The sequence below is a fragment of the Somniosus microcephalus genome, chromosome 16, assembly GCF_052327205.1.
Source record: "Somniosus microcephalus isolate GS21.2 chromosome 16, FLI_Smic_1.0, whole genome shotgun sequence".
In the NCBI taxonomy this organism is placed as follows: Eukaryota; Metazoa; Chordata; class Chondrichthyes; order Squaliformes; family Somniosidae; genus Somniosus; species Somniosus microcephalus.
In genome coordinates this window covers 26,436,268-26,580,446 of record NC_141002.1, presented here as the reverse complement: position 1 = coordinate 26,580,446, position 144,179 = coordinate 26,436,268, and the positions used below count along the sequence as shown (strand labels likewise).

General features: G+C 46.0%; 1 protein-coding gene across 4 annotated transcripts; it reads left to right on the top strand.

Moving 5' to 3' along the window:
- The first annotated feature begins 23,511 nt into the window (after positions 1-23,511).
- On the top strand, positions 23,512-132,577 carry LOC147106029 (A disintegrin and metalloproteinase with thrombospondin motifs 20-like). Of its 4 annotated transcripts, XR_015081318.1 has the most exons (5): positions 23,512-24,138; positions 24,565-24,908; positions 60,608-60,773; positions 62,273-62,553; positions 62,750-64,002. XR_015081318.1 is itself a non-coding variant. In XM_086008711.1 (4 exons), the coding sequence occupies exons 1-4, from the start codon at positions 24,048-24,050 to the stop codon at positions 132,332-132,334; spliced, it is 627 nt and encodes a 208-aa protein (XP_085864837.1). In that variant the 5' UTR covers positions 23,514-24,047; the 3' UTR covers positions 132,335-132,577. The 4 variants fall into 4 exon arrangements, 3 of the variants coding, with proteins under 3 accessions (XP_085864837.1, XP_085864836.1, XP_085864835.1); XM_086008711.1 differs by lacking the exons at positions 62,273-62,553; positions 62,750-64,002 and adding an exon at positions 132,309-132,577 and having other exon boundaries at positions 23,514-24,138; XM_086008710.1 differs by lacking the exon at positions 62,273-62,553 and having other exon boundaries at positions 23,514-24,138; positions 60,608-60,777.
- The last annotated feature ends 11,602 nt before the right edge of the window (positions 132,578-144,179 follow it).

The window sequence follows — 144,179 nt, the reverse complement described above, 5'->3', positions numbered from 1 at the left end:
ATCAGGAAATGAGAAGCTAGTTTTATCCAGACATTTAAAAAATGTTATAGAGAGTGAGATAAAGATTTAAGAACATAAGAAGTAGGAGCAGGTGTAGGCCATACAGCCCCTCGGGCCTGCTCCGCCATTCAATAGGATCATGGCTGATCCGAACCTAGACTCACGTCCACTTCACTGCCCTCTCCCCGTAACCCCTAATTCCCTTATCTGCTAGGAAACTGTCTATCTCCGTTTTAAATTTATTTAATGTTGCAGCTTCCACAGCTCTCTGGGGTAGCAAATTCCATAGATTTACCACCCTCCGAGTGAAGAAGTTTCTCCTCATCTCAGTTTTGAAAGGGCAGCCCCTTATTCTAAGATTATGCCCCCTAGTTCTAGTCTCACCCATCAGTGGAAACATCCTCACCGCATCCACCCGATCAAGCCCCCTCACAATCTTATATGTTTTGATAAGATCGCCTCTCATTCTTCTGAACTCCAATGAGTAGAGGCCCAACCTACTCAACCTTTCCTCATACGTCAACCCCCTCATCTCCGGAAACAACCGAGTGAACCTTCTCTGAACCGCCTCGAGAGCAAGTATATCTTTTCTTAAATATGGAAACCAAAACTGCACGCAGTATTCCAGGTGTGGCCTCACCAATACCCTGTATAACCACTCTTCTGCCAATCACCTTAAATCACCTAAAATCTGTGTCCTCTGGTTCTCGACCCTTCCGCCAATGGGGAGTTTTTAAACATTTTTAATTTTTATCATAATGGAGAAAGTTGACTCGTCACAACTATAAAAATTAGTTTTTCAGGCCCAGAACGTTTGCTTAGCAGTCAAGACACTGTTAAAACCCCAGTTACACCTATTCCAACAAGGCTTAACATTTAATGGGGTATTTAACAGCGATATTACCACGGAAAAGCCCAAGTTTTCATCAGTTTCACTGATTACACTGATTGTCGGCTATGGGCGGTGGGGGGTTGCGGGGGGTGGGCAGTTTCCACAGCGCAGCCAGTATCGTCGCAGTGAATGACTGACAGCAACTTCAGGATTTCCACGTTTAGATGCGCATGCGCTAAACCCTGAAGTTAGGGTCAGTCTCAGAAGGGTGATGACGGCGAACGTCATTGCCCAGTGCAAATTGGGGGCCATTGTAATTTCACGTAAAATTGTCAGCTATTTATTACTTTTTTAATCAAATAAGGAGTCAGAAAAGTTTGACAATTATTTTAAAAAGTCTCTGATATTTATTCATAGAAACAGAAACATAGAAGATAGGAGCAGGAGTAGGCCATTCGGCCCCTCGAGCCTGCTCCACCATTCAACGAGATCATGGCTGATCATCCAAGTTCAGTACCCTGTCCCTGCCTTCTCCCCATATCCCTTGATCCCTTTAGCCTTGAGAAATATATCCAACTCCTTCTTGAATATAATGGCCCAGAAATTCGGGTCGGGGGCTTCCCGCGGGTGCAAGCCCCCGATCTGCACTTACCTTGCGCTCCGGCCGTTGAGCTGTGGGCCCCTGTGGAATTCCGATCCGGGGCCTGGTCCAGCTGCCGGTGCGCAGTGTTTGCGTATCCCAGGGGCGCAGTTAGCTCGATGCGTCCCCTGGGATCACGTGGGCCATGGGGAGCCAACCGGAGCAGGGAATGTTCCATTCATAAGTCTGACAGGAAGTGCTGTCAAGACTTATAAATACTACGGCCCCAAAACAGCACTAAATCTTCAAATAAATGTTAAAAAAATCACATTTTTAAAATAAACTATAAATTACATGAAATAACTATTTTAAACAATAATTTAAATTTTTGAAAAAAATAGTTTTATTTTCTAACGGGGCTAAAAATAAACTTACCTTGCTTTAAAGTATTTAAAAATAATAAATCTGTGGAAAAAAATTTTAAATTTTAATTAATACACCACTTACCTTGTAAAAAGCAGGCCTTACGCCTGCTTTTTACATTTCTAACTTCTGCAGGCTTACCTTCCCGGGAAAACCTGTAAAAAAAAACGAAGTTCGATGCGCACATGCAGCCCCTCCTGCGCACGCATTCGACCTCTGAACCTCTTCGTTCAGAGGAACGGAAGTGCCGGTTTCCTGCGCATGCACAGTGCATGCAGAAAACCGGCACTTCCATTGGGCCTACGGGTGAGTACCCCGTGCGTACTCACCCGTGGAGACCCGAATTTCTGGCCATTAATGAATGAATTGGCCTCAACTGCCTTCTGTGGTAGAGAATTCCACAGGTTCACCACTCTCTGGGTGAAGAAATTCCTCCTCATCTCTGTCCTAAATGGCTTACCCCTTATCCTTAGACTGTGACCCCTGGTTCTGGTCTCCCCTGCCATCGGGAACATCCTTCCTGCATCTAGTCTGTCTAGTCCTGTTAGAATTTTATAAGTTTCGATGAGATCCCCTCTCATTCTTCAAACTCTAGCGAATATAAGCCTAATCGACCCAATCTCTCTTCATACGTCATTCCTGCCATCCCAGGTATCAGTCTGGTGAATCTTCGCTGCACTCCCTCCATGGCAAGAACATCCTTCCTCAGATAAGGTGACCAAAACTGCACACAATACTCAAGGTGTGGTCTCACCAAGGCCCTGTACAACTGCAGCAAGACATCCTTGCTCCTGTACTCAAATCCTCTCGCTATGAAGGCCAACCTACCATTTGCCTTCTTAACCGCCTGCTGCACCTGCATGCTTACCTTCAGTGACAAGGACACCCAGGTCTCGTTGCACTTCCCCTTTTCCCAATCTATTACCGTTCAGATAATAATCTGTCTTCTTGTTTTTGCCACCGAAGTGGAAAGCCTCGCATTTATCCCCATTATACTGCATCTGCCATGCATCTGCCTAATCACCCAACCTGTCCAAATCATACTGGAGTTTCTCTGAATTCTCCTCACAGCACACACACCCACCAAGCTTTGTGTCATCTGCAAACTTGGAGATATTATATCTAGTTCCCTTGTCTAGATCATTACTGTAATATATATTGTGAATAGCTGGGGTCCTAGCACTGATCCCTGCGGTACCCCACTAGTCACTGCCTGCCACTCGGAAAAAGACCCGTTTATTCCAACTCTTTGCTTCTTGTCTGCCAACCAGTTCTCTAACCAAGTCAGTACCTTACCCCCAATCCCATGTGCTTTAACTTTGCACGCTAATCTCTTATGCGGGACCTTATCGAAAGTCTTCTGAAAGTCCAAATACACCACATCCTCTGGTTCTCCCTTATCTATTCTACCAGTTACATCCTCAAAAAATTCCAGTAGATTAGTCAAGCATGATTTACCTTTTGTAAATCCATGTTGACTTTGTCTGATCCTGTCACTGTTTTCCAAGTGCTCTGCTATTACATCTTTTATAATGGGCTCTAGCATTTTCCCTACTACCGATGTCAGGCTTACCGGTCTATAATTCCCCATTTTCTCTCTACCACCTTTTTTAAATAGTGGGGTTGCATTAGCTATTCTCCAATCCATGGGAACTGTTCCAGAGTCTACAGAATTTTGGAAGATGACCAGCAATGCATCTACTATTTCTAGGGCCACTTCCTTAAGTACCTTGGATGTAGATTATCAGGCCCTGGGGCTTTATCGGCCTTCAATCCCATCAATTTCCCTAACACCATTTCCCTACAAATACTGATTCATTCAATTCCTCCCTCTCATTCGATCCTATGTTCCTGACATTTCTGGGAGGTTATTTGTGTCCTCCTTTGTGAAGACAGAACCAAAGTATGTATTTAATTGGTCTGCCATTTCTTTGTTCCCTATTATAAATTCCACTGATTCTGACTGCAAGGGACCTACGCTTGACTTCACCAATCTTTTTCTCTTAACATATCTATAGAAGCTTTTACAGTCAGTTTTTATGTTCCCTGAAAGCTTACTCTCATACTCTATTTCCCCCCTCTTAATTAATCCCTTTGTCCTCCTTTGCTGAATCCTAAACTGCTCCCAATCCTCAGGTTTGCTGCTTTTTCTGGCCAATTTACTTGTCCTCTCCTTGGATCTTATGCTATCCCTAATTTCCCTTGTTCGCCACAGTTGAGTCACCTTTTTTGTTTTATTTTTATGCCAATTACTGTTTAATACATTTATTTGGCAGTTAAAGCGTTAAAAAGGGTCTGGTGTAATGTTAATCTGTCACCAATCAAAGACGAGTGAGAACCATGGGATAGAACTACAGTAGTGACTAAATCATTGCAAAAGATGGATTTTCTGTCTGTTAAATTAGGTATATTATCAAACTTACCTAGATATCCGAGCAAGTGTAAACACTCTTGAGGGTGTAGAGAGAGGTGATGGGTCACCTATGAGATTAATCTGAGACACAGGAACCAAAGGTATCTGGTCAACAGGGCTAAAAAAAAACATAAAGCCAACGTAAACATCAGGAAACTGCACAGATGTCTACATATTAATATAATTAACAGTGAACCAGCAGGTGCTTGTAGCACTGGTATAAAACCCAAATGGAAAATTAGATGGGGCACTAAATATAACATCAAAGATCTCTGCCAAGTTTTTGGATCGGTGCCACCCACTTTTCAACCTGTTAGTCAGCCATAACTGATCAGAAAAATGGCAGATTGGTTTAGATGATGATTATAATCTACTCGTGACAACAACTGACTTGTAATTCATTTATAAGTAATCATTATCCTCCTTGTGATTATATATTTCTGGATTATCTGATGTCAAATTGAGGTTCCACAGCTTACCACACTTCAAAGCCTTTTGTTATAAGTTAATGACCTCAAACATCAGATGTACTACAGGCCTGTCCGATTGTTCACAGTTTAGACGGGAGCTTTGAACCCTAAGTGCAAGTTGTTTTTGTATTTTTTCCAGGGTAACATTAACTTGTACTACACACTATTCTACCTGAAGTCTTATTAAGCTCATCATTACCCCTTAGTTTTATATTCTATATATAAGTGTCATGATTATTTATTAGTTATACTGAGCTTTAATGTAAAATTTACTGTTTCAACCCAAAAAGATCTGACAGAGAAATGAAAGCATACATAAGGGCAAATCATAAGGCTGGAGTGATCAGTGAATTTACTTCCCTCTCCTCAGACAGATTATGCAGATAGCCTTCGCCCATGTAAGGGAAACAAATTATTCTCTGTGTTCTGGTCCAAGTATTGGATAGAATTTGGGGCATTTCCTGAAGCTAGTAGTTTACAGCTACAGCACAGACTGTTTTGAGAACATAGGAACATAGGGACAGGAGTAGGCCATTCAGCCCCTCGAGCCTGCTCCGCCATTCAATGAGATCATGGCTGCTCTGCGACCTAACTCCATATGCCTGCCTTTGGTCCATATCCCTTAATACCTCTTGTTAACAGAAGGCTATCAATCTCCGATTTAAAATTAACAATTGATCTAGCATCAATTGCTGTTTGCGGAAGAGAGTTCCAAACTTCTACCACCCTTTGTGTGTAGAAGTGTTTCCTAATTTCACTCTTGAAAGGTCTGGCTTTAATTTTTTTCATACTAAGCTTCCTAGTCCTAGAATCCCCAACCAGTGGGAATAGGTTCTCTTTATCTACTGATCGATGTACCTGGACCCTCAAGTCTCTCTGGACCTCCACTGTTTTTAGCCTTTCACCATTTAGAAAGTACCCTGTTCTATCCATTTTTGGGCCAAAGTGGATGATGTCACATTTGCTTACATTGAAATCCATTTGCCACCGTTTTGCCCATTCACGTAATCCCTTTGTAATTTTATGCTTTCATCTACACTGCCTACAATACCGCCTTTCTTTTGGTCAACGGCAAATTTGGATATATGACTTTCTATGCCATCTTCTAAGTCATTAATAAATACTGGCCCAGAAATTCGGGTTGGAGGCTTCCCGCGGGTGCAAGCCTCCGACCTGCATTTACCTAGCGCACCGGCTGTTGTGCTGTGGGCCCGCGTGGGATTCCGATCCTGGGCCTGCTCCAACTGCCGGCACGCAGCGCTTGCGTATCCCAGGGGCGCAGTTAGTTTGAAGCGTCCCCTGGGATCACGTGGGCCATGGAGAGCCAATGATAGCAGGGAATCTGTATTCATAGATTTGACAGGAAGACCTGTCAAATCTATGAATACAATTCAGCCCCAAAACATAACTAAAACTTCAAATAATTTTTTTTTTAATCACATTTTTAAAATAACTACAAATTACATAAAATAACTATTTTAAACAATAATTTAAATTTTTGAAAAAATTAATTACAGTTTCTAACAGGGCTAAAAATAAACTTACCTTTCTTTAAATTATTTAAAAATAATAAACCTGTGGAAAAAGTGTTTTAATTTTACTTAATTCACCACTTACCTTGTTAAAAGCAGGTCTTGCGACTGCTTTTTATAAGCGTAGCTGCTGGAGACTTACCCTCCCGGAAAAACCTGCCAAAAAAACCGGAAGTTCCAGGATTTTGCGCTGCCTCTCCGGTGCACACATTCGACCTGTGAACCCCTTCCTTTAAGGGAACAGAAGTTCCGGTTTCCCACGCATGCGCAGTGCATGCACGAAACCGGCACTTTCATTGAGCCTACGCGTGAGTACGCAGCGCGTACTCACCCATGGGGACCTGAAGTTCTGGCCCGCTGTGAATAGCTGAGGCCCCAGCACAGATCCCTGCGGGACACCGCTAGTCACCTCCTGCCAATTTGAGTACCTGCCCATTATACCTACTGCCTGTCTCCTGCTGCTCAGCCAATTTCCTAAACAGGTCAATAATTTGCCCTCAATTCCATGGGCTTCTACCTTAGTTAACAGCCTCTTATGTGGGACTTTATCAAATACCTTCTGCAAGTCCATATAAATAATATCCATAGACATTCCCCTGTCCACTACTTTAGTCACCTCAAAAAATTCAATCCGGTTTGTCAGGCATGACCTACCTTTCACAAATCCATGCTGGCTCTCTCTGCTCAACTGAAAATTTTCGAGGTGGTCAGTCACACTATCCTTAATTATAGACTCTAGCAATTCCCCGATAACAGATGTTAGGCTAACTGGTCTATAATTTCCTGTTTCCCTCTCACTATTTTTAAATAGCGGAGTGATATGCGCAATTTTCCAATCTAAAGGAACAGTTCCTGAATCGAGAGAACTTTGGAAGATTATAGTTAGGGCATCTGCAATGTGCTCACCTACTTCCTTTAAAACCCTGGGGTGGAAACCATCTGGTCCTGGGGATTTGTCACAATTTTAGTGCCATTATTTTCTTCATTACTGTTTTTTTACTTACATTAATTTTATTGAGTCCCTGTCCCTGATTCAGTATACCTTGGGATTTCTTCCTCTACTGTAAATACTGATGCAAAGTAATTATTCAATATGTCCGCCATTTCCTTATTATCATTGATAATATCACTGCTTTCAGTTTTTAAGGGGCCAACATTGCTCCTGACTATCCTCTTTTTCCTAATATAATTTTTTTTTTAAGTGTTGATTTTGATATCCCTTGCACCTTTCTTTTCATACTCCCTTTTTGTAGCTCTTACTGTCTGTTTTGTGACCCTTTGCTGTTCTTTGTATCTTTCTCATTCGCCAGGATCTGTGCTTTTTTTTGCATTTTTCTATGCTTTTCCTTTTAGTTTTATGCTGTCCTCTTTAGTCATCCATGGCTGTTTTTTTGGCAAGTAAAGCTCTTGCCCCTCAGGGGTATAAACTGGTTCTGTATCACCACAAAATCTTTTTAAAACATCTTCCACTGATCTTCTGTCATTTTACCCATTAACAGATTTGCCCAGTTTACTGTGGACAGTCTCTGTCTCATCCCTTTGAAGTCGGCCTTACCTAAATCTAGAATCTTAGTAGCTGTTTTGCGTTTCTCCCTTTCAAATGCTACATTGAACTCGATCATGTTATGATCGCTATTGGATAAATGTTCACGCACAGTTAAGTTGTTAACTAAATCTGGCTCATTACTCATTACTAAATCTAATGTGGCATGCCCCCTTATTGCCTCTAGGACATATTGGGCTGGATTTTCCGACCCCCATGGTTGCGTACGAGGTGCGCACGCGCCCTTAGGGGCCGCGCAAGTTCCGGGTTTAGGCATGCGAAGCGCATGCGCTAAAACCCGGCACTTGCGATCTGTCAAGAATCCTCTTGACAGATCATCCGCATGCCCGGGAAATGGGACTCCGCGGCCCGCTGAAAGCCTTTAAAAATCTTAACGCCTGGTAAAAGCATGTGTAAGGTCTGCTTTTACCAGCATAAGAGTTTTAAAAAATTAAAAAATAATTTTTTCCCCTCATTAATCATTTAAAAATACTTTTAAAAACGGTAAGTTTATTTTTAGCCCCATAAAAAAACTTGAATTATTTTTTTCAAAAAATTAAACTTTTGTTTAAAATATTTAATTTAATGTAATTTTAAATATGTGATTTAAAAAAACTATTATTTAATGTTTAACTATGTTTTTAAATGTGATCCTCATTCATACTTTTGACAGATCTGTGCGTGGAGACCTGTCAAAAGTGTGAAGGGGGATCCCCTTCTTTGATTGGTTCTCCATGGCCCACGTGATCCCAGGGATGCTTGCGAACTGCATGCACCCTTGGGATACCTGGGCCTCTGTGAATTTCGTAGTGGAGAGGCACAGGATCGCAAGCCTCGGGACCTACAGAGCCAGCAGGTAAGTGCATAGATTTTTGCGATCGGAGGCACCCGCCCACAGGAAGCCTCCAATCAGAAATTCAGGCCCATTGTTGTAGACAACTATCCTGGGCACACTCAAGAAATTCACTACCTTTCTGACAGGTGTTAGTCTGCTTATCCCAATCTATATGAAGGTTAAAATCCCCCATAAAAACCACTCTGCCTTTGCTGCACGTTTGTCTAATCTCTGCATTTATACAATCTAGCATTTCACAGCTGCTACCAGGGGACCTATACACAACTCCCACTACGGTCTTAAATCCTTTCCTATTTCTTAATTCTACCCATAAAGTCTCCATTTACTGCTTACCTCTCGTTATATCCTATCTTAGCATTGAAGTAATTTCGTCCTTAATCAATAAGGCTTCTCCTCACCCTCTGCCATATTCCCTATCTTTCCTGTAGACCTTATAACCTGGTATATTTAGTTCCCTGTCCTGACTGTCTTGCAGCCATGTCTCAGTAATGGCTAACATGTCATACCCTCCAATTTGAATTCATGCCTGCAGTTCATTCAATGTATCCATACACTCCGTGCGTTTGTATAAAGAATGCTTATTTGGGCCACACACCCTAGCCTGTGCTTCGGCTCTAATATAAAGCAAAATACTGCGGATGCTGGAAATCTGAAACGCTAACTCTGTTTCTCTCTCCAAGGATGCTGCCTGGCCTGCTGAGTTTTTCCAGCATTTTCTGTTGTTATTTTAGATTTCCAGCATCTGTAGTATTTTGCTATTATATTAGTGTTTGGTTCACTGCAACCTCTCTTCTAGGAATGCCTACCTTGAAGAAGTTCTGTTCTTCTCTCCAACGGGATTTCCGTTTGTCTCTTCAACCTTGTTCATCTTCATTGCTTTCAGTTTCCCTTCTCGTGTTTGACCAGGTATCTGCCAAGACTCGGTTTCACAGCCACATCTCTTTCCTCAGCAACTGTCCCCGGTTCCGACTTATTCCACGTGGATTCCAACTAAACTTCCACCTTTCGTGTTTTGGATCCACCCAGGATTTTTCTGTCACCTTCGTCTCCGTGCCCACTTTTTTGGCCAGGAGTCTTCCCCCCACACAGCTGATCCTTTCTCCTGCTTTCAGAATTCTCGTTCTACCTGGACCCCTCCCTCTGGCCTCTTACCCTCTCTAGATCTTTTCATTGCTAACTGCCGTCGTGACATCGGCCGTCTCAACTTCTCTGCTCCCCTCTCTCACTCCAACCTACGTCCCTCTGAAATATCTCCAAGATATCTCCAAGATATGCAGCGTTCCTCGAGCTACTGCTCTCGTTGCATCTTGAGATCCACGCTCAACGCTATGCGGTGCCACATGAACACTCTCGACCTCTCTCTTCAGCAGCACCGACGCACTCTATCTCAAAGCTGTCCGGGTCCACAGTTCCATTTCATCCTTCGACTCATCCGACGTTTCAACAAAAAACTTTTTTTCTTCCTTTCTGATGTCAAGGATCGCAAGCTTCATCAACTCTTGGACACCAACGCCCCTCCGGAACCTTCTTCCCTTTCACTTTCCTCTGACCCCATCCCTTCTTCCAATCTCACCCCCTGCCGTGTTTTCACTATCCCCTCTGACATACCCTCTCTGACCCCGAACGATCAGTCCTCAGCAAAGGCCTGAGCTTCATCCCCTTACGCCCCCATCTCAATGAATTTCGAGCTCGGCATGATGCTGAGCTCTTTTTCCGTTGCCTTTGTCTCCGTGCCCACTTCCTTGGCCAGGAGTCTTCCCCCCGCACAGCTGATCCTTTCTCCTGCTTTCAGAATTCTCGTTCTACCTGGACCCCTCCCTCTGGCCTCTTACCCTCTCTAGATCTTTTCATTGCTAACTGCCGACGTGACATCAGCCGTCTCAACTTCTCTGCTCCCCTCTCTCACTCCAACCTACCTCTCTCTGAACTTGCAGCACTCCGTTCTCTCCGATCCAACCCTAACATTATCATTAAACCTGCTGATAAGGGTGGTGCTGTTGTTGTTTAGCGAACTGACCTCTACCGTGCGGAAGCTGAACGCCAACTCTCCAACACCTCCTCCTGCCTCCGCCTGGACCATGACCCCACTACCAAATATCAGGCCATTGTTTCCAAGACTGTCACTGACCTCATCTCCTCTGGAGATCTTCCCTCCATGGCCGCCAACCTCATAGTTCCCCAACCCCGCACAGCCCGCTTCTACCTCCTTCCCAAGATCCACAAACAGGACTGCTCTGGAAGACCCATCATTTCAGCCTGTTCTTGCCCCACGGAAATTATCTCTTTCTATCTCGACTCTATTTTTTCTCTCCTTGTCCAGTCTCTTCCCACCTACATTCGCGACTCTTCCGACGCCCTCCGTCACTTTAATAGTTTCCGGGCCCCAACCGTCTCCTTTTCACTATGGACATCCAATCTCTCTACACCTCCATCCCCCACCAGGATGGCCTGAGGGCGTTCTGCTTCTTCCTTGAACAGAGGCCCAACCAGTCCCCATCCACCACCACCCTCCTCCGCCTGGCTGAACTTGTTCTCACATTGAACAACTTCTCCTCTGACTCCACTCACTTACTCCAAATTAAAGGTGCTGCTATGGGAACCCGCATGGGTCCTAGCTATGCCTGCCTTTTCATGGGATATGTGGAACATTCTTTGTTCCAGTCCGGCTCAGGTCCCCTCCCTCACCTCTTTTTCCAGTACATTGATGACTGTATAGGTGTCGTCTCCTGCTCTCGCCCTGAACTTGATAACTTCATTCACTTTACTTCCAATTTCCACCCTTCCCTCACCTTCACATGGTCCATCTCCGACTCTTCTCTTCCCTTCCTTGACTTCTCCGTCTCCATTTCTGGTGATCGGCTTTCGACAAACATCCACTACAAGCCCACTGACTCCCACAACTACCTGGACTACACTTCCTCCCACCCCACTTCCTGTAAGGACTCTATTCCATTCTCCCAGTTTCTCCATCTCCGCCGCGTCTGTTCTGACGATGCCACCTTCCATACCAGTGCTTCCGACATGTCTTCCTTTTTCCTCAACCAAGGATTCCCCTCTACTGTGGTTGACATGGCCCTTGACCATGTCCGTTCCATTTCCCACACTTCTGCCCTCACCCCTTCCCCTCCTTCCCAGAACCAGGATAGGATTCCCCTTGTCCTCACCTTTCACCCCACCAGCCTCCACATTCAACGGATCATCCTCCGCCATTTCTGCCACCTCCAACGTGATCCCACCACCAAACGCATCTTTCCCTCCCCTCCCCTTTCAGCATTCCGAAGGGACTGCTCCCTCCGCGACACCCTGGTCCACTCCTCAATCACCCCTAACAGCCCTTCCACTTCACCTGGCACCTTCCCATGCAAGCGCAGGAGATGCAACACATGCCCTTTTACCGCCACGCTTCCCACTGTCCAGGGCCCCAAACACCCCTTCCAGGTGAAACAGTGATTTACTTGTACTTCTTGCAATCTAGTATACTGTATTCGCTGCTCACGATGCAGCCTCCTCTACATTGGGGAGACCAAACGCAGATTGGGCGACCACTTTGCGAAACACCTCCGTTCAGTCCGTAAGGGTGACCCTGAGCTTCCGGTTGCCTGTCACTTTAATTCACCGCTTCACTCCCGCTCTGATCTCTCTGTCCTCGGCCTATTACATTGTTCCAATGTAGCTCAACGTAAGCTCGAGGAACAGCACCTCATCTTTCAATTAGGCACTTTACAGCCTTCTGGCCTCAACATCGAGTTCAACAATTTCAAATTATAACCCCGCCCCCATTTTTCATGCTGTATGATTTTGCCATTCCCGTTTGCAACATTTTATCTTTCCTGCCTCTTACAAAAGCACAGTATGTTCCTTCAATTCCTTCCTTCCCTCCCCCCCGCCGCCCCCCCCCCTCCGCCATCTCTGCACCTGCTTAATATCTGTTACATATCCAGCTTTTTCCAGTTCTGATGAAGGGTCCCAGACCTGAAACGTTAACTCTGTTTCTCTCTCCACAGATGCTGCCTGGCCTGCCGAGTTTTTCCAGTGTTTTCTGTTGTTACTTCGGCTCTAATGTTTTACTCACTTATTTCTTATTTCTCTCTCCTGGTTTAATCGCTTTACATCTTTTAGTTTTCCCTTTACCTGTAGTGCCTAAAGCACAATTTCTGACTGTTTCTCTACTCTCTTCCCTTTCATTTGTTTTTGAACTACTATTTGTACTACAATTTCTACCTGAGCCCTCCCCCCAATTTAAAGTCCTTGTGACCGCCTTATTTATCCTTTCTGCTAGGACCCTGGTCCCAGCCCGGTTCAGGTGGAGCCCATCCCAATGGTACAGTTCCTTCCTGCCCCAATACTGGTGCCAGTGCCCCATGAAATGGAACCCCTCTTTCCCACACCACTCCTTTAGCCATGTGTTTGGTTCCCTAATTAGCTTATCCCTATGCCAATTTGCAAGTGGATCAGGTAATAATCCCAAGATTATAGCCCTTGAGATCCTGTTCTTTAATCTAGCTCCTAATTCCTGGTACTCCCCAAACAGGACCTCTTGCCTACTCTTCCCTATGTTGTTGGTCCCAAAATGGACCACAACGACTGGATCCTCCCCCTCCCCCTCCAGTATCCTTTCAAGCCAGTTTGAGATGCCCCTTACCCTGGCACCAGGTAGGCAATATACCGGCTGGAATTTTGCCTACCTTGGCAGGTCCGGTGCTGGCAGTGGCCATGGCAGGTCGTGACCCGGCTGCTGGCTCCATCCCGCTGCTGAAAACGTACTTACGTTAATGGGGCCTATTAAGCCAGCCCAGTGCGCTACCCGGCCCAATTAAATGGAGCAGGTCTGGTGACATCATTCATGACGCGTTTTCAGCCTAGATCATTAAAGGGACCATGGCCACATTAGATTTGAAGTTTAATCTAACATAGTGCTTTCAGTGCACTACAGCATTGGAGTGCTGCAAACACTGACAATGACTGCACAGAGGCAGAGGGCTGCACCCAGTTTCTCCAATGACTCCCACCATATGCTTATGGAGGAAGTCAGAGTACGCAGGGATGTCCTCTTCCCTTCCGATGGGTGGAAGAGACCTCCCCAGGAGACCAAAACAGCCTGGTTGCAGATTGCAGTGGAGGTCACAAGCAGAGATGTGTTCAGTAGGACCTGGGTGCAGTGCCACAAATGTTTCAATAGTCTCATTAGATCAAGAAATGTTAGTACAAAGCCAGACTCAACTTCACCCTGCTGTGCCTCTCATTACATCCCCATCACTCTGCCTTCCCTACCCTACTCCTGCACATCCTTACTCACGCCAACTTACCTTGCACCTCCACCCACCCCTCCCTCTCTGTCTACATTATCACATCCACATCTCACTGGCCACCCCTCACACTCACCCTCATCCTAGTGTAATCATACCAACTAACAACATACAAGGGTAGCCACTTGGGTGTTTTAGCCAATGTTTCTGTAATGCTTCTGTTAATGTGGTGTCAAACATAAAAATCTTTATTTTCATAGAAACATAGAAACATAGAAGATAGGAGCAGGAGTAGGCCATTCGGCCCCTCGAGCCTGCTCCGCCATTCAATGAGATCATGGCTGATCATCCAAATTTGGTACCCTGTTCCTGCCTTCTCTCCATATCCCTTGATCCCTTTAGCCTTAAGAAATATATCCAACTCCTTCTTGAATATATTTAATGAATTGGCCTCTACTGCCTTCTTTGGCAGAGAATTCCACAGGTTCACCACTCTCTGGGTGAAGAAATTCCTCCTCATCTCTGTCCTAAATGGCTTACCCCTTATCCTTAGACTGTGACCCCTGGTTCTGGACTCCCCGACCATCGGGAACATCCTTCCAGCATCTAGTCTGTCTAGTCCTGTTAGAATTTTATAAGTTTCAATGAGATCCCCTCTCATTCTTCTATACTCCAGCGAGTACAAGCCCAATCGACCCAATCTCTCCTCATACGTCATTCCTGCCATCCCAGGTATCAGTCTGGTGAATCTTCGCTGCACTCCTTCCATGGCAAGAACATCCTTCCTCAGATAAGGCGACCAAAACTGCACACAATACTCAAGATGTGGTCTCACCAAGGCCCTGTACAACTGCAGCAAGACATCCTTGTTCCTGTACTCAAACCCTCTCGCTACAAAGGCCAACATACCATTTGCCTTCAACACTTTGCGTTCTTGCACAGATTTGTGTGCACCTTTGGAAGTGGCTCAGTGAGTTGCAGTGAATGGTGAGACAAAACGGTACCACTTGCAATGGTGATGAGTGTGAAAGGAATGGCTTGGTCATTGTAGGGATGCTTTATGGTGTTGGTGTGGGGTGGTGCCAACCTGTCACATCATGTGGCAGCCATATGGGTGTACAACATAATGTTAACTAAATCTGGCCAGGATGAGACCATCCTTGGCCTCCCGGGCAGAAATGGGCTTGGGTGCTGATGCCCTCTATCGTGTGCAGCATCAGGTGATTGTGGAGAAGGTTGTTGTTGTTGTTGTTGGTGCTGGTGTGCCTGGTGCTGCTGATGTTGGGGTTCATTGTGGTCTGATTCTGAGGACCAAGCTGAGAGAGTATAAACAGTATCCATGCTGATGGAATAGATGGTATCTGAAGTACAGGTGACAGAAGCATTCTGTCAAGTGTGAGAGAGTTCTTCCAATTAGGTGAGACTGGATAGAGACTTTGCTGGAAACATTTGCAGCCTGCAGTGCTGTAAATGGACTGAGCAACAGCTTCTGCCTGAGGGAAGTGATCATCTGTCAGGTGGGAGCTTTTACTGTACATTTGATGCTGTCAAGTAATCAGCTGGAGCAATGGCCACGGAACTCCCTCCTCAGGTTGACAGACGAGCTTCCCGAGCAGCGTGTTTCCCATGGCCATGGAGATAAATTCAAAAAGTAAGTTAAAAAAGCCTGTTAAGCGTCTGACAACTAGCTGTTAATCATCTCCGACTCTTCCCTTCCCTTCCTCGACTTCTCCGTCTCCATCTCTGGGGATAGGCTATTGACAAACATTCACTGCAAGCCCACTGACTCCCACAGCTACCTGGACTAAACTTCCTCCCATCCTGCCTCCTGTAAGGACTTTATTCCATTCTTCCAGTTTCTCTGTCTCTGCCGCGTCTGCTCTGACGATGCCACCTTCCATACCAGTGCTTCCGGCATGTCTTCCTTTTTCCTCAACCGTTTACACAGCCCTTGACCATGTCCGTTCTATCTCCCGCACTTCCGCCCTCACCCCTGCCCCCCTCCCTCCCGGAACCACGATAGGGTTCCCCTTGTCCTCACCTTTCACCCCCACCAGCCTCCACATTCAACGGATCATCCTCCGCCATTTCCGCCACCACCAGCGTGATCCCACCACCAAACGCATCTTCCCCTCACCTCCCCTTTCAGCATTCCGTAGGGACCACTCCTTCCGCGACACCCTAGTCCACTCCTCTATCACCCCTAACACCCCTTCCCCTTCACCTGGCACCTTCCCGTGCAAGCACAGGAGATGCAAAACATGCCCTTATACCTCCCCCCTTCCCACTGTCCAGGGCCCCAAACACCCCTTCCAGGTGAAACAGTGATTTGCTTGTACTTCTTGCAATCTAGTATACTGTATTCGCTGCTCACGATGTGGTCTCCTCTACATTGGGGAGGCCAAACGCAGATTGGGTGACTGCTTTGCAGAACACCTCCGTTCAGTCCGTAAAGGGGACCCCGAGATTCCGGTCGCCTGTCACGTTAATTCACTGCTCCACTCCCACTCAGACCTCACCGTCTTCGGCCTCTTGCATTGTTCCACAGAAGCTCAGCGTAAGCTCGAGGAACAGCACCTCATCTTTCGATTAGGCCCTTTACAGACTTCTGGACTCAACATAGAGTTCAACAATTTCAGATCATAACCTGGCCCCTATCATATATTTATTTTTTATCCACACTTTTTGTTTGTGCCTTTTGTTCTTCTCTCCCACATGGCAGCTGTCTTTCATTCTGCCAACGCAATTTACACTTCATCTAGAGCCATCCTTTGTTTCTTAACCTGTCCCATTACCATCTCCTTTTGCCTTGAATATCTCTTAATGTCTCTTAACCTCTTCTGCCTTCTAGCCTATCATAGACCTTCCCTTTTGTTCTTTCGTCCCCTCCCCCATTTCCCAGCCCCTACACTTGCTTAAAAATCTGTTTCATTTCCTGCTTTTTTCCAGTTCTGACGAAAGGGCATCAACTTGAAACGTTAACTCTGTTTCTCTCTTCACAGATGCTGCCTGACCTGCTGAGTGTCTCCAGCATTTTCTGTTTTTATTTCAGATTTCCAGCATCTGCAGTATTTTCTTTTTGTGTTAATCATCTAAATTGGGTCGCCCGCCACTGCCAGTCGGGTCAGCTCCGCGATGACAGACGTTCCTGGGGGAAAGGCGCCTGGGGGTGGGATCACAGCGGGTTCCCGACCCGCTGTCAAAACTAACAACTTTCCTACCCGACCCGCCACTGATCGCGCCCGCTACCACCCCGGAAAATTCCGGCCGGTGGGACCCTCGATCCTGCTTACAGAGGATGCTATGTGTCCCCCTAATTATAGAATCCCCTACAACTACCACATTACGCTTCCTCTCCTCCCCCCTTAGGACAGCCTCCTGCTCCAAAGTGCCATGGTCCACAATCTGGCTGTCCTTCCGACAGTCTTCATCCTATCCTCACAGGTAGCAAATACATTGTACCTGTTGGATAGGATCAGTTTCTGCGGATCCTCGTTCCCTTTCTTACCTGGCTTCCCCTTACTCTGCACACTACCGGACACGCCTCCTCCGGTGCTGCCGACTCCTCACAGAAGTCTGAGAGATGTTTTAATTAAGTATTTTGATTAGTGATTGAGACATGCTGATGTTTGGAGGTGAAGACTTTTACAGCACCAGTCCATCCACGAATTCTAATACACTCTGAGTGGGCCATTTCATAATCCCATATTCCTAGAGGGGACCTTCTCTCGCAGAGAGGCAGATCAGACGTTGGCTACAACTTTGTAAAAAAGAAAGTACTTGCATTTATTTAACACCTTTCATGACATCCCAAAGCACTTTGCAACCAATGAAGTACATTTGACGTGTAGCTGTTGTTGTAGCCCCAATTCTCTTCCCAATCACAATCCAGCAAAAAAAATTCCCTGAGGTATGATCACCATGACAATTCCCCATTATATACCTCTAACAATAAAACATAAAACAAAATGAACAAAAATTCAAACAAAAGTAACAAACTTATCCATCCCATCTTCCAACATCTCCCTCCCTCCTGCTCACACAACCTACCACCCTACCAAGTATCATAAACATCTCCAACCTCTGGTACTCCCTCCCCAACGTTTCACTGCCCAAGTAAGGGCTAACATTCTTATCCAAACAACCACAATATAACCTCCACAAGCCATTGTGCTGCACAGTCTCCATACAATCCATGCATAAAGACTGCAATAGCACCAAAGACTGGTGCAACATAACCAAACAACCAGAAGTCAATTCTGAGAAGCCAAGAAATGGCTCCAGGTCCCGGACTTCCCAGTTCCCCTCTTCCCATCTCCCAACTCCACATTTCATCGTTCCCTCTCAGCCTGAATCCTGACTTGGCTCCCAAGCCAGCTCTCATAGTTTTACAGGTTGCACTCGATGCCTTTGCTCTCCAAACAAGCCCTCTGCCTGCTGTTTTCCCTCCAACTATGAATCACTCTCCCATTGCTCTCCTTTTACATGCTGTCCCGTTTGGAACTTCAGACCTCCCACTATCCCTACTTCAACACTGCTTCACCTCAGCCCCGATCAAGACCCAGACTTTGCCACCCACTAGCTTCCCTCCCTCTTGACCCAACACATCCTCTGGACTTCTCATGCCCATTCCTCCCTTCACTTCTGGAACAAAATATAGCCGAGTGCTTAACAGTAACTGCGATTTAATTACAGTTTTTGCTGTGAATAGATAAGTACATAATTAAAAAATATATGGAAGGTTATTAGATACACAGGGTGGTGAAAATTTGGAATTCTCTCCTCAAAGGCTGTGGATGCTGGGACAATTGGAGCTTCCAAGACTGAGATGGAAAGATATTTGTTAGGTAAGTGTATCGGGGATATGGAGCTAAGGTGGGCAAATGGAGATGAGGTAGAGATTAGCCATAACCTAATAGAATGGCAGAACCGGCTCGAGGGGCTGGATGGCCTATTACATAGAAACATAGAAGATAGGAGCAGGAGTAGGCCATTCGGCCCCTCGAGCCTACTTCGCCATTCAATGAGATCATGGTTGGTCATCCAAACTCAGTACCCTGTCCCTACCTTCTCCCCATATCCCTTGATCCCTTTAGCCTTAAGAATTATATCCAACTCCTTCTTGAATATATTTAATGAATTGGCCTAAACTGCCTTCTGTGGTAGAGAATTCCACAGGTTCACCACTCTCTGGGTGAAGAAATTCCTCCTCATCTCAGTCCTAAATGACTTACCCCTTATCCTTAGACTGTGACCCCTGGTTCTGGACTCCCCCGCCATTGGGTACATCCTTCCTGCATCTAGTCTGTCTAGTCCTGTTAGAATTTTATAAGTTTCAATGAGATCCCCTCTCATTCTTCTAAACTCCAGCGAGTATAAGCCCAATCGACCAAAATCTCTCCTCATACATCATTCCTGCCATCCCAGGTATCAGTCTGGTGAATCTTCGCTGCACTCCCTCCATGGCAAGAACATCCTTCCTCAGATAAGGTGACCAAAACTGCACACAATACTCAAGGTGTGGTCTCACCAAGGCCCTGTACAACTGCAGCAACACATCCTTGTTCCTGTACTCGAACCCTCTCGCTACGAAGGCCAACATACCATTTGCCTTCTTAACCGCCTGCTGCACCTGCATGCTTACCTTCAGCGACTGGTGCACAAGGACATCCAGGTCTCGTTGCACTTCCCCTTCTCCCAATCTATTGCCATTCAGATAATAATCTGCCTTCCTGTTTTTGCCACCAAAGTGGATAACCTCGCATTGATCCACATTATACTGCATCTGCCATGCATCTGCCCAATCACCCAACCTGTCCAAATCATACTGGAGTTTCTCGGCATCCTCCTCACTGCACACACGCCCACCCAGCTTTGTGTTGTCTGCAAACTTGGAGATATTACATCTAGTTCCCTCGTCTAGATTATTATATATATTGTGAATAGCTGGGGTCCAAGGACCGATCCCTGCGGTACCCCACTAGTCACTGCCTGCCACTCGGAAAAAGACCCATTTATTCCAACTCTTTGCTTCCTGTCTGCCAACCAGTTCTCTATCCAAGTCAGTACCTTGCCCCCAATCCCATGTGCCTTAACTTTACACACTAATCTCTTATGTGGGACCTTATCGAAAGCCTTCTGAAAGTTCAAATACACCACATTCACTGGTTCTCCCTTATCTATTCTATCAGTTACATCCTCAAAAAATTCAAGTAGTCAAGCACGATTTACCTTTTGTAAATCCATGTTGACTTTGTCCGATCCTGTCACTGTTTTCCAAGTGCTCTGCTATTACATCTTTTATAATGGACTCTAGCATTTTCCCCACTACCGATGTCAGGCTTACCAGTCTATAATTCCCTATTTTCTCTCTACCACCTTTTTTGAATAGTGGGGTAACATTAGCTACCCTCCAATCCATGGGAACTGTTCCAGAGTCTATAGAATTTTGGAAGATGACCAGCAATGCATCTACTATTTCTAGGGCCACTTCCTTAAGTACCCTAGGATGTAGATTATCAGGACCTGGGGATTTATCGGCCTTCAATCCCGTCAATTTCCATAACACCATTTCCCTACAAACACTGATTTCATTCAGTTCCTCCCTCTCATTAGACCCTATGTTCCCCGACATCTCTGGGAGGTTATTTGTGTCCTCCTTTGTGAAGACAGAACCAAAGTATGTATTTAATTGGTCTTGTTCCTATGTTCCTAGCTCCACCGCTGGTTAACAGAGCTGTGGCAGCAATAACTAACTACATTGTGTATAATTAGTACTGCAACTTATGGTCTAGATTTTTATCTTTAGCATCCAGATGCAAAAGCTTCACTCATATGGTTCACAAATTGGACATGTATCACCCAGGATTATCTGTCCATTAATGGACAGGAAAGTGTAGCCATGGTGTGTAGAAATATGCAACAGTTGCTCCCCGGATGGAGATGAAGTTCTTGTATCCAGATGCTGAAGATTAAAATTTTTTATCTGTCTAGCATTCAGTCTAAGTGAATGAGACACTATGCCCATGTAAAACTTCTAATTTAGAGTTATGGAGTGGCAAACTGAGATGCTAGCTTTTTTTTATTCGTTCCTGGGATGTGGGCGTCGCTGACAAGGCCAGCATTTATTGCCCATCCCTAATTGTCTGAGAAGGTGGTGGTGAGCCGCCTTCTTGAACCGCTGCAGTCCGTGTGGTGAAGGTACTCCCAAAGTACTGTTAGGTAGGGAGTTACAGGACTTTGACCGAGCGACGATGATGGAACAGCGATATATTTCCAAGTCAGGATGGTGTGTAACTTGGAAAGGAACTTGCAGGTGATGGTGTTCCCATGCGCTTGCTGCCCTTGTCCTTCTAGGTGGCAGAGTTCGTGGGTTTGGGAGGTGCTGCTGAAGAAGCCTTGGCGAGTTGCTGCAGTGCATCTTGTAGATGGTGCACACTGCAGCCACGGTAGGCCAGTGGTGGAGGGAGTGAATTTTTAAGGTGGTGGATGGGGTGCCAATCAAGCAGGCTGCTTTGTCCTGGATGGTGTCGAGCTTCTTGAGTGTTGTTGGAGCTGCAATCATCTAGGCAAGTGGAGAGAATATTCCATTACACTCCTGACTTGTGCCTTGTAGATGGTAGAAAGGCTTTGGGGAGTCAGGAGGTGAGACACTCACCGCAGAATACCCAGCCTTTGACCTGCTCTTGTAGCCACAGTATTTATGTGGCTGGTCCAGTTAAGTTTCTGGTCAATGGTGACCTCCCGGGATGTTGATGGTAGTCGATTCGGCAATGGTAATGCCGTTGAATGTCAAGGGGCCTTGATTAGACTCTTGCTTGTTGGAGATAGTCATTGCCTGGCACTTCTGTGGCCTGAATGTTACCTGCCACTTATCAGCCCAAGCTGGAATGTCATCCAGGTCTTGCTGCATTCAGGCATGGACTGCTTCATTATCTGAGGAGTTGTTAATGGAACTGAACACTGCAATCATCAGTGAATATCCCCAGTTCTGACCTTATGATGGAGGGAAGGTCATTGATGAAGCAGCTGAAGATGGTTGGGCCTAGGACACTGCCCTGAGGAACTCCTACAGCGATGTTCTGGGGCTGAGATAATTGACCTCTAACAACCATAACCATCTTCCTTTGTGCTAGGTATGACTCCAGCCAGTGGAGAGTTTTCCCCTGATTCCCATTGACTTCAACAGCTACACACTGTCCAGTTCTGTTCCACATGACGAGTGCGCCAACACACTCCATCACTGCTCATGGACTGCATTCCATGGCTGAATGGCCAACTCCTGCTCCTATATTAAGGTAAAAATAACTTTACACAAGCAAACTGATTAAACAGTTAAAATTTACCTGTTGAAAGCAGACAAGCAGCAGTGTCTACGCTGTCCAAACATTTAAGTTAGCACAAGATCAATGCAAAAAGTATCCAGGTGACACAAGGCAGCCCCTGAGCATTTCTTGAACTGGGAGTTTTACTCTGTGCAGTGTCCAGGCTATGTGGTAAGAGATGGCCCTCCTCCAGGAAGTCTCGCACTGTTTCTCTCTGGAGTTGGCGCGGGCTCTGACTTTAGATTTAAATGGTCACTTTAGCGTTGCTGGGAAGTGGAAACTTGCTTTGCAGTGAAGCCTATACTAACGGTCACTGCTATTTCAGTTGCGCTATATTTGTGGCAATTCATTACTTTTGCTATAACTTTGGTGGCAACCGTGACTCAGTGGTAGCACTCTCGCCTCCGAGTCAGAAGGTTGCGCGTTCAAGTCCTGCTCCAGACACTTGAGCCCATAATCCAGGCTGACCCTTCAGTGCAGTATTGAGGGAGTGCTGCACTGGCGGAGATGTTGTCCTTCAGATGAGACGTTAAACTGAGGCCCTGTCTGCCGTCTCAGGTGGACGTAAAAGACCCCATGGGACTATTTCAAAGAAGAGTAGGGTAGTTCTCTTCGGTGTCTTGGCCAATATTTATCCCTCAACCAACTGCAAAAACAGATTATCTGGTCATTTATCTCATTGCTGTTTGTGGGACCTTGCTGTGCGCAAATTGTCTGCTGCGCTTCCTACATTACAACAGTGACTACACTTAAAAAGTACTTCACTGACTATAAAACGCTTTGGGATGTCCTGAGGTTGTGAAAGGTGCTATAGAAATGCAAGTTCTTTCTTTTAACTTTGCATGGCTGTTGGTAACAATCCTGCAATGTAACAGTGATATCCCAGTGCTGTGGCTATGGGGGAAGTGTTGGGATGGCTCTCCTTGAACAGGGCTGGTGAGATGCAAGGTGCCATTGGCAATCATCATTCAGGGATCTCATGCTTCAGCCCACTCACTGAGAGTTTTCATAGGAACCAGAGTAACAGACTCACCAGGCTACCCACATGACTAGGATTTCAAAATATATTTTGATGCAAGTATTTTAATAATAAAATCAGCTCCGTGTGAATCTGCCACTCTCTCAGTAACCATAAATCCTGCTAATATTTACTGGATATTAACGGGACTGGGAGAGGACTGCAATATCAGAGCCTCCCACCCGCGAATTCCCAACAAACACTGAATACAGGGGCTGCACTTGGTATTTGAAACCGGTGCCAGCGGGGCAGTGCGGCTCCGGTTTAGGGTTCAGGAGTCTTACAGCAGCCTGAAAAGGGTTAAACTGTTGCTGGAAGTTAGTGCAGCGTCTGCCTCTCTCGATGTAGGGGCGGATTGGTTAGGTAGCAAGTCAAGAGGCGGGTCCCGTGCGTTTGATGTCGGATGGCCGAAAGAATCAATGGAGCTAGAGTTAGCACCATCCCCTCTCGGGCTCGCCTGCCGTCCGTACAGTGAGCCAGCCAGCGGAGATATGCACTGAAGGGTGCACTGGGATGGCGAGCGCTTTCCCGAGCTTGAGGCTGCTGGTGAAATGAGTCCATGTGGGCAATGGGCGTTCGGGGCTTTCTGCAGCTTTCTTTTCTCCCTCTCTCTCTGGATGTTGCTGCAAAGAGTATTTACGTAACCGACAGTCTCCCCTCCTGCTCTTGCTCTTGCTCCTGCTCCCACTGCTGCTGCTGGCAAGCCTGAGCCGAGTGTGTTTTGTGTTACACGGGAGAAGCTGGTGGCGATTTGAGTGCCTGCTTCGCTCAGGGGGAAAAAAACCTTGGCCGCTTCGCTCAGGGGGAATCATGCAGTTGATGATCTGGGTGGAAGGGCTCCTGTGTCAACTGTTTGTATTTCTACCTCCTTCTCGGGAATTGCGTTTACATCCTAAACAAGGTACGGTGCCGGTGTATTCATTTTACACTTGGGAGCAGATTAGAAGTTTGATTTTGTTCTGGAGCCGGATGGGGAATGAATGTGCATACATGTGTATTATAGAATATGTTTATATATGCGCACATACTAATGTGTATAGAATACATATATGTGTGTATAGAATGAGTTTATACATACAGACATATATTTCTGTACAGAATAGGTTTATGCATACATACATATAGAATATATTTGTGTGTATAGAATATATATAATGTGTGTATATTTGCATATATATATGTATAATGTAAAATTATATACACTGGATATTCACAATATTGTTAAGCTATAAAAGTTTTTCTATTTAAATTATAACCTCGCATGAGAAAATAACGCTTGAAATTGCGGGGCCCAGCGTGTAACTGCACTTTCGCCTCTCCGTTTCAGAGAATTTCGTAAAACAACTAAGATCTTATGAAATAATCACGCCGACGCGGGTGAACGATTTCGGAGAGGTCTTCCCTCACGCTCATCACTTCAGGAGGAGGAAGCGGAGCTCGGCCCCGGAGCCCTGGGCTGCAAGGACTCACTATCAGATCAGCGCCTTCGGTCAGTTCTACCACCTGAACCTCAGCGCCGACTCCGGCTTCATTGCACCCACGTACCGGGTCAGTCACTTGGGCAGCGAGGAGCCCGGGGGCCTGCACTCTGACTTGAAGCACTGTTTCTACGCCGGGCATGTCAACGCTGAGATGGAGCACACCGCCGTTGTCAGCCTGTGCACTGGGCTTGTGAGTATATCTCTTCTGTGGGCTGGGGCTGGTGGAGGAGGCTGGGCTTGGAGGGGAGGGGAGGGGAGCTGATTTCAATAGTCACTTTGTCTGGGATCATCCTCACTTTGGCAGCTGAGCAGACTGCAGTGAGAAAGGGAGCTTGCGGAGGGGAGGGGGAAATCTTTGGCCCAGAGGTTGCCTCCAAGAGTCTGGTAGTCATTATTTCGAGATCTGCAAGAATGTGTTAGTCTGTCGGTTTTTGGTACCAGCCTGATATCTAATTATTATCCCGTGTGATCCCTATTTCGGGATGAGAGGAGATTTTATTCTGAAGGCCTTTGGCTGCTTTTCTCACGTGCAAAACGGCCCTTTTATTTATTTCCAACAGGCTGTCTAAGGGGTTTGGCATCTTGTCGTGGTGTCGCTAGTATTGGGGTGACTGTTCCTGCCACAGAACCGTGGGGCAGGAGGACCCTGGTAACTTGCGGAGGGAGGGCAGTGACCAGTTGGGAAGCAAAGTGAGCGAACTCTATTAAACCGATGGAACAAGCAGACACCGAGGACAGCACGTACTTTGTGACAGCCCTTTCAGGGATTCTTTAAGGGAACCTGAACAGCGCGGTGGGTAGTGGCGATTGCCCAGGACCCATGTGAGATCTGACATCAAAAAGAGAGTCAGTGACAACCAAACGGAATATTTAAGAGAGGCAGTCGTCTTTTTCTCCCTCTCTCTCTCGCTGGCTTATCCGTGCTGTTTATAATAGCCAGAAATCAAATTTGCACGGCAATTTACACAGTAATTACAGCAGTGAGATTCTCAGCCTTCTCAAATGTCCCATTGCCTGTTCTAAATTAAACATGTTACACGGTTGGAAAATATGTACCCACTCACTGTGCTACATCCTCAACAAATGGGAAGTGGAGGGCACTGGCCAAGTCCCAGAGCCAAGTGGCGGTGGCAGTGGCATTGACCCAGCAGATTTCTGTCCAATGGTTGTGGCTAATCCGAAGGATCAATTTAGCAGTAGTTCTCAAACTGGCGCAAGTGTGCTTGGAATAAAGCTTCGATGAGAGCTTATTTCTAATCATATTTACATTTTTTATTTAATATACTAATGTTAGAAGGTAGACTGGAAGAAACTTTCCTGTAAATGCTACTGTGTAGTAACTGCAACACTGCATTCGCGACTTTGGTTGCATTTGGGACATGGCATGTTTCCATTCTGTAGAGGAACATTAAACGGTCATCTTCACCCAGACCTGCATAACCTGTTGACAGATGTGCAACCCAGAATTAACAAAACTAAGCACATTAGGAGCACAGAAGAATACAAACCCACAAATTGCCATAGCTTACGCTTGGCCTGTCATATATATTTTATGTCTTGGTGATAGAGCTTGATACTTGGCCCTCGTTGGAGAGAGAATCGGTCTTGTTTCCTGCTTCAATATGGGGGTGGTGGTGGGGTGGGGGGGGGGGGTGAAGAGAACCCGCCCCAGGAATGGGTTTAATCGGAGGGGAGGGGGGAGAGAACCCTCCCCAGGAATGGGTTTAATCGGAGGGGAGGGGGGAGAGAACCCTCCCCAGGAATGGGTTTAATCGGAGGGGGGGGGGGAGAGAAACCTCCCCAGGAATGGGTTTAATCGGAGGGGAGGGGGGGAGAGAAACCTCCCCAGGAATGGGTTTAATTGGAGTCCTTTGTGTGAGCTGGTTCCACCTTCTTGTCCCTCCGTTTCTGTGCTGACAGCAGGAGACAGCAGGATAACTGGTGCATTCCAGAATGTTGTCCATTAGCATTGATAGAGAGTGTCGAAGCACTCTTCATGTGGTACAGAATTGGACAGCATGTAGCTACTGGCCATGAGTTTATCACCCCATAACTCTAATTTAGAAGTTTTACATGGGCATTAGTGTCTCATTCACTTAGGCTGAATGCTAGACAGATATATAATTTTCATCTTCAGCATCTGGATGCAAGAACTTCATCTGGGGAGCAACTGCTGCAGATTTGTACACACCATGTCTACACTTTCCTGTCCATTAATGGACAGATAATCCTGGGTGATACATGTCCAATTTGTGAACCATATGAGTGAAGCTCTTGCATCTGGATGCTAAAGATGATAATCTAGACCATAAGTTGCAGTGCTAATTGTACACAATGTAGTTAGTTATTGCTGCCACAGCTCTGTTAACCAGCGGTGGAGCGAGGAACTTAGGAACAGCAATAGGCCATCCAGCCCTCGAGCCTGTTCCGCCATTCTATTGGATCATGACTGAACTGTAGCTCAACTCCATTTACCCGCCTTTGTTCCATATCCTTTGATACCCTTACCTAACAAAAATCTATCAATATCAGTCTTGAAAATTTCAATGTACTCAACATCCACAGCTTTTTAGGGAGAGCGTTCCAGATTTCCACGAACCTTTGTGTGAAGAAGTGCTTCCTAATTTCTCTCCTGAATGCCTAGCTCTAATTTTAAGATTGTGGCCCTTATTCTGGATTCCCCCATCAGAGGAAATAGTTTCTCTCTGTCTATCCTATTAAATCCATTTATCATTTTAAACAGCTCAATTAGATCACCCCTCAACTTTCTAAACTTAAGGGAATACAAACCAACTTTAGGCAACCTGGCCTCATAATTTAACCCTTTCAGCCCTGGTATAATTCAGGGGAATGGTGAAAAGTTGGAAGTGATGTGTCCTGAATGTTTCAGATTGAACAGTTAACTGGCAGCTAATTGTAAAAGATTGTGGAAACAAATTATAAAAAACCTGTTTGCATAATCTGACCATGATTTGCCAGCCGTGGTGAGTCCGGTGCGGCCGGAGCAGACAGCGGCTGCAAACTCCACACCCATCTTCATCCCACCTCCTCCAAGTGATTTTGCCCTGAATGGGGTTGTTAAGCCCGCCCTGCGAGGTTCCTGGCCAATTAAAAGGAAACGGGTCTGATTACATCATCTGATGACGTGTCATCAGCTGGTTTCCTTAAAGAGGCCATGTCCAAATCCATTTTGACAGTTGTGCTGTCAGTGTACTGCAGCATTGAGGTGCTGCAAACACTGACTAGCACTGCACAGAGGTGCACGGCTGCACCCAGGCTCTCCCATGACTCTCTCTATATGCTTATGGAGGGAGTCACTGCACACAGGGAGGTTCTCTTCCCTTCTAATGGGCAGAAGAGACCTGCCCAGGACACCAGCACAGCCTGGTTGCACGTTGCACAGGAGGACACAAGCAGGGATGATGTCAGAAGGACCAGGCTGCAGTGGCACCAACCTTTGAATGATCTCAGTGGATCACGAAACATTACTGCAAAGCCACAATCAACCTCATCCTCCTGTGCCACTCATCACATCCCCATCACTCTGCCTTCCCTACCCTACTCCTGCACATTCTTACTCACACCAACATACCTTGCACTTCCACCCATCCCTCTCTATCTACATTATCACTTCCCCATCTCACTAGCCACCCCTCACACTCACCCTCATCCTAGTCCAATCATACCAACTAACAACACACAAGGATAGGCACTTGGGTGTTTTAGCCAATGTTCGTGTAAACTTTCTGTTAATGTGTTGTCAAGCATTTGGCAGCCAGGATATACAATGTTAAGTGAAGCAAATCTAGACATGGTAAGGCCATTGCTGGCATCCTGGGCAGAAATGTGCATGAGTGATGATGCCCTGTGTCCAGTGCAGCATCAGTTGATTGCAGAGAGGGCTGTTGTGAATGTTGGTGTGCCCAGTGATACTGGTGTTGGGGCTGATCATGTTGGGATTCTGAGGAACAAGGTGAGATTTTTTCAAGGGCACTGATGCTGATGGAATAGATGGCAGGTGAGGTTGAGATGACAGAAGTAATCTGTTAATGTTGAGATAGGTTCTTCCAAGGAGGTGACAGTGGATAGAGAGATTACTCCAAACACTTCAAAAGTACATAAAGCTCAAAAGTGGGTTCCAAATCATTAATGCTCCAGCTTCTAAGATTGGGAAGTGAACAGCTGTGAAATGGTAGGTTTCAGACCACTTTTGCAGCTTTCGCTTATTCACAGCAATCCACAGTCATTGAGAACCCGACATACTTACCTGACGTGATAGCCGCTCTCCGGGAACCTTGTTGAAAACCTGGTAAAATGGTAAGTACATGGGAAAATGGTTCTTAACTACCTTTTAATAAATGTTTAACTATCTTAATTGGCTGACCCACCACTTGCTGTCAGGTCTGTTCAGGGATGACAGACCCGACACTTGGGAAACTGGCAAGGAGGTGGGTTTACAGCGGGATACCGACCCGCTGTCAATCTTTGTGATTTTGACAGCGGACCCGCCTCCAAACCTCCACCCTGAGCGCCAGCAAAATTCAGCCCTCTGTGTTATGATGGAAAGATTCCTTTCCTACTGAGTTTTTTTTAAAAATTTGCCTCCGTAGTGGAATCTTTCTGTGTCAGTTTTATGAGCCCAGAGGACCATTGCAAGCTCCAAGTTTCCATGAACATACGTGTTCCTTTACTTGTTGATTATGTACCAGACATATTCCACGTGCAGTTGCAAATACTGCATAATGATTGCAGAACCTTTGCCGAAGTCAAGGGCACAGCATAAATTCCAGCTTCAGTTTGCTTCTATCCCTTGTGTTTCTGATTGTGATAACGCGTCTGTTCATTCTCCGCAGCATTTGCTTCCCAAACACACAATCAGAAAGCGACCTTGTGCTTTCCGACACTGCCATTCTTTCTTGACGTATGGCTAAGTTTAAAGACCAGGGGCTAAAAATTTTACTTTTAGCGCCCCGGAAAAATTAGCGCCCCCACGACGGAACTTGAGTGGTAGCGCCCCAAGAGGGAAGTGGGGCGCTGCGAGGGAATATCGCGGCACTATGTACCACGGTATTGCAGGCCTTCCTCCCCTTCTTAAAGGGGAGGGGCCTTGCGCAGCGCGACCCGGGGCCCAGCTGGGCCCCTGGGGATCGGGAGTGCCGGCAAAAGAGACCGGCACTCGAGAAGTGCCAGGTTCATGGAACGCAGCCGGCACTCCGCGGGGGGGTGGGTAAGGAGGCCGGGGACGGCAGCGGGGGCAGGTGCTGGCAGGCGGCCAGCAACAAAAATGGCCGCCCTGCACCTCGCCTTTAAATAGCACCTCCCTGGCCGCAGGTAGGCCCCCCTGACCCCATCGGACATAGCGTCCGGTGGTATGTCAGGGGGCGCTCCCGGAAATCGCGGCCGGGGCGTGAGCGGGGCGCTGCGCTCAGTGATGATGTCATCGCCAGCGGTGCGGGACGCTACTGGGTACCGCTGCTGCTAACCTCCCGCTGAATTTTGCGCCGCGCCACGCCTGGGCGCTAGTTGCTTTGCGCCGAGGGCGCTAACGAGGCGCAAAGCAACCGAATTTTCCCCCCCCAACTTTGCAAAGTACTTTAAACTCTTTACAGCTTCCTAGACAAAACGCACTGCAAGTTCAACTTCTCTAACTTAGAGACTGCTGCTCTTTATAATGAAGTGGTTTTGAAGCAACTTTGTTACTTTTTCAACCTGCTGCTTGTTTGTCCCACGTTGCCCGTGGGAGCCATTTGTCACTGTACATCCTCCTTTGAAAGGCATAATTCTGGGCTGTGGGCTATTCCCAAGGCTTCTATCAGTACTGATGCGTGATTGTCAGGTAGGAGGTGTGGCGCACTTGCAGTGACGTGCAGTGGCTGTTCCAGCTTTCTTCAACCTGGCTGCAAAATGTGAACTGACTGAGGAATTGTAATAAATTTTTGCTTCAAACAATATCATTTGAGATCTGTATGCCGTAGCTTTATAATTTTTTTTAAATTTGCTTTTTTTCCTGCCATCCCTCTTTCTCTCCTGGAGGCACGGACTCCTTTCTGCGGTACGCTGCACAGATGCTGGTTGTCCTCCAGCAGCTTGCCTAAGTGGAACGGTAATTCTTCCCGCATGACCCTGGATCATGAGTGTCAGTAGGCTGTTCCACCATGGGTGACTTCACAATAAGCTCTACCATGTCCTCAGCCAATGTCCACCCACACACACTTCCAGCATGTCATAATGACCAGGAGATTGAGGCCCTGACAGATTTACCCCCCCCCCAAATTAATCAGAGGACTTGCATTTTTTAAAAGTACCTTATTACATTTATCTTAAATCTCTCAATACACTTAAGATACAGTGAAGTACTTTGAAATGCAGTGACAGTCTTAATTGATCCATCCAGAAAGATTCTAACATTCCCCTATTGTATCAATTGTTTCTTAAATGATTCTGGGATTTTGGCCTCTATATGGAAGTTTATTCCACATGTTGATCATTATTTATGTGAAATCATAATGTGTAATATCTGTTATAAAACTACCTTTTACTAGTATGGACTTTGTTTTTCTCCCGCAATTTCATTTAAAGTAATCATAGAATCCTAGAAATTTACAGCACAGAAGGAGGCTATTCGGCCCATCTTATCCGTGCCGGCCGACAAAGAGCTTTCCACCCTAATCCCACTATCCAGCACTTGGTCCATAGCCCTGTAGGTTATGGCACTTCAAGTGCAAATCCAAGTACTTTTTAAATGTGATGAGGGTCTCTGCCACCCTTTTGGGCAGTGCGTTTCAGAACCCCACCACCCTCTGGGTGAAAACATTTCTCCTCAAATCGCCTCTAAACCTCCGACCAATTACTTTAAATCTATGCCCCCTGGTTATTGACCCTTCTGCTAAGGGAAATAGATCCTTCCTATCCACTCTATCTAGGCCCTCTCATAATTTTATACACCTCAATTAGGTCTCCCCTCAGCCTCTGCAAACTTCTTAATCATACTTCCTACATTCAAGTCCAAATTATTGATATATACCACAAAAAGCAAAGGGCCCAGTACTGAGCCCTGCGGAACCCCACTGGAAACAGCCTTCCAGTTACAAAAACACCCTTAAACCATTACCTTTTGTTTCCTGCCTCTGAGCCAATTTTGGATTCAACTTGCCACTTTGCCTTGGATCCCATGGGCTTTTACTTTCATGACCAGTCTGCCATGCAGGACCTTATCAAAAGCCTTGCTAAAATCCATATAGACTACATCAAACGCACTACCCTCATCGACCCTCCTTGTTACCTCCTCAAAAAATTCAATCAAGTTAGTCAGACATGACCTTCGCTTAACAAATCCACGCTGACTGTCCCTAATTAATCCGTGTCTTTCTAAATGAAGATTTATCCTGTCCCTCAGAATTTTTCCAAAATTTTCCACCACCTAGGTTAGGCTGACAGGCCTGTAATTACTTGGTCTCTCTTTTCTCCTTTTTTAAACAACGGTACCATGTTAGCAGTCCTCCAGTCCTCTGGCACCACACCTGTAGCCAGAGAGGATTGGAAAATGATGGTCAGAGCCTCTGCTATTTCCTCTCTTACTTTTCTTAACAGTCTGGGATACATTTCATCCGGGCCTGGGGATTTATCCACTTTCAAAGATGCGAAACCCCTTAGTACTTCCTCTTTCACTATGTTTATTTCATCTAATATTTCACACTAATCCTCCCTGATTGCATTGTCTGCATCGTCCCTCTCTTTTTTGAAAACAGACGCAATGTATTCATGAAGAACCATATCCATGTGCTCCGGTTCCACACACAGGTTACCTTTATGGTCCCTAATAGGCCCTACTCTAACTTTAGTTATCCTCTTGCTCTTAATGTATTTATAAAACATCTTTGGGTTTTCCTTGATTTTACTTGCCAATATTTTTTCATGCCCTCTCTTTGCTTTCCTAATTTCCTTTTTAATTTCACCCCTGCACTTTCTATACTCCTCTTGGCTTTCTGCAGTATTGAGTCCTTGGTATCTGTCATAAGCTTCCCTTTTTTTCTTTATCCTACCCTGTATGCCCCTTGACATCCAGGGGGCTCTAGATTTGTTAGTCCCACCCTTTGTCTTTAAGGGAACATATGTGCTCTGAACCCTCACTATCTCCTCCTTGAATGCCTCCCACTGCCCTGACACTGAGGCTAAATCAGCTTAGTAAAATTAGCTTTTCCCCAATTGAGAACTTTTATTCCTGGTCTATCCTTGTCCTTTTCCATAACTACCCTAAATCTAACTGAACTATGATCACTACCAGCAATATGCTCTCCCACTGATACCCTTTCCCGTTTAACTTTTTCCAGTCTCTTAACAAACATTTGTACAGAAGATCACCTCTGAGATGCCTCCCCTCCAGGCTAAAAAGCACGTTCCTCCACTCTTTACTTATAACTCAGAGCTTTGACATTAGCTTTGCCCTGTGGCTGCTCCCTGCACTGCCTCCAACGCTTGAATGCCTCCCTTGTTTCTTGGCGACTCTGACCAGAACACTTCCTCCTCTGACTTGTATTATACGGTTTTGGTTCTGCAATTCAACAGTGTATTGGCTTTGCTGATTGCTCTCTGCATTGGTATCTTTCAGCTTCAACACCATTCATGGAATATGCATGTCACCCATCATTCCTTCCTATGTGCAGCACTTTGCATTAAATTTCATCGGCCATTATTATGTCAACTTGAATATATTGTTCAATTCATTCTGTAATTTCTGAGTTGCCTCTTCTAATATCTTTCTTCTAAAGTCTTTCCTTTTTTTCACTGTCTCTCAGTTTGGTATCATCTGCAAATTTGAGTACTTTGCACTGAGTTTCAGAATCCAGGTCATTTATGTAAATGAGACACAGTAGTGGTCCCAACACTGAAACCTATGGCACCCCAACCAGTACTCCCTCCCCCACCTGACCATGATATAACTTCTCATATTATATTAACTGATAGCCATTCACGTGAAACTGTCTCAAAAGCCTTTTGGAAGTCGAGGTATACCACGTCATGGGGCTTTCCCCAGTCAACCTGGATTGTCACTTCTTCAAAGAAGGTGAGGAGGTTGGTCAGGCAGGATCTTTCCCTCCTGAATCCTGTTGACTGCTGTTTACTAGATCATTAACTGATAATCATTCCATTATTTTACATGGAATTGAGGTAAGACTGATGGGCCTATAGTTGCCTGTGTTTGTTTTGTCACCCTTATGGGAACCATTTTCAATCTACTGGTACTTTACAAGTGTCCATTATAATGATTCTCAGTGTCTCTCAATTCTCTTCCCTCGTCTCTCTCAGCACTCTGTATTAAATACCATCTATCCCTGGGGATTTATTTGTTTTGAACCCTTTTAGCTTGACTAGGATTTGTATCTCTTTTATATTGAAGCCATTGATTGGTTAATCTGTTTGTGGAGGACGTATTACTCATATCTTCCTTTCTGAATATTTGGGGGAAGTAATCATTCAGAATATTTACTATTTTGTGCTCATTCAAGTCTGTTTATATATTTTATGGTTTTCACCTCTTCTCTGACTGCCCTTTTATTGTTGTGGTACGGGAGGAACTTTGTTATATTGTGTTTTTCCTCAGCTGCTATGCTTTTTTTCTAGGTTTCTCTTTGCCCCTTTGATCATGCTTTTTTCTTGTATTCATCCTGATGAACACTTTCCCCTTTCTCCCTGCAGGATTTGGAGAGGTTTTTTTTTTTATTATCTCACTTTTAATTTGCTTGTTAATTCATTTAGTGTCACGTTTCCTTTAGTCTGAGCTTAGTCCAGCCCTACAACCCTCCTCCATCGCTGCGTTCTTCCAACTCTGGCCCCTTGTCCAACCCCCCCCCACCACTTCCTTTGCCCCACACCATTGGCGGTTGTGCTTTCAGCCGTCTAGCCCCAAGCTCTGGAATTCCCTCCTTAAACCTCTCCACCTCTCCACCTCGCTCTCCACCTGTAAGACGCTTCTTAAAATTTACTTCTTTGACCAAGCTTTTGGTCCCCTGTCCTAATGTCTCCTTCTTTGGCTCTGTGTCCACTTTGATATGGTAACGCTCCTGTGAAGCACCTTGGGATGTTTTACTATGTTAAAGGCGTTATATAAATGCAAGCTGAAGATGATTCTCAGTATATATTTATCCTGCAATGCTCACATTATACTTTTAAAGGTGTTCCACTTGCCTTCTACTGAAGTGATGTTGAATAACATCCCGTAATCCATTTGCTTTAGTTGTTCTCTCATTTCATTGAATTTAGCCTTTTGAAGTTATATACCTAGCACTCGGTCTTGGGCATTTCTCAGGTCATGTTAAGCTTGATCATTTTGTGGTCATTGTCCTCAGCAATGCTACGATTCTCATTTCATGTAGACTGGAAGGGATATCCATTTAGCCCAGATGTACAGACCTCATGATACCAAAGACTGACCAAACTTAAAATCTATTTTTCCAATTTATATGATGTAATACTTTGTAAAATCTTGGGTGCATGTCAATGATTGAGATAGAGAGCAGGAGCGAGTATAAACCTTTTGCAAGAAAGAAAATCTTGCCTTTTAATAGTGCCTTAACATATTTTCTCAGAAACATCTCATAGCTCTTCAAATACATTGAATTACATGAGTGCAGTGATCATTGTTACATAGGCAAACATGCATTCAGAATATTTTTCTTTCTCTCACCAGTTCTCTCCCCTCTCCTCTTCCAAAATGAATGACTTCTCACTGGAGGGGTGCAATGAACTCTTACGTTGTCTTGGGTTGTGGTATATTACAGATTACATTATGTTGTACATTCAGATACATACAGAATTATGTAGCATCTTCAATGTACTTCTCATTAGCACAGTGTAATGAAGGTTGTAAGAGTCAGGGGCCTAGAAATTCAGTTTTGCCAGTTTTGGGGCGCTAACGTTAGCGCCCGCCCGACTTTAGCGCCCGCCCCAAAGTTGCGCCCCCTTTGCCGAAATTCAGTTGCTTCGCCCTAAGAGGTTGCTGGAGCGCTAAAAGAGGCGTTACATGACTATCTTTAGGCGCTAAGCCGGCGGTGCAGAGGGATAGCGCCGAGGCGGGGCGCAGCGCGGGTGCGGTCATTTTTTGATTGACAGCAGACCCCGTGGCGCCGGCCAGCTCTTAAAGGAGGAAGGGACGATTTGGTCTGCTGCCACGCCCTGCACACTGCAGCTTTCAAACTAGGCCTCAACACTGCTGCTGAGCCCAAGGAGCCATGGCAACGCATGAGAAGGCCCGTGAGCGTGCCCTGCGCTTCTCAGAGCGTGATCTGGATATCATGCTGACAGCATTGGAGAAGAGGCGCAGGATCTTGTTCCCAGACACTGGCAGGAATCCCACCCACCGCGTCTACACCAAAGCCTGGAGGGAGATCGCCACCAGGGTGTCGTCCTACGGTGATGCCCCCAGGGACAAGGTGCAATGTCGGAAGAAATACAATGACCTGACCAGGATTGTCAGGGTGAGTACCCTTTCCACTCTCCTCCTCATTCTTGCATGTACACCTGACATGATGGGCAAAGGGACCTGAAAGGCCTAATGGGCAGCCCTCAGCCAGCAGCTTTGGGACAGTCATGAGCATCAATTGCACATTCTGCACTTTACACACTGGCCAAGCTATTCCACCATGAGAGGCAGTGCACACTAGATCAGGGCTACACTCTGGCCAAGCTATTCCACCATGGGAGGCAGTGCACACTACCTCACGGCTACACACCGTACTTAGAGCCTGTCCTTTCTCTTGCAGGCTAAACTTGCGAATAATCGCAAGCGCCGCGACATCACCGGGGGAGGCCGCGCCAAGTTCCAGAAGCTCACTCCCCTGGAGGAGCGCGTGAGTGGCCTCATGGGAGGCCACGTGATTGTGCCCAGAGCGTGCGGAGAAGCCGACCCTCCGCTGCCCGGCAATGGTAAGGACCTCGCCTTTTGGCCCTCTCTCGTCGCACTTGCGCATCCGAGCTACCTCCTTTGCCACTGTGCCACCAATGCGCTGAATGCCACCAGTCATGACTCCCTCGCTGACGCCCTCTCCTCACTCTGAAGCTACTCTTGTGCCTTCCTGCTTTCAGCTGGTGATGAAGAGCTCCCTGAAGCGGCCAGTGACAGCCCCTCCGAACAGGAGGAGGAGGAGGAGGAGGAGGAGGAAGAGCAACCCGGACCATCAGGGGAGGACTCAGGTCCCGCAGCAGAGGGCGAAGTGTTGGACACGTCTTCCCTGGACGAGAGCCTGGAGCAACTTTCGGAGGGGAGTGCAGCTGCTGGGACCAGTGGCGTCCAGCCACCCAGGAGGGCTGCGGGTGGGCCACGGCCTTCCCCCCAGAGGGGGGATGGATCGGAGGGGAGTGCAGTTGCTGCGGACATTCGGCGCCAGCAACGTGCCAAGGGTCGCCTAGCTCGGACCCCTGCTCCCCAGCGGGAGAGTCCCGCCTCCAGTCCGGCCACCTTCACCTCGGAGGAGGCGCGCCAGCTGGACAAAATGGCCGAGGATTCGGACCGCCGCCACACAGAGCTCATGCAGGTGGTGGGACGGATGCCTGAGGCCATCGAGTCGCTGGCGACCAGTGTGCGGGAGTTTGGGGCATCAAATGCCGAGAGTGGCCGGATGATGATGGAGGTAGTGGAACGGATGCCTCCGGCAATGGAGTCGCTGGCTGATGCCGTCAAGTCAGTGGCGGATGTGATGCGGGTGCAGACCAGGGCAACAGGGGCACTCACTGCTGCCACACGCGCTGCCTCAGCCAGGCATCGCCAGGACACCCGCCGCGCTGCAGCAGCACAGCGATCCGCCCTTCGGCTGATTGGTGCGGATCGTGCAGTGCGTGCCCGGGCGAGTGCCAGCGTGCGACATCACCAGCCAGCGCCTCCAATACGCCAGCTTGCCCACATTGCACCATCCGTCGCCGCCACGCCCCCAGTGGAGTGTCAACGGCAAGCGGCTGGAGCTGATGGTGGGCATGCACATGTGCGCCAATCAACAGCCGGCCCCTCGAGGCCCAAAGCCCGTGTAGGCCGCCCCCCAAGGCCATCTGGCGGAAGGACATCTGACCCTCAGGCGCCTTCCCCCAGCCTCGCAGCAGCCACTGGGCAGAGCTTGCGGAGGAGCAGCAAGCCGGGCAGGGGCGCCAAAAGGCTGGACAAGGTCTCGCCCTCGCGGGCCACTAAGTAGAGGGTGTGGCCAGCTTTCATTTTATATGGCGGTGGACATCTTTATTTTGCCCATGGTTGTTTTGTTTATGGGTATGTTTTTTGCGTTAAGGCCGAGGTTGAGGCCTGGTTTGTTCAAATGTGGAGTTACTCCTCCCCAAGTTGTGTGAGTGAGTCGTTTGTTGCACTTTTTGTGGGGGCCGTTGATTGTTTTTGGGATTCATGTGGAAAGGGGTTTCATTTTTGTCAAATATAAATTTATCTTTATTCAGACAGTGTCCATGGTTGTTCTTGTTAGTCTTTGTTGCCTTCGCCGGCTGAGGGCTTGCGGAGCGGCTGCATTCATCTTGCTTCATGGCCACAAGGCATTCCCTGACAGGGGGCTTAGAAGTTACATTCAATAAGCTGGCGACGGACGGCCCTTGGACCTTGTCGCTCCCTCCTGGGAACGTACTCCTCCTCCTCCTCCTCCTCCTCCTGCTCCTCCTGCTCCTCCTCCTGAGGTGGTGGTCCAACGTCAGGTGGCAGTGCCTGAATCCTGCGGAGAGCCAGGTTGTGTAGCATGCAGCAAACTACGACAAATTGGGAGACCCGGTGCGGCGAATACTGCAGAGATCCGCCGGAACGATCAAGGCAGCGGAACCGCTGCTTGAGGACCCCAATAGTTTGCTCGATGATGTTTCTGCTCCTTTGATGGCTCTCGTTGTATGCCTCTTCAGCAGCGGTCCTGGGCGCGCGGAGCGGGGTCATGAGCCAGGTACACAAAGGATAGCCTTTGTCCCCGAGTAGCCATCCTCTTGGGGGAGGCTGTGCCTCGAACATGTCATGCACAGTACTCTGCCACAGGATAAAGGCATCGTGGCAGCTGCCTGGAAAGCAGGCATTGACAGCCAGGATGCGCTGCTTGTGGTCACACACCAGCTGCACATTGAGAGAATGGTAGCCCTTCCGGTTGCGATACTGCTCGCCATGCTCCAGAGGTGCCCGCAAAGCCACATGCGTACAGTCAATGGCGCCCTGCACCAAGGGGAAGGCCACGAGTCTTGCAAATCCCACTGCACGCTGATGCTGGCTCTCCAGGGCCATGGGGAAGGAGATGAATTGGCGTCTCCTTCTGAAAAGGGCATCGGTCACCTGGCGGATGCAGCGATGCACGCCGAACTGGGATATGTTAGCTACGTCCCCAACAGCGGATTGGAAGGAGCCGGTGGCATAGAAGTTCAATGCCACCGTCACCTTCACTTCCACTGACAGAGACGTCCTGCACCTGAGCTTTGGGCGCAGATCTCTGCGAAGCAGGTGGCAGATCTCTGCAACCACCTCCTTTCGGAATCTCAGCCTTCTTACACATCGCGCGCCACTCATGGTGAGGTAGGAGCGCTGCTGGCGGTATACCCTGACTGGGTAAGGCCTATGTTGCCAACGCCTGTTGCCCCCTCTGCCTCTAGCCAGGGCTGCCCCTCTGACCCCGCGTCTGCGAGCCCTACGCACATGGCGCTGAAACTCCGTGTTGGCACCCCATGCAACCCCCATCAAATGCTGGCAAACAGTCAAATTTCCAACAGGGCACTTGCAGCGCTTTGGCCTGAGTCCAAAAATACCTGAGCTATTGCTGCACGAAACCAGTTAGCTCTCCTCCTTGTGTGTCCAGAAATCCGTTGCACAAGAGTGTTTGCTGCAAAATGGCTGCCCTTTATACTGCAGGGTATGTGCCCTTTAATTTGCGCTCCCCGGGGCCCGCGTTGGCTGTGTTGCGTTCCATTTTACAAACGCTCTGGCCGCCAGCCGCACAATGGGGCGGTCCGACTGAAGTTTGGAATCGGGGCGCGCAAAGGGCGTTGCACGAGGATGTGACGTCATTTTCTGCGCGCGCAGCCGGGCGGGCGCTAAACTTTGCGCCGGCGCTAAGGGTCAACTTAATTTGGGGCGAGGCGCAAACTGCGCTGCGGCCGGGCGCTACACGCATAGCGCCCGAAATTCACTTCTCTTAAGGCGCTAACTGCTGGCGCAACCAACTGAATTTCTAGGCCCGGGTCTTTCCTTGGTAGAGGAGATTGGAATAGGTTGGTAAGGAGCATGAATCGGGGCTTGCTGAATGTTGAGTGAGGATGATGTGGACATTGGAAATCTGGCATCTCCATGGGTCTCCTTTGAATGGGAGTAACATCCAGTAGACACCTTGATCGTATTCACTGCGGTTTTTTAAATTAGTATGCCACTTGGGACGAATCAAGTAGCTGTATGTTAACGATTTTTGTCTCACAGTCAAGAGACCTACGTGATACTTTCCTCTGCATTTTAGTTTTGACAAAGCTTTAACTGCATTGTTTGAGTTTGTTAAATATAATACACAGAGGTAAATGTCAAGGTCAGTTTTCAAACACAAAGGGTGAGAGATACCTTTTGAGTTAATGTAAAATAAAAAAAACAAATATGCTGGAAATACTCAGCAGGTCGGGCAGCATTTGTGGAGAGAGAAACAGAGCTACCAGCCCCAATTTAAACTACCCCCACCTGGCGGAAACCAGCTGAGGGGGCAGTTAAAATAACACGAGTCATTTTCCAGCAGATGAATATAGGACACACTCAGGAAGGAAACAGGACCCTGTTTTAAAATATGCAGATGGGGGCCAATGCTGTCATCAGGACCCGATCTGCTATTTCAGGCGGGGGCAGTGTCAGCTTTCCGATCAGGCAAAACCGGCTGGGAGCCAGAACGTGTCCCAGAAAATTAAGTTGTATATTTATTTTTCAGGTTTTCATGTGGGCCAGGAGGGGCAGGAGTGCTCCTCCAGGCCTGACGAGGAATCCTTGGACTTCCCTTGCCGGAGCTACACCCCTTCCCCCGATTGCGGCAAGAATCCCCGATCACTGCCAACCCCCCTCCCTCTTACTGCTGGGTTTGTTCCTACGGGTCCCCGGCTGCAGCCTCCTGCGGCAAATTTCCACTCCCGGCCCCTGGTCAGGCTGTCAATTTGGCCGGCTGTCGGTTGGGAAACTGCAGCAGATTATTTAAATGAGGCCTTGCCATTACGATCGGCCTTGCGGGCTTTTTCCCCAGGCTACCGCACTCCCCCACACCCTTCCAGCCTCCCGGTTAATATCGGGGCCAACGATTCAGGCCCATGACCTTCCATCAGGATTGGAAGATGCTATAGATGAACAGCTTTTAAGGAAATACAGAGCCAGGGAAAAGGGCTGGGCAGGAAAGGAAGAAAAAAAAAGAGGTCTGTGATAGGGTGGAGGGCAGGAGTGATTAAATGACGGAAATGATGATGGTGCAAGGCAAAAGGAGGTGACAATGAGAGCTGTTTCTATTTCAGATTTCCGACATCCTCAGTATTATGCTTTTGAGTTAATATAAAGTTGCCTAAGTTAACTAAATCATTTTTTTCTCTGTTAAGTAAAAAGGAAAGTGTAGGTTACTGAACTCTGGCAAAACGTCCCAACTATTTTTCAGCATCTTTGTGGTGAATGGTTTCTGTGTTACTGTCACCCCAGAAAATTGGCTGAATGTCCATACAGTGCAATAGGGTCTTTCTGTCCCTCTGTGCGTCACTATGACATAATATGTCAATTCTCTCCACCAGTTAATTCAAATGTCACCACCCTGTTGTACTAGAAGGTGGAAAAGGCATTTTGAATTTTCTGCTGTTCTAAATTCATCATCAAATGTAAGGTGGCGAAGCAAAAAATAAAGTTGTGTTGCACGATAATGCATTTGGATTAGGCTTGTAGGTGGAAATGCTTGTAATTGTGCATTGAATGACTTTATCATAAAGATCATGGAACAAGGGACTTTCACAGTGTAATGTACGGGGGTGTTCCATCTGAAGGAGGCTGTTAAAAGTTTTTTTTCCAGAATAAGGCAAGCTTAAGTAACTAATGAATACACTGATAGCACAGCTGTACTGAAGAAGGCAGGGATTAATGGTAGATGTGCCAGCTGTGTGCTAACGGCTGAAGGAGACTTGAAGTAAATCAGTTTGGAATGAACTTGATATGTCAAATAATCAATTAAAATTTGGCAGATGGCCATAATGTTCAATAGGGCAACAGTCCAGAAGTTGAGTTTTGTGGAGAATGCGGCAATATGCTGCCTCTCAATAAACTCAGCAATGGTGGATAGCAAAGTCAGTAGCATGGAAACATTCAACTCCGTTTTCTTTTTCTTTGTTGTAAATAATTATGCACTCTGCCCAAAACATGCTGAAAAGCATATGTCCGTTAACAACAATAAAATAAATTAAAGTTTGTTTGGAATGTCACAGCACAGTAACACCATTCAGCGTGACATCACCATGTTATGAAGTAGTCACTGGACAGTGGGAAGGTATCAGTTGATTGGAACTTGGATGACTTGCTGTCCATTCTGAATATGTACGAACAAAAGAGACACTGATAACTACAGTGTAGTAAGACTGGTTGCCAACTGGTAGGAAGCATTACTGGAGGTTTGATCAGGTGACATTCTGACCGCATACACCTGTCCATGTGATGTCTTCAAATGTTATTACATTTACTTTATAAAGGTTGGGTCCCCAGTAGTTGAATATCTTTACTCATGGCCCCCATCCCAGACCCCCATTCTCCCTTTCTCACCTAACACCTGTTTCCCAGTCTTCCTCTCTCCCAACCCCCATTCCCAATCTCCCCCCCCCCCCACCCACACCCCCAACTCTCATGCCTACCCCGACCCATAAACTGATGACAGTTCACAGTACACCAGCCTGTCCCAGCTCTCTGAGGCAGCGGGGGAGGGGGTGCGTCACCAAACCTGAGGTTTCTCTGCAATGGCAGCCAATGATGGCATGGAGTGGAGGGTCGTGGGGAGGGAGGGGGTGGTTGCATCACCGAGCCTGAGGATTCTCTGCGATGGCAGCCAGTGACAGCACGGAACTTGGGGTGGGGCGGGGTGGGCGCAGAGGCAGTGCATTACTGAGCCTGAGGTTTCTCTGCAGTGGCAGCCAGCAATGGCATGAGGTGGGGTGGGGGTGGGAGGTACTGCTGTGCTATGAATTTCAAAGCACCAAGATCTCCTAGACTGCTTGCAGCAATGCTCGGGAGATCCATGCTCCATTCTGGGAGACTCCCGGGCAATCCGGTAGGGTTGGCAACCCTAACTTCAATTGTGTGTAAAAATAAATGGATTCAATGATCAGGATTAGACATGAGTATTATCTGTTCACAAACTTGGATTCGATAACGAAGATCCAGCCTGACCAACCTCTTTGATTCTTTTTTTAAGGAAGTGATATCTTAAGTGGACACTGATAGTCCTAATGAAGTCGTGTGCCTAGGCTTCCAAAAGACAATTGACAAAGTTCCACACAAAAAGCTATTAGTTAAGCTCAAAGCTGTAGAGATTCGGGCTAAATCTTGGGAATCGATGAGAAATCGGTTAAAGAGTTGAAAACAATGGGTACTTTTTATTGGAGTTATGTTAGGTGGGGGGAAAGTAGTGAGTGAGGGATCAGTATTGGAACCCTTATTGTTTCCGATCTATTTCAATAACTTGGATTCAATGCAAATTGGCTAACCTTACAAATGATACCAAATTAAGAGGGGCAGTGGTTTACCAAAAATAAGTTGGGCAAAATATGGTGGGCAGAATAATGGCAGATGAAACTTAATGAGGGCAAGTGTAAAGTACTGTATATAAGAAGGAAAAGTAAGCAACCGAAGTAATCCATGAGTGGTGTTGAAATAACGAGAGCAGTTGTTGAAAGAGATGCGGTCGGCTTAGTAGACTTAACGTTCAACATGTCGAACCACTGCAAAGCAGCAATCAACACAAAGAAAATTGGTTGTTGAACTGTAGAGTCAAAACAGTGGAGTACAAGTCAGGGGAAGTCATCTCCAAACTCTATAGTGCTCTGAGTACTGTGTCCACCTCAGCACCAAGGCACGGAGATTTGCAAGCACTGGAGGTAGTGCAGATTCAAGCCACAAGGCCGATCCCTAATGTTAGAGGTCTGAGTTAATGGGAGAAACTTGGGCTTTTTAATCTCAAAAGGAAGCATGCGAGAGGTGATTTTGTTGAGGTAATTAAGGTAGCAAAAGGTATGAGAAAGCTAAATCCGGAAAATTACTTCAAGCCAAATTGGGAGAGTAGGATAAGGGTTTACAAGTTCAAACTAGTAAAAGGAAAACTTGGGACTGATATCAGAAAGTTCTTCAGATTAAGAATGATCAGCACATGGCATCGATATCCGGGCAGGGTAAAAGAGGCAAAACCTTTGGAATCATTTAAGAAACAATTGGATGCCACAGATTTATCATTTTTTGTCTGATTGCGCTCCTGTGAAGCTCCTTGGGACATTTACTATGTTAAAGGCGCTATATAAATGCAAGTTGCTGTTGTTGGGTAGATGGCCTGAATATTTTTTGCTCATTCATTAATATCTTGTGATCTGGCATTGCACTGATTTGAGGACCAGTGCTTGTATGCTACAGGTTTCAGAATGAGAAGGGGAATTTGAACCAGTATTGCAGGCCAGAGAAGCTGCTGAGAATGTTCCAAACCACTTGGGTTAAACAGCGAACAGCTGCAGCTGGATTGGACTGTTGTCACCCCCACCATGCAGCCAGTTTAAATGCACCATTAATTGTCAGCAATAAACAGTCAGTCAGGTTAAATTAACGTTTTTTTTTATTTTAAAATTGAACATTTTACAGTAAATAACATTCACAGAGCTCAATTCTCAGCTCTTTGTACACAGTCACAAGCCCTCATGCCTACAAGGCAGGGGTCACAGTCTCTACAAGCTTCTTGGTCATCTTCACTTGTTCATCCAATATCGGGTCTCCAGGAATTCACACAGATGAGGGTCGGCGCTCCCAGTGGAGGGTTGTGCAGATCCGGCAGACTCTGGTTGACATTCTTCTCCATCTGCAGGGCTCTCTGCATCACCGAGCAGAGCCTCCCGCTCTCCCGACCGAACAGGTGGACTGTAAAAAAAAAAGCTTAAAAACACTAGATTAATACTTAAAACTTATCAATTTAAATTATAATCACCCCGGCCGGGTGATGATGCACTCCAGTCCCCGTGGCGCCCACCTGTCTCGAAAGGCCTCGAGCTTGCCAACGGACACCGCGTGCTCCATCTCCAGGGCCACCCGGGCGCGAACATAGCCGCGGAAGAGAGGCAGGCAATCGGGCCGAACGACCCCCTCAACCGCCCGCTGCCTGGACCTATTAATGGCCACTTTGGCGAGGCCCAGGAATAGTCCTGCGAGGAGGTCCTCCAATCTGCCCTCTCCCCTCCGCACCGGGTGGCCGTAGATCAGGAGCGTGGGACTGAAGTGCAGCCAAAAATCGAGGAGGAGCCCCTTCAAAAAATGAAACAGAGGGTGCAACCTCTCACACTCAATGTAGATGTGAAACACGGACTCCTCTAGGCCGCAAAAATAGCAAGCGGCCTGGGAGTCCGTGAACTTGTTTAAAATCTTATTGCACGGGACTGCTCCGTGCAACACCCTTGAACTGCAAGACTGGGAGATGGGGTATTAACTGTGGACCACATGTCATTTGTTCCTTGTATACACACCTGTTTGTTCAGGTGCACCATAAACTGGCATGCAATGTAATAGCTTATGGATAAAATGCTAACTTTCCAAAAAGAAGCTTTTACTGTGATTTGCACAGAACTGAAATCCACAGTATTTTGCCATTGAATTGTATAAATACTTCACCAGATTTTTTCTTTGTTGGTTCAGAACACTTTGCTGTCTTTTAAACTCATTGCAGGAGAGGTGCATTGAGTTAGAAACAAACTGATCTACTGCCAGATCACAGTTTGGCTCGCTCAGTGGTGGCAGGGCTTAAGTGTGTGATTTTCTTGCTCAAAATTCACTTACAACTTGGTGATGTAGTTTTCCAACATGTTCCTAAAAACACTAATTTGATTTTGTTGGCGATGGAAGAGTCTCGGATTCAAAGCAGATTTATGCTTGCATGCAACTTATCTGAAAAAGAAAGAAAGACTTCGTTTATGTAGTGCCATTCACGTCCCAAAGCACTTTACAGCCAATGAAGTTCTTTTGAAATTAAGTCACTGTTGTAATGTAGGAAACGCGGAAGCCAATTTGCTCACAGCAAGGTCCCACAAACAACAGTGAAATAATGACCAAATAATCTGACCTAGTGATATTGGTTGAAGGATAAATATTGGCCAGTCTTCTTCTTAGGCAGTCCCTCGGAACCGAGGATGACTTGCTTCCACCTTAAAAATGAGTTCTCAGGTGACTGATGAGTCCAATGCGGGACCTACAGTCTCTGTCACAGGTGGGGCAGATGGTGGTTGATGGGGCAGGTGGGTGGGGTGCTTGGGTTGATGTGCGCTCCTTGCGCTTGGCTTGCGCTTGCTCCCAGCGAAGAGACTCGAGGGGCACGATTTTCATTGGGCCGTGGAGGCGGGATTGGAGGCGTGTGGGGGGGGTTAAAATCCTGAAATCGGGGGGCACGAACCCATCCTGCCCCCAACCCACCTCCATGCCAGTTTCAAAGGAGGAGGGTACCCGACCCGCACTGGGATCCGCTTCCCCGAGGCGGGAAGGGGATTAGTGCCAATTAACTGCCTGTTAACAGGTAGTTAACAGGCAGTTTTTAGCCTAATCCCTATTTTCATTGTTGAAATGTGGGATTCCCGACGGCTCCAAACCACGGCAAGTTAGCAAGGCGGGCCGTCGGGATGAAGGGCTTGGAGGGTTTGAGATGTCCGGTGTTCAGGTGAGTGATGGGTGCATGAGTGCAGAGGTAAGTGTGTTTGGTGTGTGTAAAGTGTTTAAAGAAGTTTTACTTACCTTTACAGCCTTCCTTCCTTCAGGTCTCGGGAGTCCCTCATCTCACCGGCACAGAAAGCAGAATGGCCGCGATTTGTCAAAAATTGCAGCATTCAGCTTTCTATTCCAGGGAGATCTCTAAATCATCCTGAGAGGAAGGAATTAACTTAGAGTACAGATTGTCAGTGTTTGACAGCTGTGAAACGCTGATATTTCATCTGTCAAAAGGTCTTGACAGATGAAATATCAATCTGTGACGTCACCTGTTGCTGGATGGCCCTTAATTGGCCTGCTGAGCCCACTGGGCGGGCTCAACAAGGTCAATCAAGTCAAAATCGTGTGGGTTGGCTAGAACTCGATGGAGGCGGGACTACAACCCCGAAAGTTGTAGTCCCGCTTCCTACCCGCCTCCTCAATGAAAATCCAGCCCGAGGTGTTCGGCGCCTTCCCGGATGCTTCTCCTCCACTTTGTGCAGTCTCGGGCCAGGGATTCCCAGGTGTCAGTGGGGATGTTGCACATTTTCAAGGAGGCTTTGAGGGTGTCCTTGAAGCGTTTCCTCTGCCCACCTGGGGCTCTCTTGCCGTGCCGGAGCTCCGAGTAGAGCGCTTGTTTTGGGAGTCTTGTATCGGGCATGCAGACGATGTGACCCGTCCATCAGAGCTGGTCAAGCGTGGTCAAAGCTTCGATTTTGGCCTGAGCGAGAACACTGACGTTGGTGCGCCTATCCTGCCAATGGATTTGCAGGATCTTGCGGAGGCGGCATTGGTGGCAACTCTCCATTGCTTTGAGGTGCCTGCTGTACATGTTCCATGTCTCTGAGGCATACAGGAGGGCGGGTATCACTGCTGCTCTGTAGACCATGAGCTTAGTGCCGGGTTTGAGGTCCTGGTCTTCAAACACGCTCTTCCTCAGGTGGCCGAAGGCTGCGCTGGCACACTGAAGGCGGTGTTGGACTTCGTCATCGACGTCTGCCCTTGTTGACAGTAGGCTCCCGAGGTATTGAAAGTGGTCCACGTTGTCCAAGGCCTTGTCGTGGATTTTGATAATCGGGGGGCAGTACTGTGTGGCGGGGGCAGGTTAGTAGAGGATCTTTGTCTTACAGATGTTTAGTGTAAGGCCTATGCTCTCGTACGCTTCGGTGAAGGTGTTGATGATGGTTTGGAGTTCGACCCCCGAGTGAGTGCAGAAGCAAGCGTCGTCTGCATACTGTAATTCGACGACAGAGGATGGGACGACCTTGGATCTGGACTGGAGGCAACGGAGGTTGAACAGTTTCCCGTTTGTTCTGTAACAAACAGGAATTGGCCAGTACACTGGGGAGAACTCCCCTACTCTTCGAAATTGTGCCATGGGATCTTTTACGTCAACCTGAGAGGGCAGACCTAGCCTCAATTTAACGTCTCACCTGAAGACAGCACAGAGTGTCAGCCTGGATTATGTCTTCAAGTCTCTGGAGTCACTGTACTTGGACAAAAGATACAGTCAAGCCTCTAGAGCTGTTACCTTTCCATTACAAATGCCTCCAGACTAAAAGCTTGATGGGGGTCTTGCCATAATTGGTCCCCTTTAGGCCTCATGGAAAAGCGGTTCTTTCCCAGTATGTGGGGTTTTCTTCTGGTTGAACTTGCTATTATGTACATAATCCAGAAAGAAGAGTACAGTATATGTGAAGCAAAGGTCATGTTTACATTTTCCAACATCCAATTTTGTCCTCCTTTAGTGATATTTTTCTGCTTCAATTTATCTTGGCGGTAAAATAAACAAAAGATTGGATTTTCCTTAGTTTGCACTTTATTTTCCTGACAATTTCAATGCTGTTTCACAGTTCGCAGTATTTACCAATATATCTTAATCTTAAGATCCTGCTTTTAGGAGCTTGAGGGAGGACGGCCCACTTTAAGTGGTGACAGAACTTTTTGCATGTTTGAGGCTGATCAAACACGATGAAAGTCGACTAGCATGTTTTCATCCAATGCCAAACTGATAAAAGAATCTGAGGCCGCGATACGGTGTGTCACTAAAGTCATGCAGCAATATCATTTGGCTGATTTACCTTGTGCACCAAGTGGAAAGCACCTCTAAAATTTGTATTTGTAGATACTGATATGATTAAATAAGGGAAAGTTAAATAGATATGGAAGTGGATTAAGTGATTTATCAAGTGCCAATTTGAATGAACTCCAGGTCAAGTTGCAAAAAGTATATCTAGTGTTGTCAGACGTTCTTTGCCACCTCATTGAACTGGAAGTGATGGGCGTGATGCAAATTATATTAATTTGTGTTCTTTTCATTTAATCAATGGCTTATGATACTATTACTTTTGGAAAAATTGACTTCAAGACAATTCGCCATCGTATTTAATGAGCGCAGCAGTTCCTTCACACATACATGTGTCCTCATATGTTGGGAAAAGAAAATTTGAGATAGATGCAATAGTTTTGCGAGCTGTAGGGCACAGTGAATCACCTAGGTCTGTTTTGGACCTAGAAGCTAATTAAACCTCATTAAAATAAATGATCAGTCCAATTGCAGAGTAATTGATAACATAGAACAAACTCCCATCATGTGCAGTTAATGCCATATTGATTGACCTTTTTGGAAGAAATTGCAGTATGAATATCCGATTAAGAATGTAATTGAATGTAGTGAGTGTACTGATAGGTCTGCTGCTGTGTCATAGGGCCTCGGGTTCTGTCAGATTTATTTTGTGTTAACTGATCTCAGGTGGGGCAATGGTGGAGGTGCTACATTTTGCCTGGGCTAGGAAGCAGACAATTAGAATCAGTAGGGTTCCCAGAAAGGAAGGACGGGTGGGGAGGAAGCAGTTGAATGGATCGTCTAATTTTTAGTGACAAAGGAGTCTATGAGCTCACACTTGCTGGAGCTGAAGGCGGAATGGTAGGGGAGAGGGGTTTGAGGAGATGGTTGGTAGTGGAGAAAAAAAAGCCAAGGGTTATCGTTGCTCTTCAGGATGATCCTGGAGCGGTGGAGAGTGAGGCCTGATGGTGCTTGATGTGGTCCAGCCAGATCAGGTGATGGATGGCCAAAACAGCTGTCTGCCAGATCTGCTCAAGTCTGTGCCCCTTGGACTTGAGGAAGTGAAAATGAGAACCATACTGGGGGAACAACCAGGATGGGAGAGAGAGTAAGGGTTTTGCTGAGAACAAAAGCATCAAAGTTGGAGGTAAGGAAGTGGTTGAGCAAATTAACAGCTGCAGAAATATTGTGGTTAATGAAGGCCAAAGGCTAGGCAGTCGGGAGTTTGAAAGCGTAGCTGTAAATAATTTGTGGGAGTTTTTTCCAGTGAAGGGCGCAGAACGGAGTGGGGTTGGAGTGGGAGTATGGGTGGTGAGGGATAGTAGGACGTGGTTGGAGATGACCTTGTCAGTGATTGAGACCATAGGAATGAATAGGCCATGGGAGATGGCAAGGTCAAGGGGTAGTCGTGAATATGGCAGATAATAACGTTTATCCCTGTACTTTCTGAAAATAATCTCCTTGTAGTTTTTACATTCTGACATCAGAGCTTAAAGATCAATTTGCAAGTCCCTTGCGTGTTTCCCCTCTGACTTTGTGAAGGCATACTCTGTTCTTTTATATTGCCAAATGTTACCTCACGCACGTACTTAACTGACTACAATGTGACTTTGGCTGTTTTCACAATCAGAGCAAGGGGAGGAAAAGGGAACTCCTGGTGTGTATAGAAATGACAGAGGGTCAGGGTGAAGTATGGGCGTGCATGAAGTCCCTTGGTGGTTTTTATGTTCTCTTGTACCACATAGTGGCATAAAACTAACACAACATCATGCCTTCTCGAACTCACTGCTGGGTGTTTATAATTTTGTGCAGGAAAGTTGGCAATACAAAGGGAATTGAGAACAGGAAAAAGGGCTGTTTTTTGGCTGGATCTCAAATCTCGTAACTCTTGTGTGATTCATTATCATTTTTTTGGTATTGCTGAGGTGGGGGTGGTGCTGGGGATCGGAAGAATAATATTTGTCAATATTTTTTTTAGGCTAGAAAAATAACATCTGCTAACATTATCTGAGCCTCTGATACAGTTGAATTAATATCTGACCAGTGCGGTTATTCAGAGTTTCATTTATCCCAAACACTGCATTACATTTTGAAAGGGGTCTCTGAGGGTGCGGACTTGAAATATATTAGCCATTCTTGTGTAAAGACATTTCTTTTTAACTAAAATATGCTTTAATCTGTTTAAATGCTCCCCTTTAGATTTTCGAGCAGCTTAGCATTGTACTTGATTTGTTTTGCTTGGCTTTCTTAGACAAAGGTATGATTGAGTAATTTAATCTTTAAGTTGTTTCTTGCCAGTTTGACAAAAGCAATGAGGGAGAAAGCAGCACAATGTGCAACTTAGCACTGAGCATAAAGGAATGCGAAGTCATGGTTTGTTTGAAAACCTGCAGTATAATTGGAGTAACTGTACCACTGCCTTTGTACTCTGGCTTGACATATGGGTATGACGATGATGACCATATACCAAGACACCTGGGTGATAGTAGGAGTGGAACCAAAATATTGTGAGACTCAAGTGGCAGGGGTGGAGGATGGAAAGGCTGGTGTCAGTTCTGGTGATATCACCACAAACTTACCTTTTTGAAGTCCGCTGAAGAATTCTTCAGAAAAATGCTGTCCCAACTGTAATTGAAAGGTTGCGGTAACTGATTTTAAGTGGCAGCAAACCAGTTTTCACTTTGTCTGGGGCTTGTGCGACAATGTATTTTATTAAGAGAATTTTAGGATTAAACAATTCAACAGTATGTTCGGAATAAATCTTAGCTTTTTTCCCCCCTTACTGGCCAAAGTGTCTGCATTTATGTGTTTGCAAGGAAGCATGTGTATTGTGTACGAGAACCTGATCTGAAAATCTGCTCTGAATTGAGTTTGATAAAGTTTGAATTTTGCTCAATTCTGATGCTTTCTGTGTTTCTAAAAAAAATCAAATGTGAAGAGGATGATCAAGTGCTCCTGCGTTTGTTTGTGCCATTTTCTGTGGTGACAAATGTAGGTGACCTGTGCTTTTTTTTAATAGAAAGTGATTTTTGAGGATTGGTATTGGTCTTTATTATTCTTTCCTGTTTATATTATGTGTCAGCTGTGGCTCAGTGGTAGCACTCTCACCTCGGAGATTGTGGGTTCAAATCCCACTCCAGAGACTTGAGCACATAATCTAGGCTGACTCATTACTGGGGGAGTGCTGTACTGTCGGAGGTGCTGTCTTTTGGATGTGATGTTAAACCGAGGCTCTCTCTGTAAAAGATCCCACAGTACAACTCGAAGAAGAGCAGGAGAGTTCTCCCTGGTGTACTGGCAACCTACACCTAAAAAAAACAGATGATGTGGTCATTTATCTCCTTACTTAATGGGACCTTGCTGTGCACAAATATGTTGCCACGGTTTTTACATTACAATATTGACTACATTTCAAAAGTGCTTCATTAGCAGTAAAGCACTTTGGGATCAATGTTCCCATTAAGCCGTGCCGCGGTCTGGAGGTCTCGCGCAGGCCAGTCACTAGCTTTAGAATGGAAAAACTGCACTTGCGTGGAAATTTATTTGGGCAGTGCAGCCCGTTAAAGGGGCCATGCACTCAAAAAAAAAAAAAAAAAAAAAAAAAAATAAATAAATAAATAAATAAATAAATAAATAAATAAATAAATAAATTAAAAAAAATAAAGGGAACATTGTGTGGAACGTCCTGAAGTTATGAAAGCAAAAGCAAGTCTTTCTTTTCTTTCTCACGTCCTTCCTTCTCCGCCCCCCCCCCCCCAATCCCCCGTAAGCTGCAAACAGTCTTCCTGCACTTACATTGGGCTTAGGATGTGTTGCTGTGCTAATGCATAGTATCACAGATGGTTAGGGTTCTGATTTGTATTCATATAATATTCCTTGTATAAAGACTTCCCAATTTCTGTCCCACAAGGGGACAGCAGCAACAGTGGTTCAGTACTTCAACAGAATAAGGGGGGGAAATTGCAGGGCACAACGATTTTGCAATAAACCTTAGAGCAGAGTGAAATAGAAGACTGCATCCTTCTTGGAACGATGCAGTAACCCAACAGATTTCTACATGGCTTTCTGACTGAAAATCCATCCTAGAGCAAAACTCTGGGGAAGATTTCCTCTGGTATTCATTGCAGAATCATAAACACGAGTATAAAAGTACATCTGCATCTTTCTTGCATGCTGCAAATGGAGGCACATCTTTCCACAGTATGTCTTCAACTCTGGTTGTATGACACAAATGCATGCTAAACATCTGCTTCATCAACACTGTGTTCCTCTCTTTCACAACCAATTATATTCAGTAAACTTACAGTTGAAAGCCAAAAATAGCAAAACATCACCTTGTGTGACAAAGTGATTGTCATAAATCATTATAATGATGTCTTCTAGGTCACGGGAGATGCCAGTTTTGGAGTATGGTGTGCAGTTGCGGTCATCATATCTCAAAATACATGTGTACAAATTGCCTTGTGCATAAGTTATTTCTAGTTTTTTTTCTAATGAAGATTTTTTTTTTAATCTGTAGAACTAATTTTACAATGTGGCAACTCCCTTTCTAAAGATGCATTTTATAGCTAGAGTTGAACAAGACGCAGTGCGGGAAGATTTCTATTTGTGGTGATAGTGTTTGCTGTATTTTTATTTAGGATTTCACTATCAGCAGCAAATAGAGGAAATTGTCCACCATTGTTTACTTCAAGCACAGATTTTTGTTTTGTTTACATTTGCTTCTTCCGCATCTACATTTTATTAAAAGCTACTGCACTCAATCTGATTGGAATGAATAGGAACCTGGCATTGATGGTGAACTGTAAACTTTCTAACCATCCCATACTTTTAAAATTGTGCTCCATGGCAAATTTTCAGCTTGCTGCTTTGGGGGGTGAGGTTCTATTACATCTGATTACAGCATAGAAACAGGTCATTCACTCCAACCAGTGCTTGTTGGTGTTTATGCTCCACTCGTGCTTCCTCCTGTCTTTCCTCATTTAATTCTCCCGGCATAACCCTCTATTCCCATCTCCCTCATATGCTTGTCTAGCCTCCCTTTAAAGACATCTATACTATTTGCTTCAGCCACTCCCTGTGGTAGCGAGGTCCAAATTTTCACCACTCTCTGGGTGAAGAAGTTTCTTCTGAATTCCCTACCTGATTTCTTGGTGACTATCTTATATTGATGGTCTCTAGTTTTGCTCTTCCCCACAAGTGGAAACACTCTGGGGACGATTTTCCCGCAGGTGCGGGGAATTGTCAGGTTCCCCGAATGTCGGGGTTCTGACACTAACCTAAATGGGTCTGCCACATCGATGCAATTTTCCCTCCATTGGCCAATTCATTTCCAGCATGTGGGGACCCTTGCTAATTGACTATTTCCAGTCAGAAAGCCCCACAGTATGATGTTATCGTTCATGGTGCTTTCAAGGTCCACAGCAAGCATTGCATCCTCTGAAGGTTTCCAAACGAACCATGCAGGATGGCAGAGGAGTCTGCAGCAGCTGTGGCCAGTGCCAGACCCCGAGCTGCCTCCAAATTCGATGAGGCTTCACTGCAGACATTATTGGATGGGGTTAGGGCCCACAGGGAGGTCCTCTTCCTTTGGGCAGGGAGGAAGAGGCCTCCCACTGAGACCAAGACTGCATGGTTGCAGGTGTCAGCAGATATCAACTCGCTGGGAGTCACCAGAAGAACCTTGGCATTACATCTCTAACTCCTTCCTTTACTCCCCCACAGTACCATCCAGAGCCCCCGTCCCCACTGTGAAGGAGGAAGAGGCTGTGCAGCCAGACTCCTCAGAGGAAGCTCCAACCTCTGAGGGCGCAGCGTCAGCAGAAGTAAGCACACCCAGCACCAGCGCAGACACTCACACCTCGGGGGGTCCTTCGGGACATAGAGTAGTGTTGTCACCTGGTGTTTCACAGCTCACAAGTGAGCATCAGCAGATTGTAGAGACGGGGATAGCAGTGGAGAGTCCTCGTCGGAGAGCGCAAGACTCTACCAGCTCAGCTCAGCTGCATGTCGACCCTCTGTCTCTGGGTCCATCTGCAAGAGAAGAGGTGATGGATCTCCATGCACAGATGCAGGAGTCTCTGGCAGGTTTTGTCTCCAGGGTCGCTGCGAGTGTGGAGCGAATTGAGGAGTCCAGAGCGAAGATGAGCTGAGCCTTTGCGTAGTCATTGGCGCATGAACGCATCACCATGGAAAGGTTGGCACCCTCCATGGAGGAGATAAGTCACCAGGGTATGGAAAACATGGTGAGTGTTCATAATAGAATGACATTTCCTGAGGAGCGATGGGCATCTATTGAACAGAGAAACCAGACCTTCATGGAAGTCCTTCTGAGTAGGACTGCCAGTGCAGATACAGGTCCCCATGGCCCCCTGATGCGCAGCAAGGTGCTCTCAAGCCACATCCAAGCGCTGGCCCCTTCTGGCCCGTGCAGCTTCAGGTGAGTGAGCAGCAGCATGACGCTGATGCTGCTGTTCCTGGTTCTGCTGCTGATGCCTCTGCTGTTGGCATTAGAGGATCTCCAAGAAGTTCTATCTCCCGCACTTTTGCCCTCACCCCTGCCCCTCCCTCCCGGAACCATGATAGGGTTCCCCTTGTCCTCACCTTTCACCCCGCCAGCCTCCACATTCAACGGATCATCCTCCGCCATTTCCGCTACCTCCAAAGTGATCCCACCACCAAACGCATCTTCCCCTCCCCTCCCCTTTCAGCATTCCGTAGGGACCACTCCCTCTGAGACACCCTAGTCCACTCCTCTCACCCCCAGCACCCCTTCCCCTTCGCCTGGCACCTTCCCGTGCAAGCACAGGAGATGTAACACCTGCCCCTATACCTCCCCTCTTCCCACTGTCCAGGGCCCCAAACACCCCTTCCAGGTGAAACAGCGATTTACTTGTACTTCTTGCAATCTCGTATACTGTATTCGCTGCTCACAATGCGGTCTCCTCTACATTGGGGAGACTGAACGCAGATTGGGTGACCGCTTTGCGGAACACCTCCGTTCAGTCCGTAAGGGTTACCCCGAGCTTCCGGTCGCCTGTCATTTTAATTCACCGCTCCATTCCCACTCGGACCTCACCATCCTTGGCCTCTTGCATTGTTCCGCGGAAGCTCAACGTAAACTCGAGGAACAGCACCTCATCTTTCGATTAGGCACTTTGCAGCCTTCCGGACTCGATATCGAGTTCAACAATTTCAGTTCATAACCTCGGCCCCCATTACATTTTTACTTTTTTATCCACCCCTTTGCGGTTTCTCCCTTCCCACCCCCCCCCCCCCCCCCCCATTTCCTTTTTTTTTCTCTCTCCCACGTGGCAACTGTCTCTCATTCTGCCAGGACATTTCATAGATACATAGATACATAGAAGATAGGAGCAGGAGTAGGCCATTCGGCCCTTCGTGCCTGCTCCGCCATTTAATGAGATCATGGCTGATCCTTTAATTCAGTATCCCGTCCCCGCCTTCTCTCCGTAACCCTTAACCCCTTTTGCCCGTAGAAATATATCTAATTCCCTCTTAAATATATTTAATGAGCTGGCGTACACTGCCCTCTGTGGCAATGAGTTCCACAGGTTCACCACTCTCTGAGTGAAGAAATTCCCCCTCATCTCTGTCCTAAATGGTTTAGCCCTTATCCTTAAATTATGTCCTCTAGTTCTGTTCTCACCCGCCAAGGGAAACATTCCTTCTGCATCCAGTCTGTCTAGACCTGTCAGAATTTTATACACTTCTATGAGGTCCCCTCTCAATCTTCTAAACTCCAGTGTGTACATCCCTAAACTACATAGTCTCTCCTCATAGGTCATTCCCGCCATTCCTGGTATCAGCCTGGTGAATCGCCGCTGCACCCCCTCCATGGCAAGAACATCCTTCCTCAGATGAGGCGACCAAAACTGTACACAGTACTCGAGGTGTGGTCTCACCAGTGCCCTGTACAGCTGCAGCAAGGTATCCCTGTTCCTGTATTCTAACCCTTTTGCTATGAAGGCCAGCATACCGTTTGCCTTCTTGACCGCCTGTTGCACCTGCATGCTCGCCTTCAGTGACTGGTGTACAAGAACACCCAGGTCTCTCTGTACTTCCCCCTCTCCCAATCTATTGCCATTTAAATAATAATTTGCCCTCCCGTTCCTGCACCCAAGGTGGATAACTTCGCACTTGTCCACATTATAGTGCATCTGCCATTTATCCGCCCAATCGCCCAGTCTGTCCAAATCGCTCTGGAGCTTCCTGGTCTCTTCCTCTGAGCCCACCCCACCTCCTAGTTTAGTGTCGTCTGCAAATTTGGAAATGCTGCATCCGACTCCCTGATCCAGGTCATTAATGTAAATTGTGAACAGCTGGGGGCCCAGGACAGATCCCTGTGGTACCCCACTTGTTACTGCCTGCCATTCAGAAAATGAGCCGTTTATTCCAACACTCTGTTTTCTATCTGACAGCCAGTTCCCTATCCACGCCAAAACTTTCCCCTTTATCCCATGAGCCTCAATTTTCCATGCTAATCTTTTATGTGGGACCTTATCGAAGGCCTTTTGGAAGTCCAGGTACACCACATCTACTGGCTCTCCCCCATCTATTCTACCAGTTACTCCCTCAAAAAATTCCAATAGATTAGTCAAGCACGATTTACCCTTTGTAAATCCATGTTGACTCTGTCCTATCCTGTCCCCATTTGCTAAGTGCTCCGCTATTTCATCCTTAATGATGGACTCCAGCATTTTGCCCACAACTGATGTAAGGCTTACAGGTCTGTAATTACCTGCTTTTTCCCTACCCCCCTTTTTGAATAGTGGGGTAACGTTAGCTACCCTCCAATCCATCGGCACTGTTCCCGAGTCTAATGAATTCTGAAAAATCATCCTTAGTGCATCCGCTATCTCTAGGGCCACCTCCTTCAGTACCCTAGGATGCATGTTATCAGGCCCTGGGGATTTGTCCACCTTCAATCCCTTTAGCTTCCTTAACACCATATCCTTAGAGATATTGATTTGCGTCAGTTCCTCCTTTGCCAATGTCCCTATTTTTCCCGATATCCCAGGGAGGTTTTTTGTGTCTTCCTTCGTAAAGACTGACCCAAAGTATGCATTTAGTTGATCTGCCACCTAATCTGAGCCGTCTTTTGTCTCCACTAGTCCTATCACCATCTCATCTCGTTTTGAATACCTCCTTAATGTCTCTTCACTTCTTTTGTTCTGTCCCAGCCCTACCTTTCGATCTATTTCATTTTCCCTTCCAGTTTTGAAAAAGGGTTAGACCCGAAACGTCGACTCTATTTTTTCTCCATGGATGTTGCCTGGCCTGCTGAGTTTTTTCAGCATTTTCTGTTATTTCGGATTTCCAGCATCTGCAGTATTTTGCTATCGTACCCATGCTTCTGGCAGATGCCTCCGTTGAGGAAGCGCTGAGTGAGGGTGGTGAGAGGGGCTTCCCAGGAGCTCTCACTGGAGAAGTGTGAGAGGGTCCAACCTTCCACAGCTGTGCCTAAGCCATGAACGAGTTGCCCCAAGCCTGAAACAACAAGGTCCTGCAACCTACAAATGCTGTCTGATTAAATCTCTTCTTTCCTGATTGACCTGCAGCTGAAAGTAAGCAAGCCGACATTGTTCACACCAGGTTTCATCAGCGGTGTTCCCACCAGGCGTGTTCTATGTGGGGAAAGGCTGAAAATTGCAAGGGCCCCTTAAAATGGCATTATAGATGCCAATTATTGGTGATTAGGCTCCCGACGACCAGTCCCGCCTGTTGTGGGCGGGACTGATTTGGGTCGCATTGAAATGCCGGGGTTTGAAAGTCGGACGGGGCGGGGAACCAGGCGGGGCGGGGGGGGTTGCGACCCCCCGCCCCCCCTATTTTTGCGATTTTATTTTAATTTTATTTTATTTTTTCTTCGCCCCCCACCCCCCCCCCCCCCCCCCCCCCCCCCGTCCCCGGACACGCCTGAAACCTCGCCTGACGGCTCCAGGAAAATCGACCCCTCTGTGTCTACTCTATCAAAACCTTTCTTAATTTTAAACACCTCTATTAGGTCACCCCTCAGTCTTCTCTTTTCAAGAGAAAAGAGACCCAGCCTGTTCATCCTTTCCTGATGGGTATAACCTCGCATCTCTGGCATCATCCTTGTAAATCTTTTTTGCACCTATATAGTGCCTCTATCATTTTTATAATATGGCAACCAGAATTGTACACGTGAAGTGTGGTCTAACGAAGGTTCGATACAAGTTTAGCATAACTTCTCTACTTTTCAATTCTATCCCTCTAGAAATAAACCGTAGTGCTTGGTTTGCTTTTTTTATGGCCTTGTTAACCTGTGTTACTTTTAGTGATGTGTATTTGTACTCCGAGATCTTTTGCCCTGCTACCCCAGTTAGATTCTTACTTTCCAAGTGATATGTGACCTCTCTCTTTTTCTTACCAAAATATAATACCTCACATTTATCTGTGTTGAAATTAATTTGCCAATTATTTGCCCATTCTGCAGGTTTATTAATGTCCTCCTGTAATTTGTTGCAGTCCTCCTCGGTATTGACTATCCCCCTCAATTTGGTGTCATCCGCAAATTTAGAAATTGTGTTTTTGATTCCATAGTCTAAATCGTTAATATAAATTCTGAACCGCAGCGGTCCCAGCACTGATCCTTGTGGGACCCCACTTTCCACGTTCTGCCATTCTGAATAGCTACCCTTTACCCCTACTCTCTGCTTTCTGTCTTAAAGCCAGCTAGCTATCCATTCTACTACTTGTCCCCTGACTCTGCATTCTCTGACCTTATTCATTAGGCTTTTATGTAGTACCTTATCGAAGGCCTTTTGGAAATCTAGATAAATTACATCTACTGCATGACCCTTGTCTACTCCTCTGTTACCTCTTCAAAGAATTCAATGAGGTTGGTCAAGCAAGACTTTCCCTTTTAAATTCCATGCTTTAAGATGTTTGTTAACCGGTAGTAATCAGCAAATAATAGGATCAATTGGTATATTGAGAACCTTTTGTTAAAGATAGTTAACTGCAAGTTACTTGAGCACTTTAAGCCCAATATCATGTACAATACAAAATTGTCAACAGCTCAAACTTTCCACAGCCTCTCGTCTGCGTTGTACAATGCGTTTGGTGGATTTTTATCTTTGTCAGGGTAAGGGGTATTTAGTGTTTTTCAGGGTGAGGGGTATTTTGTGTTAGTCAGGGTGAGGGGTGATGTAAGAAAATTACTAGGCACTTGGTCTAAGTTTTAAACAAGGCTTTAATCAACTGTTTTTCAACATGGAGATCTAGTTGTGTCCTTCACTAGTTCCTGTTAAAGAATGTCCTGAGCAAGCTGGGCCCATGCCCGAGTATCTATACACTCCCTGGACAGCGCCACCAGCAGGCCGCCCAGTATCATTTCATAAGTCATTTCCACATGAATGACAAGATTCATGTCAAGGGGTATTTAGTGTTAGTCAGGGTGAGGGGTATTTAATGTTAGTCAGGGTGAGGGGTATTTAGTGTTAGCCAGGGTGAGGGGTATTTAGTGTTTTTCAAGGTGCGGGGTGTTCAGTGCTGTGAATGGAACATCATTTTGGCCACAGAGGAGCTTATAATACGAGGGCGGGCACCTGATGTGCTTCAGTGGCAATGATAGAGCTGTAGCCTACACGTCCTATTCTCTGACTCGCGCTCCTGTCAGGTCAGGCTCCGCTCCAGAAGTGCAGCTTTGCTGAGTTTACCCGACACAGCCTTTAACAATTTTGATTTCCGATCGGTCACCATCCCATTGCAGTAAACCTTTTGTGTAAAATGTTGATGTTTCCAGCATGCGTTGTGCTGGAGAAAAATGATTTTGCTTCTTTCTAGCTTAAGCAGATGTATTCACTGTTTTGAATGAACAATGAGTGCAATTTGGTGTTTAAATCCTCATTCTTATTACCTGTGACAGATGGGCACTTTTCAAACACGTGATGGACAATATTTTTTGGAACCTCTCATGAAACCAGATGGAGGGCAATACGAAGATGAGCACAATAAACCCCACCTCATATACCAGCACGAAGCACTGAATAATAATCCCTTGGGGAAAGCTTCTCATCCATGTGCAGCTTTAGGTAGGTGGGAACACTTCACTTTTTTAGGATTCATCAAGTATATTTTGATTTTAAAAATAAATGTGTGTACTTTTTTTTCCTCTCTCCGGTTCTTTTGTACCTGGACAGTGAGGGTTGCCAGGCAACTGTTACCTTTTTGGGTCTGTTACAGGCAAGTCTGGTCCCATCTTCACCCTTCATCCATGTCTGCATCCAGAAGGAATTGTTGAATAGGGATTAGGAGTGGGAACCTAGCCAATATTCCCTTTTCTGACCAGTTGTATTTGCTCTGTTTCTTCCACCTTTCCCAGATGAGATCAGCCACCTGAGCACAGACTGGGGACCTGAGACCTTCTCAGTCTGTATGGCACAGCTACTCACTGCCTTAACCATCTGGTTCATTGGGAATACTTCTACCCCACTTGAAATTTGTTTTACCCAACATCTTTAGGTCTCCTCATCACGCAGAGGCAAGAATAGGCCTGTGCCTCCTACCTATGATATTCTGTGTGTAACAACTGTTTGTAAAGAAACAACTGACCTCTCCTTGGAGCCCTATCTGAATGGCACAACAGGAGTCTGAAACTTCGCGGGTGGATTATTAAGTGTTTGATCCCATTCTGTGCCTTGGCACCAGAAAAAGATTTTTAAAGTTGCAGAAGTTAGTTATCTCCGATACTTTTTCAAGTAATTTGGACGCAAGTTAATTTTCTCTCCAAGGAGAGATCATAAGACCTGTGTTGCATTTGAAAGGCCTTTCAAGTTGTAATCAACCGACGGATTAAACCGAGTAAATACGGATTATTTATGTAGGTTATTTGTTGACTTTGGGCTTAGAATTACATTACCCTGAAAATGCTGAGTTATGGATTTTGATACATATGCTCTTTGACCACAAGCAAACATTTACCTGCAAGACCCGAATTTGTAATCTGAAAAAAGTGTTTGAAACGCATGGCTTTGAAACTACAGGAGAACGTAACTTTTACTTTAATACAAGGACGTTCACATTTTGGTGTTGAAGATTAATAATTTTGCATTAACAAATGTTGTGTTTTAGTTATGACTCTCTCAAACATTCCTCTTTGTGATTGAACACAAGAAAGCTTAGCCCCTTACACAGAGGGGTGGATAAGAAAAAATACCAATGAATGATTGATTGATTGATTGACGCATACATATTTTTGTGGTTATTTTCCAAGTTGGAAACACAAGCATTTTTGATTGCTTTTTAGACACTTTCAAGGGGAAAAAGGTCTAACAATTTTGATTCAACTATATGTAGAAAATCCGGCGCAGGCATGATGGGCCGAATGGCCTCCTTCTGTGCTGTAAGATTCTATGCACCTTTGTGATTAGCAAGGAGTGGCACGTTTGACTCCTGTGAGATACAGTGCAAAGATTCTGACAGTCACACTGATTGAAAATGTGGATGGGAATTCTGAGTGTACTCGGACAACCTAATCCGAGACTTCTGGTGGACGAGGCAATGACTGAAATGTCTGCAATTTTTTTTTGAGATCACCAAGGAACCTCCAACTGCCAGGAAAAGATGAAGACATGGAAAGAGGGGGCCTAATGGTTGAATGCAATCGGAAGTAACTGGCAGGGTACCCTGGAAAAGAATTAATGGCATTGAGTAGGTTGCTAAATAAACAATTGTATTTAATCACTGAGCTGGAGGTACAACTGGAGCAGGATCAAAGACTCTTACATTTTTAAGTGCAGCTAAGGAGAAAGTCCTGCAATCTGTTCTCTCTCGGGCACAGCAGAGTGTGGGAAAATAGTGTAACAAACTCTGGTAAGTGTCTCATTTTTCATATTGTGGAATAATGTTACTTTTTCAAATTCAATAGATACAGTACGTACAAGTGTATGCTATTTGGTATAAACCATGACAGTGTTTATCAATATATAATTCTGTTCATCTGTGAAGGATACAAAAATTACAGAAATGGAAAGATGCCCTCCTAACGTAGTTATTTTCTTCGATTTAGAGAGACATCTGAACCTTCTGATTGAGCCACAAGTCACTTAATTGTAAGCAGCAAGTGTACCAGTAACTCGAATGGCAAGAACCACATTCATCAACAACACTGGTTAACTTCCCTTCTCACAAGCTCAGTGGAATCAACAAAACCAACTGATACAATCAAACCAGCAAAGCCCACTCCGGAGAGAGCAACCCTCCGAGTAGGAAAATGTCACTTCAGCTTTCAGGGCAAGAGTATTCCTGCAGCTACAGTATATTTGCTGTGTGATAGAACACTTCAAGTTCAATGTATCTCAGAATTTTGAAGGATCAGGCTTTGATTTGCATGGGGTGCTGGGCTCCAGTGTCACTCAAACATCATAGTGTCTGTTGCAGATTACTTTGTTGACCCATGGATGGAGCAACATGATATCAGCTTGGAGGGAGAGGGGGTTTGCACATTTCAGAGCAGGATTGCAGCCACCTATAAGGGAAGGTTTACCAAAGCTGAGGGAGGCCAGTCACACGGGTTTCAGTGAGCTTGATAGTCCGATCGGACTATCAGATATGGGATACAGCGGGTACGATGGTGTAGTGGTTATGTTACTGGACCAGTAATTCAGAGGCTGGACTAATAATCCAGAAAACATGAGTTCAAATCCCACTATGGCAGTTTGACTATTTGAATTCAGTTTAAAAAAAACTCTAGAAATAAAAAGCTGGTACCATGAAGCTTGTCAGATTGACGTAAAAACCCAGCTGGTTCACTAATGTCCTTTAGGGAAGGAAACCTGCCTTCATTACACGGTCTGGCCTATATGTGACTCCAGTCCCACACCGATTTTGTCGACTCTTATCTGCCCTCGGAAGTGGCCTAGCAAGTCACTCAGTTGTACCAAACTGGGGTAATGAGGGATAGGAAACAAATGCCGGCCTTGCCAGCGATGCCCACATCCTGAGAATGTTTTTCAATATATACAATGTTGAGGCTCATGCCGGCCAGTAGTTGATGAGCAAAACAAAGATGAACAGCACCACATGGAGTCTCTCTGTGGAAATTACTAGGTGGATGTCCTGATACACAACCAATGCTTCTGTTGTGTCCATTATCAACACCCCAAAAATTTAATATTTTTCCATTGATTATGTCCCCAACTGGAATTACACTGTTCATCAAGGGGCCATCATGATGAGAAGTTGTTCTATGGGCATAATTGGAAAGCTCGCATGGAGCAACACATATTATAAATTTGCAAATAAATAAATTGGTACTTCACATCTCTTATTTGCTTCAGTCATTTTTAAGATCTCTAGAAATCTGCGCCATATGTGCACCGAACAAAGTAAGTGAAGTTATTTCTTTTCATACAGGTTATTCGAACGTTGTGTTCCTATTTACATGGTTGTAAAGTAAGTGTCGATTTATAAAACTTAAGATAAATCTGTTGTGAACCCTATTTGCTAAATGTCACCATGAATAATAACGTACAACAGTAACAAATTGGGACACAATAGGACAGTTAATAAGGTTTGCTAAATAAATACATTTAAATGGCACAGTGGTGGCAGAAACCGTGTGGGTAGGAAGTTAAAATGGAGTGGGTGAAATGCATGCCCTTTTCCACCCCCACCCTGTCCCTTAACAGCTGTCCTTGCAGTTCGTTATCTGAATGCTATGCTTAATAATTGGTATGTTGCAGCATTAATGAGTCATGTGAAACTCGGGGAATTCAGCTGAATCAACATTATGATGCTATGTGCATGGCAAATTACTTAAGTATTTAGGAGCAGGGTCCCTGTCAAGTGACACATACGCGTAGATTTTTAAAGGAGATGCCTATTTCAATACATATGTGATTAGCCATACTCACTTCTTTTGGGAAATTGAGCTAGTGTTAGAATTTCTGCTGCCTTCAAGTATCAAGAACCTGCCATTAAAGCTTTGCTACAATGTGACAATAAACTTTGTGCAATGCCAATCTAATCTTTCCCAGGAGTTTGGAAGGATGCCATGACAATGAAATTCACATTTCCCTTAACTATTGTGCCACAGAAAATGCGTTGGGATTAACTGACAAAATCTTGAGCAGATATCACTGACCGGTCAAATCTCATGCCACTGACCAGACAAAACTCATATCAACTTGGTTGAAAGGAATGAAAAGGAAAATTGGGTGGGGTGTATAACAAGTGACCAATCTGCTACCACCCATTTTATGCCCCAACTGACATTGAAAGTTTTGCCCTTGGAGTTGAGGGCAGTTTCTCAGAGTAGCTGGAAATGGGTAGCTGTCCCACAGGGTTCTATTCTGGGACAGCTTCTCTCCACTGTGTACATCAGTGAGTTGAATATAATTCCATGGGAGCTGGCAGTCTACCGGTAGCTCATCCAAGTGTGAGCCAAAACAGTTGAGTTTTACCATCCTATTCTGCTGTGGTGGACATCACCTGATGGATTTTCCAGCAGAATTAATTTGGTGTCAAAATAAAGCACCTTGGAACATTTTACTACATAAATGCAAGTTGTTGTTATTGGAAATAGAATTACATAGGATATACGGCACAGAAACAGGCCATTCGGCCCAACCAGTCCATGCCGGTGTTTATGCTCCACTCGAGCCTCCTCCCGTCTTTCCTCATCTAAATCTATCAGCATAACCCTCCATTCCCTTCTCTCTCATGCTTGTCCAGCCTCCCCTTAAATGTATCTATACTATTCACTTCAACCACTCCCTGTGGTAGCGAGTTCCACATTCTCACCACTCTCTGGGTAAAGAAGTTCCTTCTGAATTCCCTATTGGATTTCTTGGTGACTATCTTATATTGATTGCTTCCACTTGTGGGGAAGAGCAAAACTTTCTCTCTGTATCCACTCTATCAAAACCTTTCATAATTTTAAAGACCTCTATTCGGTCACCCCTCAGCCTTCTCTTTTTCAAGAGAAAAGAAACCCAGCCTGTTCATCCTTTCCTGATAGGTATACCCTCGCATTTCTGGCATCATCCTTGTAAATCTTTTTTGCACCCTCTCCAGTGCCTCTATATCTTTTATAATAGGCCGACCAGAATTGTACACAGTACTCCAAGTGTGGTCTAACCAAGGTTCAATACAAGTTTAGCATAACTTTTCTCTTTTTCAATTCTATCCCGCTAGAAATAAACCCTAGTGCTTGGTTTGCCTTTTTTATGGCCTTGTTAACCTGCGTTGCTACTTTTAGTGATTTGTGTATTTTGACTCCGAGATCCCTTTGCTCTTCTACCCCACTTAGATTTGTATTTTCCAAGTAATATGTGACCTCCCTATTTTTCTTACCAAAGTGTAATGCCTCACATTGATCTGTGTTGAATTTAATTAGCCAATTATATGCCCATTCTTCAAGTTTATTAATATCTCGGAGTGTTGTGGGGCTGGAGGAGATTACAGATATGGGGAGGATTGAGGCCATGGAGGGATTTGAAAACAAAGATGAGAGTTTTAAAATCGAGGCATTGCTTAACTGGGAGCCAATGTAGGTCACCGAGCACAGGGGTGATGGGTGAATGGGACTTGGTGCAAGTTAGGACACGGGCAGCAGAGTCTTGGATGTGCTCGAGTTTACGGAGGGTAGAACGTGGGAGGCCGACCAGGGGAGCATTGGAATAGTCAAGTCTAGAGGTAACCAAGGCATGGATGAGGGTTTCTGCAAATAACAGCTAGGAGTGGGAATTCTGGTTAATGTGGTTTTCCCCCTGCCTAGCTCATACCAATTTGACACCTCTACATCCACACCAACTGAGTTGCCCAATACAGCCAGATTAGTTGAATCTTGGCCCTCACTGAACTGCCAGTCCCATATTGGGTGATGTATTTTTCTATTGGGCCATTATAGGCCCAATTATTGCTTTGTAAAGATTCCACTTGACTTTGTTTCTGCAGTTTAATTTTGAAAAGGGAAGAAAGACTTGCATTATTATAGCGCCTTTCACGACCACTGGATGTCTCAAAGTGCTTTTCAGCCATTTAAGTATTTTTGAACTGGAGTCAGTGGGGTTATCCCGGGTGTCCTGGCCAATATTTATCCCTCAACCAACATAACAAAAACAGATGATCTGGTCATTATCACATTGCTGTTTGTAGGAGCTTGCTGTGTGCAAATTGGCTACTGTGTTTCCTACATTACAACAATGACTATACTTCAAAAGTAGTTCATTGGCTGTAAAGCGCTTTGGGACATCTGGTGGTTGTGAAAGGTGCTATATAAATGCAAATCTTTATTTCTTTTCATTTTTTTTTCTGCCCCCTCTTTTTTTCTTTTTACCCCTCCTAGGCCCATCTCTCTCGTCATCATTCCTCCTTTCATTTCTCCCCTCTCGGGCACTCTGTCCTCCCAAAACCCTACCCCAACCCTTCAGCATTCCTCGACATTCCTACTCCTACCACAGTCTCAAACATGACTCCCTCTTAGATAAGCCTAAAGCTTTCTTCTGTGCTTCTCTTGGCATCCTCCGACGGGCCCATCGAGTCACTTGTCGCTGCCTCGTTACGAGCAGCAACCCCAACTGCTCCATTCTACTCTCTCTCACCGACCTTCCCGCCCAGTGCACCCGCTGGGGGCTAATCTTTCCTACCTCCTTCCTGTCCAACTCACCCATCCCAGTGCTAACCCTGTGAACTCTGCCATTGGATCAGCTATCACTGCCCCTCTCCGCATCTCCCGCCAGAATGTCCATTCACTTGTGAACAAGGCCCTTACCATCCGTGAGCTTATTGTGGATGATTGCATCGACATCATGGCCTTGACGGAAACCTGGCTGATGGGTGATCACACCTTCCTCCTAAATGAAGCCTCCCCACCTGGCTATACCTTCCACCACTTGCCCCGCCCAAACTGCCGTAGTAGCGGTGTTGCTCTTATCACCGAATTACACCTTGGTCTGTCCCCCTATTCCTGTGGCACCTGCTCCTTTGAGCATCTCGCTTTGTTCCATCCCTCGTTCTCTACCGCCCACCCAAGTACCATGCCAGTTTTCTCACCGAGATATCATCACTGCTCTCCTCCCTTAGCCTCTGCACTGAGTGACTTCTCATCCTTGGTGATTTCAACCTCCATTACAACTCATCATGCTCTCTCTCCTCTGAGCTCACTGTTCTCCTCTCCTCCCTTAATCTCTCCCTCCATATAAACCCTACCCATATTCACAGCCACCCTCTCGACCTTGCCATCTCTCGTGACCTTGCTACTCCCATTGTGTCAATCACAGTTAATGCCATCTCTGACCACTTCCTCGTATCACTCGCCACCCACATTTCCTTCTGCCTCCCAACCCTACTTCAGTCTGTGTCTACCCCTGGAAAAAAATCTCTCCCAATTCACTTATAACTGCACTTGCAAAATCCTAACTGTCCAGCCTTTGACCCTCCACCACGACATTTCTGCAGCTACTGATCTGCTCAACCACACCCTCACCACCACCTTTGATACCCTAGTCACCATAAAACCAATCATCCCTCGCTCATCCCGGTTGTTCCACCTGGCACAGTCCCTATCTCTAGTCCCTTAAGTCCAAGGGACGTAGACTTGAACGTATATGGTGGACAACTGGTTTAGCCATTCACTACCAGATCTGGCTGGAACACATAAAGCACTATCTGAGTCTTGGTCTCCTCTGCCAAAACGGCTCGCTATTCCAGGTTCATCTTGGAATGCAGAGTTATCCCCTGGCTTCTTTTCTCTACTACAAACCATCTTCTTAAACCCATCTCCCCTCTCTCCTCCACCCACAACTCCAATAACAAGTGCGAGGAGCTCATGGACTTCGTTGTCACTAAGATTGAGACCATCCGTTCAGCCGCCTTGGTCGCTTCCCTCCCTTCCTCTAACCAACTGGGCCAAACCTCCTCTAAGGTTCCCCCCCCCCTGCCCTAGCCCTGAACTCACATCTTTCTCTGGTCTCTCTCCTGTCTTCCCTCATGCCCTCTCCAAGCTCACCTTGTCCATGAGACCCGCCGCCTGCTCTCTCAACCCTATTCCCACTAAAGTGCTGACCACCCAACTTCCCTTCCTGGCCCCCAAGTTACCTGATATTGTTAACAGTTTTCTCTCCTTAGGTACTGTCCTCCTCCCCTTCAAATCTGCTGTCATCGCCACCACCCCCCCCCCCCTCAAAAAAACAACCCTTGACCCTTCTGTCCTTGCACACTATCACCCAATCGCCAACCTCACTTTCCTCTCAAGTCCGTGCAGCCCAAATCTTTCATGGAACTCCATGTTTGAATCCCTTCAATCAGGTTTCTGCCCCTGCCACTGTACTGAAACGGCTCTTATCAGAGTCACAAATAACATCATATGTGATGGTGACGATGGTAAACTGTCCTTCCTTATCCTTCTCGACCTGCCTGCAGCCTTTGACACGATTGACCACACCATCCTCCTCCAACACCTCATCCAGCTGGGTGGGACTGCATTCTTATCTATACAGTCGTAGCCAGAGAATCCCCTGCAATGGCTTCTCTTCCCACTCCCGCACCATTACCTCTAGTGTCCGCCAAGGATCTATCCTTGGCCCCCTCTTATTTCTCATCTACATGCTGCCCCTCAACGACATCATCCGAAAACACGTCAGGTTCCACATATATGCTGACGACACCTGGCTCTACCACTTCTCTCGACCCCTCTACTGTCTCTATCTGCCCTAATATCTCCTTACGTGGCTCGGTGTCAAATTTTGTTTGATAATGCTCCTGTGAAGCGCCTTGGGACGTTTTACTATGTTAAAGGCGCTATAATAATGCAAGTTGTTATTGACCTACGTTAGCTCTGAGTTCCCCACAGTCGACCTTTGGAACAGGCTGCCATCTCGTGCAGTGGACATCGATTCGGAAAATTCCTTCAAGCGTGAACTGCACCTGTTTCTGGCCGGGGCGGCGACCACCTCTTTTAAATGGTAGGCACTACAGGGAATTCAGGGCCAGAGTAATCTCCTGGACTCGTTTTGATCGCCTTGATGGGTTGGAGAGGAATTTCCCAGATTTCTTTTCCCCCCAAATTGGCCTGGGTTTTTAATCTGTTTTTTGCTTCTCCCAGGAGATCACATGGTTTTGGGTGGGGTGGAGAGAGCATATATTGGCCCAGAAATTCGGGTCAGGGGCTTCCCGCAGATGCAAGCCCCCGACCTGCACTTACCTTGCGCGACGGCAGTTGAGCTGTAGGGCCCCGTGGAATTCCGCTCCGGGGCCTGGCCCAGCTGCCGGCGCGTTGTGCTTGCGTGTCCCAGGGGCATAGTTAGTGCGATGCGTCCCCTGGGATCACGTGAGCCATGGGCAGCCAATTGGAGAAGGGAAAAGCCCATTCGTAAGATTGACAGGAAGACCTGTCTAAACTTATGAATACTTCGTGGCCTCAAAATAGCATCAAACCTTCAAATAAATTATTTTAAAAATCACGCTTTTTCAATAAACTACAAATTACATTAAATAACTTTTAAACAATAATTTAAATTTTTGAAATAATTTTATTTAAAAAAGGGCTAAAAATAAACTTACCTTGCTTTAAAGTATTTAAAAATCATAAACCTGTGGAAAAAATGTTTTAATTTTAATTAATTGACCACTTACCTTGTAAAAAGCAGGCCTTACGCCTGCTTTTTAAATGTGTAAATCCTACAGGCTTAACCTCGCGTGAAAACCTGCAAAAAAAAGCCTAAGTTCAAAGCGCACATGCAGCCTCCCCTGCGCGCGCGTTCGACCTCTGAACCCCTTCGTTCAGAGGATCGGAAGTGCCGGTTTCCTGCGCATGCGCAGTGCATGCAGGAAACCCGCACTTCCATTCGGCCTATGGGTGAGTACCCCGTGCGTACTCACCTGGGGAGAGCCGAATTTCTGGGCCATTGTGATATACAAGGTATCAGAGTTGTGTGAGACAGGCTGGTTGGATCAGAGCGTCTTTACCTGTTGGTCGTTGTTCGAATGTTCATGGCAGGAGAATCCCTGCCACGTACCAGCCGCTGGTGGGTGGCCAAGGACCGTCCGACCTTTCCCTGTCGGCAGCTGCTCCGCCCACGTTTTCCGCCCATTCTTTGCTGTCGAAAGGGATATTTTTAAACTTAGGTCATTCAAAAAGAAAAATCACTTTCTGGAACATATCCATTTAAACACAGGCGAACAATTATTTTTCTACTCACGTAGTGCGGAACAGGGACATGTCTGGTAATTACATAGTATTACTAAATACTTGCAGAAAGGGAAAAATATTTTCAAATTGTTACAATCTCCAATTTATGTTGGTCACACAAAGCATAACAATCATTCTACCAAGTGAGTCATAGAACAAGGATGCTGCTTAATGGATGGAAGGAAGGATAGGTGGACAGATGGATGGATAAACGCAATTGTTTTATTGACAGTTTGGCCCTCCTTTGAATGGTGGTTGATAACAGAGTGACAGATAAGACACCTGCAGCCACCATCAAAGAACAAAATTTACACAAAAACAGGGCTCCAGTTGGAACTGTAGATGTCCAGAGTCAGTGGCCTCAGACCTTTTCTAAGAGATAGCATCTGTTTTGAGATGAAACGCTAAGATGGCTTTGAAGAATGAAGAAGCGCTCTTCCCCGTCTTTGCCAGCATAAGACTACTTTCTAACCATTGTTTCGTAGGATGTGATTGAGGCGGTAGAACTGACCTTTTGACTTGCTGTTTGCACAGTGATCTTTGTCCGACTATGAGGGTTCCCCTTTTTTCCATTTTTCAAAGAAAACAAAATAACTGGCATAACAAAACATCGAGACGGATAAGAAATTGGTTCACGTCTACCTACATGCGAAATACTTTAGTGAAACAAATATGTAACTCGCCATATTCCAAGATACGTCTGTTTTTAAAAATGCAGTTACTGCTAAAACAGCAATTTGTAAATAATCACCAATTTGACTTAACAACGGAGATGATCCTTACAATAATTACGTAACTTGTAGTGATACAGATTTCCATTGATCTTTCTGTTTACATAGATGTACATGTTTTCATTCCCTAATGGCTCAGTAGGTAAATGCAACAACCGCTGTAAAGCTGGCCCAGAATTTCCTAGAACTTTTCAGTGCAGCTGTGGCATAAGTGTGGAGTGGCGCCATTTTGTTACGCTGGTTTTACGCCGATACATCGCTACACACACATTTCCTCGATCGTTTGTGCCACTTCTGAGATACTTCTGCTGAAACCCTCTGCTGTTCATTTACATAGATTTCCCCCCCCCCCCCCCCCCCCGGTGCAAAATGCAGGTCACGCGAGTTTCCTGCGTTTACACCAGTAATGTGCTGTCGTAGATCTACGCTCCAAAATTTAGGAGTAGCACTGCCCGAAGTTTACCTGCTAGCGGTGTAGCTGAGATTTCTGGGATTTGTTAGTGATTTTTTATACAATTTTTTTCAAATGTTCTTACTAACTTACCCAAAGTTCTGTCAGTCTCAATACACCTGAAATTTTTCAGACCCCCCCCCCCCACCCCTCCCCACATGTTAAGAAGGACTAAGAGGCTGAAATGGTCTTCCCAATGGGCAGATCCCTGCTCTGCATAATAATTACAGAGGAAGAGGAACAACAGAGGCAGGAAGCTCAGAGTGAGGTGCCATGGCAGAAGACAGCAGCCCACTCGCTGTTCTCCCTATTGCATTAGCGCTTGTTTTACAACGGTTTTTACATTCCGGTGTAGACAAATGAGCTCCGCAGGAAATTTCTGCATAAGTTCCTGTCGAGAATATTCGAAACGAGCGTAATTTCTGCAATTCAGTAAATTGCAGGCCACTGAGTCCGTGTCTCAGGCAAGGATACATCATTCATGGTTTGGATTCTGATCCCTATCTAGTCACCCCTGCTGGAAGTGGGGCACTTAATAGAAGGGAACAGACTCCGAACACCTCATTCATTGACATAGTGGCTTTCCAATTCCTACATATATAGTTGGTGGCGTAATGGTGTGTGCAGTTTTGCCTCTGGTGCCTACTGATCTCCCTGACACTACCTTTCATGTTGTACCACTTGCACTGTGAAATGTAATATTTGGGCTGCTTCAGAACCAGCTCCCATCAGTAATTTTACCTTGACTTGTTGACGGACACAGGATTCAGCAGCATGCGCTTTGACGTCATGAAGTTCCCTGAATTCTTGTCGAAGTGTTCACTGTAAGAGCTCCTTTTTCATCTCCACTTTTTTATTCCATCTCTTCCTTGTCTGCTGAAGCCTTGTCTTGTAAGTGCTTTTGGTGACTTAGAGGACAATAATCGGCTATTTTTAGCATTGACTAAAAAGTTACTGGCTGCTATAACAAAATTAAAATTGTACCAGAGAAACATGTACCAAAAAAAGTACTTAAAACCATAAAAATTACAAAACAAACAACAATAATAACTTGCTTTTACATGGAACATTTTGCTACATTAAAGGTGCTAAGATCCTTTACAATTGGGGGTCAGACCTGAACCAGGATAGATGGGGAACTAGGAGAGGTATCTGAAGGTGCTGTCAAAGTTTTGAAGAGGATTTGGAAGCTGGAGCGATAAAGCAAGATGAGGGGTTTAGGGAACTGTGGGACAAGAAGGCTCCACCACCAATGATACAGTGGAGGGAAGGGGTACTGCCCAGTAAACTGGGAATTGGAAGAGTGGAAGGTGCAGTCAGGGACATCAGGTTGGACAAGGTTGCAAAGGTCAGGAGGAGGGAACCAGGGAAGGATGAGGATTTTGAATTTAATGCATTGGTGTATTGGGTAACCAATGCAGGTCACAAGGATTGGGTGATAAGCGAGCAGGATTTTACGCGGGATAGGATGTAACTAGCAAAGTTCTGGATGAGTTAGAGTGTGCCTCAGGTGGATCTCGGTGAGAAGGACATTGGAAAAGTCAAGTCTAGAGCTGGAAAGGGTGCAAATGAGAGTTTTAATGGCAGTGAGGGTGAGAGGTGGGGGCAGAGACTGTTGATGGGAATGGGGTTCAATGTTCAGCTCAGAGTGAAGCAGGATACTGGAGTTGTACACTCTCTCAGATTAAGCATCAGTGAACGTCCAAGGAGGGCATTTGATTGGTGGCTAGGGTGCAGTTTCTGGTGAGGGACAAACACAATGGCCCCGATTTTTCGGCTTGTGTGGGAAATGGTCGGGTTTCCCCGAATGTGGGGTTTCTGGCACACACAAAAAAGTGTCAGCCAGCTCCACGCAATTTTCCCTCAAGTGGCCAATTAATTCCCAGCATGTGGGAAGCCTTGCTAATTGTCCAATTCGAGTCAGAAATCCCCACAGTATGATGTCATCATTCGTGGGGCTTTCAAGGTCCATAGCAAGCACTGCATCCTCTGAAGGCTTCCAGATGAACCATACAGGATGGCAGAGGAGCCTGCAGCAGATTTGGCCAGTGCCAGACCCTGAGCTGCCTTCAAATTCGACGAGGCTTCACTGCAGGCATTATTGGATGGGGTTAGGGCACACAGGGAGGTCCTCTTCCCTAGGTCAGGGAGGAAGAGGCCTCCCACTGAGATCAATGCTGCATGGATGCAGGTGTCAGCAGATGCCAACTCGCTGGGAGTTACTAGAAGAACCTTGGCATTACATCTCTAACCCCTTCCTTTTATTCCCCCACAGTACCATCACTGTGGAGGAGGAAGAGGCCGTGCAGCCAGACTCCTCAGAGGAAGCTCCAACCTCTGAGGGCACAGCGTCAGCAGAAGTAAGCGCACCCAGCGCAGACACACACACTTCGGGGGGACCTTCGGGACATAGAGTAGTGTTGTCACCTGGTGTTTCACAGCTCACAAGTGAGCCTCAGCAGATTCTGGAGACAGGGACAGCAGTGGAGAGTCCTCGTCGGAGGGCGCAGGACTCTGCCAGCTCAGCTCAGCTGTGCTGCATGTCGACCCTCTGCCTCTGGGTCCATCTGCAAGAGAAGAGGTGATGGATCTCCATGCACAGATGCAGGAGTCTCTCGCAGGTTTTGCCTCCAGGGTCGCTGCGAATGGAGGAGTCCATAGCGACCATGAGCAGAGCCTTTGTGGAGTCATTGGCGCATGAACGCATCACCATGGAAAGGTTGGCCACCTCCATGGAGGAGATAACTCGCCAGGGTACGGAAAACATGGTGAGTGCTCATAAGAGAATGACATCTCTTGAGCGTTGGCCATCTATTGAACAGAGAAACCAGATCTTCATGGAAGTCCTTCTGAGTAGGACTGCCAGTGCAGAAACGGGTCCCCATGGCCCCCTAAAGCGCAGCAAGGTGCTCTCAAGCCACTTCCAAGCGCTGGCCCCTTCTGGCCTGTGCAGCTTCAGGTGAGTGAGCAGCAGCCTGGCGCTCCTGTTGCTGATCCTGCTGTTCCTGGTTCTGCTGCTGGAGATCCTCTAATGGCAAGAAGGGAAGGAAAAAATGGCGTCCCATGTTTCTCGTAGATGCCTCCGCTGAGGAAGCGCTGAGTGAGGGTGGCGAGAGGGGCTTCCCAGGAGATCGCATTAGAGAAGTGTGTGAGGCTCCAACCTTCCACAGCTGTGCCTAAACCTTGAAGAAGTAGCCCCAAACCTGCAACAACAAGGTCCTTCAACATACAAGTGCTGTCCCTTTAAATCGCAGCTTCTCCAATTGACCTGCAGCTGACAGCAAGCAAGTCGGCGAGCTTCGCGCCAGGTCTCATCAGCGGGGTTCCCCGCAGGCGTGTTTGATGTGGGGAAAGCCCCAAAGTCGCAACGGCCCCGGAAAATCTACTTCAAGGTAATTATTGGTCATTAGTGTTCCGACGGCCAGTCCCACCAGTGGCGGCCGGGACTGAAGCGGGTCGCGCAGAAACGGTGGTCCGAAAGTCAGACGGGGCGGGGAATCGGGCGGTGGGGGGGTCCCGACCTGCTTTTTCGCCAATTTTTGGCCCCCGGCCGCATGAAAAGCCGCCCGACGGCTGCCAGAAAATTGACCCCAATGTCTTCAGTCTTGCTGATGTTGAACTTTCATTGAGGATGATGTTGAAGTGGCAAAGCTTGGTATTGTTGATATGAAAGATTTTTATTGCAACAGTTTTGAAATCGAGGGGAAGAATATCTGAGGAGAGGGAGCAGTTGACAGTTGGGTCAGCATTGGGCTGGGGGTCAGTACTGGAAACGTACCACACATAGAGTTTCCCTTAGGCCTAGTCCAATGAGGTCACAATGTTTCCGCTAAGCTGCGCTTTGTTCTGCGCGGCCTGTTTCTTTTAATGCGCGGCCCCTTTAAATTTCTGCACATGCGCGGTATTCACAATGGAAAAGCCTGTGAGCGGCCTGCGCGGGACCGTTCCCATTACTGTGTGGCTGCGCAGCTCTGAGGGAACATTGAGTGCAGTCATAGTTATAAACAAAACACATAATTTGGTGACCCTCAATGAGGCTTATTTTGTATTAGAGCATCATTAAGCAGAACATTTTGGCCGATGGGAAATAGTGCTTCCTTAGAATTAGGTGACAGTCATAATGACTGCATGCCCAGTTTCATCACCCCAGTCCTCTGATCCATGCTAGTGCAATCAATAGAGCAGATTAGCAAGACTGCCCTAATATTTGTGTTATTTTCACCCGTCTATCTTACTACATCAAAAGGAAGAGTTGGCGGCCTAGTCTGAGATTTCTTTCAGAGATAGTTTATAACTTGCCACTAGGAAATGCATGAGGGCCTCTGACTTTTTAAAACCTCCTTATGGGAATGCACTTGCCCTTTACTCTAGGTCTTCCTATAGCAAGCGGCCAAGACTGGAAACTCGCCACTTTTGAATTGGCTCAATCTCCTGTTCCACCACTCTGTAATGGGGCATGGTTGAGCTCTAATGTACTGTATCACAATGTTGGCTATTGTTACATTTTGAGGGGGGGGGGGGCGGTGGTGAAGGGGATTGCAAAGAGCAGTGTTGCACCTTTAAGCAACTGATAGTTCCAATAGATAACAGAGATGTCACGAATGTTTGCAATAGGCTTTGAGTAACAAATTAGTGTTTTTCTTGCAGGGGAGTGGGTGTTGCAGGAAGCTGTAAACCTGTCTACTTCCTTCGCTCAAACAGTTCTTGATTAGAGGCCAGTGGACTATAATTGTAATGCAGAGATGTGTTTAGACCCTGAGGTGCTCTCTGTAAGTGACTAGCATCACTTTATGACCTGGTCTATTTTTGAGAGCTGAAGTGGAGTTTGAGACTTTGTAGCTACCTAATGTATTTCATAGTATTTGGCATCACCTTTTGTTTAACATTATTATCTTAACCCTATTAACAATTTCTTACCTACTGTCCCATGAAAGACTATTAGCGTAATGACATAGGATGGTTCCTGTACTCAGTATATCCGTCGCACAATAGCAACATCCAGTCTCTGTTTTAGAAAGTAAACCAGCAAACTGCTGCAAATGATCTATCCAACCTCCATCCCATTGAGTTCTTTGAGGGGAAACAATCCCTGCAACCACAGTCACTATTCACCCATTGGATTCTTTCTGACAGCAGGGTCCTTATTGACTAGATCCGATTGAACAATATAACAAGGAAGTTACTTGTAATCTGTTTTTCAATTTTCTCCTCTCCTTTCCTGAACACTCTTCGTATCGTCTTTCTTGAATCTTTCCAAGTAGCCATTGTTCATTTGCTTCTCAAGACAGTGATTGTCTAGATACTTAGTTCTGTATCCTTCCTCATCTCAGTAACCTCCTCCAGACCTACAACCTTCCGAGAACTCGGTGTTCCTCCAACTCTGGCCTCTTGTGCATTACCCATTTCCTCCGCCTAGCATTGGCAGCCATCTAGACCCGAAGCCCTGCAATTGCCACTGCAAACCTCTTCGCTTCTCTACCTCTCTCTCCTCATTTAAGACGCTGCTTAAAACCTCCCTCTTTGACTAATCATTTGGTCACCTATCCTAATGGCTCCTCCATTGGCTCTGTGTCAATTTTTGTCTGATTACACCCCTGTGAAGCACCTTCGGTCGTTTTACTACATTAAAGGCGATATATAAATGCAAGTTGTTGCTGTTGCTGTCAGCAGACTAGTTGACCAAAGGCACATTACAGTGGTGCCTGCATGGAGCATCAGAGTGATATCCAATCTTGTCCTCGCCCAAAATCCACACACGTAGACTTTCCAGGATTGATAACCTTGGCTGATATTTTCCTCCCTAGCCCAGAGGTGTTGAAGCCAATTGTAACATCTCAATTGGTGTACTAGCTGCAATCAGCAAGTTCTGCACAGGCGAGAATCTGAACTGGGTCCTTATGGTCTGTATAGCTTAGTGCTACATTGGGCGGTGCTTTTCCTTGAAGGAACACTGGGGCTAACGGAACTGAGAGCATATTGTTCCCAAGGATTGTAGAGAAAGTTTCTGGGTAGTAGAAATTTGGGCCTCTAATGTCCTTATTTATTGTGCAATGTGAAGAATGTACAAAATTGCAATAGTTTCCTCTGAGCCTTGTGCTGCCTATTGTTTGTGAAGGTTAGTGAATGATATGAAATCAATTACATCAGAGCAACAATTTTAAAACCTAGAGAAAGCAGGAAGTGAGCCTTTGAAACCAATCAATTGCAAATCCTTCACCAGTACAACTGTGCAGACTGGAAATGTTTGAGTAATAGCTGAAAAATCTACCAGAAAGATGCAGGTCAGGAGGGCAGCAATATTTAGTTCTGTCACAACCCCACCATCCCAAACCAAATGCAAGAAAGCAAGATGGTCAGCAGCTGGGTCAATATTGTGTCCACCAAAAGACGGCAGATGGCCCTGAACTGTCTGGAACGGCCATACCCTCCATGGTGGTGTGCGGTTTGGTTAGGTGGCCATGCATCACTACACAGATGTGGGTAATGGGCTCCTTTATTGTCCTGCCAGAATGTGCAGGGTGTTTGATACACTCTTAAATAATTGCAAGAAATGCTGGTGCTCAAATATCCGACTTTATTCAGCAGGACCTGTGAGGTCCCAATCCTGGAGCTCAGCAACTGAAGTTAGCTTTCTGGGCAGCATTTTTCTGGTCTTCCACTGCCATCTGCTTCTCCTCACTTGTGCTCTGTAATTCACCCAGTGCTCCCTCCTGCCTCTCATTACCTAAAGCCTCTGGAGTACGTGTACCAGGGCTAGTGCTTGCTAAAGTTGGAAGTCTGTGACGTAGGGTGCTGTGAAGTGCTGGGCCATGATGGGCGTTGTCTTGTCTTCTGTCCTCAGGAACAGCAATAGGAACAGAATAAGAGAACATTTTAGAATAATGGCAGTAAGACACCCTGCCCACCCTGTACGTGGCAAGCTATTGTGAGTAATGCTGCTGTGATACAGTATTTGCCTGTGTGTCATTGAGTGATTGGGGAGAAAGAAAAATAAAGCAAAAGATGGCACTAGACTTGAGCTTGGGGAGGCGTCTGTAATTACCCTCTCCCCCGTGGTCTCTGACCCCAGGATTTATAGGTCTGACTCCTTGTGCCGAGTCAGCAGACAATAGTTGGGGGGGGTGGGGGCACTTTGGTTCGAGTTCGCTCCCGTTCCGTGTGTGGCCTTTTCCTGTAAGCAAATACAAAACGGACATACGTTGAAATTTGGAAGAGCAGCAAAGGTGTCGCCCAAGTGCTCCGACTACCTGACACCCTGTGTAGGTCTATGACTGTACAGCAGGCAAGTAGCTTTAGTGTCCGGGTCCTTTGTGGTCCCTAATTGCAAGACCGATATATGACATTAGAAGCATTTATGTGCCAACAACAAAGTTTGCCCTGCAGTAATATGGGCATGCATGAGTTGAAAGGTTGAGAGAGTGCTTTGTATGCTGCTTCAGTGAAGCTGCGCCAAGTTGACATTAGACTCTTCAAGCCATCTGTCCAATGGCCACATACTTAAGAGTAGGACAATTAGGGGTGCTCTTACCGTGACAGTCTTCCCGAGTCCTGAAAGCCTGTTGCACCTTTTCCATGATCTGTGGCTATGGGAAAATGTATTAAGTTGCTTGGCCAACACTGCACAAGCATTTCAGACATTGCTCCTGATAAGATGTCCCTCTGCTCCAAAGAAGAGAAGCCTTCCTGTTCTGTACTTGCTAGGCAGTATCCTCAGATAGAGAACTCTTGTTTCTATCCCTGTTCTTGCTCTTTCTGGCCTCCATTGTACCAGAACACCAAAACTTGCTCGCAGTTCTTGAGCGCAGCTCCCCTTTAAATGCGACCGGCAGCCCCTTTAAGAGCTGCTGACTCACTGGGTATCCCATCAATACTTGTGGCGCACTCCCTGTCTCTAAGCAAATATGTGGGAGGAGTCTGTATGTATTATTATCTTGTAAAATCACACAAGGTCAGCTCGGTGCATGTGCGGCAATCTGGTCTCATTGGCATTGTGCTGGGACTGGATAATTGGCCCTATGATGTTTACATTGCGTAATATTCTTTGAAAAGGAACAATGTAATGACCCATGAAGGGTTTAACTTGTTTTATTTTGTGTGTATGAAACAGTTGTTTGAACGAACACAATGGCAAAATGTTCCCAAATCAACATTCTGTTCCAAGTATAAGCATCTCCAAAGGCTGTTTCACTTCAATAGAAAATCTTTTAGGGGACTTGCCACATCAAAGCACCTGCAGAGAGTTCATTTGACATAATTCCTTGGCAAATGTTCATCTGGGTCCTAACCTAGGCTGCATGCTCAATCTGGAGCATTTAAAAGAGCGGTTATATCATTGAAACTAGTATATAATTAGAGAAACACCAATTTGTAATCTATTTATGTTCTTTGTGAACACTATTTAAAAAATGCTATTAAAACAAGTGCAGTAATTCCTTAAATATTGAAGGAATTTCTAGAGATTTAATGTTCAGGCTGGAAATTAATGGTTTTCTGTTCTGCCTGGCTTGAAAGTTGTTTTGAAATGAAAAGAAAATGCTGGCAATGCACAGCAGGGCTGTCAGGATCTGAAAAAATAAATTAATGTTTTGGCTCAGAACTGTTTTATCTCTTTTTTGAGAGTTGCTCTGATGGTTTCAATTTTCCTCCATGGTTTTGAAACAGTTGACATCATTCCCAACATTTGTCTTTATTTTAAGTGATTTGCCATTGTCCTGCCCTGCAACATGTAGGTTACACCTATAGTATGCTCTGTTAGAGGAGCGATCCAAATGAAGGAGACCAAGAATGGATATCGTATTAAATTATTTCTGGGAGCTATACTTTTTCTTTAAATATTGCCTTTCTCTTTTTCCAAGGCTGAGGGCTGGATTTTGTCAATGGGGGCGGGACTGCTGGTTGTCAGGATTCAGTCCCGCCCCCAATGACAGCTGGCCAACCCACGCTATTTTCCCTTGATTGAGCTTGTTAAGGCCGCCCTGCGGGCTTAGCCGTCCAATTAAGGGAAAGCCAGTGACCGAAGACGTCGGCGTATGACGTTTCATCTGTCTCAAATTTTTGACAGATGAATTGTCCGCATTTGACAGCTTTGAAAAGCTGTCAAATACTGACAATCTTTGTTCTAAGGTGAGCCCTTGCACTGAAGGCTCACCAAAACCTCTTTCCTCAGCAGAAATCAGATGGCTTCTGCATCGGAGAATGCAGCAGTCACTCTGTCATTCGTGCCATTGAGATGAGGCACCTCCGGATCCCCAAGGGTTGAAGCCTGCAGGAAGAAGCAAAGGTAAGTAAACTTTTTCTAACACTTTACACTCACCTGACATACTTATTTCTCCACACTTGCACCCATCACTCACCTCCACAGCAGACTTTTCAATCCCTCTCGCCCCCGCAGACCCACTGTTCGCCTTGCTGACCCTGGCGAGGTTCGCAGCCATCGGGAAGCCTGCACTTGCAGGGGTAAAATGGGGATAAGCCTCAAAAACTGCCTGTTAACTACCTGTGAGAAAGTGAAGCACCTTGGGACAATTCTTCTACATTAAAGGCGCTACACTAACGCAAATTGTTGTTGCTTTTCCTCAGCTCAGTTCATACTCAGTAGACGAATGTGGGGGAAATTACAAGGTCAGATCTCTACAGGTTTGTGCATCAATTGGTGCTGGTAATTGCCTACCACTTTGCTGTATTGCTACATACAAGTCCTGTGGGTGTGGCCTTGTCTATGAGCAAAGATGAAGTGAACTGAACGCATTCTCTTTTGAAGTTTTGTTTGGGGAAAATGCCAGGGCCAAGCACAGTGGGCAGTACCAATTAAATGAACATTTGAGAATACAGGCTAATACCTTCATTTATAGAGGAGAAAAAAAAGCCACTAAGAACATCTCTCGCCCATGCGTTTTACAAGTAAAAGAAATGTGATGGCAAGTTTTCTGATCACAGCACAAAAGCAGCTAAACCTCGAGTGCAAGGCACATAACACTTATTGAAACCGCAGCAGGCCGATCCTAAATTTCGCCTTGTTAGCTATTAATAGTGAGCTCCTGGCCTGAACTGGGCCGTACCTCCAGGAGTTTGTTGTCAGCGGGGCTGGGAAATAGCCCACAGCTTGCAGCTCTTCGAGGCTACAACTGCTACTTAAAGGGGCTGCTTTTGTTGCTGGGTGTGCAAGTAGAAATGTCTGCAGCACTTCTCCATTTCCTGAGGCATGTTTGGAGGTGCTTGTAGAAGAAGTGCAACCAAGAGGGGTTGCCCTATTTGCCCTCCCAGGGCACCCTCCTCACAAAATAGATGTCCAAGTTGCTTGGTGGGTGGTGGCCACCAGAGTTAATGCAATATCGAATATCCAGAGGATGTGGGAGCAGAGGCGGAAGACCTTTAATAGCCACAGGATGTTCTTTATGATGAGGCCAGCCAGAAATGCACTTTATCAAGTAGATGGACAAAGTAAAAAAAAAGACTTGCATTTATATAGCACCTTTCATGACCTCAGGACGTTCCAAAGTGCTTTAGAGCCAATGAAGTACTTTTGAAGTGTAGTCACTGTTGTAATGTAGGAAATGCGGAAGCCAAGTTGCACACAGCAAACTCCCACAAACAGCAATAAGAAAATGACCAGATAATCTGTTTTAGTGATGTTGGTTGAGTGATAAATACTGCCAAGGATGCCGGGAAAACTCCCCTGCTTGTCTTCGAAATAGTGCCATGGGATCCTTTATGTCCGCCTAAGAGAGCATACGGGGCCTCGGTTTAACGTCTCATCCGAAAGACGGCACCTCCGACAGTGCAGCACTCCCTCAGCACTGCACTGGAGTGTCAGCCTAGAATCTGTGCTCTTGGACTGAGGCTGCTTGCTAAGACCTCACAAAATAACTGATTCTAAACTTCACATGTATGTCTATATACTGCAGGAAGACACACTTCATTACTGTCACTTAAAACTGCAGCGGTTGTTGCATAATCATTTGGAAAGGCCATTTCCATAAAGTACACAATTAACCTGTATGTTGCTACCTGGGGAAGAGCAGGGAGTGGGATTAATTAGACACCGGCACAATGGGCTGAATGGCCTCCTTCTGTGCTGTTAGATTCTATGAGGCACAAAATTCAGCTAGTTGCACTTGGTAATAGGCTTCATTGGATTATTGAAGAAGTCGGTTGCAAGGAAAATGTTGCATTGAGACTATTATCTCAGTAGCTGTCACCTTTTATCAACTGGAGTATAAATTTTATTAAAAAAACAAACAAATTAGAGGGCACTCATGACAGATAAGTGATAAGAGTTATTGGTGCAATTAGTTCTGATAGTGGAATCTCTGCTGTCTTCTCCACCTCCTCAGCCATGAATCTCCAGAGCAGAATGCCCTCTATTTAGCATCTAATTTGGAAGTTCTGAGTTCTGGAAAAGCGTGAATTTGGAATCTGAGAATGGGTGTATGATATCTGGTACTGGAAGGTCACTATGGGTAAAATAATATTACTGCAGTAATGCAGGGGGCATAAAGCGGGACCAGAAATACGCAATGCATATTTTTGGGATACTCTAACTAGCCATACTACTTGGGATGCAAAATAAAAATAATTTAAGAAAAGTATTGCCACTCTGATTCACAGCAAGAAATGCTTAACTGCTGTAAAATCTCAGTCTATCAATCAGATCAGATTACAAATGTCAGCAATATTCTTAGAGGACAATAAATTGTGTATGAATTTATGGCAACTTAAGTGCAGCTATACTGCCATTTTCGTATTGATGTAAAGGGTGTGCATCAACATAAAGGGTAGATTCAGTGTAATTCTATGTAAAAAGTGGCAATATAATTCAGGAGATTACTAAGCACTAAAGCTGGTGAGGTGAGGCCCCCTCTAGGAGACCATCTGACACCAGTTTTCTAATCACGCCAAGTGCAGTATAACTGCAGCCTTAGTGTTCTGGAAGCCTAGTGTTAAAACTCCTCCTGAAGATATTCAGATGGAATTGCAAAATTGACAAGGATGGCTGTTTGAAAGCAGATGGTTTACGTTTACTAAGCTAAAAAATGTACATTTAGATAGCGAAGAGAGTAAGTGAATGTTTTGGTATTCATTCCTTTTATCGTTTGCCTCCTTTTTCCCTCTATCTCATTTATACTATCAAATTCAGGCAGAGAGAATCTAGCAGAGATTCACTTTAGTGAAGACTTGGCATTGTTAACCCTTCCCTCCCACTAACTATCACCAGCTCCACTGGTATGAGATTAGCACAGTATAAATGTATGTCCAAGGTACCAATCGAAGAGCCACACTCCTTCATGTGATTCAAAATGATTGAGGTCAACTATGCAGACTTTGAGCCTATCAGAGTCTCTGTGCTTACCATGATAAACATGGCTATACTGAATGTTTGAAAAAGCTTCATAGCACAGTGTAAGTTTGTTAATCATTTGCCATTTACAACATTTACTCTTAAGCTAATGAGGGCGATATTTTATACTAGTCACAGCCATGTCACAATGGACCAATAAAAATAGATATTTTTCTTTCTGTCCATTCAACTAACTATAACAAAATACATGTATTAAAAAGTAAGTTGCCTTTAAGCTGTATTAGCAGTGCTGATCTAAACTTACTGCTTTGATTGCACAGCTGCAGTTGGTGCCTTGCTATGGGACTTGATGTGTCTCAAGTGATAGTCTCATCAGGTCAGTGGATTTTCACTGTCAGCTGACTTCCTAATGGGCTAAACTAGGAATGCTGTCAGTGCTCTCAATTCAGTGCCAAATGGCCCTTTCTTTATATAGCCTTCAAAGATTAGCTATTGACATGCATCTTGTGCTTTGTGCAGTGCCATTGAATCATCACAAAATCTAAAACCTGTTAAATTTATGCTGACTGACAGAAGATCCTTTTTATTGGTCACACTTCTAGGTTTACAGGCAATAAAAAGTCTGCTTGAAGGTGTGACTTTCACAGCAGTTCTCAAGCCACTTTAGTACAAATTTGTTCACTCGCCCAAATTTACTTCATTTGACAAAGTAAAAGTGTTTACTTAAACTATGGAAAGGCTACAAAATGAAAAAAAAACCCTCCTACAGTTAACTGAACACATTATATTGGTAACAGATCTTGTATAATTGTTTTGGTTGTTTAATTTTAACTACTTCATCTCCTTTTGAACTCCGTCACTTCTTCCTTCACGTCCTTTCTCAACCAGAAGGGAGGGCTTTCTATGAGTCACAAAGACCATGTTGTTTTATATTGATTTTTAATCACCATATGGGGTAGGGAATTATTGTACTCCTTTGTTATACTCTTTTTTATTTTGTCTGTTTTGTCTTTCTCCATCCTGCACCCAATCCATCTCTGAGGTTGCGTGCACCTCAGCTTAGAAGTGGGAGAACTTGTTTCCAAAAGAAGCTGCCTTTAAATGGCTGTCCAGTCTGGAATTGGAAATGGATCCCATAAGTGAAAATACAACAGTCTACCATCTACCAAATGCTTTGATTTCCCAAGTTCTGCATAGAAATACTGTATATGTAGAGTCAAGAAATAATAGCCCAGATTCTCCACTGTTGCACCAAGTCCAGTTCACCCATCACCCCTGTGCTCGTTAACCTACATTGGCTCCCGGTCCATCAATGCCTGGATTTAAAAATTCTTATCCTTGTGTTCAAATCCTTCCCTATCTCTGTAACCTCCTCTAGCCCTACACCCCTCCAAGAACTCTGCGTTCCTCCAATTCTGGCCTCTTGTGCATCTCTGATTTCCTTCAGCCCACCATAGGTTGTGCCTTCAGCTGTTTAGGCTCCACGTGCTGGAATTCCTTCCCTATTCCTCCTAGTCTCTCTACCCCTCCTCCTTTTTAAGATGCTCCTGAAAACCTACCTCTTTGACCAAGCTTTTAGTCATCTGCCCTAATGTCTCCTTTGGCTCGGTGTCGATTTTATTACTGATTACACTCCTATGAAGCACCTTGAGATGTTTTAATACATTAAAGGCACTATATAAATGCAAGTTGTTGTTGTGATGCCTCAAATTTATGATCCCCAGTGGAGAATGAATGAAAATGCGGGTGGTGTGGCCTACCACTGCCTCGCCACCCCAGCCGGGATTTCCTGCCCCTTGTCCTTGCTGGGAACACCAGGGCCTTCTCCTTTCCAACCTGCTGCGTTTAAATATTGGTCAGCATAAGCATGTTACCTAGATCTTGAGGCCAAGATAGACACTCACAAAGCAACGGAAAGTTGGGATCTACAGTAAGAAGGGTAGAAAAGACCCAAAAATGTAACACTTGGTTATAGTGGAACTTGGTGTCAAAATCCACGTTGATCCCAAATCCATTCGGGTTGCTCTTACTGATGGTATGCCTGAGCCAATGAACTGACAGACTTCACTGGAAGTGGATAGCGAGAATATCACATTGATATGCCTAAGTACACCTTAGGAGCGTAATGTAGTGGTCATGTTACAGGACTAGTAATCCAGAGGGCTGAACTAATCATACAGGAACGTGAGTTCAAATCCCACTTTGAGAATTTGAATTCAATTTGAAAATCTGGAAATAAAAATCTGGTATCAGTAAAAGTGACAATGTTGTAAAATAAAAACAATTGGTTCACTAATGTCCTTTAGAGAAGGAAACTTGCCGTCCTTGCCCGATCTGGCCTACATGTGATACCAGTTCCATTCCAATGTGCTTGACTCTCAACTGCCCTCAGAAGTGGCCTAGCAAGCCACTTGGTTGTATCAAACTGCTACATAAATAGACTGCAGCGGTTCGAAGGCCCACCACCACCTTCTCAGGGCAACTAGGGATGGGCAATTGTTGTGTCTCAAGGGGTTTTATACCCTTACCTATATAACAATTAAGAAGGACTCCGAGGTGGAGAGTTTAGTTAACGGCCATTTTATTTACAATGTGCTTCTTCACTCAATGCACTACGTTTCCCATAGTGCATTGCAAATCACCACTACGGTATCCCATGTGGGACAATTCTAATACACATTCAAAATACACAACATATTTCCTCCCCCTTAAAATAGAATGTCCACAAAACAGAATAACTGAAAATGACTATAACTTTGGAAGAGAGGGTAAACTGCCTCTACATTCTGCTAACCCTGGGGATTATTCTGCCCCATGCACACAGGTTAGCACTAACTGTAACTAAGGCACTCTGGAGGCTGCCTTTCTCTTTGGGGGTAACGCCTAGTCTGAGGAGCAGGCTCTGGCTGGCTCTCCCGTGACCCTGCAGGCATAGCTTCCTCCCTCGATGGCAGAAGAGTGGATGGTGCCACCGTCTCAGGGTCGGACGACCAGTCCCTGCTGGAGCCCCCAGCAGGTCCTTGACCCTCTTGTTTCTTGGGTTACCTATGGCAACTGTCTTAGCAGTAACTGGTCTACATGCCGTCTCCATGTTTGGTCGTCTCCGGTGCGGACTCTGTATGAAACGGGGCCCGTCTTTTGAATGACCGTAGCCGGGACCCACCGCTCCGGGGTGGTGTAGTTACGCGCGAGGACATTGCCCCCACCACAAAGTGTCGTTCTTTGGACCTCTGAGCTCGTCTGCTGACTTGATCTTGCTGATTGGCGTGCACCACTGCTTCTGTGGACGTTGGCCTCAGCAGGTCAAGGCGTGTCCGTAGCTGCCTTCCCATGAGTAGGTAAGCAGGAGATGCTCCAGTCGTAGCATGAGGCATGTTTCGGTATTTCAGCAAGAAAGCATTCAGGCGCTGCTTTACAGAATCACAGAATCACAGAAACCCCACAGTGCAGATAGAGGCCATTTCGGCCCATCGAGCCTGCACCGACACATATCCCACCCGATCCCCATAACCCCTACACCAACACATATCCCACCCTATCCCTGTAGCCCCACGTATTTAATCCCCCTAACACTAAGGGTCAATTTATCATAGCCAATCAACCTAACCCGCACATCTTTGGACTGTGGGAGGAAACCGGAGCACCCGGAGAAAACCCACGCAAACACGGGGAGAATGTGCAAACTCCACACAGACAGTCGCCCGAGGCCGGATTCGAACCCGGGTCTCTGGCGCTGTGAGGCAACAGTGCTAACCACTATGCCAACGTGCTGCCCTTTAGAGGAGCATCACTGCTTGCCGCTTTCAACGCGCGTTTCAGCGTTCTGACAAATCTCTCCGCCAATCCATTCGTGGATGGATGATAAGGCGCGGAGAACGTGTGCTGGATTCCATTGCTCTTGAGGAACTCCTCCATCTCCTGGGATGCGAACTCTGTTCCATTGTCGGTTACGATCTGCTCCGGCAGACCAAATCGCCCGAACATCTCTCTCAGAGTCTCGAAGGGTTTTCTCCGTAGTGGTAGTGGACATTACTGCAACCTCCGGCCATTTGGAATGGGAGTCCACCGCGACCAGGAACATCGCTCCTTCCACTGGTCCCACGAAGTCCAGATGGATCCGTTGCCACGGTGTCGCCGGCCATTCCCATGGATGCAGTGGCGCTGCTCTTGGCGTATCCCTGGTTGTCTTGCATGATGGGCATGATTTCGCTTCAACTTCAATTTCATGATCCAGACCGGGCCACCAGAAGTAGCTTCGTGCTAGCTCCTTCATCCGGACAATACCACAATGTCCTGAATGCAGCTCGTTGAGGACATGTTTCTGCAGCTTTAGTGGTATGATCACTCGCATGCCCCAAAGGAGGCATCCTGACGTGACAGACAACTCCTTCCCTCTTGACAGGTAAGGTAGGAGCTTAGGTGGTGCGTCTGACACCCGTGATCCGTCTCCTCGCATCACCCGATCCAGCACCTTGGATAGCGTAGGGTCCACTCTGGTCTCTTTCTTGACCTGCCGGGCCGTGACAGGGGCATTGCTCACCATGTCAATGTAGAAAATCTTCTGCTCACAGCCTTCAGAGGGCACAGGCAGCGGAAGTCTTGACAATCTGTCCGCATTGCCATGTGCTGCTGACCTCTGGTATTTGATGTTGTAATTGTGAGCGCTTAACAGCAGCGCCCAGCGCTGCATCCTGCACGCTGCCAGGGAGGGTATTCCTGTGTGTGGACCAAAGATCGATATCCGAGGACGATGATCCGTCAGCAAGGTGAATTTCCTTCCGAACAAGTAGTGATGGAACTTTTTGATTCCAAAGATGATGCCCAAAGCCTCTTTTTCGATCTGCGGGTATTTCCCCTCCGCCTTGCTCAGGGACCTTGACGCGAATGCAGTCGGCTTCTCTTCGCCTGAGGGAAAGATGTGGGACACGACCGCGCCGACGCCATAAGGCGATGCGTCACAGGCCAGCTGAATCCGCAACGACGGGTCAAAGTGTGTCAACACTCTGGAGTCAGTCAAAGCTGCTTTGGCTTTCTTGAATGCAGCTTCGCACTCCTTCGTCCACGCCCAGGCCTTGCCCTGACACAGCAACTCATGTAATGGTTTCAACAGTGATGCCAGCTGTGGAATAAACTTTCCGTAATAGTTCAGGAGACCTAAGAATGACCGCAGCTGGCCGACATTTGTAGGTGCAGGAGCGTCGGCAATGGCTTTCACTTTCGACGGTGCTGTGTGTAGGCCGTCCGCGTCGATGACATGGCCTAGGTACTCCACCGATGGCTTGAAAAATTCGCATTTGTCCTTGCGAACGCGTAAGCCATATTCTTCAAGTCTTCCCAGTGTCTTCGTCAGGTTCTGCAGATGCTCATCGTCGTCCTTTCCTGTGACAAGGATATCGTCGAGATAACATTGTACCCCTGGAATGCCGCTTAAGATCTGGTCCATAGCCCGCTGAAACAATGCTGGTGCTGACGTTATACCAAAGGGTAGGCGGCAGTACCTGTAGAGGCCCTTGTGGGTGGTGATGGTGAGGTACTTCTGTGAGTCCTCTTCTACATGCATCGGCAAGTAGCTTTGGCATAGATCAATCTTGCTAAACTTCTGACCGCCTGCTAGACCCGCGAAAAGATCTTCAATGATGGGGAGGGGGTACTGTTCAGCTGAGAGCACAGGATTCACTGTTACTTTGAAATCTCCACATAAGCGAACCGCGCCGTCACTCTTCATCACTGGTACCACGGGCGTGGCCCACTCACTGTGCGAAACCGGCACCAGGACCCCTATCTTGACCAGACGCTCCAGGTCAGCCTCCACCTTTGGTCTGAGGGCGTAGGGAACGTTCCTGGCCTTCAGGAATCGTGGCTGGCTGTCAGGCTTCACCTTGAGTTTGACCGTAATCCCCTTCATGCTCCCCAATTCTCCGTCAAAGACAGCCGCATGCTTTGTCAACACTGCCGCTAGCCCCGCCTCTTCGACTGACACCGCATTCACTTTTTTCCAATCCAGATGAATTTTCTCCAACCATGGCCTGCCCATCAGGGATGGATAGTCACCCTTGACCATGTAAACTGGCAGCATCACGGTTTGTCCATTAAGCTCCACCTTGACCCGTGTCTTACCCAGCATGGGGACTGTTTCCCCAGTGTAGGTCTTTAAGATGAGCTTGGCCGGCGTCAGTGATAGGTGGTTCAGTTTTTCTTTGAATAGCTTCTCTGAAATCAAGGAGACAGCGGCCCCCGTATCCAGCTCCATTTTGACCGGTATTCCCTCTAGTAATGGAGTGACTCCATAGCCTGATGAGCCTCCATTCACCGTTAACACATGGAGATTCAGCTCCCCATCAGAGTCTGTGTCACTGTCTTCCTGTTCTTGTTTCACCATGTGTAGGTTTTTCTTTTTAGAACGCCAGTTGGATGTGTTTCCTTGTTTTTTTTTGTGTGCCTCTGTGTAGGATTGTTTGCTTTGCCCTTTACACACACATTCAATGTGTCCTTTCTCTTCACATTTCCGACAGGTCAGGTCTTTACACCAGCAGTCAGATGGCTGATGACCTGACCTTCCACATCTGTAACACTCTCTGGTGCCCCTTGCATGCTTATCCAGTGTAGCTGCTACCCTGTGCACTCTTGTTGCAGCCCCCAACAGCTGTGCATCTTTAGCTGCTAACTTCATAGACACAGCGAGCTCCACTGCTGATTTCACAGAATCACAGAAACCCCACAGTGCAGATAGAGGCCATTTCGACCCATCGAGCCTACACCGACACATATCCCACCCAATCCCCGTAACCCCTACACCAACACATATCCCACCCTATCCCTGTAACCCCGCGTATTTAATCCCCCTAACACTAAGGGTCAATTTATCATAGCCAATCAACCTAACCCGCACATCTTTGGACTTTGGATTTAAGCGTCAGTTTGTCAGTCGTGAGCAAGCTTCGCATCTTAATCCACACGCAAACCTATCACGGACAGTGTCATTTAGAGTTTCACCAAACTCGCAATGCTCAGTTAGCTTCTTTAGCACCGCAACATATTTGGCTATGGACTCACCCTCCCCTTGGTTTCGTTTGTGAAACCTGAACCTCTCGGCAGTCAGCAGCAGCTTGGGTGCGAAATGTGTTTCCAAAACTTCCACAATCTGATCATATGTCTTAGCGCCGGGCTTATCCGGGTGCATCAAACTCCGTAACAAGCCAAATGTTTTTGCTCTGATCACACTGAGGAACGTCGCCACTTTCACGTCATCTTTAATGCCATTTGCAGTCACAAAAAATCCGAAACGCTCTGTATAAGCACTCCATTGCTCCGCCGTTTCATCAAATGGTCCAAACGCTCCGGTTAGCATAGCCATTTTGTTATTTTTTTTTATCTTTACAGTCCTTTTCCTCCTTTTAATTTTTACAGTCCTTTTCCTCCACTTCGTTTCACTGTATCGTTACTCGCCCCCTTCTTATTTGTGTAACACACGAACCGCCACCTTTACGAGGCGATTGCATCAGCACTAAACTGCGGGCGCGCCATTAAGAAAAGACAGGAACTTCTTACTTTAAACATTGCCGATTCCAGTGCAAAGTGATGCGCAAGTCCATCGTCCTCGTCGCCAGTTTTGTTGTGTCTCAAGGGGTTTTATACCCTTACCTATATAACAATTAAGAAGGACTCCGGGGTGGAGAGTTTAGTTAATGGCCATTTTATTTACAATGTGCCTCTTCACTCAATGCACTACATTTCCCATAGTGCATTGCAAATCACCACTACGGTATCCCATGTGGGACAACTCTAATACACATTCAAAATACACAACAGCAATAAATGCCAGCCTTGCCAGCGTCCCGTGGGGTTACGGGGTTACGGGGATAGGGCTTGGGTGGGATGGCTGTCGGTGTAGGGACCGGGTGCTAGGGTTTGGATGATCAGCCATGATCTCGTTGAATGGCGGAGCAGGCTCGAAGGGCCGAATGGCCTACTCCTGCTCCTATCTTCTATGTTTCTATGTCCCGAGAATGAATAAAAGCAATTCAATGTATTTTATTATGAGAATAAAGGAACGATCCTTTATCTTTAGCGTGGGTTTCCTCCGGGTGCTCCGGTTTCCTCCCACAGTCCAAAGATGTGCGGGTTAGGTTGATTGGCTATGATAAATTGACCCTTAGTGTTAGGGGGATTAAATACGTGGGGTTACGGGGATAGGGTGGGATATGTGTTGGTGTAGGGGTTACGGGGATCGGGTGGGATATGTGTCGGTGCAGGCTCGATGGGCCGAAATGGCCTCTATCTGCACTGTGGGGTTTCTATGATTCTGTGATCTGTACAGCACCTTTCACGTCCTTGGGATATCCCAAAGTGCTTCCCAGCCAATGAATTACTTTTGCAGTCTGGTCACTGCTGTTATTATAGGCAAACATGGCAGCCAATCTATGGAATAGAACCTGGCATGCAGATATGACCTAATCAGTTCTGGGCAAATGTGAGCCAAATCAACAAGGAACGCTTAATTCCTTTTGTTTCAGTTTATCTCGGGTTGAAAAGAATATGTAGTGATTATATTGCTCATTGAGAAATTAGCCACTCTGATTCTCTTCGGGCAGCAAAAGTAAGCCTGAAGCACATTTAACTCCAGTATGAAATTGTGCCATTCACACTCCCACTTTGCTTTATGAATTATTGTATATTCAAGTACTGCCAGACCAGCTGTGCCTGAGGATTTGATATTTTGATGAATCAACCAAATTTTTTCAAATAATCAAGGGTTTGCTTAAACCAAAAGGTTTGTTTATTAAGTCGCGGTTTAGGTTTATTAGCTTGGGTTTTGGCAGCTACCATGGCGTGTTCAGCTCCCTGTCCTGACCAGATGGTGCAGATGCAACTGTCTGGGACTTTTAATTTAAAAACCACAACTCTTACTTAATATTCCTCTGTTAAGAGAATTAAATTGAGTTGTGTGGCTTGAACCTCCAGTTCACTCCTCCTAACGTACAACAATGCTTGCAGGTACCTTGCTGGCGCGCTGTCATCAGTGTTTGTTCCTTCATCTGAAACCAAAATCAAATGCATGTATGATGGTGGCTTTTTTTTTGTATTGGAATGACGTGCGGATATCCCCAGGAGGGTGCCAAAATTGCGGATTTTAGCTAGACTTTTGCAAAAACTGTCTGAAGTCGATATTTCTGAAGATATTCAATTTAAGGAGATTTTGCAAGTTTTTGTAGTTTCCTTTTTTCCTTCTTTAGAATTTTTTTTTTAGTTTCCTGATACTAAATAGAGAATTGATTCTTGAAGTTCCTGGCAGACTTCTGTGCTGCCAGATGTGTTGGGGGGAGGGGCTTATGTCAACGAATCTGGTCCGACATTGACCCCCGTCCCAAATCCTGGGGATAGGGTCATTTTTGCGCCTTTACATCGTTCCCTGGACACCTGTCCTGTGGTGGGCCAGGAACTTCAGAGTGTAAAGTTAAGGCACATGGGATTGGGGGCAAGGTATTGACTTGGATAGAGAACTGGTTGGCGGACAGAAAGCAGAGAGTAGGAATTAACGGGTCTTTTTCCGAGTGGCAGGCAATGACTAGTGGGGTACCGCAGGGATCGGTCCTTGGACCCCAGCTATTCACAATATACATTAATGATCTAGATAAGGGAACTAGATGTAATATCTCCAAGTTTGCAGATGACACAAAGCTGGGTGGGCGTGTGTGCTGCGAGGAGGATACCGAGAAACTCCAGAATGATTTGGACAGGTTGGGTGATTGGGCAGAAGCGTGGCAGATGCAATATAACGTGGATAAATGCGAGGTTATCCACTTTTGTGTCAAAAACAGAAAGGCAGACTATTATCTGAATGGCAATAGATTGGGAGAAGGAAGTGCAACGAGACCTGGGTGTCCTTGTGCACCAGTCGCTGAAGGTAAGCATGCAGGTGCAGCAGGCGGTGAAGAAGGCAAATGGTATGTTGGCCTTCATAGCGAAAGGGTTTGAGTACAGGAGTAAGGATGTCCTGCTGCAGTTGTACAGGGCCTTGGTGAGACCACACCTTGAGTACTGTGTGCAGTTTTGGTCGCCTTATCTGCGGAAGGATGTTCTTGCCATGGAAGGAGTTCAGCGAAGATTCACAAGGCTGATCCCTGGGATGGCAGGAATGACTTATGAGGAGAGATTGGGTCGATTGGGCTTCTACTCGCTGGAGTTTAGAAAAATGAGAGGGGATCTCATCGAAACTTATAAAATTCTGACAGGTCTGGACAAACTAGATGCAGGTAGAATGTTCCCGATGGTCAGAGAGTCCAGAACCAGGGGTCATAGTTATTATGTCCGTGTATAATTGAGACACGGACTGCAGGAGTTGATTATAACAAGTCTTTACTGAATGGAGACAACCTGGAAACTGAAACTACAGAAGCCTACTAGGGCCTTTTATACAGGGGTGGTCACTGCCGGTACTGCAGTCTGAGACCAGTTATTCCCTTAAAGGTACATACACAACAATAGTCTAAGGATAAGGGGTAAGCCATTTAGGACAGAGATGAGGAAGAATTTCTTCACCCAGAAAGTGGTGAACCTGTGGAATTCTCTACCACAGAAGGCGGTTGAGGCCAAGTCTTTAAATATATTCAAGAAGGAGTTAGATATATTTCTTAGAGCTAAAGGTATCAAGGGATATGGGGAGAAGGCAGGTACGGGGTATTGAGTTTGGATGATCAGCCATGATCTCATCGAATGGCGGAGCAGGCTCGAGGGGCCGAATGGCTACTCCTGCTCCTATCCTATCTTCTATGTATCTCCTGTGGGTGGAGAGGTGGGGGTGTGTCTCGTCAAAGAGTGATGGGTTTGAAATGAAGGGCAATTTGGCAGGCATTGTATTTGGCAGTTTCAAGGCAATGCATGCCGGGGTGGGGCAGGGGGGGGGGGGGGGAAGAGTCAAAAATCCCAACTATATTGCAGAAACCTCCGTCGTGGGCCCAAATTCTAGCAGGATGATATCCTGACAATTCTGCATTGGGGGCAGAGGAGGTAGAACTGGCGGGGTTTGTAACAGATGGTTTGCTTTACTATCATCTTCGGCCTCCACCCGATACCCTTGTAGACCCATTTATCTGCAGAAGGTCCTGGGGTGAGCCCCTCCGCCAAATTTCTTATGATGCCCCTCCGTAAGCGGTAGAGCAGGGCCAGAACTGAACGTGAGGCTGGGAACACCCTATCCTGCCTCATTTTCATTATCATAGAATGATACAGCACTTGGCCCATCGTGCCTGTGCCAGCTCTTTGGTAGAGCTATCCATTTAGTCCCACTCCCCTGCTCTTTCCCCATAACGCTGTAAATTTTTCCCCTTCAAGTATTCATTCATTTATCTTTTGAAAGTTACTATTGAATCTGCTTCCACCCCTTTCAGGCAGTGCATTGCAGATCAAAACAACCCGCTGTGAAAAATGTTTTTTCCTCATGTCGCCTCTGATACGTTTGCTGATCTGTGTCCTCTGGTTACCGACCCATCTGTCACGGGAAGCCGTTTCTCTTTATTTACTCTATATCAAAACGGTTCATGATTTTGAACACCTCCATCAAATCTCCTCTTAACCTTCTCCAGTCTCTCCACATAACTGAGCTCCCGCATCCCTGGTACCATTCTGCGCCCTCTCCAAGGCCTTGACATCCTTCCTAAAGTGTGGTGCCCAGAATTGAACACATTACTCCAGCTGAGGCCTAACCAGTGTTTTATAAGGGTTTAGCATAATTTCCTTGCTTTTGTACTCTATTCCTGTATTAATAAAGCCAAGGATCCCAAATGCTTTTTTAACAGCCTTCTCAACTTGTCCTGCCCCCCTCAAATATTTGTGTCCATACACCCCCAGATGTCTCTGTTCCAGCATCCACTTTAAAATTGGACCACTTAGCTCATATTCCCTCTCTTCATTCCTCCTACCAACATGTATCATTTCACACTTTTCTCCATGAAATTTCATTTGCCATGTACCTGCCCATTTCACCAGTCTGCCTACATCCCCCTGAAATATTTAATATCTTCTTCATTGTTTACTGCAATTAAGTTTTGTGTCAGCTGCAAATTTTGAAATGATGCCCTGTATACCGAAGTCCAGGTCATTAATATATATCAAAAAGAGCAATAATCCTAATACTAACTCCGAGAGAACACCACTATATACCTACTTCCAGTCTAAAAAACAACCGTTCACCACTACTCTCTGCTTTTTGTCCATTAGCCAATTTTACATCCATGCTGCCGTCCCTTTAATTTTGTTAACAAGTCTATTGTGTGGTACTTTATCAAACGCCTTTTGAAAGTCCATATACACAACATCAACCGCATTACCCTCATCAACCCTCTCTGTTACTTCATCAAAGAGCACAATCAAGTTTGCCAAACATGATTTGCCTTTAACAAATCTGTGCTGACTTACATTTATTAGCCTATACTTTTCCAAATGCCACTTAATTTTGTCCCGGATTATTGACTCTAGGGCCGCGATTTCACCAACCTCGGCGGATCCGGTGCAGCCGGGGTCGGTGGCGGGTCCCGGCCACTCTGTTGGCTCCAGCTCCAGCCCACTGTCCAAAGTGATTTTTATGTTGATTGGGCTTGCGTTTTCCGGCCAATTGAAGGAAGCGGGTCTGATATGCTTATGCAGGGAGTCACAGCACGCAGGGAGGTTCTCTTCCCTTCCAATGGGCGGAAGAAACGCAGCCTGGTTGCACATTGCACAGGAGGACATAAGCAGGAATGTCATCAGGAAGATCAGGCTGCAGTGGCACAAACCTTTCAGTTATCTCAGTAGATCACGAAATTTTACTGCAAAGCCACACTCAATCTCATCACATTCCCATTAATCTGCCTTCCCTACCCTACTCCTGCACATCCTTGCTCACACCAACTTACCTTATAACTTCACCCATCCCTCTCTATCTACATTATCACTTCCCCATTTCACTAGCCACCCCTCTCACTCACCCTCATCCTAGTCCAATCATACCAACTAACAACACACAAGGTTGGGCACTTGTGTGTTTTAGCCAATGTTCATGTGAAGTTTCTGTTAATGTGCTGTCAAACATTATTTTCAACACTTTGCATTCTTGGACAGATTTGTGTGCAGCTTTGGAAGTGGTTTGGTGAGCTGCAGTGAATGGTGAGACATAACGGTACCCCGCGCAATGGTGATGAGTGTGAAAGGAATGGCTTGGACATTGTAGGGATGCTTTATGGTGTTGGTGTGGGGTGGTGTCAACCTGGCACATCATGTGGCAGCCAGGGTGTACAGCGTCAAGTGAAGCAAATCTGGCCATGGTGAGGCCATCTTTGGCCTCCCGGGCAGCAATGCGGTCAGGTGCTGATGCCCTGTGTCCTGTGCAGCATCAGTTGATTGTGGAGAAGGTTGGTGTTGCTGGTGTTGGGGCTAATTGTCCTGGGATTCCTGACCCGCTGTCAATTTTTCTTTTATCGCACGCTGACCCCCCGAAAAATTTGCCCCTAAATATTTCCGCACCACCGATATTAGGCTGACTGACCTGTAGTTATCGGGTTTATCCCTCTCCCCTTTTTTTGAACAGGGGTATAACATTTGCAATCCTCCAGTCCTCCCATATCTAAGGTGGATTGGAAGATTGTGGCCAGAGTCTTTGCAATTTACACCCTTACTTCCCTCAGTAACCTGTAACTTTTCTACTTTGAGTACTGCCTTTTAACATTTTAAGTACCTCTTTTTTTATTTTTATCCTATCCAGTATCTACTGCTAGTTCTCTTATTTTGACATCAAAGTACCATTTTTTCCCCTCTTCATATCCACCGTCAACATTGACGACTTACTGGTCAGACACATCCTGGTTTGGTTCTGTTCCAACAGTTTGGAAGTAATTTTCACAATATGCATTTACTGGCGTGGTGTTTCACACTTGTAAACTGACCACTTGCTTCAATCCATGGCTGGCAAAGCAGGTCACTGCCCCACCAGTCTGATACTCCCATTTTCCACACTGGCCATCTCTCTGAATTTTATTCACTTGCCTTTGACCATTAGCCAACTTTATTGTCATTTGTCAGTCTTGGAACTGTTGAATGTTGGTGTTGACCATATCCAGTTCTGCACATCTTTGAGAGTTGGGGACCATCCACAATTTTCACAAGCGCACGAAGAGCTGTGTAATTGTTTTATTATTCAGGAGTGGGTCGAGGATAAGCAGACAATCAGTAAATGTGCTCTTGAGGGCTGGGGCGGCGAATGAACAGTACAGATAGATACACTGCACTTTTCAACAGGAATGTGTTTCCTTTTACAATACAGAAATTGCAGGTTGTTTTTCTAGAGTACACACAAAGTGTGATGCTTTTCGAAAGAAGACTAATGTACAGGAAACTCTTTTTTATCCGGCACCAACGGGACCGGCGTGGTGTCAGTTTATCAAGAAGTCCTGATTACAGAGAGGTATAGTAAAAGGTACGAGAGCTCTGTACACAGCAACAAATCCAGGCTTCCCTGTTGCTTAGCAACAGGTGCAGGAACTCCGGCCACAAGATCCAAGCGTCCCTGTTGCTCAGCAACAGGTGCAGGAACCGGCCACAAGATCCAAGCATCCCTGTTGCTTAGCAACAGGTGCAGGAACCCGGCCACAAGATCCAGGAATGGCCACTAATATGAATTAAAACTTACCTGAACCTACTCCTGAATTTTGCCGGTTAACAGAGATTTCCGGTTATTTAGGTGCTGGTAAATCGAGAGTTTCCTGTAGCATTATCACTAGTTTTCTTCAATTCCACAATGATGCTCTATCTCTTTTAATTCTGGAGTCCAATATATCAGCTACAATCTTTCTTTGTCTGATTCAAGGAAACTTTTTATTTCCTGTATATGTTGTGCTCGTGTCTCTGCTTTCAGTGTTGTTTAAATAGGCGCTGTTTTCATGGAAGAGTTTTCTGCACTCAATAGATGAATTGGTTATCTGGCTTGGAGCTGAACCCTTGGGTCCTTGGTTCAATCCTTCATTTCGTGTTGGTCTCAGCTGAGGTGGAAATGAGGACACTGGAGTCGGCCTCAGCGTCTTGTGTCTTGGGAGGGTAAACCAGCCAGGGTTGTAGTCCTGAAAGCTATCCAGTGACCCTACTTGAAAGTGTACATGTGTGGTTATCGGCTGAGGGGAGGAAATCAGTACTGCACTGAAGCATCAGCCTAGATTGTGACTGCTAAATCATGTGCAGCAGTCACTCACACATGAAGATTGATCACCTAGGCAAGATGTTGGAAACATCTGAATCACCAACTTTAGGGCAGAAAGAGGGAGAAAAAAAGCGTTTTAAAGAGTGGCTAATCTCTCTTTATAAACCCATGGTATACTGGTACAAAACATGTCAAAGCATATGAGGAAGTTATGATGAACCTGTATAAAACAGTGGTCCGACCTCAACATAAGAACATAAGAAATAGGAGCAGAAATAGGCCACTTGGCCCCTCGAGCCTGCTCCGCCATTCAATAAGATCATGGCTGATCTTGGGCTCAAAGCCACTTCCCCGCCCGCTCCCCATAACCCTTCACTCCCTTATCTTGCAAAAATCTGTCTATCTCTGCCTTAAATGTATTTAATGACCCAGCCTCCACAGTTCTCTGGGGCAGAGAATTCCATAGATTTACGACCCTCTGAGAGAAGAAATTCCTCCTCATCTCAGTTCTAAAAGGGCAACCCTTTATTCTAAAACTGTGACCCTGCGTTCTAGATTTCCCCATGAGGGAAAACATCCTTTCTGCATCTACCTTGTTGTGCCCCCTCAGTATCTTATGTTTCAACTGGAGTACTGTGTACAATTCTGGGCACTGCACTTTAGGAAGGATGTGAAGGCCTTAGAGAGGGTGCAGAAAAGATTTACGAGAATGGTTCCAGGGATGAGGGACTTCAGTTATGTGGATAGACTGGGGTTCTTCTCCTTAGAGCAGAGAAGGTTGAGAGGAAATTTGATAGAGGCGTTCAAAATCATGAGGGATCTAGACGAAGTAGATAGAGAGAAATTGTTCCCATTTGCGGAAGGGTCGAGAACCAGAGGGCATAGATTTAAGGTGATTGGCAGAAGAACGAAAGGCGACATGAGGAAAAACATATTTAATGCAGCAAGTAGTTAGGATCTGGAATGCACTGCCTGAAAGGGTGGTGGAGGCAGAATCAATCGTGGCTTTCAAAAGGGAGTTGGATAAGTACCTGAAGGAAAAGAATTTGCAGGGCTACAGGAAAAGGGCAGGGAAGTGGGACTAGCTGAAGTGCTCTTGCAGAGAGCCGGCACGGGCTCGACAGGCCGAATGGTCTCCTTCTGTGCTGTAACCATTCTATGATTCTATGATCAGGTCACTTTTCCATGTGACATCATTACGATGAATATGAGGCTACGTTCTTCTCCCTACCAAACAGGTATCTGTTTGTCAAATGCTTCTTCATGAAGACCATCCTTTAACAGCACTAATAGTTCCCTGTTCGCCGAGCTAAGCTGTGAGATACAGGGTGTGTGGAACAAGTCTTTGTTCGTATTTATTTCATTTAATCTGTTATGGGTGTAATATTTAAAAATATTTATCTCCCTTCCTATTGTTGCATGTCTTTGGTGCCAGCCCCCTTTTTTACTTCTGGAGTTGACCACCATCTTATTTTCTGGAGACATAAGGTACAGGAAACTTTCTGGTATCCGGCACGGACGGGACCGACGTGTTGCCGGCTCATCAACAATTCCGGATAACCGAATGCTATAATAAAAGATACGGAGCTCAGAGCTCCGTATAAAGCAACAAACCCAACAGCTTCAGAACAATTGGCACAAGTTGCAAGCGTCTCTGTAGCTTAGCAACAGCTTCAGCTACACCCTTGCACAGCAACAAATGGATTAAAAAAAAAAGTAATAAAAGTTATCTGAACCGACTCCTGAATTTTGCTGGTGGATAGAGTGTTCCGGTTATTTAGGGGCCGGTTAATCGAAAGTTTCCTGTAGATATATAAAATGAGGTACTACTGGGTGAAAGAAGCAAAGAACTTGCCTTTGTATAGAGCTTTTTGCTACCTCAGGACATCCCAAAGCACTTTACAGCCAATGATTTACTTTTGAAGTGTAGTAACTGATGTTACTGGGGTAGGTGAACACACCAGCCAATTTGTGTCCCATAAACAGTAAATGAGCAGATAAAAGTGACCAGATAATCTGTCTTGACGATGTTGGTTGAGGGATAAATGTTGGACGGAAACACCAGAAGAACTCGACTGCTTTTCTTCGGGTAGTGCCATGGGATGATAAATGTCTACCTGAGCAGGCAAAAAGGACCTTAGCTTGGTGATTCATCTGAAAGACGGCACCTCCAACAGAGCAGCACTCCTTCAGTATTGCACTGAAGTGTCAGCCTAGATAATGTGCTCACTGGGGCATGAATCCACAACCTTAGCTGTGAATTTCCTCGGAGCTGCTCCCACTCTGCCTCGGTAACTTTGCTGGAAGTGTGACAGATGCGCGTACAGGAAACTCTCTGGTATCCGGCACCGACGGGACCGGGATGGTGCCAGTTGATTAAAAATTCCGGATGACAGAGAGGGTTTTTTTAGAAGGCTATTTTTAACAAACAAAGAGTCAGACTCCTGTTATTGAGGTGTTCGGACTTCTGACACTGCCAAGAAGCCGAGTAGTGGCAGTTTGGAGAACTACCCACACTGACTAACTCAGCCACTGCGGGAGACTCGGACTCGGCAACATTTCCCGTTATTGAGGTGTTTCCGGAGTATGAATTTTGCCGGTTAATAGAGAATTCCGGATATTTAGGTGCCGTTTAAACGAGAGTTTCCTGTAAATGGGGGGTTCTGCTGCACCTCCGATGAAGTTACGACGGAAGAGCAGGAGCAGCCCTGAGAAAGTTCCCGGTCCTCCAGCCTCAGAGTGAGAATACTACCGACTGACAGTTCTAAGGTTGAGTGGATGAAGTTCATATTATGACCGCTCAGGAGCTCTTCTCTGGTTTGTTGGAAAACCGTGTAGTCACTCCTCAAAAGTATTATAAAGGTTTTTGATTTAGTTCCAATTCTAGGCAGGAGTCAAATTTTAATAGTTGCGCTTTGACAATGCTTCCCTTGTCAACAGAAAAAACATTTTATTGGCCAACTACATTCAAGCTATATTGATAAAAGAATGTGTTTATTTTATCATGACTTTGTACCTCCTTAGCACCTTCTGGCTTACCAAGATTGATTCATGTTTCCAGTATTTAGCATCAAAATTCTTAAAGCATCTATTTTCTAGATGACTGCATGGCAGACAGAGATTAGTTTCCGATCTCTAGGGCCAACGGTTGCAGATTGCTTCTTCTGGATCTTTGCCCTTTGTGCACCCTGCATGATCATTCAGCTGGCCATTGAGGCTGGTCAAAAACACACACTCATAAAACCTGAGAGCCTCATTTTAATGTTACAGTAAATGCTAATAAGATGGAAATCAGCACAGGCATGATTACCCCGATTTTCTAACGAGGTGTGCGCTCAGATCGGTCATGTCAGACAGGTGTTTAGAGTTAGGCACTTGTGGCAGGAATTCGATACTTAAAGGGGAACCAGCTGTATTTTGATTTGGAACAGTTATGAAAGTGGACTTTGGGTTTGTAAGAGTTGAATTTTGCTGCTTTTTTTTGGCAATTTGTCTCTTTTTGGAGCTCTTTGCCCCAGTTTTTTGGCAGCAATATTTTTTGCTACAATAAAAATTCTGGATAGGGCAATTCCAATTGGTATTCCTCTCTTTATGTTTCCTGGAGGGGCAAGAAGAAGATGAAAGTAGGAATGGACACAAGGCAGGTTCGATTGCACCACAGATAGACTGCCCTTATCCACTCAGCTGTGTCTTTGGGAAATCTGCCAGAGAATGTCCAAGAAAATCTATATTTGCAGGCTTCACTTCACTAAGGAGGCAGTGATTGAGTTGTGCAATGTGCTTGAATCTGTTCTGCAGACGACCTTCACTACAGGGATGGCACTGCCAGTGGCAGTCAACCTCGACATAGCCTTACATAGAACATTTAATTGGTTTGCATTCTCCTACCAAGCAGAGTGTGTAGTTCTCCTATGAAGAGAATTCCCAAACAGGGCAACCATCCTATTCTGCCAAGGCAACACCTAAAAATAGAGGTGTATTGCATCATTGGCCAGTGGCAGTTTTCCGCCCAGCAACAATCGAGTAACCCCACTAAATAGCACACGCCCGATTTCTTGCCGCTGACGGTGAGCTTGTGCTGGTAAGCCCAATTCAGCCTGGGAGCTCGCTGTGAATTCATGGTGAGACTAAACCCAGGAAATCTCATGGGGATCAGACCAATACTATTATCAGGAACTGACAAGCTCGCTGTTCTCCGGTCCCCTGCCTCAGCACTGGATCTGAAAAATAAACTGTTACATGTGCATTTTGAGAATTTAATTAGTACGTATTGTTTTTCACAAGTCCCATTTCAAAGCTGTTTTTTGGAATAAGATGAGAGAGTTTATAAGAGCGGATTGTTATAATTTAAGGGTTCCTTTTTGTGGCAGGCCTAGATTCAGGAAAAGCTTGTGTTGAAAATTTCATTTTCGTGCTGTTTTATTGACTGCTGAGATGGCTTGCACAGAGAGCGCAGATACAATTACTAATATGCTACCATTCAACTTTGAAATTGAAGCAGTTCTTGGAAAGCCTTTGGACAGTAATAGTTCTCATGATGGTACAATTGCTGATGGAGCAATATTTCACACATCTTTCCAACAACTTCAAGAACCAGCATACTTCTGAAGCCACTGCTATATTTATACTGTGGATTTAATATCTGCGCCTTCCAAAGGGGAAAGCCGGAGCTCTCGTGGTTCGTTGGACCAGCTCTGCTGACCCCTGACATTTGTGTTGGGCAGGGACATCCAGGAGATATGACAGATGAGCACTTGCTCACTTATTTCCTTGGCACATGTGTCCTTTTAATGGTACCTGTTAATAGAAGTCCATCTCAGCAGCAGAAAGGTCACCACTTTGTGGTTTTTCTTCAACTTTTTTCTGTCTGCTTGACAGCCAAATTAATCCATTGCCTCAAAAATGTTATTGGTAGGCCAGCCAGCAACTATGCTGTGGCAGGAGAGGTGTTTGGCTATATCATGTGATAACCTCATCTGTAAATGCTTCAACAAATTTGTTTGATGACTGAGGATCGTGTCAGCATGGTTCTTGATAAGTCACCACAAGTGTAATGCAACAAAGGCTCAAAGTTTCTTGCCGCTGATGTTACCTACCTTTTGTGAGAGTGGTTTGATAAGATTGGAGTTTGCTTCTTGTTAATGGGCAGATCTGAGCGAATGGTGGTATCTACAGAATGCACTGCAGCAGGTAGCCAAGGCTTCTTCGGCAGCACCTCCTGAACTATCAACCTCCATCACCTAGAATGACAAGGGCAGCAGTCGTATGGGAACACCAACACCTTCCAAGTCACACACCATCCTGACTTGGACATATATCGCTGTTTCCTCATTGTCACTGAACCAAAATCCTGGGACTCCTTACATAACAGCACTGTAGGAGTACCTTTACCACAGGGACTGCAGCGGTTCAAGAAGAAGGCAGCTCACCGCCACCTTCTCATAGGCAATTAGGGGTGGACAATAATTGCTGGACTTGCCAGCAAAGCCCACATTCTGAGAATGAATTCAAAAAAACTATGCGATGAAAGAACTTCTTGATATGGATAGTAACAATTCAACTGTTGGGATACCAAACAACAAAGTTGTTGGGACACCGAACAACAAGGCTGCAGTAAACCAATAGTGGTTCCTCACCACGAGAGAACTGACTCCAGTGAACTACTACTATGAACCTCAAATAATAAATAATAACCCATATTTACGTCGAACATTTCACACAATAAATAACTTCGCAAACACAACAGTCATTTTGCACCCACCAGTAATTCACAAGCAGCAATGTGATGAAGGAACAATTAACATGTTGGTCAAGGGAGGAATGTTGGCCGGGACACCAGGAGAATTCCTACCGCTTCCTTGAATAATGCCGTGGGATCTTTAACACCTACTTGAACACCAGAATGGGTAGTCATTGGTGTAATGTGTTATCCAAAGTGTGGCACCTCCAGCATTATAGTACTCCCTCAGTATTCTGCAGTGGAGTGTTATCCTAGATTACAAGCTCAAACCCTGCAATGGGGCTTTACAACCCTGTTAGAGGTTTAGGGCCTTCCCTTAGTCTCAGCATCTTGCATATAGGGGTGTATCTGTACTACCCAATATCTAACTACACAATAGCATAACCCAGGTGTGTAACAGTAATATCTGAACTGAATATTAGTGTATTTGAACATGCCCTCACATGTCTCGACAATCTTTTTGAGGCAGACCAAGGAAATACTCGGTAAGATGAAGTCAACTATGAATCCTTAAGCTACTTTATTTCACAGCAAATGAATGCAAAGAACAACAGTTATGAGCGGACTCAATAATTTAATCAGTCTTTGCATAGTAATACAAAACAGTGGACACGCCACGCTACCCCACATCAAGGAGTTGTCTTGCTTGATTTAAACAAAATGGGGATGATTTTCGTCTTGCTACCACCCTGTTTGCATATAACCTCATGGGGAAGACATCTTCTGTAAGAAGACAATGAAGATAGCAACTGCTCCTTAGGTGGACTAAAAAGGGATTCCCTGGCAAGACAGGCTATTCAGTAAGATAAACTTATTGAGCAAAACTAGAAAATGTTTCACTCTCTTAATTTTTCCGCTTTTCTTTCTAATCTCACTTGTTGCATCTGTAATGATTTATTTGGTAGGTTGTGTTCTTTACACTGGGCTTGTCAACAACTCCAAATCGTATCTGATACTTTCTTGGTAAGAACAACGTGGACAACTTTTTTCTGGTTTCTTATTTTACATTATCACAGTTTTGTAGTTTTTAAACTCCTAGGGGGAAAATTCAGTTGGTTAGCGCCTTAAGAGGGCACTAATGGGGCGCAAAGCAACTAGCACCCGGGCGTGGCGATGTTTGCGCCGCTCGCAAAATTAACTAGACATTTTGCAGCGGCGCTAAACACTACCGCCACGATTTCCTGCGCCAGCAGATCGTGACGTCAGTCGAGTGCGCAATGTCCCGGTAGCGCCCCGGTCCGGATATTGATTGGCGCCCCCTGCCTTACTGCCTGCCGCTAGCAACGACAGGTTGAGGGGACTGTTTTGCAGTCAGAAAGGGAGTGGGGGAGCACTATTTAAAGGCGACCGCTTCCTGCCTTTTTTTGTTGGTGACATTTTTGCACCACGCATTCTGAGAGGGAGAGAGAGACTTCTGGAGAGATTCAACACTGTGTGAAGGAGTTTTGGGTACTGAGCAACACTTTGCAGGTTCATTTTGATTTGCCCTTGTATCGATTTAGAAGAGACTGTGGGGGCTGCACTCTGAGCTCTTTCCCTGGGTCTCTCCATTGTTCTTTCCAGCAGATTTGATGTACAGGTCTCTCCAGGCCGAGATTCAAGGCTACAATGAGCAGGATGTGGATGGTGAGCAAAATCAACCCTCCCCTTTAAGATAAAAACAGAAAATGCTGGAGAAACTCAGCAGGTCAGGCAGCATCTGTGAAGAGAGAAACAGAGTTAACGTTTCAGGTCGATGACCTTTCGTCAGAACTCCCCTTTAAGAACTGGCCGGCGCCAGTGTGTCTGTGTTCCATTGCTGACTGACATTACATGAGCTTCGCCAGCGCTCTGAGGTAGCGCCTCGCTCCTCGGCCTTTGCACCTTAAGACAGGTGTGAAGCGCCTGATTTAGCTCTTCAATCACCTCCAGGGGCGATAAAAGCCAAGTTGGCCGTTGGAGGCGATAATTAGCGCCAGCCGCTAAACTTTGCGCACGGCCGATAATGGCGCCCCAAACGGGGTGATACTGAATTTTTCCCCCTTAAACCTGCTGGTTATTTTTTTTTTTTTTAAATCAAAAAAGTTTTATATATGTGCGCAGTTTTGTATACATTGATCTTATTTCCTGTATCATGCTTTTATAATGAAAAACCCTGATGTCAACATCTCACAAAAGCAAAAACTACATGTAAACATTTATAATGGGAAGCCCTACGCCAACAATTTGGTATTGATGAGCCAATCTAATCCCTCAAAATGCTTTAGAAAAAAAAATTGACATTGTTTTTCCTTAGTAACTGAAAATTCTACATCTAAAACAAGGTTTTAAACAAAATTAAAATTCCAAAAGATTAGGGGGTATAAATTGGGTAGCTTCCCCTTTGGGGGGGGGGGGGTGGGGAAAAGAGAGCCAGGCTCATGGAGACCAGCCGGCACCCCGCGGGGGGGGGAGGGGCTTCACGGGGGCCAGGGACAGCAACGGAGGCAGGTGCTGGCAGGCGGCCAGCAACAAAAATGGCCGCCCACCACCTCCCCTTTAACTAGTGCCACCCCGGCCGCAGGTAGGCCCCCCTAAGCGTCCAGTGGTAAGTCGGGGTTGCCACCCAATATTACGAGCGGGGTGCTGCGCACGGTGATGACGTCATCGCCGGCGGTGCAGCACCACCGCTAACCTCCCGCTGAATTTTGCAGGAGGCGTTAGCGGCGCCGTGCCCAGACGCTAGTTGATTTGTGCCCTGTTAGCGCCCTCTTAATGCGCTAACGGAAGGCACAAATCAACCAAATTTAACCCCCTAGATATTTCAGATTAACATGATTAAATTTATCCATTGAATTGTCTTTTTGATGTCTTTTAACACCTGTATTAAAGTTTTTACTTGAAATGCTTCAGCCTCTCCCAAAAGCCAGAGTCCGGAGTTAATGTTTCTGCCCAGAGCCGAAAGCAGATCCTGCGGTCCTCACTGAGCACGTGCAGTGTGCACAATTTCCCAGGATGCATCGGTAGCATTGAGCTGCCTCAATGATGCAACATTTCTCTCACACACTAAATCTGTTTGGCTATTTTCTTCAAAATTATTTGAAGAAAAGCTACAGGGCAAATATTCAGGTAAAGATTGTATTGAGTTTTGTTTTACAACAGTGCGACTGTGTGAGAAAGAGAGAGAGGAAAAGAAAACAAAACATGGCAGACTGTGCCGATTGCACACCTGTTGCAAACTACGACCAGTTGTTCTTTTCCTAAAAGTTAACCTTGTGGGTAAAAGGCAGAATTTTTTTTTTTAGGCAGCATAAAATTTTCATTAGGTACGCAAGTTTTCCAGAGCAAATCTCATTTTCCAGTAGTTTTTGTTTCTGTTATCCTAAGTGCTTGCTTGACTGATGTTGCATAAAAGGAAATATCCTTCACGGGAAACTGAATTCATGCTTTCTCCTCTTGATTGTGTATAGTCTGTAATGTCCTTTTGAGTCTCTTACCATTATAGTACTGTTCTGTATATGTGGAGGTAGGTTATCTGCCAGTCTTTGATGCTCGACGTGCGGTTGTTCCTGTGGCCTGAACAATGGCTCACAGTAGATGGCTAGCTTTGTGTATCTTTTGGCAGCTCGTCGGAGGGCGATGGTTCATTTGATTCAGTGTCTGTGGCAATTGGCAGTTGCAGCATCGTCATGCTTTTAATTTTGTTGATAGAATACAAACCACCAGCTAAGCCAGGAGTCGAACAAGAATGAGAGTGCAGATACGCAGATTAACACCACAACAAAAGAGGCGAGCGTTGGCTAGTGCTGACTGGACTTGCACCTCCAACTGTAATACTGTTGTTATACTTACAATTCCAGTTGGATGCCAGCTCGAAATGCAAAAAAGACATATCTATATAGCACCTGTCATGATCTGAGGATGTGCCAAAGCGCTTTACAACCAATGAAGTACTTTTGAAGTGTAGTCACTGTTGTAATATAGGAAATGCGGCAGCCAATTTGTGCACAGCGTGGCCCACAAACAGTAATGTGATAATGACCAGATAATCTGTTTTTGTTATGTTGGTTGAGGGATAAATATTGGTCAGGGCACCGGGGATAACTCCCCTACTCATCTTCGAAATAGTGCCATGGGATCTTTTACGTCCACCAGAGAGGGTAGACGGGGCCTCGGTTTAACGCCTCATCCAAAAGACGGCACCTTCGACAGTGCAGCACTCCCTCAGCACTGCACTGGGAGTGTCTGCCTAGATTTTGTGCTCCAGTCCCTGGAGTGGGGATTGTAACAGCCAGATGCATTGCTTACATTCATACGAAGCAAAAATGCTTCTCATAGCTTTCTCCCAAGCTGTCTTTCTACACACAGTTCACATGTCTTTAGGTTGCTGTTTGGTAGAATCTGGTGATAGGGTTGTGGAGTCAGTACTTCACTCTGCTTATGCTTTTCTGTTCTTCTCCATTTACATCGCACAGCAAAGCGAATGAACCCTCTTAAATCACTCACAACCAGAAGTGATATAGTGATGCTGGCTTGTTTTTACAGTACACGTGGGATTATACAGTACACGTGAGATTATACAGTATTTACGGGATTATACAGTACACATGGGATTATACAGTACACATGGGATTATACTGCTATAACCACTTGGAGCCGATTTTGTCTTGTAACCACTGCACTGATTTTGGGACAGCAATGGCCAGTCTCCACTCTACTTTGGCGAGTGTTTATTTAAGGATACCTGTGGGAAAGGAAGATGCTGATATTTGTACAGTAATGCACCGAATATTCTGTGATAACATATCGTCATCTATAACTGGTTTTGCCTTTTAAGGGACTGGAGAGAGAAAAAAAAACAAGCTTCCACTCCAACACCATGAACAGTTTTCAATGTAATTGGATGGAATTGTGAAGTATTCAGTGAGTGAGTGGCCGATCTATGGAACAGACTCCCCAGGGAGACAATGGAAGCAGTTCGTATTGATTCGTTCAAATGCAAATGAGATAGATGTCTCTCAGAAAATAACATTTTGGGATACAGTATTTGAATAATTTGGGACATAACGTGTGGTAAGTGTAGCATGCTTGGACGGAACAGGCGTCTTTGGACCTATGGTTCCCAAAGCTCTCCACCACTGGTCTTTTCCTCGTATCATGTCTGGGTCTGTCATAGACTAATTGATAGAGATTGCTTGCTTGCTTATATATTTCTTAAGGCTAAAGGGATCCAGGGGTATGGGGAGAAAGCAGGGACAGGGGACTGAATTTGGATGATCAGCCGTGATCTCATTGAATGGCGGAGCAGGCTCGAGGGGCCGAATGGCCTACTCCTGCTCCTATCTTCTATGTTTCTATTAGTTAACAACCCCATTATCATTGTAACATGCGCCTACCAGGATGGTAGAAGACAAACTAGATGGACCGTGGTCTTTTTCATCTAGCAATTCCTATGTTCCTAATGTATTTCTGCCTTTTTCCTCTTCCCTCCTCTGCCCCCTCTCTTCAAAAAAATCTAAAGCTGGTCATTAGTCTTCAGATAGGAACATGAAAAAATTGGTTCAATGTTAAAGTGAACAGTTTTCCAAAAATGTATTGTGACAGATACACAGTTGAGTGACCAAACTGTATCCCAACCCAATGTTACCCTCTGTCCTGTGGATTCTGTGGGGTTGATTTTTGCCAGCCCTGGGGAGGCGGGTTTGGAGGGGGGACTGCCGGGAAAATGGCAGAATCTGGGGCGGGTACCCATCCCACCCCCAACCTGCCGCCATGCTATCTTCCCAGGAGGCGGGTACCCGACCCGCGTCGGGTCCCGTCTCCTCGAGGCAAGACGGGAATTAGTGCCAATTAACTGCCTGTTAACAGGTAGTTAATGGGCAGTTTTTTGGCTAATCCCTATTTTAAGCCCTGAAGTGTGGGCTTCCCGATGACTCCGAACCTCGCCAGGGTCAGTGGGGCCGAGATGTCTGGTGTGCAGGTGAGTGAGGGGTGCATGTGTGCAGAGGTAAGTGTGTGAGGTGTGTGTAAAGTGTTTTAATAAGTTTTACTTACCTTTACTTCTTCCTGCATGCTTCATCCCTTCAGGTCTCAGGAGTCCCTCAGCTCACCGGCACAGAAAGCAGAATGGCCGCTGAACTGTCAAAAGCTGCAGCTTTCTGCTTTCTGCTCAAGAAGGCTTTCTAATTGAGTCTTGAGTAAAGCTTCACAGAGCCGTCAAACGATGACATTTCATCTTGTCAAAAGCTCTTGGCAGATGAAACGTCACTCGCTGACGTCACCTGTAACTGGCTTTCCTTTAATTGGCCTGCTAAGCCTGCTGGGCTGGCTTAACAAGGTCAATCAAGAGAAAATAGTGTGGGCTGGCCACAAGTTGATGGAGGTGGGACTAAAACCCGACAAGTGTGAGTCCTGCCTCCCCGTTGACAAAATCCAGCCCACAAGTTCTGACAGAGTAGCTTAATATACATTACTTCAATGGAACTAAATGAGCCAGTTTGGTGAGTCACTTCACTGGGAATTAAATACAGAGTTGTGTTTTTACTGGGTTTTTTTTGCTAAATATTAGTTTCTTTATACGTGTTGGTTTTGGAGGCAGTTTACTCCAAAAAGGTATCAAAAGTGTTGGAGGATGAGTCATATAGTCATAACGGGACAGAAGGAGGCCATTCGGCCCATCGAGTCCGTGCCGGAATGAGTAATTTTCTTGGTGTCCGAGAAATGTAATAATGTAGGAATGGCTAGATTCCTAACTAAAGGACTGAGGTTGAGTCAGTCTATCAAACAAATGATGTTTAATACTATTGAACAGAGTTTAACACGAAAACACAGGAGAACTAAATTACAGGTCTGTACTCTTTGCTGGCTCCACAAAGACTGGCTAGGGCAGCTCCCCAGCCTGACGTCATCACGTCATCACGTTTTCCCGCCGCTGGAGGATCACGTGATCAACGTGATGACGTCATCGCGTTTGGTCTCGCTCTTAAAGGGACCGCGCTATGTACATGCAATAATATGAACAAAGATACAGATTCATTCTGTAGCTAATTTGTTAAAGATAATTATGTACATTAGATCAGAGTCCCGTGGTGGCTCTGCCACATGCCCCCCCCCCCCCCAGAATTGTCATTAACAGTAAAAGTCAATCGACTAGGAGGTCTGACAAGCCTGTCAGAGCGGCTCCTGTATTCTTGGGGTGGACGTTGTTGAACAGCGGGTGGGCTGGCGGATGGGAGCCTTCGGTCTGGCGTGGATGCAGCGGGAGGTCGACCACGTCATGGTGGCTGTGCAGTCTCTACTGGCCGGTCGATGTCTAGGTGTGCCGGTTTGAGATGGTCAATGGATATGTGGTCGGGTTTACCACCGATGTCTACAGAGAAACTCTTGTCGCCTGTCTCCAGTACGTGAAAAGGGCCTGTGTAAGGGGCCTTGAGCGGATCCCTATGGGCATCATGGTGAATGAATACAAATTCAGCATTCTTTAGCTCCGCCGGTACGTGTGAAGATGGAAGGCCGTGATGCGAAGTTGGGATAGGTGCAAAAGACTTGGCTGTTTCCCGGTGGTTGCTGAGTTGGTCGGCTGTGGACCACGGCTCAGTTGGAAGCCGCAGGAAATCTCCCGGTACGCGGAGTGGCTGGCCGTACACGAGCTCTGCGGCGAATGATTGCAGGTCCTCTTTGGGTGCTGTGCAAAGACCCAACATGACCCACGGAAGCTTATCCACCCATCCGGCGCCTTGGAGGCTGGCCCTCAGCGATGCCTTTAACGATCTGTGGAAACGTTCGCACAAACCATTGGCCTGCGGGTGATGGGCTGTGGTGAGGCAAAGCTTGGTGCCGAGACCCTGGGCCACAGCGTTCCAGAGCTCGGAAGAGAACTGTGGACCGTGGTCTGAAGAAATGTCCGCCGGAATGCCGAAACGTGCGATCCACGAGGAGAGGAATGCTCTGGCGACATCAGCGGACGTAGTAGACGCCAAAGGAACTGCCTCTGGCCATCTAGTAGTACGATCGACCATGGTGAGGATGTGTGTGAACCCCTGTGATGGTGGAAGCGGCCCGACGAGGTCCACGTTGACATGGTCGAATCGACGTTCTGGTACTGCGAACGTGGCCAATGGGGCCTTGACGTGACGTTGCACCTTAGACTTTTGACAGATGATGCAGGTGTTAGCCCAGTCATGGATATCCTTACGCATTCCCCTCCAGACGAACTTAGCCGACATTAATTTTTGAGATGCCTTCACACCAGGATGCGAAAGCCCATGTATGGCGTCAAAAACTTTGCGGCGCCAGGCAACTGGAACGATTGGGCGGGGATCTCCCACGGAGACATCGCAGAGTAACAAGGTGCCTGCAGCGTGGAATTACACATCGGCTGGTTGGAGGCTAGAGGTGTCGGTGCGATACGCCTGTGTTTCAGGGTCGGATGCCTGATCGGTAGCCATGAGGGCATAATCGATGCCCAGCTGGACCGCCCGTATGGTCGCGCGAGAAAGGCAATCAGCTACCAAGTTGTCCTTGCCAGCTACGTGTTGGATGTCTGTCGTGAATTCTGAAATGAAAGTTAGCTGTCGCTGCTGTCGAGCCGACCACGGTTCGGCGGTCTTGGCCATGGCGAAGGTCAGTGGTTTGTGATCTACAAACGCAGTGAAGGGACGTCCTTCTAACAAAAAGCGGAAATGGCGGATAGCCAGGAACAGCGCCAGCAACTCCCGGTCGAAAGTGCTGTATTTGCGTTCATTGCGCCGGAGTTGGCGGCTGAAAAACGCCAGTGGTTGCCACGTCCCGTTGACCCACTGTTCCTGTACGGCGCCTATGGCATAGTCGGATGCGTCGGTGGTAAGGGCGATGGTGGCACCTGGCAGAGGGTGCGCCAACATAGTTGCATTGGCTAGAGCGGTTTTTGTGTTGTCGAAAGCATTGTCCATTTTGACCGTCCTGTAATGATCAGTAACATGTCATTCTAGAATGGTACACTAGGTGGAGCTGTACGTTTAGTAGTGGGCTACCCACAAGGCAGTAGTCAAGATGGATGCCTGTACACTAGTCCACATGGCTGAATAAATGACTAGCTTAAGCTAGCTGTTCATAATGAAAACGTCTATTTATTTATGAACATAACACGTCCAGGCTATTGTATCCTTTCCAGCCTTGCCTTTGAGGGCCTCGTAGAGGGACTGCATGAGTTGTGCTGCCTTAGGTACAAAGCGGTGGTAGAAATTCACCATGCCCAGGAATTCTTGAAGAGCCTTGGTGGACTGCGGCCTTGGGAATGCCGTAATTGCTTCGACCTTTGACTGCAGTGGAATTGTGCCCTCCGAAGTAATGCGGTGGCCCAAGAAGTCAATCTGTTGTAGGCCAAACTGACACTTGGCCGGGTTGATTATGAGGCCATGTTGGCTGAGGCGCCGAAAGAGGGTGCGTAGATGGCAGACGTGTTCCTCTTTGGTAGAGCTGGCTATTAGGATGTTGTCGAGGTAGACAAATAAAAACCTAAGATCCTGCAGGACCGAGTCCATTAGTCGCTGAAAAGCCTGTGCAGCGTTCTTGAGCCCAAATGGCATCCGTAGAAACTCGAACAGTCCAAAGGGAGTGATGACTGCAGTTTTCTGGACGTCCTGCGGGTGTACGGGAACTTGGTGGTAGCCACGGACGAGGTCGACCTTGGAGAAGATTGAGTTTCCCGCCAAATGGGCGGAGAAATCCTGAATATGCGGGATCGGGTACCGATCGGGGGTAGTGGCATCATTAAGGCGTCGGTGATCCCCGCATGGCTGCCATCCGCCGCCGGGCTTCGGGACAATGTGGAGAGGCGAGGACCAGGGACTATTCGACCGGCGAATAATCCCCAGCCGTTCCATCGTGGCAAACTCTGCCTTCGCAGCCACGAGCTTGCCGGGTTCCAGGCGCTGAGCTCGTGCGTAAACTGGAGAGCCAGTTGTAGTAATGTGGTGTTCGACACAATGCTTAGTGGCCGAGGAGGAGAAAGTGGGCTTGGTCAGCTCCGGGAATTCGCCTAATAGGCAAGTGAACTCGTCCGGCGAGGGCAACGCACAGGAGACAGTGTGCGATGTTGCGGAACTGCGGAAACAAGGGATGGAGTGGAAGGTGGCCGCGTTAACCAATCGACGATTTCTTACACCCACCAAGAGGCCATTGGCGCACAAGAAATCCGCGCCGAGGATGGCTTGCGAAACCTTGGCTGTGATGAATTCCCACTGAAACTGTTGCCCACCGAAGCACACCTGGACCCGCCGTTTGCCAAAGGTACGAATGGCCCCGCCATTAGCTGCCTCGAGGGAGAGGCCGTGCCTCCCAGACTGAATATCGAGTACTGAGGCAGGAAGGATGCTACACTGCGCCGGCCCAAGAGGGAATCTGTAATGTAGAGGAGCTTCCCGGAATTTCCAATCGCCATCGCGGCCGCGGAGCGCCCCTCAGACTCGGTCCTCCTTTTCTGGAGTTGCTGCTGGTGTTGATGTTGGTTTTGTTTTTTAGGCGCGAAACTGCAGGGAGGGCGGCAGCCTCTGGCTTTCGCGCCGAAACGGGCGTGGTAAAAACACAAGCCGGGGGATGGAGGCGTCGGGGCGGCATTCGTGGGGGAGGGGTGCCTCGTGGTGGCGCAGGATTGCTGCGTGACCGCATAAATCGTATCTGCTTCTGCAGCAAGTGCTGCGCAATCTGTGGCTTCCGATCTGGCGAGGGTAGCCTGAACCTGCTCGGGTAGTTGACTCAGGAATAACTCCCAAAAGAGGAAACATTGTGGTTCGGAGCCAAGGAGCATGAGCATCTGGCTCATTAACTCAGATGGCTTGGAATCGCCAAGCCCGGGCATAGCGAGCAGTCGGCGGGTACGCTCCGCCTTCATGAGCCCGAAGACCTGTATTAACCGCGCTTTAAGAGTATTATACTTGCTGTCAACCGGGGGGTTTTCGAGCAGGCTGATGATCCGTGAGGCCGTGGAGCTGTCGAGTGCAGAGACCACATAAAGGTAACGGGTCTGATGCGCAATGATGTTTCAGAGTTCGAATTGTGCTTCTGCTTGTACGAACCAGGAGGCCGCCTGTTGTTCCCAAAACTGTGGGAGCTTCAAAGCCACGGAGTTCGCTTCCATGTTTCGTTTCGCTTCGCTTCTTCCGCAAAAATTGTTCACGAAAATTCGGGGTCACTACTGTAGTAATGGCTAGATTCCTAACTAAAGGACTGAGGTCGAGTCAGTCTAGCAAACAAACGATGTTTAATACTATTGAACAGAGTTTATCACGAAAACACAGGAGAACTAAATTACAAGTCTGTACTCTTTGCTGGCTCCACAAGGACTGGCTAGGGCGGCTCCCCAGCCTGACGTCATGACGTCGTCATGTTTTCCCGCCGCTGGAGGATCACGTGATCAACGTGATGATGTCATCGTGTTTGGTCTCACTCTTAAAGGGACCGCGCTATGTACATGCAATAATATGAACAAAGATACAGATTCATTCTGTAGCTAATAATTTGTTAAAGATAATTATGTACATTAGATCAGAGTCCCCTGGTGGCTCTGCCACAATAACACTATGCTGGTTATTTTGGGAAGGAAACATATGGGCCGAATGGAAGGATCTAGTTATATGGTTGGTTTACCAAACTGAGCGGGGAGACGGCAGGAATCTTGGGCCACAGGTGTTATGCACTGCCCCTAAGTCACGCACAGCTGACCTCGGTAAATCTTCTGCATTCATTGTTCGTTAACACATTCACAGGAAGTTCCTGATATGTAATTTTCAGTATTTTAAAGCTTGCTGTACTTTGGAGGCAGAATATCCAGCGCTGCTGCAGCTGGCATTTGAAGGGCTGCAGTCTCCATTTAAAAGGGAGTGCATTTTTGGCAGCAAAAAACTTTTTGCAACAGCTTCTGTGAGCCACAAGTATATAATAATAGAGCAGCAATATGCCCAGATATTATTGAGCGTTGAAGACAACTGCACAAGTGAAGTGCCACCGAGTGCCATGTTTGGCACTCTAAGACCCCAGCTCCAAATAGAGAAATTTTTGGGAGGATGTGGTGCTAAGTGTCAACACTGACTCTGCATCCAGAACACCAGACTCCAAATGCACAAAGGGTTTGCAGACTTGACAAGATCAGCCAAGGTAGGGCTGCCCACCATTACCTTCTACCAAATAGGTGGGCAAGGTTGGCTTGCCACATTGGATTTCCTCTCACTCTGATTACCTTGCAGCCCTTTAAAAGTTTACCATGCATGTTCATTTTGTAGCAGAGCACAAACTGCAGTTGTAACTGTACCTGAAATTATTGGCACACCATCTTAAAAAGGCTTCGCTCAAAAAAATCCTTTTTAACAAAGTGTGGCTGCATGCAATGTTCCCGTTAAGCTGCACAGCCACGCAGCACTCTGGAGGTCCCACGCAGGCCGGTCACCGGTTTTTGAATGGAAAAACCGCGCAAGCGCAGAAATTTAAATGGGCCACACAGCCCGTTAAAGGGGCCGCACACCCAAAAAAAGCAGAGCGAACGTTGGCTGCATGTTACATGCACATGTACTTGCATGTATGACAGGTGCTCTATGGTCACCTGAATGCCCCTTTATGTGTCTCTGTCACTTCCAGCAACTCAACACTTCTTCTGCTGGCCAGAGAAAGCAGCATCTAACAGAAGGGCGCAGATGTGGATGGGAGGAGGTGCCTGTTACCTGAAGCTGTTGAGTGCATTTGAAGAGGCTATATTGGAAATTGTGTAATGGTATATGGTAATACAATGTTTAGAATACTGGACTAATGACCCAGAGGTCAAGAGTTCAAATCCCACCATGGCAAGTTGTGAAACTGGATGCAATTAAGCTGGAAATTTGTAGAGTAGCACCAGGAAACAAATGACCATGAAAGCTGCTCAATGGTCATAAAAGCCCATACTAGTTCACGATTGTCTAGTCTGACCTACGTGCGACTCTTGCCCAAACTATGTGGTTGACTCTTCTCTCTGAAGAGGCCTAACAAGCCACTCAGTTGTAAAACAATTGTTACCCCCACTTGGTGGGCAATGCATTTGGCCTAGGCAGCATCACCCACACCCCGAGAGAATCAAAAAATGGAGAGTAAAAACTCAGGAATCCTTCTTCTGTTATTTTCGCTCCTCCTACTCATTCATTCGGGTATATGTTTAAACACAACACCATGTCACATAGTCTATTGCCACGTAAGTGCTGTTTGAAAGAGCGTCTCACAGCTGGCATTCTAACACATCTTCCTCTTCATTTTCTGTAGACATTCCCCCAAAAAGCCAGCATCTCCCGGCACCTTGAGAAGGACGGCAGATTTTCCTTCCCTAAAGGACATCAGTGAATCAGATGGGTTTTTTAAGTTACATGTCCACCATTACTGATACTAACTTTTTAATTCTAGATTTATTTAATTTACTGAATATAAATTCAGTAAGCTGCCATGGCGGGATTTGAACTTGTGTTGCTGGATCATTAGTCCAGCCTCTAGGATTATTAGTCCAGTAACATAACCGCTATGCCACCATTCCCGATGCCAGCTTTTTTTTTTACTCATGAGTGAATGAAGGGAAATATCCCACTTTGTTATGACAAATCAAAATAGGTGAGGTAGAATTATGTACCAGTTACTAAGGTATGACCGGGCTATGCAGTTTCACTCTTCCATATTTCCTGTTTTTGTATGGATCTGCTTTGTTTAGGAATGGTTGAGTTGCACTCTGCAGTTTAACCTACTCACAGCAGAAGTTGCTTGGAAAATAGAAATAGTGGACAAATTTTTTTCTTGCCAAAAGCTGCATTCAAATGAAAGCGAAGTAGACCAGCAGTATAAAGCTGACATTACATGTTGAAGTGATTTGATAAGTGTAGCCTCCACTCGGGAGACAGACCTGTAATTGCTGAAGTATGTGGGGAGCTTCACTCGTGGGATTTCGGTGCTTAAACGTGCAGTTTTCCTTATAGAGTATTCTCCCGGACCACTGTAGAATGGCCAAAAACTCTGAAAAGAATTTAGACTTTTTCATATATTTTCTGCAGACCTCAATTTATTTATGGTTAGTTTGGCGGATTTGGGATTTTTGTTGTTATTCATTTCCCGAGCTAGATGTCTGCACAGGATATAATTAGCACTTCTCTACATCCTGTATGTCCAAATGCATCCATAATCTGTCATCGTGGTGATGAAGGCAGTTTACGTGATCAGAGATTGCGTTACAGGAAATGCAACATCCTAATTGTAAACACAAAGGTCAGCTTTTGTATTCAGGACAGCAGGAGGCTGTTGCTGCATTATGTTGTGGGGCAGTTTGTAGTTGAAACAGTTCTACGTAGAGCTGATGCTGTGGAATCAATTCCTCTCACAATAACGAGGAGGGTTTCAGTGCACTGTTGGCAATAAGAAAGTGACTGCATGCACGGTTGTTTTAAAAATCGCAGAACTGCAACTTGGAAATGACTGCAATAGTCATGATCTTGCCTGTCAGCTCTTTTTTCCTGGGGGTATGGGAAAGCCCTTATAAGCAATGTTGCAGAAGCTGACCTTAGCCGACATGCAGTCAGATAGAATGGTGGCCTGCGATTTAAATTACATTTAAGTCATGGCTTCCTCCAGCAGATCATGGAATAATACAGCACAGAAGGAGGCCATTCGGCTCATTGTGTCTGTGCCGGCTCTTTGGTAGAGATATCCAATTAGTCCCACTCCTCCGCCCATTTCCCATAGCCCTGGAAATTTCTCCTTTTCAAGTATTTATCCAATTCCCTTTTGAAAGTTACTGCATCCACCACCCTTTCAGGCAGTGCATTCCAGATCATCATAACACGCTGAATAAATAAAGTTCTCATTGCCCCCTTGGATTTTTTGCCAATTATCTTAAATCTGTGTCCTCTGGTTACCAACCCTCCTGCCAGTGGAAGCAGTCTCCCCCTATCCACTCTGTCTAAACTCCTCATCTACTGTAATAATATAAATGCAGCGCCAGTCACCAGCAAAGATATTCATGTCATTGGGGGTAATTTTGATTTTGGCCAATCGTGTAAAACGGGCGATATTGGATCAGCCGCCCATTATCCACCTCTCCCGATTTTCCTATTTATTGAAGTCAATGGAAATGAAAGTTGGAAGGGATGTATAATGGGCGGCTTATCCTGTATCGCCCGTATAACACTACTGATTGCCCCCATTGAATTTTAAGTGTTTAAACGGCATATTTTTCAATTTGAAATCTTTACACTTGGCTGTATTGAAAAGATTGCAGTGGATTGGTGTTATACAGCTTCATGAATATCAACATGCACACTATAGGAAGAATGCGATTGCATTGGAGAGGATGCAGAGGAGATTCACCAGGATGTTACCTGGGCTGGAGCGCTTCAGCTATGAAGAGAGACTGGACAGGCTGGGGTTGTTTTCCTTAGAGCAGAGAAGGCTGAGGGGGGGACCTGATTGAGGTGTACAAAATTATGAGGGGCATAGATAGGGTAGATAGAAAGGAACTTTTCCCCTTTAGTAGAGGGGTCAATAACCAGGGGGCATAGTTTCAAGGTAAGGGGCAGGAGGTTTAGAGGGGATTTGAGGAAAAACGTTTTCACCCAAAGGTGTGGTTGGAATCTGGAACTCACTGCCTGAAAGGGTGGTAGAGGCAGGAACCCTCACAACATTCAAGAAGCATTTAGATGAGCACTTGAAATGCCATAGCATACAAGGCTACGGACCAAGTGCAGGAAAATGGGATTAGAATAGACAGGGCTTGATGGCTGGCGTGGACACGATGGGCCGAAGGGTCTCTTTCTGTGCTGTATACCTCTATGACTCTATGGGCTCGATTTTTACTGAGCTGTGGAGTCAGGCTTGGAGGCGTGCGGGGGGTTAAAATTGCAAAAACTGGCAGGCGGGACCCCCCCCCCCCCCCCCCCCCGCCCTGCCCCGCTTGGTTCCCGACTCCGTCCCGCATCCAACAGGCGGGACTCGTCTTTAAGGCCCTTAATAACCACTAAATGGCCTATATAATCCTATTTTAACAGGCCCTTGCAACTTTAACCCTTTTCCCACGTAAAACACGCCTGGTGGGAATCACGAATATGAAACCTGGCAGGAGCACTATTGGATTGCTGACCATCAACTGCAGGTCAACCATTAAAGAGGAGATTTGATCAGCCATCATTTGCAGGTGGCAGGACTTAGTGGTCTCAGGTTTGGGGCAACTTTTACAAGGCTTAACCACACCTGTGGAAGGTTGGAGCCTCACACCCTTCTCCAGTGTGGCCTCCTGGGAAACCCCTCTCGCCACCTTCACTCAGCGCTTCCTCAATGGGAGCCATTTATTTCCTTCCCATCTGGGCATTAGAGGAGCTCGAGCACCAGCCGCGTCAGCAGCAGAACCAGGAACAACAGCAGTAGCAGCGCCAGGCTGCTGCTCACCCACCTGAGGCTGCACAGGCCAGAAGGGGCCAGCGCCTGGAAGCCCGTCTGCGCAGGAGATACCCCCCAAACAGGGTCTGCAGATGCAGGGTCAGCTATCTCAACATGTCTGAGCAGCAGTGCTAAAGGCGGTTCCAACTTTCGTGAGAGGTAGTGACTGACATCTGCGCAATGCTACAGTTAGATCTGCTGCCCAGAGGACCAGGTGGACAAGCATTACCAGTGGCCGTCAAAGTCACCACCGCACTCAAAATTTTTGCCTCAGGCTCATTTCAGGGATCAGCAGCAGACATCAGCGGCATCTCCCAGGCGGCCGCGCACACTTGCATCACGCAGATAACTGATGCCCTCTTTGCCCTCGCGCACAATCACATCCATTTCACCAAGGATCGAGCAAGTGTCACAGCGCGAGCAGTTGGATTAGCTCATCTGGTAGGCTTTCCAAGGGTGTAGAGGGCGTATTTGACTGCACACATGTGGCCCTTAGGGCACCCCATCGCAATCCAGGTATTTTTGTCAACCGCAAGGGCTTCCACTCCCTCAACGTTCAGCTGGTGTGACCACAAGAAGGAAATTTTGCATGTTTGTGCCATGTACCCTGGCGGTTGCCATGACTCCTTCATACTGCGCCAGTCTAGTGTGCCTCCGCTATTCAGTCCGCCAGACCAACTTAACGGATGGCTACTTGGAGACAAGGGCTATCCCCTGAGGATGTGGCTGATGACGTCATTGAGGAGGCCAGCCAACGAAGCTGAGGAGCGCTACAACTCCAGCCACATTTCTACCAGATCCAATATCGAACAAACCATCAGTTTGCTGAAGATGCGCTTCAGATGCCTGGATAGATCAGGTGAAGCCCTGCAGTACTCAGCAGCCAGGGTCTCCAGAATCGTCGTGGTTTGCTGTGCACTTCACAACATGGCACAGCGTCGTGGCTTGCAGATTCCTGAGGACCAAGTGGCTCCTCACATATCCTCCTCAGATGAGGAGGAGGAGGGTGAAAACGAACATCTTGCAGAGGCCCATCAACCAGTGGCAGCATTACGCGAGAACATTGCTGCCCAGGATGCAAGGAATGCACTCATCCTGGCCAGATTTGCTTAGCCTAGTCAATCAAACACTTTTGCCTCGCAGCTTCTTACCTGAGCATCGACAATGGCCAAGACCCTGCGGATTCCTTGCTATTTGACCAGCATACTGACAATTGCAAATAATCCTAAGCCCTCAATGTGAAAGTCCCATTTGCGAAATGACACATGCCACAAATACAGCAGTAGCCATCAGATTTTTTATTAACATGATTAATCTGGTGGCTTTTTCTAACAATACGTCAAATTTCACCCAAGTGACTACCCTTGTGATATACCTATCAATTCATCCAATGAAAAGCGACGAGTTAAGAAAGTAACTATAGGTTTTTATTGGCTAAATAACAGAGCCCACCCTCGTGGGTGATCGGATCCAACAAGGAGGAATACCAGCCAGTCGACCACCTTTATACCTGGGCAGGTAGGTGGAGCCATGGGCGGAGTCAGCAGTGGTCAGCCCAGGTATAACAGCGTGACAGGAGGCGACCTCGTGTAGTGATACAACAGTGTAAACAGTGATAACCATAGTGTAACGATATAACAGTGATAACCATAGTGTAACGATAGTGAACGATAAAAGTGGTTTACCACACCTTGTGACTACTTGTGCTTTATCTTCCTCTTACGTGTGCTCCTACGTAGTGGTTCCCCTGTGGCTTCAGCAGAAGTGGAGGCCCCTTACTCACTTTCCTGCTGCTCCTGTCTCGACACCTTTGGCGGGCATCCTCTGGGGTGGCGAGCCTATGAGGGCTCGTCAACAGTCTGCTGCTCCTGTAGCTGTGCAGGGGTTGAGACGTCTATCTCACTTGGGTGTGGACTCTGGTGGGGCTCTGACCGAGGGCTCTGCAGTGACATGGAAGTATGAGCGCCTGGAGAGGAAACCCAATTCCTTGAGGTCTGCCACCAACCTCCCTCTCATGGGTCAGCTCCTCCCCCGCCCCCCCCCCCCCCCGCACCTGCAAGTGGCTTGAGAGCACCTTGCTGCACATCAGGGGGGCCATGGGGACCTGTATCTGCAATGGCAGTCCCACTCAGAAGGACTTCCATGAAGGTTTGGTTTCTCTGTTCAATAGATGCCCATCGCTCCTCAAGAGATGTCATTCTATTCTGAACAATGACCATGTTTTCCATACCATGGCGACTAAGCTCCTCCATGGCCGTAGCCCTCCTCTCCTGTGCAGTAGCCAGCCTTACCACGGAGGTAGCAATCGTTTCCACGGAGGTAGCCATCCTTTCCGTGTTGATGCGTTCATGCGCCAGTGATGCCACAAAGGCTCTGTTCATGTTCGCTATGGACTCCTCCATTCGCTCCACACTCGCAGCGACCCTAGAGACAAAACCTGCCAGAGACTCCTGCATCTGTGCCTGGAGTTCCATCACCTCTGATCTTATGGATGGACCCAGAGGCAGACGGTCGACATGCTGCTGAGCCAAGCTGGCAGAGGCCTGCGCCCTCCGACTAGGACTCTCCACTGCTGTCCCTGTCTCCACAATCTGCTGATGCTCACTTGTGAGCTGTGATACACCAGGTGACAACACTACTCTATGTCCTGAAGGTCCCACCGAGGTGTGAGTGGGTGCGCTGAATTCTGCTGACGCTGCGCCCTCAGAGGTTGCAGCTTCCTCTGAGGAGTCTGGCTGCTCAGCCTCTTCTTCCTGGCTAGGGGGGATGGATGCTTGTGATGGTCCTGTGGGGGAGTAAAGGAGAGAGTCAGAGATGTGATGCAAAGGCTACGCGCACATAGCTTTTTGCAGAGGCTCATAAGTGCATCTGTTACAGCTTCACAATCATTATCAGCGACTCATGCAATATCAAAGAGAGAGATGGGAAACTTTTCTGTCACCAGCTTGCTGTGTTGCACCCGTCTGTCCGTCTCCCACGCGCAAATCATCCTCAATGCCGATGACTTCCAGGGCGGCCTCCTCCCAGGAGGTCAGGTGGGCTATTGAGGGTGGCCCTCCTCCTGTCCTAGCTCGCTCTCTCTTGTGAGCTCTCTTTTCCTGCAATGAGGGGGACAAGTGGAGGTTGAGTGAGAATGAAGGAGTGAGTGTAGCGATTGCATAGCATAGATACTTAGAAGGAGACAAAGATGGAGTGAGGTTGCAAGACCAAAGGCCCGCCCTGTGTGTTGTCAGTTGTGTTCAAAGCAGCAGAGTGATAGGGAGTGTGAGGGCTGCATGGTGGAATAGTTCTGTGAATGTGAGCATAGAGAGAGAGGGAATGGGTAAGGGTGCATGGATGTCGGTGTCAAGTGGGATGTGGAGGAAGAGATTGCTAAAGCTGAGTGCTGGTGAGGAAAGGCAATGGGGATCAGATTGAGGGTGATGGGAAACTCATACTCACTTTTCCAGTGCGCTGAAGGTCATGAAATCTTTTCCTGCACTGTATCCAGGTTCTGCGGTGACTCCCAAGGAGTTGACCTCCTCAGCCACCTGCATCCACACTGCCTTGGTCTGAGTGGGAGGCCTCTTCCTCCCTGAGGAAGGGAACAGGACCTCCCTGTGGGCCCTAGCCCCATCCACCAATGCCTGCAGTGCTGCCTCATCAAAGCGAGGAGATGCTCTTGCCCTCCCGCTGGTCATGTTTGCTGCAGCTCCCTCACACTGCACAGTCAAGAAGCTTGGCAGTCTGCAGAAGGAAGGCTTGCTGTGGACCTTAAATGCAGCAGCAATGATGACATCATCGGAGGGGACTTTTAGTCATGAGAAACCCATTTGCAAAGACTTCCCACACATTGAAAATCAATTGGCCACTTAATTTAAAATTGCATCAATCTCCCACATCCATTTAGATTCGTGTGGGAAACACGAAATTCGGATAACACGACACCTGAGTTAAAATCCCCCCCCTAAGACTATGACTCTATGACGTGTTTGACGAAGCAACTTTAAGACTCTTAAAGCTAGAAATTTCTCTTCTCAATATTAACGTTAAGCGTTCTGACGTTCCGCTTATGCAGACATAAATTCATTTAAAAAATAAAACCTTAATAGTTTTAAGATTGTAATTCAATGGATAATGCTCAAGTAGGAGTTTAAAAATATATTTTCAGAGTGGCAGAGATTCATATGAACATGAAAGTGACGGACAGGAATGGACCAGCGGATCCATCGAGTCTGTCCCGTACTCTCATGTTAAAATTAAGCGTCATGACCCCGATAACCGGACAAAGAACCCAGGCCAATGCAGGGGAAAGGAGGATTCTGGGAAATTCCTCTCCGACCCCCAAAGGTGATCAAAACGAGTTTCAGGAGACCACAGTGTCCATCACTCAACATCCCACCTACCTTTTATATTGGACTAGGTGCTCCATAGCCATCTGCTTAGAGAGCATTGAGGGGGGGAGGTGATCTATGTGAGCTGTACTATCAACTATTACTTGGAGAATATCATAATCATTAAAGGGACATAGCAAAGGCAGGTATAGGTAATTAATGTAGAAGCAAATAACAAAGTCCAGAAATTGACCCTTGCGCCCTGTGGGGACTCCCTGAATTTGTCAATATTCCGTAACAAAATTCCAACTTCGGATATTTATGTTTGAAAGGAATCTGATCCAAAGTATTGTTTCAATCCCATTTTACTAGGCACATCTGGGTCCGAGGATTCTGATTGCCCACAGGCAATGGGGCTGAAGAAGCCCAGCCAAGGGAAGTTTGGAATTATTTTTGTAGGGCCAGGAGCAGGAGTGTTCCTTCAGGCCCCACAAAAATAATCTGGGCCGCTGCCACCCTGGGACCCCCGCCCTCCGCGATCGCTACCCTCCCCCTGGCTGGGGTGGCACGATATTAGGCCTCAATCCAGTGAGCTGCATCCAGATGCTCTGTCGTTCTGTTGCCTAAAAGCCAAATCGACCTTTATTTTGTGGAAGCTTTTCCCTACATGGACAGATTGGCCAGAAATAACTGAAATGAAGTTTGAGTTAGGGGAATAGAGAGATTTTCACAAAGGTAAGTCACATTTTCAGTATTCTTTATCCCTTCAAAGTTGATTATGCATTGTTTATGAAGGAGTTTCTGTGCTGATCCTTTTCTGTACATTATTATATATAATATGTATATCTTCACAAGTTAGCATATACTTACTGCTGTTCTGTCTTGCTGATCTAATCACTGAATGGCCATTCATTTTGTTGCATACAATGCTGGTAGTGGGGATGAGGGCCTACCACCATGGCTGATAATGTACAAAAAAAGCCAGTGTCTTGTTACAGTGAATAAATCATATCTACTTACACTGCAGGACATGCTGCGAAAGGTGCATTGTGTTAGAATGAACACTACTAATCACAATACTCTTGTGATGTGGTAAGCACTTTAACAAATATTTCTTGGCTATCAACCAATCATTTTTAGAACGGTGTGGAAGTGGCTGTCGCTATCTGTCGTGGTAAAGGCAGAATATTTACATTTTAAATATTCAATGGAGATGATCTGGAAAGGGTCTATTGCGTTTGGCTGCAGCTTGCTTCTTGCCGTTATTAGGGTTAATATTGCAGAGCCTTGACGGTTGCCAGTTTTTTAAACTGTCTGTTGGATAACTGGTTTCAGTGTGCAAGGATGCATTAAGACCAATGAAATATCAGTCTTGACTGTTTGATGTTCTCTGATTAGGTGTCTGATTAAATACCTGCTTCTAGGTGGATTGCCTATGCATATAACCATAGTGTTACCTGTGTGGTACAAAGAGTTCCCTTTGAATTTTTTTTAATTTAATGCTTTTTTTATATACCTTTTTTAGAATGAAAAAGTGCAAAACAAAGCTACAGAAACAAATACACTGCAAGTGCTTATTCTCATTCAGCCTGTATTTTGACTCTTCCCCCTCCCACTTACCTCTCATTTCCACCCCCCCCCCCCCACCCTGCCACCGCCCCAACCGCCATCCTGAAGATCCATTGTGGTACAGATCCACAGGTGTCAGCAGGCCCCTGGTATCTTGTGCAAGTAGCAGTTCTTTGCATGTTAGCAGGTTTTTCTACTGTGGTGGGCATCACCCGAGGCTCGCACGTGCACTTTTCCGCAGGAGACGATGGTTAATCACCAGCAACGGGGAATGGTGACTGATGCTTCTCTTCCCTCGCCAGGTGAAACCGACTTGGTACCAACGAGGGAACTGCGTGATTTACAGGACTCGGTACCTTACCTTGCTCTACCTAAACCCACTGAGCTATCAAGAAAACATATTCACTTCACATTGTGAAGTAAGATTTGGTGCCATTTGAATCCCCTGCTTAAACTGGTTGAAACTGAGGATTTATTTAGTATCAAAATGCCACAAAAGATCTTCATACTATTGTTGGTTACCTGATAACTTCTGTGGGTAATCTCTCCGTTCATAGATTCTTGCATGTAAATGCACATGAGTATACCCACAAATATTCAGCCCTCTTTTAATATCTACTTGCATCTACAAACCACAAGTATCACATGCAGATCATTTTTGCGTAGGAGGCCCGTAGCTGGAAGTACCCCTCTATAATCTTTAGTTAATTGAGATTCTCCACATCCTGGCTTTTTACAGCCGCCGGGTCAGCAGTGGTTGGTTCTGTACTATCAGGCTTGACTGAACGACATGATTAGTCTTACATAAAGCAGTGATTAGTGCTGTGATACAAGTTTGACTGTTTCAAAATGTTCTCTGTATCAGGCACTGAAAGATGCACCATAACTTCTTAACCTATACTGTGTATTTTCTTTTTATCTAAAAATGTTCACGCACAAGAGAAAATTACACACTCTCGGTGAGGAGCCTCACTTGAAGTGCATGTGTCTTGGAGATACGGCTTCAACACAGCTCAATGTAGAATAATGGACATTATAGGGTAAACTATAATGGGCGTCATTGCTGTAGCAGCAAGGGTGCTGGTGATCGGTCATAAAATTGGGCGAGGCCCATCTGACTGGATCGCCACTCATTTCTGGTCGGGCCGTAAAACTCTAGGAAATCGTGACACAAATAGATGAGATGTTGCTTGATCATAATAGACCTTCATCAAGGTGCCTCCTCCACCCAATGCATGAACAATCCTCGCCATGCATGCATAATGCACCCTCACCAACATTGGACTCTACTAATCAGATACCACGGATCCTTTTATCTACAATAACTTTATTCTACACTATCCAAAGAAACCTCTATAGAGATTAAATAAAATGCAACCAGATTTAATACTCTAAACACACCCGATCTGCGTCTTTTGCCAGGCATTTCCACATAGGGCAACAAACACCAAGTACTGTATGAGGTAAATTTTGCAAGTTAGCGCTCTCGGTGCAAAGCATTGATCATGGGAACATGTGTTGTGATTTCAGATATGGGGCGTGATTTACGGCCTGCATGGTTTTCTGTCCATTTGTTTTAACCAAGGAAGTTGTGGTATAACAGGGTGAACTGTCAGTGGCCTGCATCAAGAACCATTCGTTTGAGCTAATGCAATGTTGGCTTGCCCTACTTTGGCAGATTTCCTGAGGCTATTAACCTTTTCCCTCATCTGTCATCATGTCCTCTGGATGGCCCTGAATCACCTGTCTCCTGTCCAGCAGTCTGACTATTGCTTGCCCTCCTTTGTTGTTACACTTCTTCTACAAGCGCCTCCAAACACACCTGATCTACGTCTTTCACCAGGCATTTCTACTTGCATGCCCAGCAAGAATGAAGCACCCTCTTTACATAGGAGCTGCACCCTTTAAGAGTTGTGAGACCCTTCCACTTTAGCTCTGGGACTGGAAAGTTTCCATTATGCAGCTTCGATAGGCAACTCATGATCACCCATGCCATTACAGCTGTGAAAACTGGTCAACAAACAACTGTCTGTCCTTGCAGAGAAGCAGTGCGCCTGAGCCTGAGCCAGCCCTGTCCAGGGAGTTGGTTGCAGACTAATGGCACTTCCTGAAGCAAGAACTGTACGACTAATCCTCAGTCGGACTGCTGTCTCAGTCGCAACCAAGGTACTGACTGAGCTCAATTTTTAATGTACTCGTGCCCAGAACAGCTACCACTTTTCCTGGTATCCTTCTAGGTTTCCCTTATATGTTTTAAAAGAAGTCCTGATTTCTCTATTTTCTAGTTTCTCTGCCTCCTTACATTATTTGATATCAATAATGAAGGTTAATGGAAAACTGGTGTAATAAATGTGTAAGGAGAGGAGCTATGATTGTATAGCATTAGACTTTCCACTAGGAATCCCCAAGTTTTGATTCCCAGTCTCAAATGACATTCACACATAGGGTTTCCCTGGGGAACGAGTTAACTGGTCTCAGTCACAGATCACCCTTGGGTTGGCGATGAATCTAACTGGAGATGGATCTTACAAAGGAAAAACACAAGAATTAGGAGCATGAGTGGGCTATACGGTCCCTCGAGCCTGCTCCACCATTCAGTAAGATCATGGCTGATCTTCTACCTCAACTCCACTTTCCCGCCCGATCCACATATCCCTTGATTCCCTTAGAGTCCAAGAATCTATCGCTCTCAGCCTTGAATATTTCCTGGCACCTCCTTGAAAGTGACCCAAAGAGTTTTGTGGATAGTCCAGAAAGACGTCTGCAGGATTTGCTGCCCATCCTCCAGATCATTACACATACCTGACCAAAGCATCAAGATTATACCACTACTTGGGACAAGCCCTGTTTTCTGAACTTTTGTTTTGTCTCTTTGGTCAGGGTTCTAATTTAAAGATCCACAAAACATGAGCAGATATTGAGATTTTACTTTGCCAACCAGTTGTCACAACAAGAAAGAAAAAAAACATTGAAGGATTTTCATAACAAAGGAACCAGCACAAAGGAAAACTGCAACCGTGAAAAATAGTGTGGTGAAGCATAGCGAATCCTTCCGTGACAAACGCAACAAACTCATCAAAAGGAAGATTAACACCATAACCTGTCAGTCAAGAGATTCATTTATAGCTCACGGAAGCAAACCAGTTAAATAATAGGAAGTAATATGGGCTGCACCTGATAATTCCAAGTTGCTTAATTCGGATTCAATTTGAATCTTGTTTTGTGCAAAAAATGACGTTTAATTATCAGGTGCATGAAACCTGCCATTTTGAATTGTACCCACTTGATGGAAGTCTCGGTTAACTACCTAAAACACCATGACGTAATCCCGCTCTGAAGATGAGAAAAAAATTCCAATCGCATGTAAAGGAAAGAGAGTGCGATTCGTACTGATTTAAAAATCCCATTTCTGTTCAATTTTAGTATATGTTCCCAGAAATCAGTTTAGTTATTGTACACTTTTGTCTTTTCCCTGATGAAGTGACGTTTCATTTTTTCTCAGGGAGACAAAAATACTTGTCTTTGATTGCTTCCACTTTAAGAAGTTCAAATCCCTAATTAAATGCCACTCATTGGGCGATACATGCTAGAAAATGCGTTGAGTAATGCTATGAGAAATCTGGGACGTCCGTCGATATAGTTGCTCCGTATCTTTCTGTGCTCCCAACAACTACATGGCTTGTTCTAGCTGTCTCGCACCATTACTGTGAACATGGTGGTGGTAAGTCTTTACACTCAATTTTCGCCAGTGTCCCACCCAATTTCAGGTGGGATAGTGAAGGAAAATCCAGCTCCCTGTGTTTTCTATTGGCTTCACTGGCAGCCAATGGAAACAACAGCACCCGTAGAGGGTGATTTTCATTCAGAAGTCGGGAAGGAGGCGGGACTACAACTTTCGGGGTTGTAGTCCCACCTCCATCGAGATGCGGCCAATCCACACGATTTTAACTTGATTGACCTTGTTGAGCCCGCCCAGTGGGCTCAGCAGGCCAATTAAGGGCCACCCGGCAACAGTTGACGTCACAGACTGAAATTTCATCTTTCAAGGCGTTTTGACAGATGAAATATCAGCGTTTGACAGCTGTTTGAAGCTGTCAAACACTGACAGTCTTACTTCTAACCTGAGTCCTTCTACACAGACTCGGTTAGAAATCTCACCGGCACAGAAAGCTGCAGACTGTCACTTTTGACAGATCGCAGCCATTCTGCTTTCTGTGCTGGTTAGATGATGGACTCCCGAAATCTAGAGGAAGGAAGGCTGTAAAGGTAAGTACAAGTAATTTAAACTTCTTTACACACTTTAGACACACCAAACACACTTACCTTTGCACTCATGCACCCATCACTCACCTGAACACCGACATCTCGACCCCTCCAAGTCCGACGGCCCGACGACTCTAACTTGGCGTGGTTTGGAGCCGTCGGGAATCCCACACTTCATGATTTAAAATAGGGATTAGGCTAAAAACTGCCTGTTAACTACCTGTTAACAGGTAGTTAATTGGCACTAATCCCTTCCCGCCTCTGGTAGCCAGGTCCCATTGCGGGGCGGGTACCCGCCTCCTTTGAAACTTACATGGAGGCGGGTTGGGGGCGGGATGGTGTCAGGACCCCCGAATTCGGGACTTTAACCCCCCGCACGCCTCCAATCCCGATTCCACGGGTCAATGAAAATCGACCCCATAGTGTTTATACAGCACTGAGCTGTTGAATTAAATACATAGGGATGAACTTTCTGAAGGGCTTGTACTCCTTCTCTAAGCTTTTGCTGCTAACTTTGCCACTTGTTTGTCCCATCTTAGATATGATTGCCAAGCCAAGATGCTGAAGAATAAAGGGTTTAAAATGTAGTTCTGCGTTGATAACAGATGTGATCTGGATTTGACCGAACTATCACATTTCCCATCAGTAGCTGTGCAGGCTACTTTTGTTTATCTCAACTGTTCTAAATGGAACTAATTGCATTAAATAAATGTTTAGAATAACCGGAAGTTTACAGCAAAAGGAGTTAAATGAGCAGCATTTTTGGTCTTGTGGCTTGATACTGTGACTGGAATAAAGGTAAAGAATGTTCTATGTTGCTGTGTTTTATTTATATATATTTTGCTTTCTCAGTGAACTTTTCTTATTTCTCCTTACTTCTTTGCATCCTCCACCCCCAATCATAAAACAAAAGGTTTCATTGTATCAGTTGTGCGGAAGGTTAAATGAGTATCAGAAATTCTGTGCATCCATGTCAGTGTTTCTATGTGGCTCCACCACCAGGAGTCACCTTTGTTGTGAGACAGCTTTGATATTTCTGTTATTCCCGTAGGAAAGCACATTTCCATCAGTGGTGAAAAGCAGAAGCCTTTCCTCAGACTAGCTGGTTAAGGCAAAGATATTGGGGGAAAATTCAGTTGGTTTGCGCCTCCCGTTAGCGCCTTAAGAGGGCGCTAATGGGGCACAAAGCAACTAGCGCCCGTGCGCGGCGATGTTTGCGCCACTCACAATTAACTAGACATTTTGCGGCGGCGCTAAACATTACCACCACAATCTTTTGTGCCAGCAGATCGTGACGTCAGTCGAGTGTGCAATGCCCCGGTAGCGCCCGGACCGGATATTGAGTGGCGCCCCCTGCCTTTACCGCCTGCCGCTAGCAACGACAGGTTGAGGGGAGCGTTTTGCAGTCAGAAAGGGACTGGGGGAGCGCTTTTTAAAGGCGACCGCTTCCTGCCTTTTTTTGTTGGTGACATTTTTGCACCACGCATTCTGAGAGAGTGAGACTTCTGGAGAGATTCAACGCTGTGTGAAGGAGTTTTGGGTACTGAGCAGCACTTGCAGGTTCATTTTGATTTGCCCTTCCTTGTATCGATTTAGAAGAGATTGTGGGGGCTGCACTCTGAGCTCTTTCCCTGGACCTCTCCATTGTTCTTTCCAACAGATTTGATGTACAGGTCTCTCCAGACCGAGATTCAAGGTTGCAACGAGCAGGATGTGGATGGAGAGCAAGATCGACCCTCCCCTTTAAGAACTGGCCGGCGCCATTGTATCTGTGTTCCATTGCTGACTGACATCACATGAGCTTCGCCAGCGCTCTGAGGTAGCGCCTCGCTCCTTGGCCTTTGCGCCTTAAGACAGGTGTGAAGCGCCTGATTTAGCGCTCCAATCACCTCCAGGGGCGATAAAAGCCAAGTTTGTAGTCGGAGGCGATAATTAGCGCCGGGCGCTAAACTTTGCACCCAGCCGATAATTGCGCCCCAAATGATGCGATACTGAATTTCTCCCCCATTATGTCATATATTGGTTCACATTCCAGGGAAGTACCCATGTGCAAATAAACCTCAAGTCTACCATCATTTGCATTAACCAAACTAATTGCATTACTTGGCTGAGAACAACAACCCAACTTGCATTTATATAGAACCTTTAATGTAGAAAAATGCCACAGAGTCCTCACAGCGGGCTAATCAGACAAAAATGGATGCTGAGCCAAAGCAGGAGGAATTAGGAGGTCAATGTTTTAAGGAGCGTCACTATCTAGACTTACACACAGGAAGAATGGCTGCTAGGGCAAGTTGCCTCCTTCCAGGATACGCAATGGGCCAATGCAATGGTACACATCCAACTCTGCTCTTGTTGCTAACACTCCGCCTTTGCAGAAATGAATATCGTGTGGAAAAAGTCACATGATAAACTGCTGCAGGTGTAGTTTTCTGGCAAACAAAAGACAAAAAAAAAACCACTGACAAGATCCTGAGTCCATTTAGCGGTCGGGGTATGAGGAGCATTTTTCATGTTCTGCGGTTCTCTGCCACATGGACACTTATGCTTGGTATCCTGGAACACATCCAGATTTCACTCATACCATTGTTTCACTCCAGTGGTGGCAGAGCTAGGAACTGGAGGTGTGGGGGGGAAAAAAGCAACCATTTCAATTAAAATGTTCTTCCACATGCATCCTCGGTTAACAGAGATTTATGAGCAAATCTGCCATATCGTAAGGGGCTGCTAGAAAATGCACCTGAGCAGCAGAGGGTTGTTGGTCTGCTGTCCATCTGTCTGTGCATACACCTGCTCTGTGCAGTGTGCCTCCTTCATGCAACCTAACTGAGACTGAGGGGGTGATTTTACCAATGGGGAGCTTTTGGAGGCGGGACTCCCACTTGTCGGGTTTTAGTCCCGCCCCCATCAACTTCTGGCCAACCCACGCTATCTTCCCTTGATTGACCTTGTTAAGCTCGCCCAGTGGGCTTAGCAGGCCAATTAAGGGAAAGCCGGTTGCAGAGAACGTCAATGTATGATGTTTCATCTGTCAAATTTTGACAGATGAATTGTCATCGTTTGACAGCTCTGTGAAGCTGTCAAACACTGACATTCTCAGTGGCATTCAAGATCTCATCAAACCTCTTTCTTTTGCAGAAATGAGATGGTTATTGCATTGGAGAATGCAGCGGCCATCTGTCATCTCTACCGTGGAGGTGCGAGACTCTCAGCATACCCACCGTCTGAAGCCTGCAGGAAGAAACAAAGGTAAGTACACTTTTTCTAACACTTTCCACTTACCTCAGATACTCACCTCTCCACACTTGCACCCATCACTCACCTCCACAGCACACTTTTGGACCCCGCAGAGCCCCGTAGACCCACTACTCGCCTCGGTGACCCTGGCGGGGTTCAGAGCCTTCGGGAAGCCTGCACTTGTGTGTGCAAAATGGAGATAAGCCTATTTTCTGCCTGTTAACTACCTGCTAACAGGCAGTTAAGTGGCTTTAATCCCTTCCCGCCTCCAAGGAGACGGGATCCGGTGTGGGATGGCTACCTGCCTCCTGGCAAGATGGCATAGAGACGGGTTGGGCACCCGCCCCCAAATTCTGCCATTTTTCCGGCAGCCCCACCTCCCCAGGGCTGGGTAAAATCACGCCCCTGAGGATTTGTGTCCTGGACCTGATTGCACTGTGCCACCCAATTGCCAGTAGAACAACTTTTAAATGTATTCCTGAGAAAATCTTATTGCAGCCTACGCAGTAGAGAGATCGATACTAAGTGGCTTTGAAGCTGGGAGCTTAGTTTAATTCCCTTGTTCTGGATTTAGGATGTGAAATAATGTGTTGTTTTCTTATAATTTGTTTCAATTGGTAGTCCATAAAACATGAAAAGGAATCCAAAAGAAAAAAAATCTTTGCTTTTGGTTAATGGACTTTTGCCATCCTGGGGGCATTCCTATTTCCCTTTTAAAATTACAGATGATTCAAGATTGATAGTGATACAAGTACATTTTTACATTGGGTGGGGCGTAAGACGTGAAATTACAGTATTAAGTGGTTTATAACGACAAGCCAAGTGGAAGCAATGTTAGCTGCCCTCACATGTTGAAGACCACACAAGTGCTGCTGTGTGAGAAAGGAGTGCTATAAAACATTGGTCCAAATAGACACTGTTTCACTGAATGCAAACCTCCTTCAACACAAGCGTGTAGTTCCCACAGTGCTGGAATTGTGACCACCATGTGGAATACTGAGTCCGGGTGCTTATGATCATTCGTAAATATGTTGTCGCTTTGTTCTTTAGAACTTGCTGTCTCTTCGCAGAGAGTGTGAATACAAGTCTGAAAAAGAGGGAGACATTTCTGGAGTGAAATATTATCAGGCAGACAAGTGTAGCAGTGAGATTCTCTATAGCGACTGGGAGGGGTGTGATCAGTGAAATGCTCAAACTTCTTGGTTTCAGTGAGGAAGGGTTGAGAGGAGGGGAGAGAATTGGCACAAAGACACACCATAGTTGTTGAATTTGTGCTTTGCTACTGAAATTCTCAATAAAGTACTTTTTTCCCCATATTTATTCAGAATTATTTGAAGTCTCTTTGGAAACTCCTTAAAGTTACACAGTGGATACTTGTATATGGGTGCTTAATGCATTTACATAGAATTCCTTCCTCTGGGTGTTTTAATAGAAGAGTTAACCCAACATCTTTCACTAAAATAGCAAAGTAATTTCATACAGATTCATGATTCATACAGTGGTACCCACAGTATAGCTTCAAAAGCGAAATTCTTGAAGCATTTCTGTAATGAGTTACCATCAGGTTGCGGAAGTTATCATTGAATATTTTTTCCAAATAACATTTTTCTTAGAAAATGAGATGCTATAAATGAGATGCTACATAACATAAACCAAATTATTTGCTTGTGCTATATGAGAATCTTGTGCGTTGAATCAAACATTCCAAGCTGTCCTATTACTGTGTTTTTAAGCTCTTTGCATTCAGGGTATGAGTGTAAGATACTCTTTGTATGCAAGTGTATGTTAGCTGGACTGTGAAGGGGATTTAGAGCTCAGCAGTTTTTTTTTTAAATGGAGATATTTTAATAATCTGTCCTGAACCTAATTATAGTCTTTTGGTGACAGCTGAGGAGAGGGTGTTCAAGCTACAGACTTACATTGACAGTTTGCATACGTGTTATTAATTTTGAGTTTTAAACAGCTTTGGTTGAGTTTGCGTTGAGAATAATCTGTCTGAAAGTGAGAGAATTACCAGTGCTGATCACAAAAGTAGCTGCACTTTTGGCTCGGATGAAATCAGGGGCTAACTTCATGTTGGCATTCAGCAAGAAATTTTTTTTTTTTAAGTCCGCAGAACAAGTAATAAACTATTTGCAATCGATGGATGTCAGACTCACTTCAGTCTCTGTTCGAAAATTCCATTCCACATGCTGCACCGCCCAGCAATGGTATAAATAGTATATTAGGTCAGGACACGAGTACAATATGCTTTTTCCCTACTGCGGCTAAGGGCTTGACATATGGGGTGGTTTCCTCTTGTGATATGTATAACAAAATGTAAACTGATTTATGAAGAAAAACATAAGCACCCTAATAAGTTCTATGAGGCCGATCCAGAGTGAAAACAAACTCCATAGACTAGAATATTCATAAAGAATGAACTTGGATTTATATAGCGCCTTTCATGACCTCAGGACGCCCCAAAGCATTTCACAGCCAATGAAGCACTTTTGAATTGTAGTCACTGTTGAACTGCAGGGAAACACAGGTAACCAATTTGTGCACAGCAAGGTCCCATAAACAGCAATGCGATAAACTACCAGATAGTCTGTTTTGGTGATTTTGGTTAATGGATAAATGCTGGCCAAGACATGAGAACTTACTAGGTCTTTGAATAATGTCATGGAATATTTTATGTCCAGTTTAACATCTCGTCCAAAAGCTGGCACCTCAACAGTGCAGAACTTCCTCAGCTGCAGAGTAAATAATTAGAAGCAGCCAACATGGATTTCAGAAAGGAAGATTGTGCTTGGCAAACTTGATACAGTTCTTTGAGGAGGTGACATGGGATGGGGTAAATGCAGTGAATGTGGTGTAGATGGACCTGCAGAAAGCCTTTGACTATTGAAGAAGGCTATTGGAAGAAGCTTAAGGGGTATGGAATTCAGAGAAAGTAGCAAATTGGATTAAGAACTTGTTAAAATGGAAGAAACAGAGAGTAGGAACTAAACGGCAGTTTCTCCGAGTTGTTGGAAATGGATAGCAGCCTCCCACAGGGTTCTATTCTAGGATTGCTTCTGTTCACTGTGTACATCAATGATTTGGATATAGAGCTAAAAGGAGCGGTATCCAAATTTACAAATGATACTAAAACAGGAGGCATAATAAATATTTTTGAGCACCAAAGAAAGCTCCATGGGGATATTGATTAGTTTGTGGAATGGGTAAAAATGTGGCGGATAGAATTCAATGTCCATAAATGTGAACTGGAACATCCCTGTTATTTTAACTTAATGTAAAACAAAATGACCAGTTGAGTGGAGTCTTGATGGTTGCAAATGAAGTTCAGCACTGTGGCAAAGCAAATTGATTATTTCCTTACTTTACGACATTGGAGATGTTAATGTGATTTTACTACCAAAGTTTTGATGAATGCTCAGAAGGGTTCTACTTACATAAGAAGTAAGAGCAGGAGTAGGCCATACAGCCCCTCAAGCCTGCTCCGCCATTCAATAAGATTATGGCTGGTCATTGACCTCAACTCCACTTTCCTGCCCGATCTCCATATCCCTTGATTCCCCTAGCGTCCAAAAATCTCTCTATCTCAGCCTTGAATATACTCAAAGACTCAGCATTCACAGCCCTCTGGGGCAGAGACTTCCAAAGATTCACAAGCCTCTGAGTGAAGAATTTCCTCCTCATCTCAGTCTTAAATGGCCTATCGCTTATCCTGAGACTATGCCCCCTAGTTCTAGATACTCCAACCAGGGGACTTGCATTCATATAGTGCCTTTCATATCTTCAGGACATCCCAAATCACCTCACAGCCAATACATTATTTTTGAGGTGCAGTTACTGTTATAATGTGGCAAAAATACCAATAGAGTGGCTTGAAGTAGTTGGATATAAGTTTATCCCAGAGTTTTAGGACAAGAAAGAATATCTTTGAACCCTTCTTCCCTCTCCCTTCACCAACGGAGTGCTCCCTTGTACCTCCCACTGACTGGCTTGAGCATGGAATTCGCAGGACTTCTGGAAGCAGGTCCCCTATTCTCCTTACAGCTGGGACATTCCACATTGTTGGTGCTGCTCTGAGTGCAGCATGGTGGTGCTAAGTGTTGGAGCACTGTGCTCAGTGCCGCACATTGGGAGCATGCATGTTTGATTCCATCATAGTTTTTTATTCTTATTCTATTCAGTCTTTTAAAAATTATGATTTTAAAGGGAAGTGTAAAATAGAATTAAACAAAATTATATCTCATTGGATTTTGCTGTGGCTGTTTTAACAGGGCTCCTTGACTAGGGTCTGCCCTAGAGTTTTCACTCATGCAAACTCTCCACTGATTCAGCAATAGAAACATAGAAACATAGAAGATAGGAGCAGGAGTAGGCCATTCGGCCCCTCGAGCCTGCTCCGCCATTCAATGAGATCATGGCTGATCATCCAAACTCAGTACCCTGTCCCTGCCTTCTCCCCATATCCCTTGATCCCTTTAGCCTTAAGAAATATATCTAACTCCTTCTTGAATATATTTAATGAATTGGCCTAAACTGCCTTCTGTAGAGAATTCCACAGGTTCACCACTCTCTGGGTGAAGAAATTCCTCCTCATCTCTGTCCTAAATGGTTTACCCCTTATCCTTAGACTGTGACCCCTGGTTCTGGACTCCCCCGCCATCGGGAACATCCTTCCTGCATCTAGTCTGTCTAGCCCTGTTAGAATTTTATAAGTTTCAATGAGATCCCCTCTCATTCTTCTAAACTCCAGCGAGTATAAGCCCAATCGACCCAATCTCTCCTCATACATCATTCCTGCCATCCCAGGTATCAGTCTGGTGAATCTTCGCTGCACTCCCTCCATGGCAAGAACATCCTTCCTCAAATAGGGCGACCAAAACTGCACACAATACTCAAGGTGTGGTCTCACCAAGGCCCTGTACAACTGCAGCAAGACACCCTTGTTCCTGTACTCGAACCCTCTCGCTACGAAGGCCAATATACCATTTGCCGCCTTAACCGCCTGCTGCACCTGCATACTTACCTTCAGCGACTGGTGCACAAGGACACCCAGGTCTTGTTGCACTTCCCCTTCTCCCAATCTATTGCCGTTCAGATAATAATCTGCCTTCCTGTTTTTGCCACCAAAGTGGATAACCTCGCATTTATCCACATTATACTGCATCTGCCATCCATCCGCCCAATCACCCATCCTGTCCAAATCATACTGGAGTTTCTCGGCATCCTCCTCACAGCACACAGGCCCACCCAGCTTTGTGTCATCTGCAAACTTGGACACATTACATCTAGTTCCCTCGTCTAGATCATTAATATATATTGTGAATAGCTGGGGTCCTAGGACCGATCCCGGTGGTACCCCACTAGTCACTGCCTGCCCCTTGGAAAAAGACCCGTTTATTCCAACTCTTTGCTTCCTGTCTGCCAACCAGTTCTCTATCCAAGTCAGTACCTTGCCCCCAATCCCATGTGCCTTAACTTTACACACTAATCTCTTATGTGGGACCTTATCGAATGCCTTCTGAAAGTTCAAATGCACCACATCCACTGGTTCTCCCTTATCTATTCTACCAGTTACATCCTCAAAAAATTCCAGTAGATTAGTCAAGCACGATTTACCTTTTTGTAAATCCATGTTGACTTTGTCCGATCCTGTCACTGTTTTCCAAGTGCTCTGCTATTACATCTTTTATAATGGACTCTAGCATTTTCCCCACTACCGATATCAGGCTTACCGGTCTATAATTCCCCATTTTCTCTCTACCACCTTTTTTGAATAGTGGGGTAACATTAGCTACCCTCCAATCCATGGGAACTGTTCCAGAGTCTATAGAATTTTGGAAGATGACCAGCAATGTATCTACTATTTCTAGGGCCACTTCCTTAAGTACCCTAGGATGTAGATTATCAGGCCCTGGGGATTTATCGGCCTTCAATCCCGTCAAGTTCCCTAACACCATTTCCCTACAAATACTGATTTCATTCAGTTCCTCCCTTTCATTAGACCCTATGTTCCCCGACATCTCTGGGAGGTTAATTGTGTCCTCCTTTGTGAAGACAGAACCAAAGTATGTGTTTAATTGGTCTGCCATTTCTTTGTTCCCCTGACTGCAAGGGACCTACGCTTGACTTCACCAATCTTTTTCTCTTCACCTATCTATAGAAGCTTTTACAGTCAGTTTTTATGTTCCCTGCAAGCTTACTCTCATACTCTATTTTCCCCCTCTTAATTATCCCTTTGTCCTCCTTTGCTGAATCCTAAACTGCTCCCAATCCTCAGGTTTGCTGCTTTTTCTGGCCAATTTATATGTCCTCTCCTTGGATCTTATGCTATCCCTAATTTCCCTTGTTAGCCACGGTTGAGTCTCCTTTTTTGTTTTATTTTTATGCCAAACGGGGATGAACAAATTCTGTAGTTCATCCATACGATCTTTAAATGTTTGCCATTGCCTAGCCACCATCAACCCTTTGAGTAACATTCCCCAATCAATCCTACCCAACTCGCACCTCATACCATCGTAGTTTCCTTTATTTAAATTCAGGACCCTAGTCTCTGAGTCAAATACTTCACTCTCCATCTTAATGAAGAATTCGATCATAATATGATCGCTTCGCTCCAAGGGGCCTCGCACAACAAGAATGCTAATTATTCCTTTCTCATTACATAATACCCAGTCTAAGATGGCCTGATCTCTAGTTGGTTCCTCGACCATATTGGTCCAGGAAACCATCCCGTATACACTCCAGGAATTCCACCTCCACAGTATTGTTACTAATTTGGTTAGCCCAATCTATATGTAGATTAAAGTCACCCATGATAACTGCTGTGCCCTTATTGCACGCGTCTCTAATTTCCCGTTTAATGCCATCCCCAACCTCCGCATTACTGTTTGGGGGTCTGTATACAACTCCCACTAACGTTTTCTGCCCCTTGGTATAAAGTTAACCACCCTATGTTCATACATTGTGGAACCCAACTAGTTATACAAGGAAAGTGCTCCGTGGACCATTTTACCAGATGTAATCAGACCCAAAGACCAGACCATAAGCAACTGCCTGATTTTAAATCTAGAGCATGGGGACAAGTGTACAATTTTTGGAAAAAGTGTTTTGAAATTCTGCATACTTGCCAGCACTTTCTTGTTATGATCTGGAAGGCACTGTCTGAAAGGACGGTGGAACCAGATACAATAACAGCTTTCAAAAGGGAATTGGATATATACTTGAAAAGGAAACATTTGCAGGGCAGTGGGGAAAGGGCAGAGGAGTGGGACTAATTGGATAGCTCTTTCAAAGAGCTGGCACAGGTATGATGGGCTGAATGACCTCCTTCTGCGCTCTGAATCTATGCTTAGACTCAGTTTGGAAAGCTATTAAATAACAAATAATCAGACTGTGACACCGTTACTTGATGGGTAAGTATACTTGTCAGATAATTTCTGTATTTAATAGTTCTGTGCTGCACACTCCCCTTGTAAAGTATTACGCCGCATTTTCACGGTCTCGCATCACTTGTTTTGTCTTTTTTTATGGAAGACATTTGAAGCCCAAGGAGGTCCTGTTTCAGTGAAACCCCATTGTACTGTATCACGAGTCCGATGGTTTGAGCACCATTGACTAGCATTTTTATGTAATGGGGAAAGTGGCCAGTTGCAGTTCTGAAACCGACTCTTCATAATGCCCGCATTCACAGAAATCTTGTCGTACTTAGCTGGATTCCCGAACTGTGACTTGAATTTTAACTTGCTGCGTTATTTCCTTGCTTTAGGTGAAGTTAACGAAAACAAACTGTATATTCCCACCAAAGATTATGAGCTTCTGGCTGACTGCAGCAGTTCACTCCTTTTAATATTTGTATTAACACGCCAGTGGATTCAGTCTGTGTAAAAGACTGGTAGTCTGTAACGAGTAGAAACTTTAACTGTGAGGTTCATTCAGTCTGTTGCACCTTAATGGGCTAAACAATGAAATGTTTGCGGTCAGTTTGTGTACTTCACAAGAAGTTGGTAGTAATTTCACTATAACGAACAGCCTTTAATTCAGAGAGGTTGGAGAGGCCCAAGCAGCAGTCAGTATAAGATCACTGAATCCTTTGCTCCAAATATATGCTGGCACAAAGGAAATGCTGCACTGCGGAAGGTTCCAACTTGGACCAATTCAGGGCAGGCAATATAGTATAAATTGTCAGCAGATTTGATACTGTGGCTGCGATTTTATTGGCATTGAGAGGGCGGGTTTGGAGGCGGGTCAAAGGCTAAAATCATTTTGATTGATGGCAGGGTCCGATCCCGCCGTCAACCCGCCTCCAAACAATTTTCCCAAGTATCGGGTCCCCGATTTGCGCATGGACCCAACACCTAGCAGCGGGAAGAGGATTAAAGCCAATTAACTGCCTGTTAACAGATAGTTGACAGGCTATATTTTAATTTTGCTGCTTCTGCCTTGGATTTCCGGATGACCGGACACCACGCCAGGAAAAAGATCATCATGAAAACTGCAGAGCCAGCAATAATCTGGATAAATTTGTTGTGAGTCTGCTGTAATGCTTCTGCATTGATGACAGCTGCAGAACTGGTGTGAAGGATCCAATGGTGCACTGGTGAGTTTGAGGTAAGAAAATGTTGGGAAATACATTTTTAATGCATTTACACATTTCCTTAGGTAACAAGTTTTGAAATCAATGTCTAGTGACACCTCATTGGGAGAACCTCTCTCACTAGTGACAGATCGCATCTGTAACCACACCTGCAGCTGCCATCTGTTCTAGCCTATGGAGGGAGTCATTGGAGAGCCTGGGTGCTAGAGCTTTGTACAGTGATTGTCAGTGTTTACGCACCTCAATGCTGTCAAACACTGAGAAATCAGCTATCAATAAAAATTGTGCATGATCCCTTTAAGAAAACTGGCAGATGACGCGTCATCAAATGACGTCATCTGACCGGCTTCCTCTTAATTGGCTGGCAAGCCCGCAGGGTCAATCAACGTAAGATCACGTCCGTGGGCCGGATGCAGTTGGGGGTGGGATCGGAACCCGGAAACCACCTGACCCGCTCCCAAGCCGCATCCATTGACAAAATCGCAGCCTGTGTCTCCTTGGATCCACTTACTGCGTGTGTTCTGTCGTAAATTGATAAATGTGCAATTCTGTGCCCCCCAAACATGACAGTTGATGTGTG

Bases quoted from the DNA above. Each gene is read 5' to 3' on its own strand.
- LOC147106029 (XM_086008709.1), top strand. From the start codon at position 24,048: ATGCAGTTGATGATCTGGGTGGAAGGGCTCCTGTGTCAACTGTTTGTA. The intron at 24,909-60,607 runs GTGAGTATATCT...TACCTGTGACAG, and splicing joins TCAGCCTGTGCACTGGGCTT to ATGGGCACTTTTCAAACACG. The intron at 60,774-62,749 runs GTAGGTGGGAAC...TCTTCGATTTAG, and splicing joins TCATCCATGTGCAGCTTTAG to AGAGACATCTGAACCTTCTG.